Source organism: Hyperolius riggenbachi, chromosome 12 (assembly GCF_040937935.1).
Source record: "Hyperolius riggenbachi isolate aHypRig1 chromosome 12, aHypRig1.pri, whole genome shotgun sequence".
NCBI classification, from domain to species: Eukaryota; Metazoa; Chordata; class Amphibia; order Anura; family Hyperoliidae; genus Hyperolius; species Hyperolius riggenbachi.
Genome location: NC_090657.1, coordinates 153152287 through 153274182, shown reverse-complemented (window position 1 = coordinate 153274182; position 121896 = coordinate 153152287). Strand labels below are relative to the sequence as shown.

At 43.0% G+C, this 121896-nt stretch overlaps 1 protein-coding gene across 4 annotated transcripts; it reads left to right on the top strand.

Moving 5' to 3' along the window:
- The first annotated feature begins 4211 nt into the window (after nt 1-4211).
- Nucleotides 4212-51326, top strand: LOC137542294 (BPI fold-containing family B member 2-like). 4 transcript variants are annotated; one of them, XM_068264100.1, is made up of 16 exons: nt 4212-4351; nt 19726-19858; nt 20974-21100; nt 23056-23160; nt 25519-25668; nt 32496-32556; nt 35792-35852; nt 38623-38714; nt 39871-40056; nt 40917-40970; nt 41120-41290; nt 43852-43919; nt 45381-45432; nt 47729-47819; nt 48854-48930; nt 51116-51326. In XM_068264100.1, the coding sequence occupies exons 2-16, from the start codon at nt 19753-19755 to the stop codon at nt 51155-51157; spliced, it is 1443 nt and encodes a 480-aa protein (XP_068120201.1). In that variant the 5' UTR covers nt 4212-4351; nt 19726-19752; the 3' UTR covers nt 51158-51326. The 4 variants fall into 4 exon arrangements, with proteins under 4 accessions (XP_068120201.1, XP_068120202.1, XP_068120203.1 ...); XM_068264101.1 differs by lacking the exon at nt 4212-4351 and adding an exon at nt 4576-4701; XM_068264102.1 differs by lacking the exon at nt 4212-4351 and adding an exon at nt 16168-16241 and having other exon boundaries at nt 47756-47819.
- Nucleotides 51327-121896: the final 70570 nt, after the last annotated feature.

The following is a 121896-nucleotide window of genomic DNA, read 5'->3' as shown; positions in this document are numbered from 1 at the left end:
CTCCATACTGCTCTGCTGTTACCAAACAGGTTTTTGTCAATTGAAGACAATTGTTTTCTGTAAATTACCTAACTCCTACCTCACCTGTGAACATTTTTATGAATTAACAAACAAAAGTCTAAAAAAATACAAGAAGTTTTGAATCAGGATGATACCATTTATTGGCTAACTTAGAGATGGATAAACAGTGAGCTTTCGACTTATAAAAAGCCTTCGTCGGACTGGTTCCTGACCAAAACTGAAAAACACAGCTTATATACACTGACATACAGAGGAGAAACATTCTTTAGCAAACATAAATGTAATTAGATGCCTTAACTGTTACTGAGGAGGCTTTCCCAGGCATCCTATCTAAATTGATAAGATCAATAGAATCCTCAACATGACATAAAGCAGACTCTAGTGATGAAGAGACATCGTAAATTCCGAATTCAAATGGTAACTGGCCTGGTTACATGCACCATTAATTCTAAGCTTAAGGGAATTGTGGCATTTAAAGCCAGCACCTGAAAGCAAATAAAATGAATAGTGACAGTGAATTCCATCTTACACAGCATATGGCACAAAAATGAATGAAAAGATAGAAAAATTTAAATTAAAAGAATTGTGGCATTCAAAACCCATCGTACCAGCACAAGAAGTCAGAGTCCTTGTTTAAACCATCTTCTACAGTTTTGAACCAATGTATAAACTTAGTTTCTGGTGTTAGTCTCATGTTTCCCGATTTGAAGCCACCCATTAATACAGTGACACGAAAATCGCTTAAACTGTGTCCAGGTAAACAAAAGTGTGTTGGTATTGGGAGATCAGTATATTTTGCAACATCCTTTTTCCTGCTGTTAATAGTGGATCTGTGGTGTGTCATGCGATCACGCAGTGGTTGACTTGTTTCTCCCACATACATTCCTTTGGGGCATTTTGCACACATGATCACGTATACCACATTAGATGAGTCACAGGAAAAGGTGCCTTGTACTTTGTATTCCTGTTGTGTACCTGGTATTAGTATCCTGTCAGTGGAATGCATGTGTTTACAGGTCCCACACTTTTTCCCTCAGCAGGGGAATGTTCCATTCTGTTCTTGCCTATTTAAGGCACTCCTCACTATCATCTGCTTAAGATTGGGTGGCTGTCGGAACGCTAGAAGGGGAGGTTCAGGGAATATCTTTTTCAGTCTCTGATCCCTGTGTAGAACAGGATGACGTTCTTTTGCAATCTTTCTTAAGATTTCCAGGCGTGGGTTGTAGGTTACTACCAGTGGGACACGGCTCTCTTCCTGGCTCTGCTTGTACTCCAGGAGCTGAGTCCTAGGGATGTTGTTAGCTTTCTTGATTTGGGTCTCAGCCATTAGAGGATTGTATCCCTGTTTTATGAAATTCTTCTTCAGGTAATCCAGGTGTTTGTCTTTGTCATCCTTGTCAGAACAGATCCGATTGCATCTTATTGCCTGGCTGTAAATTATGGAATTCTTTATATGTTTGGGGTGGAAACTGTCATACCTGAGGTATGTGGGACGATCCGTCGGTTTGCAGTACATGGACGTTTGTAAGCTGTTCTCTCTGATGTATATGGTGGTGTCAAGAAAGTTAATCTCCCTGTGAGAGTAGCTCAATTTCAGTTTGATTGTGGGATGGAAGGCATTGAAGTTCCTGTGAAATTGGATAAGATCCTCCTCACTTGCAGACCAGATGATCAAGATGTCGTCGATAAAACGGAAGTAGGCCATGGGTTTTATATGACAAGTATTCAGGTATTCTTCTTCAATCTTTGCCATGAAGAGATTTGCGTACTGCGGTGCAAACCGTGAGCCCATTGCCACTCCCATTTGCTGTAAATAGAGGTCCTCCCCAAAAGTGAAATAATTGTGGGTGAGAACGAATCACATTAGTCCAGCAATTGAGTTTATAGGTGTGTCCAAACCTTGAAGATATTTGCGACAGGCCGCAATACCATCATTGTGGGGAATGTTGGTGTACAGAGACTCTACATCCATAGTGGCAAGAATGGTGCCTCCAGGCACTGGGCCAATGGCTGCCAGTTGGTTCAGGAGGTGTGTAGTATCCTGTATGTAGCTGGGTCTTTTACAGACTAGAGGCTTCAAATGTTTTCCAACCACCCTGAGATATTCTCTGTGAGAGTTCCATTCACTGAGATTATGGGCCTGCCTGGGTTCACCTCTTTGTGGACTTTGGGAAGCATGTAAAAGCAGGCGGTTCTCGGCTTTTCCGGGATAAACGTGGTATTTTAACGACCTGATTTTTTTTTGGGAGGGCACAGCCCTTTATGAATCGAGGCCACAGTGTTGAAGCCCAAGAAAGTTATACCCCTTAACCTCCTTGACGGTTATCCTGAACTCAGTTCGGGGTAACCTGCGCAGGAGGATTGCTCAGGCCCCGCTGGGCCGATTTGCATAATTTTTTTTTGTTACAAGCAGCTAGCACTTTGCTAGCTGCTTTTAACTTCCGATCGCCGCCGCTCGCCGCCGATCCGCCGCAATCCGCCGCGCCGAGCCGCTCCCCCCCGCCCCAGACCCCTGCGCTGCCTGGCCAATCAGTGCCAGGCAGCGTTGAGGGGCGGATCGGGATTCCCTATGACGTCCCGACGTCCATGACGTCGGTGACGTCATCCCGCCCCGTCGCCATGGCGACCGGGGAAGCCCTGCAGGAAATCCCGTTCTCAACAGGATTTCCTGCATACTCTGATCGCCGAAGGCGATCGGAGTGGGTGGGGGGATGCCGCCGCTCAGCGGCTATCATGTAGCAAGCCCTCGGCTCGCTACATGATTTAAAAAAAAAACTAAAAAAAACCTCCAGCGCTGCCTCCTTGCCAGAGGAATTGAACCGGCAAGGAGGTTAATAATTGATGCATTGGCTTTGCAGGCACATCTAAGCCGCGAATCAGCTCTAGAGCTCTCGTCCCCGGGACAGTGAAGAGGAGATGGTAGCTGTAGATCTCACTCTTTTAAAGTCACAATCAACAGCAACCCTGTTGAACAGGCACTTGAAATAAAACGCCCTGTTCAGCAATCTGACCCACTCAAGTAACATATTTTTTCACTTTCAAAATGGAGAATGCCATTTATCCTTTTATAAAGCGGAAATCCGATGATCACTACTTTATAAATAAGATGTTACCTAATTATCGGTGTTATCTACTTGATAGATAACTATCAAGTGAATCAGTGATCAAAGGAAACAAGCCAATCATTATAAAAGTGCAAATTATTTCTGCTGATATTCATCTTACAAGTATGACAATCAGTTGATTTCCAGAAAAGGTGTCATCGCGATTTTGTGAATGTAGCAATTTGCAGTTGCGGTACGAAATCATAATGTGAAATTTCAGGAAATGTAATTAATGTTGTTTGTACATGTAATCAGAAACCATATTTTTTCTAATTTTCAAGTTGTGCCCACTTCAGCAATTAATAGCAGAGTTCCCATACATATCGACACCAAAAAGACCATGTAGTTTTTTAGATAATATATTTTAAAAACCCAAAAGGAAAAATGGTTTTTAAACTGTATTAAAAAAAAAAGGTTTAAAACCCATTTTCCTTTGCCTTTTTAAAAATTTCTCAAAAACTACAAAGTGTTTTTGAAAAATGTCTTTTTTTCTTTCTCCCCTTAACATATGCAGCAATGGTGATAATAGAATGTATGGGGGATTTCATATTAAAGCATGCCCGGTCATTGACCTGAAGAAGTGGGATTGATGCCCACGAAACAAGTTGTCTTTTTATACAATAAAGAGGATATACTAATATGTGTTTGAGGCTCTCTTCTGCATATCCTTTCATTGCGTCACCCTGCACCATACCAAAAAATGTAAAAAAATAAAAAAAAACTTGAAAGAAATAGATTACAGTCTTCGCATGCCTCATTTTCTTTATGCTGGATATTTGTCATACATACAAGAGGCAAGCACTTTGTAGACTATTGGCAGGAGTTTTTATTAATCTTTGTGCAGGAGTAATAAACTTTCACAAATGAAATCTAATTTTTCAGGAGCCATTAGTACTTTTATAAACAAATAAAACAGTTCCTGGTAACAAATAAAACAATTCTTGGCAGAATGTTTTTATTACTTCCTTGTATAGGAGTATAAAACTTTCAAAATTAAACCTAACTTTTCAAAAGCCTTGAGAGTTTTTATAAACAAATAAAACAGTTCCTGGCAATGTGCCCCTTATTATTGTGCTTCCTGTGTGGGGAGCCCACTTCTGTCCAGTTGTAGCACAGTGACTCGGGATACACACCTTCACAGAGTACTGTTTGATTTTTGCTCTGAAAATGAGTATCAAGATGGCAATGTGCATACAGACTGGGGGCTAGGGAGCAGCCCCCCGAAGGTAAGTAATGCCTGTCACCCCCCTGCCCCCAATGGCCATCATTATTTATAAACCTCCCTTAGGGAAGGTTTGTTTTCTATATTTTATCAAATCACTGCTCAGTACCCTTAAAAATGATGTATCTGGGTGTGGCTTGAAGTTTGAGGCGACATCCTCTTTCTGATATGCGCATTTTACCTACTGTTTTATGAGTAGTACTACTTTTAATTGGAATAAATCTTTTATGGTTTAACACTATTCAAGCCTTTTCAGTTTGTAAGACATATATAAGAGCCAGCATCTGATGCCTAGCAAGTTTGGAAGTTATATGCTATAGCTACTATTAACAGTCCTGGAAACTACTGTGTCAGGTGAGTATGATTCCTGCCGGTGGTGGGCACCTTTAACTTGAGGTAAACGAAATAGCAGACACGGTGTTATGTCCATGACCACTGATGGTGGTTTCGGGTTTATGACAGTTTGCACTATTATATAACGTTCTGTCTTTGAGGTACAATTTGGATTGGGAGGAACATTGCATTATTGAAAGGTAGATTCACACCAGCAGCAAGCAGCGGAAGCTGGCCTTGGATTTGATTTTGCATTGTGGACATTTTTATTATTTTATCTGGGGCCGGACTGTTTCTTCCAAGGAAGCGCTCTTTATGACTTACATTTTTTTTATGTATGATATTGTTGTCTGACATTTTTTTAAGGGCAGCAAGCCATTTTACAAATACAGGGTGAGTGGGGAGCGCATGATCAATATCCTCTCTAGTCCAACAATTTTATTAAATATGTAAACGTTATCTTCTCAGAGTAAGTAAAAAAACACTTAAATTAAAATGGAAGAAGTCTCCTTTCATCACACTCTGGCCACGTCCGGCCCTTTTGCTCAGGTAGTAGCTGCAGGACACAATGGTGGAAGCTGGTGAACCGTTCAACATACCACATACAGTAAGCAGTAGGGTATTGTACCGTGTTAGCCATCAGTAAAAGCAAGAAGTTTTAAATCAGGATGATACCATTTATTGGCTAACTAAAAATGAATAAAATAAGCAAGCTTTCGGCCTTGCAGCCTTCGTCTGGCTTATATCCTGTTAGTTTGCAAACTGGTGGTACAGACAGCTTATATACATGCAACATCAAAAGGGAAAACAGATATTTTTTTCCAAGCATAAATACATGTCATTAAGATGCCTTAATTCACACAGACCATCGACCTGGGGTTAGATGTTGTAAGCCAAGATAAGAATCCTTGTTTACTCCCTGCTCACATACCTGGGAGTTGGACTGACACAGAGGTATCGTAAATTCTTAGTTCACAACCTCAGCTATAATGGCTGAGAAAAGTTCAAATGTCATCAGTCTCATACCAATATAGAAAGTTGTTGTCCTTATTCAAACCATTCTGCACAGCCTCGAACCAATTTATAAATTTTGTTTCTGCTATTAATCGATCATTTGACGTTTTGAAGCCACCCTTCAGGGCAGTGACACGAAGATCATCCATGCTGTGTCCATTGGACCGAAAGTGTGTAGCAACTGGGAGCCCAGATTTGGTATCTTTAATAGTGTGCCTGTGTCCATTCATACGTTTGTAGAGTTTTGCAGAGTTTGTCCAGTTTCTCCCACGTACATAACATTGGGGCATTTAGCACACATGATCAGATACACCAGATTGGTGGAACCACAGGAAAATGTACCTTGTACTCTGTACTCCTGCTATTTACAGCAGATGGGCGTGGCAATGGGTTCGCAATTCGCACCACAGTATGCAAATCTCTTCATGGCCAAAATCGAAGAGGAATACCTCAATGCATGTGGCATAAAACCCATGGCCTACTTCCGCTTCATTGATGATATTTTAATCATCTGGTCCGCAAGTGAGGATGATCTTCTCCAGTTCCACAGGAACTTCAATGCCTTCCATCCTACAATCAAATTGAAACTTACCTACTCTCACACAGAGATTACCTTTCTGGACACCACCATATACATCAGGGGTAACAACATACAAACCTCTGTGTATCGCAAACCTACAGACCATCCCACATACCTAAGATATGACAGTTTTCATCCTAAGCACATTAAGAACTCTATAATTTACAGCCAAGCAATAAGGTACAACCGGATTTGTTCTGACAGGATGGACAGAGACAAGCACCTGGATCGCCTTAAGAACACTTTCATTAAACAAGGTTACAGTCCTCCTATGGCTGAGGCCCAAATCAGGAAAGCCAGCAACATCCCCAGGACTGAACTCCTGAAATATAAGCAAAACCAGAAAGAGGAACGTGTCCCTTTGGTTGTCACCTACAACCCACACCTGGAAATCTTAAGGAGGATTGCTAAGGAACTTCATCCCATTTTACACAAGAATCACAGACTGAGAAAGATATTCCCTAAACCTCCACTCTTGTCATATCGGCAACCACACAATCTAAAACAGATGATTGTCAGGAGTTCTTTGAATAGGCCTCAACAAAACGGAACATCACCCTGCCGACAAAAAATATGTGGGACCTGCGGACACATTTACTCCACTGACAGGGTAATGATACCAGGTTCACAACAGGAGTACAGAGTACAAGGTACATTTTCCTGTGGTTCCACAAATCTGGTGTATCTGATCATGTGTGCTAAATGCCCCAATGTTATGTACGTGGGAGAAACTGGACATACTCTGCGCAAACATATGAATGGACACAGGCACACTATTAAAGATACCAAATCTGGGCTCCCAGTTGCTACACACTTTCGGTCCAACGGATACAGCATGGATGATCTTCGTGTCACTGCCCTGAAGGGTGGCTTCAAAACGTCAAATGATCGATTAATAGCAGAAACAAAATTTATAAATTGGTTCGAGGCTGTGAAGAACGGTTTGAATAAGGACAACAACTTTCTATATTGGTATGAGACTGATGACATTTGAACTTTTCTCAGCCGTTATAGCTGAACTTGTGAACTAAGAATTTACGATACCTCTGTGTCAGTCTAACTCCCAGGTATGTGAGCAGGGAGTAAACAAGGATTCTTATCTTGGCTTACAACCTCTAACCCCAGGTCGATGGTCTGTGTGAATTAAGGCATCTTAATGACATGTATTTATGCTTGGAAAAAAATATCTGTTTTCCCTTTTGATGTTGCATGTATATAAGCTGTCTGTACCACCAGTTTGCAAACTAACAGGATATAAGCCAGACAAAGGCTGCAAGGCCGAAAGCTTGCTTATTTTATTCATTTTTAGTTAGCCAATAAATGGTATCATCCTGATTTAAAAATTCTTGCACATACAGTAAGGTACCTTTTTTGTCGTGGTGGCAGATCCTGGAAATATTGTACAAACTGACTATGCTATGGTTGTCCTCCTTTTCTGAGGTTTTGTCTGGATGAGGTGAAACGAGAGGGCCTATCTAGATAAGGTGCAATGTGTGGGCCAAAACAGAAGTAAAGGACTGTGAAACCATCATTGGGGACATTTCTATAGGACTGGTTAGAGCTCTTTATAATAACTGGTTGTGCATGTAACACTAATTTGAAGGTGCAGCAGGCCGAGGATAGGGTTGGGTAGGATTTAGAAAGAATAATCATTTTAAGGGGAGCTCGCTTTTCAAAAATTGGGGGTGGGGGGGGGGGGTGCTAGCATTTTACTTGGCTGCCTTTATTATTATTCCTATTAAGTCATTCTTTAGCTTATTGTGCAGAATTGCTTTCTTTTAGCATAGTACCACTGTGTACGGATCTGGGTTAAGAAAAGAACAGCAGTATGCTTGGTTGGTGATAGACATGTCATTTAATACTTCCTTTTTTAAAGATTTACCAAGTACTTGTCATACCTCATGTAGATAGTATGGTAATCAAACCTTCCCATGCATACACATCTTTTATTCAGAGATTTTGGAGAGAGGATTAAAATTCATTTTCCGGAACGCACAGTTTTTTTTTTTTTTTATAAGTAATTATATACTTGTCTTGCAAGAGTTATTAGGAAATACCCAGTTCTTCTGAACTTCTACTTATTAGTCTCATAATTATTATTGATTTATATATAGACATCAAACAAATGACAGCGCTCATAGGCTGCAACTGAATTGTAGACCAACAGAGGCATGCAGAGCCCCACAGGGCTAAATACATGCCTTGAATGCAAATCAGATGCAAATCATGTACTAGTCCTAATCTATAATTTGAATGCAGATTGATGCATGGATGCAGCTAGCAATAAGTATACTTACATGAGTTTTGTACAGCAGGAGACATTAGCAGCGCTTCCAGGGGCTGCACACGAATTGACTACCTGCAATAGACTACGCTGCCAATGTCTCCTATTGATTTATATATGCCTCTCACTTCAGGTGTACTTTAACATGAGCTGTCTGCACCTGGTAAAGCACACCAGAAATGACATGATGAGATAAGCATAGGTACATATACAGTAGTATTATCCTAATTAGAAATTTTCTGGAGTCCCTTTGGAGTTCCCCCTTTTTCAGGACAGCAAGTGTTAAAAAACTAGAGTTGTTATTTATGCAAATAAACTTGTCAAAATCAGTCACTTCCTGAAAAGTAAATAAAAGCCAAAAGGGCTTTATCTGAGTGGGAAAAGGCTTCTGATAAGGTTTAAAGGACAGGTCCGAGCAAAAAAAAATCTACTTACCTGGGGCTTCCTCCAGCCCCTGGCAGCCTATCTGTCCTTCGTTGCAGCACCAGTGTACCCAGATCCCCTCCGTTGCATCTACTTTGCCTGCACAAGTGTGCGTCGGCGCTACTCGAGATCATGCTCGCGTAGCTTGAAGTACTGCGCCTGTGCAGAATCCTCCCAGCTACGGGATCGTAAGTGGCACAGGCGCAGTAGGTGCCAACCTGGGGAGGTCGGCATCTACAACGGAGGGCATCTGGGGACACTGGTGCAGTGGCTAAGGACAGATAGGCTGCAAAGGGCTGGAGGTAGCCCCAGGTAAGTAGATCTTGTTTTTTTTTTTCGCTCAGATGTGTCCTTTAAGTGCTGGAAACTTTAAAGGGCCTTATAATTAAGCCCTTAAACTAACAACAAAAACATGAGACTTTGTTCTATGTTCTATTTAACTTTAATCATTTCATAAGTTTATTTTCATATCGGGGCTTTCTCATCCACTCGAGAAGTCTTATTGAAATACCAATAACAGCGTTAACAATCAAATAAGCCTCAATAAAAGGCTAAGGGTGTTGTCCTTGGTGGTTAGCAGTAACCTCCAAGAATATAGAGAATGAGAAAGAGATCACCGCAAGAAGTCACAGTTGCATAGCAGCAAAAAGGGCAATACATGACGATTCTCAACAACAACATCAGGCATTCTGCAGAGAAACTTTGCCTTGGCATGACAATGACCCAAAACACACAGCAAAAGTGGTGAAGAAATGGTTAGCAGACAACAACATTAACGTTTTGGAGTGGCCCAGCCAGAGTCTTGACTTGAATCCAGATGAGAATCTGTGGAGGGAGCTAAAGATGAGGGTGATGTCAAGTAGACCCTCCAACCTGAAATATTTGGAGGTCATTGCTGAAAATGAATGGGCAAAAATACCTGTAACTATAAATAACTATAAAATAACTGCAATTATAGGAAACCTTTGATTGCTATATTAGCCAATTGAGAAGGCTATGAATAATTTTGGACTAGACACTTTTTTTCTCAAATGTAAATAAAAGCTGAGAAAACTTTTTTTTTCACAATAATGCCTTTTGTTCATCGTCTTATTATCTTTTGGGAGACACCTATGTAATTTCCCGTCAAACAGAGATTTGCTGATTGAATAAACGTAACTTTAGGCCTCTTTCCCACCAAGACGTTGCGTTTTAGGGGACGTTAAGGTCGCATAACGTGCCCCTAACGCAACGCATGGTGGTGTTGAAGTTGGACGTCAGATTAAGCTGCGTTATGCGGCTCTCAAAACAGCTGCTCCAGGATAGTGATGGGAAATCCAGACCTTTTTAAGGATTCGGATCATTCGAATCGGATCATTGGAAAGATCCGGATCTTTGAACCAAATCATTTGAATCATTTTACTAGGGAAGCAGACTGAGGGTGAAATGACTAGTAAGACAGGACTTTCCCTGCACTGTACATTCTGTATGTTCCTGTTTCTTCAGACAGACATCCACTGTGAACCGAATCTTTAATTGTGATGATCCGGATGATTCGACTCACAAAAAAGATCCAGATCAAATGAACGATTCGTTCATGATCCAGACAACACTACGAGTTCCACCATGAGTCACCACAGTGCAGTGAATATTAATTAGCCATGTGGCTAGTCACTGAGCATGTGCAAACAATCTAATGCAGCTCTATAGGGGTATAACGTACAGCATGCTGCACTTTCATTTAACGTGCAGCGTTATACCCTAACGCAATGTGTGCACTGTGAACAGCACATTGATTTTTCATTGCTGTGAGATAGGCTGCGTTACTGGCTGCTGTAACGTGGGACTTTAACGTCCCACTGTGAAACCAATTTGCCAGGGGTGTGAATACTTATCGGCAGCACTGTACATCCTTTGAGCTCATGCCAGTAGTCTTCAGTGGAGGTAAGCCATTACTTACCATGCATTTTTAAACTGTTTTAAACTTTTTCATCTACAGCCATGTTCAAAAGTTAGCTGCTTCAGTGTTTTTAGATCTTCATGTCAGTTGTTTCTGTGGTGTGTTGAATTATAATTACAAGCATTTCATAGGTTTCAAAGGCTTTTATTGACAATTACATCTAGTTTCTGCAAAGAGTTAATGCTTGCAGCAATGGCCCTTCTGTTCAAGACCTCTGCAATTCCCTGTGCATGCTGTCAATTATCTTCTGGGCCAAATCGTGATTGATGGTAACCCATTCTTTTTTTTTAAAATCAGCCTTTATTAAAACATTAAAGGAACACATAACAATTATAGACCTAACATATCACAATCCACTATACAGCAGCCAGATAGTACCCCATTCACGGGGAGAAACAGGGCATCTTATAATTGCACAACCATGCATTTCTATACATCATATATCATGAAATACAGTTTGAGACATTTAAGGTATATCTTTCCCTCTGTTAGAGTAAAAGAGGATCTTATCCAACACACCCTTTCCCTGTATATTACCCCTGCCCCCCTTCATCCTTAACCCACTACTCCTAATAATCTATCCTGTATCATAGAGAATTCCGCTAGACCTGGGGTGTCTAACCAGCCAACCCAAATTTTTTCAAATTTACTTGAAGCCCCTCTATGTGCGTATATTAATCTTTCTAATTTTATATTTGAATTTACTTGTTTTATCCACATGTTGACTGTGGGTGGATTCGAGTCTTTCCACATAACTAAGATACGTTTTTTTGCTTGAAACAATAGCCGTTGAAGCATTATTTGCAGTGGTTCTTGATTTCCCATCCCTACCAACAGTCCCAATACACAGGATTGGGGAGTTCTTATAGTTTTTTGCTTTGAAACAATATCGACTATGTCTAGCACCTCACTCCAGTACCTCTGAAGTTTAGGGCAATTCCACAGCATGTGGAGTAGATCTCCCTGGTCTCTTTTACATCTTGGACATATTGGGTCTTCCCGACACCGCATTGTATACATTCTTTTAGGGGTTAATACATTCCTATGAATAATATTTAATTGGGATAATTTTTGAGAGGCATTCAACGACACCATTGGAGTCGCCTGCAATATCTCCTCCCAGTCTTCCTCTGACAATTCCTCTAGATCTTGAGCCCACTCCGTATAGCATTTGAGAGGGTACTTCTTCAAAAATTGACCAAGTATCATAGCATAACTGGATGAAATAAAACCCCTCCTTTCGCAGTTTTGTGCTATTAAATTATATATGGGGGAGGGATTAAGCTCCAGAGAGTGAGTAAGCTTTTGCTTCTGTAACACATGGGAAAGTTGAAGATATTGATATTTTAGCATAGGCGTGCTTAATTTCCCCCCCATTAATTGTAGTATATCTGGCAAGGGTTTTAAGGCTCCCCCCCCCCCCCCCATCAGAATTTTGTCTATTGAATAAATTCCCCCTCTTGCCCAATTCTGTAAAAATGCTAAGTTTGTTATTTCTGTCAACCTTTCATTTTTACTTAATGGAGTATATATTGTTACCCCTTTAATCTCTTGCATAGTACGCAGGCGGTTCCATATCTTTTGCATCATTATTAGACTTGGAGTTTTATTACCTGAAACGTTATTGATTCCTGCTTCTAATGCTGCATATATTGATGATTCCCCCGTAAAATAATTTAGTAATAGTCTACAACCCATTCTTTCATAAGCAATGCTCGGAATTTGTCAGAATTTATTTGTGTGTGTGTGTGTGTGTGTGTGTGTGTGTGTGTGTATGGGGTGGTCCTCTTGACTCTTGTGGATTGACATGTTCTTATTTGGTTTAAAGTCTAGGGGGTTTCCTGGCCATGGACCCACTTAGTTATGGCTTTGGCCTTATGGCATGGTGCTCCCTTGTTCTTCTCCAAACTGTTGTTGGATAGTTGGAAAAAGTTGCTGTTGGAGGATCTTTCAATACCACTCTTTATACATGTCTGTGTTCTTAGGCAAAATTTTGAGTAAGCCCACACCATTGCAGGCAGCAGCTCCACACATGAATGGTTTCAGGATGCTTAACTGTTGGCATGCAGTGATACTCGGAAACCCCCAACCATGAATTTGAGTGATCACGAATTCGACTCCACCAACTTACGAATTGACTTGTGATCACAATCATGAATAGAAACAGATAACCAACATCGAGTGCGGTTTTGAGTTGAATAACTGCATGTAAATACGAATCACAAGTAGTGATTCGTGATTAAAAACCCATCAACTTTAACGGTTAATAGCAAAGCCCCCTTACATGCTAGAAACACCAAATTAGCCAAATATGTTAAGAACAATGAGAAAAAGAGAAAAAAAAACGCATTTAAATGTATACCTTTTTCCTTTGAAACTTTAAAATCAATTTGCTCAAAAACTATAAGGTCTTTTTGAAAAAAAAATGTCTTCTTGTTCCCATTGTTCTTCTTAAGATATCTGGCAAATTTCGTGTTTGTAGCATGTAAGGGGGCTTTTCTATTAACCATTAAAGTCAGTGGGTTTTTAATCATGACTAGTGATCCCGAGTAACTCGTGATCACGAGTCGGGTAACGAGTGCAATCACGAGTGCATTCGTACAGAAGTAACAGAGGCGCCAAAAGGATAAAATATCATAAATTTAAAACAAAATAAGTGTGTATTTACCTCCCCAGGACAAACACAACTATTCTATATGATCAAAAGTTTTAATTCTTTCTCCAAAAATATGCAATGCGTTTCACGGGTCTCAAGACCGCTTTCTCAGGCAAAAATAGAACAGGAGTAACTTAGAAGTGTGTGTATAAAGTACAGCACCTCTGCCTGTCACAGAGGCACTGTGCTTTATAAACAAACTTCTAAGTTACTCCTGTTGTATTTTTGCCTGAGGAAGTGGGCTTGAGACTCGTGGAACGCGTTGCATATTTTTGGAGTAAAAATTAAAACTTTTGATCATATAGAATCGTTGTGTTTGTCCTGGAGAGGTAAATCCACACTTACCCCCATCTTATTTTGTTTTTAAATTTATGATATTTTATCCTGTTGGCGCCTCTGTTCCTTCTGTACGCTATTGTGATCCACCAGGTGGATGGGTGTACACACCCTTGTTTCCTTCTACGAAGAGCGACTTCTTAACCTGAGTGGGGACAGGTCTAATATCCCCTCATGTGCATATAATGGTTGCCTGAACTTTGGCAACCCACACTTGTAAGTATATTTCAATTTGCTGCTACAATTTATCCACCATCATCAATAATACACTATTGGGGGCTCTCGACTTTGTTTTTCTTGTTTTCCATAACGAGTGCATTCATGATCAGCATTCACAATCGCATGCCGATTACGACCTCGTGATTGCAAAAAAAGCTTTGTGATCACAAAATAAAACTTGTAATCACGAGTTATTCGTGATCACTAGTTAATTGTGATCACGAGGTCGGTGACGAGCAACCCTGTTGGCATGAGACAGAATGATGGAAGTGCTCGCCTTTTGTTCTCTGGACATTCTTTTTGCCACATGCCTCAAACATTCAGAAAGGGACTTCTGAACGAAAATGGAGAGAGAGTGGCTTCTTTGCTGCCCTTCTTGACACCAGTCCATCCTCAAAGTCTTTGTCTCACGGTGGGTGCACATACACTCACACCTGCCTGCTGCCATTCCTGAGCAAGCTCTACACTGGTGGCTCCCCAATCCCGCGGCTGAATTATCTTTTGGAGACTGTATTGGTGCTTGCTGGATTTCCTTTGTCACCCCTTAAGCCTCCTTTACAACAATTAAACCTATCTCCTTGAAGTTCTTGATGATCCAAAAAGTGGTTGAGGTACAAACTTGGTAGTAGGAATATCCTTGCCTTTGAAGCCCTTTTTATGTAATGCAATGATGATTACACAGGTTTCCTTGCAGGTAACCATGGTTAACAGAGAAAGAATAATGATTTCAAGCATCACCCTCCTTTTTAAAGCATTGAGTCTAATCAAACAGCATGACTGAATGATCTCCAGCCTTTTACGCATCAAAACACTTTTACCAGTGTTAAAGGTACCCTGAGCTGTGGGCTAAAATGAAAATCGGGCCTTACCTTATGCTTCCTCCAATCTCCCATAGCCCGCGAGGTCTCCCAACGTCCTCCTGCTGCTTCTCCTGGTCCCGTTTGCGGCTCTGGTAATTCGGCAACTTTGGATGAATTCTCCCATGCGTGCTTCTGTAGCACACCCTGCACATCATCATGCCCTCCGCTGTAAGAGTCCTGTACATGCGTGGTTCTCTAAGACTGAATTACTGCTAAATGACCAGAACCACCAGCGGGACCAGGAGAAGCAGCATAAGGACTCTGGGGGACCTTGCGGGCTACTGGGGGCTGGAGGATGTCCCAGGTAAGTCCCGATTTTCATTTTAGCCCACAGCTCAGGGTCCCTTTAACCAATGATGAGCGAAAATTGCGATATTCGTTTCACATTAATTTGCGTGAAAATAATCTTAAATTTGACAAATTTGCAAGCTGAAAATAAACAATTGTGTGCTTTTCATTAATTTTTTTGCAGTAAAAATACCAGTTTTCACAGTTTCGTGAATTTTTGCCATATTGCGGAAATGCAATGTATTTTTGCAAATATTTTCTCAAAATTGAAAATGGCATTTTCAATGCAAAAATTATTTTGGTGAAAATTCACTGGTTTTAACAAGAAGCTTACTAAAATGATCTCAGCAGGTCCTTTTGTGGCAGGGCTGAAATGCAGTCGAAATAGGTTTTGAGGGATAAAGTTCATTTTCATGGCAAAGAAGGACTTCATCTGCAATTCATCTGATCACTTCTCATGGCATTCTGGAGTATATGCAAATTGCCATCATAAAAACGGATGCAGAAAACATTGTGAAAACAGTATTTGTGCCATTCTCAAAACTTTTGGCCATGACTATACTTTGGCTGCCTCCTAGTTGTTTAATTGTCCTCCAGGAGAACTCTCAGGAACAAAATGAAAAGGGTGCAAAATAGTTTTTATTTTTTGCTAGTAGCCATCTCATCATTTCTGATTTTATACCACATACGAACTAATACAAAAAAAAAGCTTACACACTTTCAAAAGAGAGCTCAGTCCCTCAGCATTGTAAACCCCATGAGAAAATGTAAGTTGGCTTATAATCTATTTGCACATTTTTAAATACATGTCAAATAGATTTGGAAAAGCTACACCCATATGTTTAGGTTCTGTGTAGACAGCTATTTACTTATTAGATCTGTAAACATCCTCAATATCACATATAAAACACGACTCAGTAACACACCAATCACTGGCTGCAAGAGGAAACTAAATTGCAGAGGTGAGTGGTTAATGTTTTTTGAATATTCTTTTATATAAGATACCTGCACATTGCCATAAATGCACAATAATAAAATGTGAAATGAATGCAATTCATTAGTATAACATTTTTAAACATCATAAGAGCCTGTTGTGTGCAAACTAGCTTTTTTATTATACATCGCACCATTTTTTGTTTGCAAAAATTTTCAAAAGTGCCAATAAGGTCCACTCCAGGTATCCACACCTTTTTTTTTGTGTGGCTACCATTTCTCAATTACCTGTTATTTACCGGCAATGTGAAGACACCTGTCCACTAAAGAAAATTGGGTATTTCATTTATGCCACATTGATAGCTTTGTACACCAAAGTAAGCCCTCTTTTCCACAGACTGTTGATAGACAGTGAAATGCCTCTCAAACTCGCACAACTGCTCACTGCTGCCTGGTAACTGCTTGCTGAGCACACAATTCAACAGTCCATGGAAAAGAGGCCTAAAGAGAGGAGTGAACAGCAGGGAGACATTTTCCCAGTCAAATATTCACCACTTTTGGCTTTTCTTTCTGTCCTCTTTTTGTCCCTTCAATACAGATTTCCATTTTGCCACTTCTACACTACTGTACTTGTTTGCCACATTTTTCATCTTCGGGTTAATTTCTGTGTAGACACATTTCTTCATTTAAGAGTACATATGGTCGAAGTAGATTGTTTTGTGCTCAGCCCCATGTGGTGAGAGCCGAAACTGAGTGTATATATATATATATATATATATACACACACAGATATATATGTACATATGTGTAAGTGTGTATATGTATAAGTATATATAAGTATATATATATATATATATATATATATATATATATATATATATATATATATATATATATATATATATATTTATATATACAGGTTCTTCTCAAAAAATTAGCATGTTGTGATAAAGTTCATTATTTTCTGTAATGTACTGATAAACATTAGATTTTCATATATTTTAGATTTAAATACACACAACTGAAGTAGTTCAAGCCTTTTATTGTTTTAATATTGATGATTTTGGCATACAGCTCATGAAAACCCAAAATTCCTATCTCAAAATATTAGCATATTTCATCCGACCAATAAAAGAAAAGTGTTTTTAAAACAAAAAAAGTCAACCTTCAAATAATTATGTTCAGTTATGCACTCAATACTTGGTTGAGAATCCTTTTGCAGAAATGACTGCTTCAATGCGGCGTGGCATGGAGGCAATCAGCCTGTGGCACTGCTCAGGTGTTATGGAGGCCCAGGATGCTTCTATAGCAGCCTTAAGCTCATCCAGAGTGTTGGGTCTTGCATCTCTCAACTTTCTCTTCACAATATCCCACAGATTCTCTACGGGGTTCAGGTCAGGAGAGTTGGCAGGCCAATTGAGCACAGTAATACCATGGTCAGTAAACCATTTACCAGTGGTTTTGGCACTGTGAGCAGGTGCCAGGTCGTGCTGAAAAATGAAATCTTCATCTCCATAAAGCTTTTCAGCAGATGGAAGCATGAACCCACTTTTGAACCAGAAAGAGCTGCAGAAGCGCCTGATCTGGGCTACAGAGAAGCAGCACTGGACTGTTGCTCAGTGGTCCAAAGTACTTTTTTCGGATGAAAGCAACTTTTGCATGTCATTCGGAAATCAAGGTGCCAGAGTCTGGAGGAAGACTGGGGAGAGGGAAATGCCAAAATGCCTGAAGTCCAGTGTCAAGTACCCACAGTCAGTGATGGTCTGGAGTGCCATGTCAGCTGCTGGTGTTGGTCCACTGTGTTTTATCAAGGGCAGGGTCAATGCAGCTAGCTATCAGGAGATTTTGGAGCACTTCATGCTTCCATCTGCTGAAAAGCTTTATGGAGGTGAAGATTTCATTTTTCAGCACGACCTGGTACCTGCTCAAAGTGCCAAAACCACTTGTAAATGGTTTATTGACCATGGTATTACTGTGCTCAATTGGCCTGCCAACTCTCCTGACCTGAACCCCATAGAGAATCTGTGGGATATTATGAAGAGGAAGTTGAGAGACGCAAGACCCAACACTCTGGATGAGCTTAAGGCCGCTATCGAAGCATCCTGGACCTCCATAACACCTGAGAAGTGCCACAGGCTGATTGCCTCCATGCCACGCCGCATTGAAGCAGTAATTTCTGCAAAGGGATTCCCAACCAAGTATTGAGTGCATAACTGAACATAATTATTTGAAGGTTGACTTTTTTTGTTTTAAAAACACTTTTCTTTTATTGGTCGGATGAAATATGCTAATTTTTTGAGATAGGAATTTTGGGTTTTCATGAGCTGTATGCCAAAATCATCAATATTAAAACAATAAAAGGCTTGAACTACTTCAGTTGTGTGTATTTGAATCTAAAATATATGAAAGTCTAATGTTTATCAGTACATTACAGAAAATAATGAACTTTATCACAATATGCTAATTTTTTGAGAAGATCCTGTATATATATATATATATATATACATACACATACAGACAGACACAAACGCACACACACAGATACACACAGACACACACAGATACAGACACAGACACACACATGTATACACACACAGATACACACACAGACACCACACATGTATACACACACACACACACACCACACATGTACACACACACACACACACACACACCACACATGTACACACACACACACCACACATGTACACATGTACACACACACACACCACACATGTACACACACACACACACACACACATATATATATATATACACACACATACACATATATACACACACATACACACACACACACACACACACACACACATATATACACACACATACACACACACACACACACACATATACACGCACAAACACACAAACATATACACACACATATATTAACACACGCACACATATACATACACACGCACACATATATATGTATACACACACACACACACACACACACACACACAAACACATATCTAGGAAAGGAACTTTCCACTCTCAAAAACGAAAAATATCGTTTTTCGTTAAACCGATAAATATCGTTTTTGGTAAAAATGATAAATATCGTTTTAAAAAAATTATCGTGCATTACCAGGCGCCATTATTTGGCTGGCGCCATTTTTAACTGGACGCTCTTTGTCTAGATAGAGAAATAGCACATATGCTTGACTCAGCCATGCTTTCATGCTTGTACTTTCCTCTGTTAAAATATTTGGGGAGAGGAGTAGATTATTTACCTCTCACTGAGGGTTGAATCCATACAGTTGGGTCTGTTAAAGAAAAACTTCACTCAGTTGCATATAACTGAATATGTAACAGAGATTGATAATATGATAATTATACTCACCAAAGTGGTATCTCTCTCTGGATAACCTGTAATCATGCATCCTGGTTGACTGCAGCCAAATTTTGACTATCTTGCACCTAGCATTGCTAAAAAAAATGAATGTACTGAAGTGTTATTTAATTTTTATTGTAATGTCTTCTTCAAAGCCCTGAAAATACATTTGAACCGGCATCATGAAGCTTCTGTTCATCACCGCCCTGCTGGTTGTATGGATCTCTCCGATGAGAGGCACTCCTTGTAAAACTGTACTAAGAGTAAAACAAGAAGCCATGGAGTATGGTATGTATCTCATCTGTTACTTTTCACTGTAGTGTAATGGCTTACCCAGAGTTTATCATTTACAGCTGAAAGCTTAAAGTAAATGTAAAGCGTGTAAAGAAAAAAAAAATCAGTTACTTACCTATGGACAGGGAAGGTTCTGGATTCTATAGAGCCTTCCCTGTCTTCTCTTGTCCCCTTCATCCCAGCGCCGTCACTCCTGTTTACATTTTCCACCTTGGGAGGCTTTGCAAGCACTCATGAACCAGAGTTCCTTCGAAGACGGGTCGCTCCGAACTGTGCAAGTGTGCTCACACATGCGCAGTATGGAGCCGCCCATCTTTTGGACACCCAATCAAACATGGGGAGAACCTAAAAACACCATGTAGATAAAGTTCTGGTCAATATTTAGACCTGTAACTTTCAATGCTACAAGGCCAGTGCTGGACAAACATGAAAAAATGCAGGCTTGCCACCAGAATGAAAAAAGCAGGAAAATTGCAAAATGCAAATTGCGCATGAGCACACAAAAATGAAGGCGCCATTGAAATACATTAGAAGTGCAACTATTACATTTTAGAAACATAGAAAATCGCTTATGTTTTCAAATAGACGAGAACACTGCCTAAGACATAAGCCATGTACACACATCCAAACTTGATTGGCCTATTTTACCTCCTACAAGTAGTATGAGAGCTTTCCTACAAAATCTGTTCATAGTATTCAAAATCGGTTGGCCCTCATATTATGTGGAGGTAGTATAATTGGTATATTAAGTGATTGGCTAATCAATATTTGGATGTGTATATTCACACATCGCTAATAGCCTCGCAAGCTGTCCTAAATGCAGTCTCCTCACCATCCTTCTCACTGCACCAATTCTCTTCTCTGCCTCCATAAAAAAACTAGTAAATCATTCGAATTTTCCTTAATACAGTATTTATTGCTTGGTTTTATAGTTAGTGTGCTGGATTTCCAAAACTCTGCCGAAAGACTAGTGATCAATATTATAGGCAACCTGTTCCATGGAATATGTAATTTCAACAACATCCTTAGTAGCATGAAAGTATCATGTTTTGTGAGCAGTTTGGTTAGATGGGCCAAAACCAGCCTAAACTACTTTATCTCGGTTACAGCTTGCCAAACCCAAAGAAGACCTCTCCAACAGGCGTTTGGAATCATCTCTATTCCATCTGTTATCCAGGGAACTGGAGGAGGTATTTTCGGCTTAGGACTTGTGGACAAAGCCATGAAGCTTGCGGGGTAAGTGATATTCAGAAATATCAATGTAGGATCATTAATAAATTAAGTGGGTTATAAGACAAATACAACACCAGTAGGTTTACTGAAATGTGAATAATAATAATAATAATAATGAGAAGGAGAAGTAGGAGAAGGAGAAGAAGCGAACACTTGGTGCTAAACTTTGACCCCTTACCTCACAGTCAGCAGACACATGACAGCCAATCAGCTAGCACCCCCTCCTGGACCCCCCACCCCCTATCAGAAAGCAGTTGTGGTGGCCATATTGGATTCATTCTCTGCTGGCTGCTAACTGTTAGTAAGAGCAGGGTCAGACTTGCTGCAGATAGGTAGGGAAAGCATTAGCTAGGCCTGTATTCTTGTTCCTCACTTGCTGTGAAAGCATCCCAAACAGCCCTTTTGAGGGCTAGCACATCAGTCTCATTGTTTTTTTGTGTGTGTGACACTCTGAGCCCACTGACACCCAGAGCTGTGTGCACACTACTGCTGTTTCCTCATTAAGTTGCAGGCTTACTGTATTCTGATAATACTATTGCATTTCTCTGTGTGAGACACTCCACAGCCCACTAACGCCTAGAGCTGTGCATAAAAAGATTCCTGCCCTTTATGGATTAAAACCAGACTTTGCATCAACTCCGTAATTTTTTGTGGGACTTTTGCCATGGATCCCCCTCTGGTATGCCACAGCCCAGGTGTTAGACCCCTTGAAACAACTTTTCCATCACTTTTGTGGCTAGAAAAAGTCTTTATAGGTTTTAGAATTCACCTGCCCATTAAAGTCTATGGTGGTTTGCCAGATTCGCCTGTTCGTGAACATTTTTGGAAGTTCGTGTTCGTCGTTTGTGAACAGAAAATTCTATGTTTGCGACATCTCTATTGATAAACCCTCCAACATGCCAGTAGGTAAGCGCTGAGAGTTTCAGAGCTGAGGAAAGTCACAACAGACTAAGGTTAGATATGGGTTGGGAGACTAGTATCAGGGTCTAAATAACCACAAGGTTAGGTTAAAGAGAAATCTTAACCAAGAATTGAACTTCATCACAATCAGTAGCCGATACCCCCTTTCCCATGAGAAATCTATTCCTTTTCTCAAATGGATCATCAGGGGGCTCTGTATGGCTGATTTTGTGGTGAAACCCCTCCCCCAGTGTGATGTCAGGGCCTCACAGCACTGAGGTACTGACATCACACTGTGGGAGCCTTGTTGAGTTGTGGGAAATAACACCTGTTTCCAACTGCCAAAAATGCAAGCAGCATCTCCTTCCAGTGACATCACCTGCCAGCAGTAAAAATGTCACCATCGGACAAATGTCAGAATGTAAATCTGGGAAACATTTTACAATGGGCAAACACTGACTAAATCATTTATACATAATTATTGTAAAAATTAAGCACTTTTTTATTACATTATTTTCACTGGAGTTCCTCTTTAAGCTAAGCTATGATTATCAGTAAAATTTGATGTCAGTTTGATGGAAGGTTAGGGTCAAAAATACAGTGGAAAATAGATTATCGGTGCTCAAACATTTGCTGTGGCTTGTTAATGTAAGGATTAGGCAAATGCTCACAGTTAGGACTAGGCAACTGAAAAGGATTAGGGTTATTGAGGGGTGGAAAAGTAGTATTTAGGAAGGAAAAAAGGTTAGTTTAAGGCAAGCAGAATGTGTGTCGGAGACTGGCACAGGTTGAGGTTACATTTAGGCTACATTCTGGTGTTTGGAGCTAGGAATCAATAAACAATGATATCTAATACCAAAACACGAAAGGTTTTAATTTTTTCTAATCTAAACTTGGTTATTTCAAGTGAAGAGTTAAGTCACTGCCTTTTGTGTATCTACAGAAAGAGACCCTTTAGTGCAATACCTACATTGATCTTACTAAAAGTTCAAGTTTCACAGTACTGTAGTGGGAAATGCTGTAAGTATAATGTTATGTTCTTTATTTCCTATACACAGGATACAAATCCTGGAGGTCAAACTGCCTGAACTCAATGTGAAGTTGGTACCCAATGTAGGTCTTCAAGTGTCTATTGATACCCACTTCCATATAAGCGGAAACTTGTAAGTTATTTGTTAACTGTACTATATATTATGTGTTAAGACCAGTTCAAACGGGCGCTTAATTCTGCGTTAAATATCGCCTGTGGTCCCTAAGAGCAGCGCTTCCGTGTCCCCCTTTGGGAGTCAAAACCCGAGGCATTTGCACAACAACAGGAAGCACAACTGAAGGTTGCCAAATGCTTTTGTGTTCGCTAGCAGAAATGCCGTGTGTGTTCAGCTAGATGCCGTGTGATGCCCATCTAATGCAGTGTGATGCCCTAAGTGATGCCCATCCCAGCCAAGCAAAAAAATGTGGGGGGGGTCCTAAGTATTTACTCAGTGATATAGTTAGTTTTTATCTGCACATAAGCTCCTTAAAGGGGAACTGAAGTAAGAGGTATACAGGGGCTGCCATATTTATTTCCTATTAATCAATACCAGTTGCCTGGCAGCCCTGCTGGTCTATTTCTCTGCAGTAGTATCTGAATAACACCAGAAACAAGCATGCAGCTAGTCTTGTCAGATCTGACTTTAAAGTCTGAAACACCTGATCTGCTGCATGCTTGTTCAGGGGCTATGGCTAATAGTATTAGAGGCAGAGGATCAGCAGGGCTGCCAGGCAACTGGGATTGCTTAATAGGAAATAAACATGGCAGCCTCCATATACCTCTCTCTTCAGTTCCCCTTTAATTAAACTTTAAAGAGGATCTGTAACATGAAAAGATCCCCTGGGGGGTACTCACCTCGGGTGGGGGAAGCCTCCGGATCCTAATGAGGCTTCCCACGCCGTCCTCCATCCGTCAGGGGTCTCGCTGCAGCCCTCCGTGGAGTCCGTGCAGCGGTGATGTCAATATTTACCTTCCTGGCTCCTGCGCAGGCGCTCTGACGGCTGTCGGCTCCGAACTACACGGAAATACCCGATCGCCGTCGGATCTGCTCTACTGCGCAGGCGCAAGTTTCCTGCGCCTGCGCAGTAGAGCGGACCCGAATGAGATCGAGTATTTCCGTGTAGTTCGGAACGGAAAGCCGCCACAGTGCCCCCGCTGGAGCCAGCAAAGGTAAATATTGAACTGACAGTCGGCACAGTCGCCGGCTGTTCGGAGGGCTGCAGCGAGACCCCCGTGGGACAGAGGACGGCGTGGGAAGCCTCATTAGGATCCGGAGGCTTCCCCCACCCGAGGTGAGTACCCCCCAGGGGATCTTTTTAATGTTACAGAGTCTCTTTAACATACCTGTTCAAGAGTATGTTTGGCAGCCACTTCCTGCATCTCAGACTTCCAGAGCTGGAGACTGCATTCCTCTTATCAGGGCCAGGTCGAGGTAGAGGCAAGAGAGGCTTCAGCCTAAGGGCACAGTATAGGAGAGGGCGCACAACTCACTCAGCTATCATTTCCCTATTGTGTTTGAAGCAGAGAGAAATAAGAAAAGGGGATACATGGCAGTGACTGCAAGCCAGATAACTAAAGTGGTAATGGGTAGGATGGAGGCACCCAAAGTGTGTTCTATTTTAGTATTTTTAAATACAAATAAAAAAATGATATAATAAAAAGAAAAGTAATTGCTTACCTCTCCAGAAGATATAGACACCAGTTAAACTGGAAAAAAGTTTTTACTCAAAAAGCAATCTGACAACGCATTTCATGGGTCATGGCCCGCTTTCTCAGGTCAATACAAAATGCCTTGATAGCATAGGGGATAGAGTGTAGGTGCCTCTAATCTCTCTCTACACTCTATCCCCTATGCTATTCATGACAGTTGGAGTAAGGGCAACAGGTCTGTAGTTGTTAAGGTCTGTGACACCTGATTTTTTGGGGGGGACTGAAATGATGGTAGACCTTTTGAGGCAGGAGGGAACTTTGCCCTCTGGCAAATATTTCTGAAATATGGAGGGGAGCACAGGGAACAGCTGGCTGGCAGAGGTTCTCAAGCAGATAGAAGACACGCTGTCCGGGCCAGAAGCTTTCCTGGAGTTCAGCTTTTAGAGGTGCCTTAGTACGTCGACCTTCTAAACTACAGTTGGCGCTGAGAGGCCGTGGTAAGTTTTTGGAGATTTGGGAGGCGGTCTAGGTGTGGCCACCAAGTCTCTTGGATGGTTGGGCTGGTGTTCAAACCTACAGTAGAACTCGTTAAGTTTTTTGGGTAGTTCAAGGCTTGGGGGCACTTGTTGAGGGGTGCATATTATTTCGGCGCAGCAAAACTCAGAGCCGGCGTTAAATACTATTCCCCCTCTGAGTTGTCGCCCTCTGAGTTGTTTACACTTAAGGGTCAGCAAAATATACAGCAAAATGTCATTATAAATAAATCATTGAATTAGTATAAGCCTAAATCATCCTTATCTTCTCTGCAATCGCATATCATAACTCCTTTCTCTTTTGGCAGAGCCATTGCCGGAAATATAGAGATCAAAGCAGGAGCCGGTGTTGTTGCAGATATGAAAGTGTCCAGAGCAGCCAAGGGCTTTCCCCTTCTCAGCGTCTCTGCTTGCAAATCTGTATTGGGAGAAATAAAAGTCACCGCTGGAGGCTTTGGGTACAAACACTGTTATGATAGATCTTATTCCAGTGCTATTAATGGACTAATTAGTGGTGCTCGTAATGGGTCAATTACGATTACACAAAATGTTGCATAATTTTTCGCAATTAGGCATTGTGTAATTGTGATTACGTTACGTACAGCATACTACATTTGTGAATTGTAATTACGCCTGTAATTACGCAATTACTCGTAATTCGCGTTAAATGCTAAAAACGTTCACATCAATACGCCAGTATACTGCACATGCGAGGCTATTATTTAAATATTCAATGCGAAAAATGCATTTGTACGCAAAAAAAAAAAAAAATTTTTTCATTAGCCAGTATACTGCACATGCGTGGCTATTATGTAAATATTCAATGCATTTGCATGTGTAAAAATGGAAACGTCCACAATTACGAGTAAATTACGCTAACATGTGTAATTTCTGTTAGCGGTTACATTTTGCATGGGAATTTTTTTTTGCGTAAATTTGGCATTGCGATTATGATGCGTAATTGCTACTTACAATGCGTAATTACGAATAGGCATAATTTCTGCCCTCTACTAGGACTAATTTACATTCTTCATATTCCTCCTAACTCATGTCTTCAAAAGTGCTTAAAGAGAACTAGAGATCTCCCCTCACAAAGCTTTTTTACTTACCCGGGGCTTCCTTCATCCCCAAAAGCATGGATGCGTCCTTCGCCATCCTCCTGTTGTCCTCCATTCATCCGCAATCAGCCTTGGTAACTGGCTCAGTCGGCTCCAGTCTGGGTCTTCTGCGCATGCGCGGACCTCCTGGCTGAATTCACTGAGCCAGTTACCTGGGCTGATTGCCGCTAAACGGAGGACCACGGGAGGACCGTGAGGGTTGAATCTATGCTTATGGGGCTGGAGGAAGCCCTGGGTAAGTAAAAAAGCTTTGTGAGGGAAGATCTCTAGTTAACTTTAAAGGAATTATGAAGTGATGCTGAAGAAAATGTAGATATTTGCTTATGCAGAGGGAAGGCTCTGGATACCATAGAGCCTTACTGGTCCTCTCTACATGCCCTCTGTCCACTGCTTCTCCTTTGAAATTCTGCACCTTCAGAATTCCTTGGAATGCTTTGGAGGCATTCACGTCCGCAAGTTCTTCTGAAGACTAGCACATCTGCACTGCACATGCGTGAGCCTGAACTCGTATGTGCGCAGTAAGGTTTCGCTCATCTTTGGAGATACTTATAAAGCCTTCACAAGAACTCCAAAAGGTTATTTGACCAGTTGATCGAATAACTTTATCAGGGCACAACGGTGGACCAAGGGCAAAGGGAGAGGACCAGGAAGGTTTTATGGGCACCAGAGCCTTCCCGCTACATAAGTAAGTATCTCAGTTTTTCAGCGTCTCTTCAGTATTGCTTCAAAGTAAACTTGTGTCAATAATGTGCATGCATAGTAAGTTAAATATATGTGCATAATAACGAGTGACCTACTAATTGTTTCTGTATATTTTCCAATTGTTTTCAGTCCCTTTCAGGGATGACCAATGTAATGCAAATAATTCACAGTTGTTGCAGGGTTATGTAAAATAAGTATGCAAATTTACACAGCTTGAAAATAAACCAATCAGATCTAGCCAAGGTGGAATTTGATTGGTCTATCCCATTTTCACACTTTATAAATTTGCATACAGAATTTGCATAACCCTGTATTAACTTGCATTTCATTGACCATCCCTAGTTTCTGGTTAGTACATGTGAACAGGAAGAACAGTTCTCTTTGTATGCCACCCAGACATGGTGTCCTTTTTCCAGCTGTTTTTTTACACTCCTGACATTTAGATTGTGCGTTTATCCTGGCGGACTCAAAATGCTTCAGGGCTGCAGCCGGTTAGGGACGACCGGGACCATTAGGGAGCTTTGCCCTAAAACTCCTTATTGTTTTACATATTGGCTTGAGCCAGCATTAGAACCCTAGTGAAAGGCTCAAACCCTACATCAAAGGCAACAGCCTTAACCCTCCTGGCGGTTTATTAAAATCCGCCAGGGGGCAGCGCAGCAGTCTTTTTTAATTTTTTTTTTTAAATCATGTAGCGAGCCCAGGGCTCACTACATGATAGCCGCTATGCTGCGGCATCCCCCCGCCCGCTTCGATCAGGAAATCCCATTCAAAGAACGTGATTTCCTGGAGGGCTTCCCCCGTCGCCATGGCACTGATTGGCCAGGCAGAGCACGGGGTCTGGGGGGGGGGGCGGCGCGGCGGAGCGGAGCGGATAGCGGCAATCGAGCGCGGGGCGGCGGCGATCGGGGTGCTCACGCAGCTAGCAAAGTGCTAGCTGCGTGCAGCAAAAAAAAAATGATGCAAATCGGCCCAGCAGGGCCTGAGAAAACCTCCTGCGCGGCTTACCCCGCCAGGAAGGTTAAAGGGACCCTGAGCAGTACTTTAAATCAAAACTTTCACTTACCTGGGGCTTCCTCCAGCCCACCGTAGGCCGCATCCTCCTGGTTCTTCTGCGGATCCCACTTTACCAGCGACACCTGGGCCAACACTTCCTGAATTTGAATGCTTGGTGCCCGCTACGTGTTATCACGGCGTGACAGTACTGTGCATGCGCAGATTTCTAACTCTGAACCGCCCATGCGCAGTACTGTCACGCCGGCCGCCTTGATGACGCATAGCGGCTGGCGTGATGATGCGAAGCAGCCGCCAAGCATTCAAATCCAGGAAGTGACGGCCCAACACCTAGCTCGGGTGTCACCAGTAACAGAGCCGCCAGCGGGACCCGCAGAAGAGCCAGGTGGATGCCGGGGGACCTCACGGCCTACGGTGGGCTGGAGGAGCAGTTAGTGAGGCAGGAAGGAGCAGTCACAATTTATTGCTCAGGGTGAAGTCATACTCTTTACAAAAAAGGCAATTTGACAAGAGAAGCATTGGGAATACACAGTACGTTTTCCGCGTTCGATTCTCCGCGCGGTCTATTAGCCATTCGATTCTCTGCTCGGTTCTCTTATCTTCCGCTCATTTTTCTTATCTTTTTTCCATTCATTTCTATGAGAAATCGAGCCGAACAGACTTGAGCGGAGAGTCGGACATGTCGTAATTTTATCATCGAAGGCATCTATCGGAAACGATTCTCCGCAAAAAACGTATTGTGTATTCCAATGATAACTTCTATAATGTTTTCACAAGATTGCTTTAACCCACAGGGTTTGGCCACCAGTTCACTTTAATGCTGAGAATACACGGTAAGATCCGGCGGCTCGATTAGCCGCCGGATCGACTCCCGCCACGTCCCCGATCATCCCCGCAGCCGCCCGGATCGATTCCCGCTCGGCCCTGCGGGCGCTTCCTTATCTTCCGCTCGATTTCCGCTATTGTCCGCCCGCAGGGATCGAACAGGGAATCGATCTGCACGGTGATCGGACATATCTACCCGTGTATGCCCAGCATAAGATTAGAAACAAAAGTGGGTACTTATCCGTTAGCCGGGCGCATTCGGCAGGTGGCGACAAAACTCCACCTGAGTTGCAGCTTTCCCTACTATCCATGGCGGCCTGGAGGGGGAATAGTAATTAGCGTCACCTGCCGGATGCGCCCAGCTAATGGATAAGTACCCAAAAGTGTATGCAAAACTTCAGTGCCTATGAATAGGCCATCAGTCTTAATGGGAAATGTAGCTGGAGCAGGAATCCTAATCAGATCTGCCCCATTGTTATGTCCACAAAGTTACTGTGCTTTCTACAAGACTTGAGGAGCTAAGTTTCAACTTCCAGGGAAGAAAGTACCAGGGATAGTCTGAGATGCAAATAATTGTTGATGCAAGATTATGTTAATTCTGTAAGCAAATTTATGCAGCTTGAAAACAAACCAATCCGATTCCATTTTGCCAGGATTCGATTGGTCCATTTCTAAGCTGTAGAAATGTGCATACAAAGTTTGCATACTCCTGCAAATTATTTGCATCTCATTGGCCATTGTATTTGAACAAGGGCTTCAATGTGTATGTCCAGCCACAGCAAGGATATGATACAGCAGAGGCACCCACACCTTTTCAGCTTGCAAGCTACTTTGAAAATTACAAATTTAAAATGATCTACCAGGTAGACTCTAGCTACAGATGCAAGCCACAACTGCAGCATATGCACAGCAACAGTCCATCAGTGATTACCACAAGCCACAACTGCAGCACATGCACAGCAACAGTCCATCAGTGATTACCACAAGCCACAACTGCAGCGCATGCACAGCGGCAGTCCATCAGTGATTACCACGAGCCACAACTGCAGCGCATGCACAGCAACAGTCCATCAGTGATTACCACAAGCCACAACTGCAGCACATGCACAGCAACAGTCCATCAGTGACTACCACAAGCCACAACTGCAGCGCATGCACAGCAACAGTCCATCAGTGATTACCACAAGCCACAACTGCAGCACATGCACAGCAACAGTCCATCAGTGATTACCATAAGGGAAGCAGTAGATTTGGGCGCATGAGACAAGTGGACAAAAAGGGCGCCCCATTCACTTTCATTATAAATATCGTTTAATGGGCGCTGAACGGGGAAAATAAGGCGCCGGAGATTTTTAAGGATTTATAACGGCGCCCGGAGATTTTTAAGGATTTATAACTATGTTTGTGATGATTTAAGTTTACAAAATGAGCCCGTCACGAATAACGTTTATGAAGATAATAAATCACTATTTCTAAAACATTTCTAACACATTATTATCCACCCAAAAAAATAATTTACATTTTTTTTCTTTACATTCTTTATTTATTCATGTCTGTAAAACATTATTATCCATAGGGGGTTTTAGGTTTAGGCACCAACAGGGGGGTCTTAGGTTTAGGCACCTACAGGGGGGTCTTAGGTTTAGGCACTAACAGGGGGGTCTTAGGTTTAGGCACCAACAGGGGGGTCTTAGGGTTAGGCACCTACAGGGGGGTCTTAGGGTTAGGCACCTACAGGGGGGTCTTAGGTTTAGGCACTAACAGGGGGGTCTTAGGTTTAGGCACTAACAGGGGGGTCTTAGGGTTAGGCACCAACAGGGGGGTCTTAGGGTTAGGCACCAACAGGGGGGTCTTAGGGTTAGGCACCAACAGGGGGGTCTTAGGGTTAGGCACCAACAGGGGGGTCTTAGGTTTAGGCACCAACAGGGGGTCTAGGGGTTAGGGATAGGTACAGGGAGGGTTTTTAATAAACGAAAATATAAGTTTCACTTTACAAACAGGGAAGATTAACGTTTTAAGAATTGCCGATCTCATACACATTATTTAGTGATTTATACATTTTTAAATCACTATTTATAAACGAAATTCTACACAATAATTTCTATAAACGATATTTCCATTTATCGTTTATACCACGCGCCCTTTTTTCCCGACGCCCTTTTCGTACGTACGCACCATAAGCCACAACTGCAGCACATGCACAGCGGCAGTCCATCAATGATTACCATAAGCCACAACTGCAGCACATGCACAGCAACAATCCATCAGTGATTACCACAAGCCACAACTGCAGAACATGTAAAGCAGCTGTCCATCAGTGATTACCTGTAACAGCCAGTCAATTTGATGTGTATCATAGAGTCTTGCTCAGTAAGCCAAATGGAGCAGTGCTTAAGTAAATAGAGTCACGGTATCATGGTCTATGTGAGGCAAAGCTGTAATCAGCAGTAGCACATAATGCTTCTAAATGTATGGCTCCCCTCCTTGTAACATCCTAATCCTCTCTACACTGCTGTGCAAAACTTCCGGACAGCATATCGCACTAAGCTCATCCAAGTCATAGAGACAGAGTACAGCACGTGCATTATTCAGGTGGAGGGTGTGGTATCTTCCCAGATTTCCTTACAGTCTACTAGTCGATCATGATCTACTCAATGGGCACTCCTGCTATACAGCTTTTAGTATGGCCAGGATGAAGGCTAATAGCCTATTTTGTGACATGTATTTTTTATTTACTTTCTGCAATTATTTACTGAAAATGTATGCTGACTCCAAACTACAACTTGCATAGCTTTTACCAGTGCAAGTCTTTCTTCCATCCCCACTCTCTAGATCAGGGCTTCCTAATGCTGGGCATACACAGAGTTTCTTTTCCTTATCAATCGAGCCGCTGATGGCTCGATTGATAATATCCGACAGGTCCGATGGCCGGATAGATTCCTCGCTCGATCCCCACCGGCGGACAATAGTGGGGAATCGAGCGGCTGATAAGGAGCGCTGGCGGGGACAAGCGGGAATCGATCCTCGCGCATAATTGAAACCGTGTATGCCCAGCATAACTCTCACCAACAGAGCATGTTTGGTGGAATTCCATGGAGGTAGCTAATCAGCTCTGCTGAGACACTAATTACCTCACCTGTGGAAATTTGTGGTTTCCTGCAAAACAAGTACTGTTGGTGATAATTGAGGACAAGGTTTGGGAAGCCCTGCTCTAGATTGCCTGAAAGAACAAGTGGTTTTATTTAGGTCAATATAATTGACCTTTGCCTGGCCACCTTTTACAGAGAGATCAGACAATAACTGTCTATCTTTACAAGCTTCCTCCAAGGTGTGGAGCCCTGTGTGGTCTAGGGATTAGTTACTGGTTGAAAATAAGTTTTTCTGCCAGTTGCTACTGTGTTTCCTAGAGTGGGGATCACCACTCATCCCACCTCCTCCCGGCAGGAATGTGCATGTACACATGGTGACTTGTATGCTCATACTATCTGCCATGGTGGTTGTGCGATCATGCTTTCCGATAAGTCCGATAACAGTAATCTTACTAACAGGCTTTAGAGTAGCTTAGATTTTTTTAATTGTTTGTCACCTGGATTATTCTGCTAACTTTTCTTTTTATTGTCCACCAGTGTGCTTAATGTTATAGCCAATGCAGTTAAAGGCCATATTGAAGCAATCCTTAGAGACAGAGTAAGTGCATAATGATGTTTATTCAATTCTAGTCTAAAATAACAACACACAATGTATTTCTAGGTTACCTATGAACGAAAGCAAGCCTGCCATCTACTGGTTGAATGTACTATTAAATTCAGCAGTATGAAACTTGACTCGGCAATGTGAAACGTGCCTATATGCCTCATTTTATCCTAGTTTGCATGGTTTAGGATAAACAGAGAAACATGGATGTAGGGTGGCCTAAATCCCTAAATTTGATATACCCAACTCTGCTCAGGGGAAAAGCTTGCAAAGGTTGGATTTTCTTGGTTAGCGGCCCATGTTTTTCATTCATATAAACCTGCATACAAACACTAGTTTAACCTCCTGGGCAGTAGGGACAAGCCTGACTTGTCCATTAAAAAAAAAATCCTTTGCTGGTACTTCGCGGCTTCCCTGCAATGGTATCACCGGCGTTTTCCCCTCATCTCCCAGCGGTGATCTCCCTTTTTCCATGGTGGTCCCTCCTTGTCCCTCGCCGATCACATGTCCCCTTCGTGTCCATGCGATGATGCTGCATGCACCCCCTGCTGTCAGGCGCATGCAGTGCCATTACTTCTGGCGGCCAAATTATTTTTTTTTTTTGTATTGGATTCAATACAAACATCTGTATTAGATCCAAATTTAAAAATTCTAAGTTACAAGAAAGAAAAAAAATGCTATGGGCAGCACTACTAGTGTCCATAGCAGCAAATATTAAAGTTAACAAAAAAACTAAATTAACAAAATTGAAAAAAAAAAGACAACTTGCAATCGGTCTGCAAAAATGCTTACAATATAAAGTAACGCATTAGATAAATTGTCCTACTCTAAAATATTGTACCACTTTTGGCACAAAAATTCTGCAGAACGTTAACGCCACAGAGGTAAAACTTGGCCGAAAATGACCACCTCTGCCGAGAATCTAGTGTGTGTACAGTAGCCCCCTTGAAGAATAAAGGAACATCCGCACTCTCCAATGGGTAGCATCCAAAAAATTTTATTGAGCAACCACAAGAGTGGCCCTCCTTCCCGCTTGGTGTGTCAGTAAGAATTTTGCCTGGCGGATTGAGGGCCCATTCACACTACAAAGTAGCAAAACAGTAGCGCTTAGCACTACTATTTTGCGCGAGTGATTTTACAGCGATTAGCGCTGTAAGATCACTGTACACTCCCGCGATTCCTGATAATCGCGATTAGCCCTTGCTTAGGTATTGTACCGCAATCGCTCGAGAATCGCTGTGAAATGCTGCAGGCAACACAATGCGATTGCCGTTAATCGTGAAATGCCAGCGGTTGTCGGCAATCGTGGCAGTGAGATCACTGCCATTAGGTTTCTATTGGGCTTCAGTGATTATGTAGTGAGTACAGGCCCTAATTCAATTGAGCGCTGGCTGAGAGCATTTTTCTCCCCACTCACCCTGCTTGCTCTGTGGTGCTCCAGTCCTCATGGACTACTCCATCGGCCTTCCTCGTATACAGCAGAGATCAAGTACTTGTGTACAAGGCTGAAGTGATGCATGAGATCTCCTGCTCTTTCACTACAAAACATGAGCAGCATTGTCCTAGGGAAGGCAGCAATGGGTCCTAAGGGGGAAAAAAAAAACAATCTTGACTAAAGCATTCTTTAAATATTTCAAATATTTGAATCCTCAAATGTTACATTTTAACTAAGAAAACACTGTGTTGATTATGGTGGTCACCATAAGGTGGCCATACATCAGGCGACTTGGTGGCCGATTTACCACACGATTAGATCAATTTAATAGAATGAAAATCAGTGCCGCCAAGTGTACGCCTGATAGATGAACCGACCAATTTCTAGCCAAAAATGGTTGTGTGTATCAAACGGACATGCTACGAGATGTTTTTGATTGAGATAGCTTTAGATTTCAGTAAATATGACCTTCTAATGCTGCAAATTCAACAAATGGACATTTTCAGTTCTTTGAAACCTATAAAATGTTTTGAAACTCTGTTGTGCATAATAATTTGGAACAGTGCATTTTAAGTATTTCATTTTAAAAAAAATAACATATCGTTATCATTAGGAGGCTTGTTCAGTAACATGTGAATTATACTCTAATGGTTGTCTCATTAGGTCATACGTCTACAAAATGGATACCTTTGCACCAAGCCATGTACTGCATTCTGCAATGCTGCAAATGGTCTCCAGCAGGTTATAGCAGCTGCAGACTGAAGTGAAAAGATACTAGTTAATGACATGGACAAAAAGTAGGGATAATAAAAATTACATCCTGCAGAAAGAAAACACAGGGAGAGAGGCGCCTTATTTGTGGCTACAAACACTATTAGGCACTGCTATTTGGCCTATGGAAATAGGTATGCACCCACGAAACACGTTGTCAGTGCAATAAAATTCTATTAATATGTGAATTTGTCTTTATTGAGGTAAGCCACCTCACTTTTTTCATTTCATTTGTTTTTAATGCATTTTATCTTCTCTGGGCACCTCTTTCCCCTTTATCCTAGTTAATGACATACACTTACAAATAGGGATTGTCAATGAGATGCAAATCATTTTGAGTTGATGCAGGATTATACAAAATGTGCATGCATATTTATGCAGCTGTAAAATGGACCAATTGAATTTTATCTCGGCATTATTTGATTGGTTCATTTTTAAGCAGCATAAATTTGCATACAAAATTTGCATAAAGTTGCATCAACTCGAAATTATTCGCATCTCATTGACCAGCCCTAATTACAAAATGACTTGTGTAGTGATAAAATATGTCATGTATTGGCACTAAATTGGAGTAACCCTCTAAGCTAAAAGGGCAGCCTGGGAATGACCGATCTAGCATAGTGTAAGAGAGAAACTACTTCCGGGAGACTTGACCGCAGGATTCAGCAGATATATGGCTTATCCTGCTGTTGCACAAGTCCCAGCGGCGTTAATTACTATTCCTACTCCGGGTCCACGTGGATGATGGAGAATGATGTAACAAGGCTTCTAGCTATTGCTGGCGGCCGAATTACAGTGTTTTAAAAGTAACTTCAGCTCCGTCTTCTGATGGTGTTCGCTGATATAGCCGTAATTTCTATTACGGTCTATGTTGGCGCCGGCTGCGCCCAAACCTCCTGCGCTGGATTCCTAGTGTTCGCTAGCATAAAGGTAATAAAGAGGGCAGCGCTCATATATTACTCACACTCAGGTTTCCTTCAATTCTTGTAGCATCTAATAAGCTCCTGTTTTGTTCTCCTACAGCTTTGTGTTTCTGTATCAAATGTATTCCTGGATTTTAATGCAAACCTGGGCATGCTGGTTGGTAAGTGCTGTCCACTGTGTTAAAAAAAAAGTTTGTTTTAAAATACATCATGTTCACTGCTCCCCACAGCTCACCTATTATTCCTTAAAACAGCCCATCTTCTACTTGTCTGCACCAGTTGGTGTCACTAGCAGTATAGTTTACTTAGCTTGAAGCTCAGCTGCTCCTTCTGCCTGCAAATGAGTCCTAAGGGCTCATTCACACTAAGAGCGTTTTTTACCCTTTTTTCAAACGCAGGCGATTTTCAAAATCGCCCTAAAAACGCTTGTGCAAGGATTCCCTGAGAGAGTTCACATCTGAGCGGTTCGTTTCCGATCCACTCAGCAAAGCGCTGCCTGTACCATTTCTGAGGCGATTCCGCCTCAATGGAAGCTATAGGAAAAACGCAAACACTCACAAAATCGCTTTGTGCATTGATTGCGTTTGCGTTTTTAAAGAGACTCTGAAGCGGGTCTCAACTCTCTTTTTTAACCTGTATAAATGTTAAGCCCCATAAGCACAGCTAATCCACCGCCATCCCGTGGCAAAACGAGGTGTTAATACCCCCCCAAATCCCCTCTTGTGTCGGGGGAGTGCTTCCTGATTGAGGCGGAGCTACAGCCATAAGCTTTGCCTCAAGCACGTCAATCCCCGCTGATCGCCGCCTCTCCCCGCCCCTCTCAATCCGCCTTCACAGAGAGGGGCTGGGGAGAGGCGGAGATCCGCGTGGCGATTGACGCGCATGGAGGCAGAGCTGCAGCTCATAGCTCTGCCTCCATGAGCAGCAAAATCCACGACCAAGAAAGTCGTGAATTTTGCAGGGGGATTTGGGCAGTATTAACCCCTCGTTTTGATAGCGTCAGTTTAGCTGTGCTTATGGGGCTTAACATTAATACAGGTTAGAAAAGAGAATTGAGACTCGCTTCAGAGTCTCTTTAAGAATAAATACATTGTAGTTATTCTTTTCCAGGTCAAAGAGTTCACTTCCTGACTTGAATTAAAAAAATGCTCTGGAAAAGCACTTAGAAAAACGTTTTTAACAAAGATGCACCGCCCACCCAAGCGCTGGGAATTGCAAAAAAATTGCATCAAAAAACACCCAACGCGAATGCTAACGCAATCAGAACGCAATGTGAATAAGGTCTAACAGTGCTAGATCTTCACATGGTGATGGGACTTCACATGGGACTAGAAACTAATTTCTTAAGCCCTTATTTTAAATTAATTATTCATAAAAACTTTTTTAAGGCACTGTAATGTTTGCAAAGTAGAAAAAAAAGTGACCTTGTGTGACCACAGCACCCTGCAGATGTCTGCTCTTTACCATCACTCTGACCACCTTCACCACCTCTCTCTTCAACAAAAAATATCAGACATCAAGAACAAGGTGTCTACACTGGTAGCCAATCATAATTTTTCAAAATCGTAATGCAAAATTTCAGGAAAAATCGTAATTAATTATATTTGTAAACATAATCAGGAACTGTAATTTTGTGTAATTCACGCATAATTTCTTGCCAAATTAAGTCCTTAATAGCAAAGCCTTCACACATGCCATTGTCACCAAAATTGCTAAATACTATATATTAAGTAAAGGAGTGGGAACAAGGCAAAACATTTTTTCAAAAAAAACTTGCAGTTTTTGAGAAAATTAATTTTAAAAATGCAAAGGAAAAATTTCGTTTTTCTGAGTTTAAAAAAACAGTTTAAAAATATTTTTCCTTTGCAATTTTAAAAATCGATTTTCTCATTTATTACAAAGTCCTTTTGAAAATTTTTTTTTTTTACTTATTCCTCCTATTCTCTACATATATAGACATTCTGGTGACAATAGCATGTATTGGGGGCTTTGCTATTAACTGTTAAATTCAGCACAAAATTATGCAAATTAAGCAAAATTATCAATGGATTACACAAGATCAGTTAAATGTCCGAATTGTAATTTTTTTATGGCTAATTGTGAAAACATATTCAAAATTGTAATTATCAGATTACAAACATCACTAATGCCAATCTCTGTAGTGTGGGGGTGGAGCTTCAGGCTGATTGAGGTTGGAATGGGCAGCTGGTTGTTGAGGAGGACATAAGCATCTGTAGACTGCTATAGAAAGGTTTCATTTTGCAATCATTGCAGTGCTTGTTGTCTTGCATTTTCTAATCCATGGTATGCCTACATAAAAAACATGGTACTGAATTTGGAATTTTGAAAATAAGTAATGGGGGGGGGGGGGCATAGCAAAGAATATGTTTTTGTTAATCCCTAAACCATATACAGTCTATAAGTTAAAGAGGAACTGTAACCAAGATTTGAACTTCATCCCAATTAGGAGCTGATACCCCCTTTTCCATGAGAAATCTTTCCCCTTTCCCCTCCTGCAGTGTGATGTCAGGATCTAGGTCCTGACAGTTTCCCATTTGTAAACCTTGTTGCATTGTGGGAAATAACAGCTGTTTCCAACTGCCAAGCAAGCAGTATCTCACTCTGTACATATATGTGTGGGGGTGTGTGTATATATATATCTCTCTTAAGCTTATTACAATATAAGTGGGTGTGGTTATAAATAATGGCAGTTAGTGCTGTCTAGTTTTTTTTAATGTCTGCCAGTAGTAAAGGTGATGACATGCAACCTCATTGTGGATCGAACATGGCAAATATCAACCACTTCTAGATCTATCTTTTATTTTTTAAATTCTCACTTTGCAAATGTATTGATTTATTTTTTTCCACTTATCGCTAAAGTTCCTCTTTAATACAAGCCAGGAATAAAGCTTTCATTGTCCTGCTTTGAAGGTGTTGCTGCAATTGGTGAAGGCCTTGGTCTACAGTACACGATTCCCAGTCCTCCAGTGGTGACCGGTGATTACATGGATTTTGATATGAATGTAAGTTTTTGTTGTGGCTTTCATAGGATTTAACTCTTTGCTATTCTGTTACAAATGTAAGAATTCATTTCAGTTTTGATTGCTCTAGTTTGATAAGTGTTACTGCACCTGTAGCATCAAAGGTTGAGCCCTTATAAGGTAGCTTTAACTGTACTTTATTTTCTATTCTACGTTTCATCCTACAGAGAAAGGTCTTTGTTTCTATTGATGTTAAGGAGATTCTTAAGCATATTATAAGTATCAGTTATCTAGTTATTTCAGCTACCACTTCAGATAATTAACAGTAGTATGCAGATGTTAAGTGTTTAGGAGTTTGGCTAAAGGTATGTGCTGTCTACAAAATATCTAGACAAAAATAAAATAGGATTTTATGCAATGTCAAAAGCCTCTTCCCCTCTTTAAGGATGGTTGTCAGCAGTGGTGTAGCTAAGGGGCTATGGGCCCTGGTGCAAATTTTACATGGGGCCCCCAAGCACTCTATACATAACAATTGATACGGTGCACCAAAACCTGCCAGGGACAACCACAGTGTCAGAGGTGCAAGAAGGGGATTGGGAACAGTGTTTTAATGATTACTACTATTCAAAGCATCTATAGAAGTGATTATTACCAGCACAGGGACCAATAGAGAGCTAATACTGTGATAGAGGGTGGACCCTTCGGGCCCCTCTGGCCCAAGTGCCCCTATGCGGTTGCTACTTCTGCACCCCCTATTGCTACGCCACTGGTTGTCAGTATTTGATGTAGATGGCCACCCCACCATACCCTTGCAACACAATTCACTGTTGTGTCCAAAATGTTGTCATCTTCACCCTCAATGTCCCTTCTACTTGAGCTGTTAGGTAGGTTGCAGAGTATGTTTTCCAGGGTTAGACCATGGACTTACTCTGGGGTTGCATTGTCTCCTCAGTATACAAATCCTTGCAGTGAGTACTCAGAACACTAGACTGCATACACCAACTTGTAAATGTTTTCCAGTGTTAAATTATGACCTATTAGGACAGATAAAAGCCTTCACAAAAAGCCTTCACAAAAAATCCTATAACATTTTTGTTAGTGCAGATTAGAAGAATATCACAAGTGCTGAACCCTTTCTAATGATCTGGTTTAAAAAATATCTCCTTTACCATTTATAATAATCTTGTGACCATTTCAGGTTGAGTACCAAGTGGAGGAAAAGACTGTTGTGATACCCAATGGAGCCAAGGATTTCACCCTTCCTCCTACTGCTGGAAACAAGGACTCCATGGTCAACATGGGCTTCTCAGCGGACTTCTTTATTTCTATGTTTACAGCTTTCCAGAGCTCTGGGGGCTTTAACATGGAAATCCCATCAACATCTGTAAGTAAATACTGTTGACTGTCATGCCTACACTCCGAAGACTTTGAAAGTACATGGGACTCATGTCTCTTCTATATCGTTAGGAAAGACAAACCAAAATTTATATCGCTACATAGTGAACACTTAGGCTTCATTATCTTTTACCAAGTCAGAGGAGTTATAATTTTTATTATTATTATTTTGTTTTTATATTTATCTTCCCCAGCGCTTTATACAGTTTATAGTCTTCTCAGAGGAGCTCACAATCTAATCTCTACCATAGTCTATTGCAGTCTAGGGACAGTTTTTTAGGGGGCAGCTAATTAACTTCTCTGTATGTACTTTAATTGGGCCAAATGCTGCCTGTCACACAGCGCATACTACGTAGGGCCTTTCTGTAAGCCTGCATAAAACCACCTTCAGCGCTAATAGCAGTGTGGTCCTAGCATACTGGTGGTTCTGAATTTGGGCAATGGTCCTGTGTACATATAAATGACAGGATCATTGCCCAGTCCAGAGCTGCTAGTATCCTAGTACCACGCTGCTATTGGCACTGAAGGTGGTTCAGGCGGGCTTACGGAAAGGCCCTAGTTAGTATGCTGATAGGCAGCCTTTTGGGCCAAGTGTATTAAAGCGACTTCATATCTTGTGCTAGAAGGAGCCGACGGTACTTTGAAAGGTGCGCATGGAATTAAGGAATGCCCCCGTGTAGCGTACTCAATTTTTAGCAGTGCAGCTTAATGAATCCACCTCATATACTCTTAGCAAACCTATGCTCAACCATATATCCATCTATATACCTCTATTGATTCCTCTCCATTTATTCCAAACAAACTAATCAACTAACCAACCAAAACACTGCACATTTATTTTTCTTTCAGGCTTCCGTTGGCAGCTATCTGAGAACATCTCTGCTGGGTTCCTATATAACTGAGGTATTTCCATATACTTTTTGAATTATTTTAAATGTTTTCTTGTAGAAAGGCATAAATAGAAAATAAAAGAGACTAATTGATGAGTGAGTGACTGATAAATGTATTGTTTATTGGCTGAACAAAATTTACACTGCCGTCTCTGTCTGCAGATCAACAAAAGATACAAGGAGGCTCTGCCTGTATACATGAAGATTGTACTGAGCCAAACCCCCATCGTCACACTTCAAGCCAATCAGCTGTTGATTCAGATTTCTCCATATGTGGAGCTGTTTGTGGTGACACCTAATATGCGCCTCCAGCACCTAATGACTCTCAATGTGGTGAGTAGAAACACCAAGTGTATGAATTGAAGGAGTAGAGTGGTCTCTGTACATGCAGATGGGCACCCAGTATAACAAGTTAGAACTCTTTACTGAAGATAATGTGCAGAGATAAATCATACACAACCATCAGCTTAGAACTGAGGGGAACACAGAGTGAATACAGGAATGACAATACCATAGAGAGCCTCATGCACATTACAGTGATATCTCGTGGTTGCTTTTCTGTTTGTTCTGTTGTTTAATCTAACCAGGGCCGGATTACCCACCAGGCGCCTCAGGCAGCTGCTTGGGGCCCTGGTGGGACATACATCATTCAGAGGGCCCAGCTGTCAGCATCACATTCGCTGGGAGAGAGAGCAGCAATAGGTAGCTGTCTGTGTGTGCCTGCAAGCTGAATACAGCCAGCCCGTAACTGCTGTGAAAGCTCATTAGCATCTTCACAGGACTTCCGACTGGGCTGCCTTCCTGCAACTTGCTCTGTACAGGGGCCCCGCAGAAGACTGCTACCTATGCTGCACTCACACACAGAGGACACACAGACTGCTGGACTGTATTGCAGTCTCTAAACTTCTGACCCCCTGGGAGCTGCCGCTAATATTATCTCCCCTCTCCCCACCTCCAAGAGGAAGAAACAGGAACACTTGCAGGGGCAGTGACATGTGAAATCATCTCCATTCTCCAGCTGACAGCTCAGGACAGGATCCCAGCAATAACTTGCCCAAAAGTTCCTTGAAAAAGTGAAGGAGCCAGCCTGGAGGTATGGTGAACAGTGTGGCAGGGGAGAGGCTGTATTTTTTTTTTCTGTGGAGTTGCCATGGACAGTTATCATCAGGGTATAACAGTTTCCTGGCATACTCCTTTTTAATGCAAGTCTGAAGCCACTTAAAGGATACCAGATGCAAACGAAGTAGGGGGGAGCAGGCATGTTCTGGCAGCTGTCCTGATGCCCACCGCTCTCCTCTCTGCCCCTCCTTTCCTACCTAAATGCCCCAACCCCGGCAACCTATTCACCGAAGTCAGACATTAGTGCGCAGGCACTGGCCAGGCTTCATGCGTCCTACACGGCGCGCCTGCGGCCTGGAGCGCATGCTCATGACATCACAGCTGTGTCAGGGGCAGGGCACTCCCGGCCGTGTGCCGTAGGATGCATGCAGCCTGGCCAGTGCCTGCGCACTAATGTCTAACTCTGGTGACCCGGAAGAGGTTGCTGGGGGGCATTTAGGTAGGATTGGATGGGGCAGAGAGGGAAACAGGGAGACAGCTGCCAGCACATGCCTGCTCCCCCCCCCTTCCCCCATATTTCCTACTTAGTTCGCACCTGGTATCCTTTCAAAAAGTAACATACTCACCTATGGAGAGGGACAGCTCAGGATCTTATAGAGCCTTCCCTCTCCTTTCTTGGTCTCCTCATTGCAGCGCTGTCCCCCATTCAAAATTTGCCGCCTCCAGGAGCAATCGGAAGGCTTCGGAAGCAGATGCACTCATATCCTCCAGTTCCTTCTTAAAATGAGCAGCTCCATACTGTGCATGCACTCCTGAGCGCTCACACGCAGTATGGAGAAGCCCATCTTCAGAAGCAGTTGGTGACACTATGTGGCAATATAATACCCTGCAGTTTTCTGTCACCTGCTTGACTTAGATTATCCACCTGCCTGATCGCTTTTTCAGTCAGTATAGCAGGGGGCCCAAGGTCATTGCTCTGCTTGGGGCCCAGGCTGGTCTTAATCCAGCTCTGTTAACATTAATATTGGTGAGTAGTGTGGGGCTAATTCCCAGTTATTTGTCACCCTATTAATAAAGTATTTTTTTATCAACCTGATTTATTCCTAAATAAACCAATTATTGAATGAAGTACCGAATTGGACAGTATAATAAAATGTAAGAATATTTACAGAATGTGATCTAGTGTGACGCAGATCACAGAGATATACATGTACTTTGATGCAATGGTACAATAAAATACAATCCAAAAAAAGTCTTTACTTTATCAAAGTTAAAAGCTGCCATCTGCAATGCATGCTTTTACCTATCCAGTAACGCACTCAGAGTCCTCCATCCGTCTCCCCTGTTCCTCTCCTTTGTCCATCTCCACCTGCTGTAATCAGAAGATACCACCGCTGTACACGATCGCCTTCTGTGGCCTCCATACTTCCTGGTTCACAGATGGCACAATTGCGCCGGGGTTACGCATGAGGTGTGCAGCTAGAGGGCGCCGGTGAACCAGGAAGAGCATAGGCCACAGAAGATGTGTACAGCGGTGGCATCGTCTGATTACAGCTGGTGGAGACGGACAGAGGAAACAGATGAGGGACTTGGAGCTTGTGTCTGTATAGGTAAGAGCCTTGGGGGGGGGGGGGGGGGGGGGAGAATATAAGACGCACTGACTTCCCCCATATCCTTATGGGGGTAATATATCCTATATATAAAAAACACGAAAGCAACATAAATTAATTTTAAAAATATTCAAATGAATAAAGTCATAATTTACCAAAATGTCCTAATTTATTATGATTGCATTATATTCCTTTGACGTTTTACCGTTTCTTATGTATTCCCAGGGCGCTACACTAATTGGCAAGCTGGATGTAAAAGGAGGGAAGATAAAGGCATCAGTAGCCCTGGGAGGGTAAGTTATTAGCGTTATAGTGTATATGGAGTTCTGCCGTCCGGTCACTTTGGTGCTTATCCTGTAGCCACTAACACCAGGCACTGTTACTATCCCCCTCTGAGTCATAGCAACTCGGAGGGAGAGTAATTTGGTGTCCGGCTATCACCGACACACAAATTACACTGCTGCACAGCCATAGACAAAATAACATTCCTTCCTGGACTCTTCCTGCTCAGTAACTCAGCACCTATTCAGTAAGGAGTCCTTGGGCTAGGCTCCCTATCACTGCTACTGCCTATAGAGCGCATCCTAGTGACTGCAGCCCAAGTGTTTTGAGTCCACCAGGAGAAAAGTGCAATATGAATATTATTTGTCTTATCTTGTATGGCGGCACCCAGGTCAGGCGCAGCGCGTGGAAGAGTGAGCGCCGAAATGACCTGTCGCGAGTTATTATGGGGTGAAGTTATATTGGGGATGTTTCTTACGGCTGTGGTTACCTACACACAGATTACGGGTTAGCACACCTTTTTGGATGACCGATTCATTATTAACGATGTAAGATGTATTTCAAGTATAAACTAGACTAATAACACTGCCCGTTCTCTATTGCAGCTGCCTGATTGTCAGCTACCACTAGATATAATTTGTCCATCTTCTACAGTGATGAGGTAGTTAGCCCCCTTTATCTGGTAGTTAGCAGACAAAGACTCACCAAGCATATGACCCCATCAGCTCTAGTTACCTTAATAAAACTTTGCCTGTCAGCAGTGACTGCCATGTTAGGGAGTCTTGCCTTGGACTCTTTTCTGAATAAGTACTGACCCTAGCAAGGATTCAAACCCTGGTCTCCCATGTCAAAGGCAGTGCCCTTAATTAGTACTCTATTCAGCCACTACTGGGTAATGAGCCACATAAACCATCCAATGACGTGCAGAAATGTGCGTCGGCACTAGACCATTTCGAGTCACAGCAGACTCTTCCTCAAGCATGAGAAAGTGGCAAATTTAGGGATTGTGGTCGTGTTAATTGCACTAACATGCCAGAGAGCGACTGGTTAGTGGACTAGTGGCAGATATATGCTATATACACAAATTACAAAAAATTAGAGCTGAACAAGTTCATTTTGCATTTCAAAACCATTTGGCTGTGCATTATCAGTGAACATCTGAATCCTATAGGTTATATTATTACTTACATCATGGATGAGAGGAAGTAGAAAAGCTGCAATGAATGTTTTGGTAACACCAAATGAGAATATTAATGCATGATCTTGCACATAGGCATAAATATACATACATAAAATCAATGCAACATTTTTCTCATGGGTGCTAGTAAAGCATAAAATAAAATGTGATTTGCAAAGTGTTTAAGTCTAGTGTAGACACAAGTATTTTAAACTACAATGTCTGCTACTTTTACTAGTACTAATATGCTTATTTAAATATTCATTTTTTATTTTTTTTTTTATTTCTCTTACAGCGATCTTAACATTGCCATAGCATCCAGTTCTTTTGGATCATGTGGTTGCAAAGTAAGTTACATGGACAAACAAAATGCTTTTACTTGCTTTTACTGAAATGGCCCCTCAAAAGTCAGTAAAGATCAACTTAAAGCGGATCTGAGATGAAAAACTAACTATAACAAGTAACTTGTCTATATACGTTACCTAAAGTTTAGATGGTTTACACAGAAAATCTAGCTGCAAACAGTTTTAATAGAATATGATTATTTATTCCTGTGATGCAATGACAGCAGCCATGGTTGTAAACATTACACAGAGGCAGGCTTATCTGCATCTTGAGCCATCAGCCTAATCCCCTCTCCTCCTCCCTCCTCCCCTCTGCCTCTGAAATCTCTGGCTAGTAATACCTCCCCCTCCTCCTGCCCAGACTGAGCTCCCATGAGCCCTTGCTACTGCCTTGGCTCTCTGAAAACCTGTGGGCGTGGCTTTTTTAGTTTATAGGGAATTAGAGTATTAAAACAAAAACAAAAAAGTATTTGGCTTGAGGAATGCCCTATAAAAAATAGGAAAGGAACACAATTATGCAATGTGTAAAAGTTCACCTCGGATCCACTTTAAGTAAGAGGGATATGGAGGCTGCCATGTTTACAGTATTTCCTTTTAAGGAATACCAGTTACCTGGCCATCCTGCTGATCCTTTACCTCTAATACTTTTAGCCATAAACCCTTAACAAACATGCAGCACATCAGGTGTTTCTGACATTATTGAGATTAGCTGCATGCTTGTTTCTGGTGCGATTCCGACACTACTCCAGCCAAATTCGACCAGCAGGACTGCCAGGCAACTGGTATTGTTTAAAGGAAATAAAAATGACAGCCTCCTTATTTCTTTTACTTCAGTTGTCCGGACAACCGAGGTGACATGTGACATGATGAGATAGACATGTGTATGTACAGTGCCAAGCACACAAATAAGTATGCTGCATTCCTTTTTTCTTTATCTGCCTAAAAGAGTTAAAAATCAGGTATGCAAGTGACAATTTAACACTTTCCTGACAGTAAATGGCTTCTGAGAGTAGGAAAGAGATAACAAGGGTCAATCGATCATAGATTTTATCTCTGGCATACTTCAATGAATGTGTCATTGAGAAGAGCCCATGCAGCAGTAAACAATTCAAAAGTAGATTTAAATATAAAGTAAAACTGTGGAATAACTTTAAAAGTAATTTTTAGAAGAAGGAGGATAGAGGATTTATTGTTTATCTCATTAGTTAATTTTTACCTCGGATGTCCTTTAAGGCCTGGGACCCACTGGGGATTGTTGTTGGGCTTTGGAATCGGGTTAACGCTTTGTGCACCAATCCCAGAGCGATTTGCATCTCGTTTCCTGGGAGTTTGGTAGTGCTATCAGGCATGGGCTTTCGAGACCTTCTGGCTTGAAAGAGGAAGCGCGATTGAGAGTCATGGAGCACGACTTTCATTACGCCTATGATACGTAAAGGAACGCAGACGTCCCCGAAGACTTCTGGGTAAGTTAACTCCCTGCTGCCTGTGGTCACAGCTAAAGTCATTAGACTTCATTTGAATTCCAAATTCAAGTCCTTCTGGACTTGAAAGCTCATCTTTGAGTGCTATACAATGCATTTTTCAATGCTTCTGATAAACAGGTAGACAAGGAGAGCGGACCAATCCACTTAGGTAGAGGGAGAGTTGACCAACCTAACTAGTCAATCGCCAATATACTGTTATATACTGGGTACCACATACAGTACAGCAATAGTATCTGTTCATACATAGCACCCGTATATGATTTTTTTTTCTTTATTTGGTGTGCGCGTTGGAAGAGGGGTCTTATACGGCTTCCTCCAGCCCCCTGCATTCGTCCTGTGCCCTCGCTGTAGCTCTGGTGGCTCCCTGTCCTCTCCGATGGAGATGCCAACCTCTCCAGCTTCTGGGTCAGCTTCTACTGTGCTCCAGCCTGCGGCTCACTGGTCCAGCTGATGTCAAGTAGACTATACTGTGCAGGTGCAGAACTACTGCACCTGCGCAGTACAGTACGGATGATGTCAGTGCGACTCTGAGAGCCGCTCGCGCAGGCGCAGTGGACATCCTGCGCTGGAGGGGACCCCAGGCCACCGGCGGTGAGCAGAGCTGTGGCGTGGGCACAGGATGGCTGGCAGGGGCAAGAAGTTGTGGTCACTTGCAGTGGTGGCAGTTCTTTGAGATCTTTGCCAGTCCTGCCTCTAATAGACTCCTTCCACGCACATACACTGTTTATCCTTTTCATTAGAGTTCTTCAAATTTAAGCAAAATTAAATCTAAGTAATTGTAAAATTATTGAAACCCCACATGTATGCTATTTTAGGCAGACTGTTCTGATTCTATTCCACAGCCATCAGTACTGAACGGATATATGCGAGATATCTTCGAGAAGGCTTATCTGCTTGAACTGAATGGTAATCAAAACTATATTCTGTTTAAATGTAAACTGTATTTAACAAAAGCAGACTTGTGATTGTTCTTACTGCATAAATGCATGTTACACAGCCAAATTCAGCAGGTGTCCTCTTGCAACTCCTATAGAATGCCAGGGGGCGTGGCGCACCAGGTGATTGACAGCAAGTGGGTGTCAAAAGACCTCCCACAGAGGCCATGAGCAGAAGGGAGGAAAAGGGGGATCAGCGCAAGAAGGAGGTGCAGCGGGGACAGCAGCAGGGACCTCACCTGGGTCCCCTCCTTCCGCACTCTCCCCCTCCAGATATGCAGCAGGCAGTTGCGGCTTGTGGGGAATTACTCACGTTGCATTCCAGCAGCTGGAGCGCTGCATCACCGTCACATGCCACTTTTCCACCTTCGATGCCGCTCACAGAGATCGGCATTGAAGGGGGAAACCTGTGGCACATGACGGCACATGAAGCACAAAAGGGGCAAAGAATTGCCCAGGTAGAGCCGGTTCTAGCTACAATGGGGCCCTGGGCCAAAAGTAACCCGAGGGGCCCCCTGAACTCGGACAAGGTGGGTGTGTGGCTGCCTCCATAATGCGGGGGCAGGGGTGCTCTCCATAAAGAGGCAGTGCAGGGCATGGAGGCTGAGCTACATAATTTAGTGGGGTAATGGGGACACTTGGGGGGCCCCTATGGATGCTGGGGCCCTGGGGAAATTGCCCCTTTTGCCCTTATTATAGCGCCGACCCTGTGCCCAGGGTATCAAAACACATAAAATAGAAAAAAGTGAGGTAACTTACCTCAACAAAGACAAATTCATGTAATTAATTTCAATATGCAAAGGCTAAGTGCATATTAAAATTCACCTGACTGCCTGCTAAGAAAGCAACCACTATTGCTTGTTGATGATTTCATAGAAAACAGACCATATCTTCATATTTCTGCTCAGAATTGTATAAAATATTAACTTCATCATTATATTACAAAGTAATTTTTTTCCTTTCATTGTTTGAATGAATGAGTTGCCTGATATTTCCTACTTACAGCTGCATTGAGTGTCGGAGTATCTCTGCCATCGCTGCCAAATGTTCAGGTCATCCATGAAGTCATTGAAGTTCAGGAGGTAAGCCATGCACATGGAAAGATGTACATTGTGGGACAAAAAAGCAGGTTCAGCAGACCAAAATCCATACTAGCCCATGTCTTACCAGTACCTTGTGTACCAGTACCGGTTTAATGGAAATGAGTAGACTGACTGGAGTGACAAAGGATTTTTTTTTCTGAAATATGTTGATTCCATTAAAGTGGAGCAAAAAAAAGAGCATATTTACCCTATATACTCATGTATAAGCCTAATTTTTTAGCACAAAAAAATGTGCTTAACCAGTTCAGCCCGCAAGTGTTTGCACCTCAAGGACGGAAACAATTTTCCCCTGTCAGCATTCCTCCCATTCATTTGCCAATAACTTTATCACCATTAATATATATTGGGTTTTTTTCGCCACAAATTAAGTTTTCTGTGGGCGATACTTGTTTTCAGTAATTACCGTACTTTATTTTCTACGCATTTCATATGCAAACACCCCAGTCCCCCCCCCCCCCCAAAAAAAAAGAAAAAATACACTTTTTCTCCAATTCCATCCACTATACTGTTAAAATAAGCAATGCTACTATAAATAAAACCCACCCATTTTATCTGCCTATTAGTCCTATCACAACATTTAAATTATGTTCCTAGCCTGTATGGCGCCAATATATTATTTGGAAATAAAGGTGTTTTTTTTTTCTTGTGTGACCCATCAATTGTAAGCCCTTATGTACTAAAATGACAGTAATATACCCTCATGACACACAAATTAAAAAAAAAAATAAAGTCCCTAAGGAAACTATTTATAGAAAATTTTTTTGTAGTGTTTTTTTTGTTTTTTTTTAACATCTGCTTGGTAACTGGGGTGGGGGCTTTGAAAGGTATTGGTTTTATTTTTTATATATATATTTTTTTTAAATTAAAAATATGTGGTGTGTGTAATATAACTTAATATATAACTCGCCACTAGATGGCAATAGAAACACTCCCTGGATTACCAGGAAGTGTTTGTTTATTTATTTTTTACATTTCCATTCACTCCCACTTCCATTCATTTCATTCACTCTTTATTATGAATGGACATGGCCCCTGAACGGGGGTCATGTCCATTCATTACACGCACTGCAAATTAGTACAGGGAAGCTGTACTTCCCTTCCCTAACCGCCGACACAGAAAACCACCAGGGTGCGCAGGCCCGCAGCCCCGCAGGTATGGCCGCTTAAACACTGTGTCTAGATAGACTTGAGCGGTGCCTATCTGGATGAGTATTCTGCTGAACTGGTTAAAAGTTACCCCCTTGGCTTATATGAGAGTCAGTGCAGCAGAATAGATGGTGGAGCAGGTTTTGGGGATTGGGGATTCTTCTTGTGTGGGAAATCACTGTGTCTCATATCTATGACGCCATCTAGCAGCATCTTGAGACACCGCTGTATCATCCTTGGGGCACATCTGGCTATGGGTAGGGAGGCTGACTTGTACTGGGGACACATCTGGCTACTGTGGAGGGGGCTATACTGGGGAGGGGGCTATACAGGATTTAATCACTTTTTTCTGGTTACTGAGGGAAAAGTCGGTACCTCAGCTTATAAATGAGGCGGCTTATATGTAAATATATACAGTACCTGCTATAAATATTTTTTTATTCTTTTCTTCTTAACCACTCTCTTTACACTATCACTGTGGAAGTGCCTGTACCTTTAAAGTCTCTTGGGCACGCTCAGCCCTTCCCATGTGACTGCGCTAGTGGACCTCCACTTTACTCACCATTACACAACACATACATGTTTTTACAAGTTGACCTTTTATGCACAGTAGCATAGGGTGTCATGCATCATTCTATCAAAGAAAGTGGCATTATTTCTTAAGTAATTGCTATGTGAAAAAAGCTAACAACACATATACACATCTAATTTTGATTGGCTATTTCTACCAGTTCCATGTAGTTTGAGGGCCAACAAATTTTGAATACTATGAAGAGATTGCGTAGGTAAGGTAAATTCTCATACTACATGGAGGTGGTAGAATCGGTCAGTGATTGTTTAATCACAATTGGATGTGTGGATGCACCCTAAAACATCGGTCAGAACACAACAATAAAGTGTCTAATTGAAGCTACTTTTGCGGGGGAGGAGTTTTAACCACTTAGCCACCATGCACTATACAAGTTTGCAGGAATATTCTTTCAATTCCTAAATTCCTAACATTTGTATCTATTTACAGAAATATGTGGTCATGTCAGGAGATGTTATCTATACCAAGTAAAGCCAACCTGTCACGTGCTGCAAGAAGTCACCTACCAAGAATTACAGCAGTGGCATCTTTCATCCAGGATCAGGAGAGCCAATAATGTAGTCTTCAAATAATAAACTCAATCTTCATTCTAAAATTTGTGGCATAAAAAAAATAAAGTGGCCAGAATTGTTCAACATTATTTTAAAGTTTTGAAATGTCTTTTTCTGTGTATATGTGTGTGGCCAAGAATGTTCTTCAGGAGTCCATAGCAGAGCCGGATCATCCACAAGGCACGCCTAGGCAGTTGCCTGGGGCCTGGAGAGAGTCTTGGGGCCTTGGTGGATGCTGGCCCCCACTAAATCTTAATAAAAAAGATTTCACGAACATCAAATTTGTGAACATGCAAACCCGGCAAACCGCCATAGATTTCAATGGGCAGGCGAATGTTAAAACCTATGGGTGTCAGTGGGATGTGGAATGCTGTACACAAAATAAAAAAAACAGGAGACAAATGTACTAGCCTTCAAAAGGGCTATTTTGGGTGTTTTCAGTAAATAGTCAGTGAGGAACAAGAACACAGGCCTAGCTAATGCTTTCCCTACCTAGCAAGTGTGACCCTGCTCTCAGCCAGCAGAGAATGAATCCAATATGGCCACTGCAACTGCTTTTTAATAGGGGAGTGGGAGGTTCAGGAGGGGGTTCTAGCTGATTGGCTGCCATGTGTCTGCTGACTGCGAGGTAAAGTCAAAGTTTGGCTCCATGATGCTGTACTGTATAGGGGGCAGATCGAACACGCCAAATGTTAGCAGTTCGCCGAGAATGAGAACAGCGGAAATTCGCTAGGAACTGTCCGCCGGGGAACAGTTCAGGCCACCTCTATCCATAGACAGCAGCTCTGAAAAATACAGATTCAGCTTGAGTTAGCTTTCTTTGAGCTACATTCTGAGAATGCTAACTGCAGATAACAGAAGCAAAGATATTAGGCCGGGTCGAGGCAGAGGTTTAAGAAGCACCACCCACGTACATGGCAGTTTGGCGCAGAGGTTTTATCAGCGCAGGGTAAGCTGAATGACGGCTCTCCCTGCTGCCGCACAAATTCAGGGAGGTGAATTCCCCTCCGAGTCGTAGCAACTCAGAAGGAGAAGAAATTTGGGCAATCGCTGCATCCCAGAATTACCCGTGCACGGTGCATGGACTATAGCATTACTGCTATACCCGCGCCAAGCTTCGGCGCTACACAATGCGCGGCGGGCACCAAAAAGACCTTCTTTGGCACCAGCCTCTAGGTGCAGAGAGAAAATGACTTCTGTGCATCCCTCCCATCTCTAAATCTTCAGAGGGGTGAGTCACTTTACCATAGCACTGCTGCACTCTGTGCATCATGGGGCCTCTGGCTACCTATACTAGGAAAGGAGGAGGCAGGGGCATAAATCTGGTTATCTATACAGGAGTCTCCTCTGGCTACCTGTATACTGGGATGGGGACTTCCTCTGGCTGCTGTTACTGGGGGCCCCTCTAGTTAGCTATAGTGTGGGGGGGGCTGCATCTGGCTACCGGCCCATTCACACTAGGGCGATTAGCGTGTGATTCCCGCTAAAAGCACTAGCACAATAGTAAGTATGTGGCAGTGATCTCACTGCCACGATTGCCGCCAATTTGCGATTAGCGGCAGTCGCCAAACACGTTACCTACAGCATTTATGGGCGATTTCGGAGCAATTGCGATTAGCGTGTTGTAGGTCCCCCCAAGAACGCGTATTTGTCCAGCGATTTTTCCACATCAATCGCAGAAAAATCACTTGCGCAAAATGGTAGCGCTAAGCACTACCATTTTATGCTTTTAAGTGTGAAAGGGCCCTACCTTGTGCTGGGTACTACTCTGGTTAACTATACTGGATGGCTACATCTGGCTACCTAATACTGACGGCTCCTCTGACTACCTATACTGGGGGTTATATCTGGCTACCCACTACTGTGGGGGGCTACACCTGGCTTACTATACTGGGCGCTATGTTTGGCTACCTAATACCCAGGCTCCTCTGGCTAACTAAATTGGGGGGGCTGCATCTGACTACCTAATACAAGGTGCTCCTCTGGCTACCTACACTCAGAGCCGGGACAAGGTCCTCCAGCACCCAAGGTGCTCGGCTTTAAAGTGGACCCAAATTAAAAACACAAGATTTCAGAAATAAAATCTATTTTCTAAATTATAATAATAAATAGCAGCCTTTTTTCAGCTGCATGATGACAAATATAAAGTATTTTACATTTATTGGAGGAACCCCTCCCTTCCTTTCAAATTGCCGGGATTTTTCCGGCAAACTGGTGGAGTAGATGGTGTCCGGCAATGGAGGAATTGCTAATGGCTGCCCCCAGTATAACACTAGCTATGAAAAGAGAAGGGTGAAAAGCATGCACTGAAATGCTCATAGGTTTGAAGGAGTGTTTATTTATCTTTGTATGTGTCAGAGTGGTGCAACTAAATATTTTTCATTAAAAAAATGTTTTGTTTGGGCAAATGTGGTTTCCCATATTGCATCGCTCCTGCATATGCAAATCATATCTTTATACCCCTGAAAGCAAGTCTCCACATCCAGAACTGGTGGTGTATAGTGAGCCTGTAGCTAATACATTTTACAGAACCACATCAATCCAGCATGCAGAGAGCCTGTTATAAACTTCTGGTCCTCCTCAGTGGATGGCATGGATTGGTTTGGCTCTATGGGAAATGGGCGTGGACCAGCACTAAGGAATATCCAGATAGCCTGTGGTGATACAGAACCACCAGGAAGTTACAGTTTAAAGCCCAACCACAAGAAAAAACATATATAGGGCTTGATTCACAAAGCGGTGCTAACTGTTAGCACGCCTGTGAAAACCCCCTTAGCACGTCTAAACGAGCTTTTCGCGCGCAAAACTTTATGCGCGTAAAACTTTACGCGCGAAGTGCCCATTTAAGCCTATGGGACTTTGCGCACGCATAGGACTTATGCGCGCGTAAAACTTTGCGCGCAAAACTTTGCGTGCGATCTGACTGAGAAATCTGGTGCTAACCTACTTAGCACCCTGGTTAGCACGTCTAAAGACTTTAGACGTGCTAAGTAGGTTAGCACCGCTTTGTGAATCAAGCCCATAGTGTGTTAAAGGATCATAACCTCTTTTATACTTTGTATGTATGAACATCCTAATGACTGTTGGGCTGAATATACTGGAGTAGTACATACGGCAAATACTTCAACTCCTATGGAAAATGGAGGCAATAGGGGTGACAAGAGAAGATGAGTGCACTCATTGGTGTCAATGGGGCTAGGTGGCTGGCCAAGGAGTAACCTTACCTGAATTGGTGGCTGGTAAGCCCGTATTAGGTTCACAGCAGTATAGTTTTGTCCCACTTGCCGGGGACACGGCATGTAGCTATTTAAGGCAACTGTTGTACTCCGCTGAGGGTCCTCGTGAAGCTGGTACCTTGCTCTAACTGGCCACACGCAGCTCCTGCACCCTGTGGGTGCACTGGGTGCCAGTGAGCAGCAGGTGGTGTTAGTGGCTGGACAGCATGCTGAGTACTGCAGGAGTCTTAAAGGACAACTGAAGTGAGAGGGATATGGAAGCTGCCATATTTGTTTCCTTTTTATGAGATACCAGTTGCCTGGCTATCCTGCTGATCCTCAGCCTCTAATACTTTGTTATAGCCCCTGAACAAGCATGCAGCATAGGAGGTGTTTCTGACATTAATGTCAGATCTGACAAGAATAGCTGCATGCTTGTAACTGGTGTTACTCAGCCACTACTGTAGCCAAATAGACCAGCAGGGCTGCCAGGCAACCGGTATTGTTTAAAAGGAAATAAATATGGCAGCCTCCATGCTCTTCTCCCTTCACTTGCCCTTTAAAGAGTCACGTGTCTGGTCCCCGGCGAGAGGGCCAAAGCTATACTTCTGAGAACCCTAAATGGGCTTACCAGCCACCATTTCAGATGAGTCTTCTCCTTGGCCGGCCAGCCACCTAACCCCACTGAGACCACTGAGTGAGCTCATTTTCTCTTGTCACCCCTATTGCCAGATCATCCCACGACCAGAGTGGACCACAGAATGGCACCAACCACCCATAGACAACCGACTTTGCTCACTCCTTTTGCAAACCAGAATAAGTCACACATCCTTCTGCTCTATCTAAAAGGGAGGGTCACATGAAAATGGGCTGTTAGACAAGTCAGACCAGGTTACAGTAGAAGGTTGTAGCAGAAGTCCTAGAGCTAAAAGATGGAGGAGGGATGAAAGTAGTCACAGGCAGCTCATAAGACCTAGTGACAGGTCATGAGGTGGAACTCTCGCCATGAACCCAGCTTGTACTCAACATCTAAGTGTCATCTAATATGTTCTTATGTAATCGGAAATGGATTAGATTAATGCGATTTATCCTGTAAATCTCCAAACCCATTAATCAGAGTATTAAAAAAATGTATATTGAAACTTAGCTAAGGATAATCTTCTTAGCTTGATATGTGATCCAGCCAAAGCCGACATTAGAAATCTCTAAGTCTTGTATTTCATAACAAGTTCATAAAAAATTGGAAGGAAGCCTCAATAGCAATACAATCTACATGTATATTAGAAAGAGTTGGTTTTAGTTATATTCTTCTAAGGTGTAAAACAGACAGCGAGTAGAGGGTAGGCTCTGATCAGGGCTCATATACAGTGAAATTACTACCTGAAGGCCTTCTTGTACAGGAGATACAGGCCCATATGCAATTCACTTTTTCTCCTCAATTTTCTCCTAGGTGATATTTTCAAACTTGTCAATAAAATGCCTTTTAAACGACCTGCAAGCAAAAAATACTCCAAATAATTTTGATAGTACTTTTTCACCTACTGTTGGTACTTTTTCAATTGCACAGTGCTGAAAAGTTATTCTAAATCAAAGATGAAAAATTATCTCCTAGTAGAAAACACAGCAGAAAAAGTGATTTGCGTATGGGTCACAATACATTCCTCCAGTCTCCTAGTGGAGTAAACTAGACAGATGCTTCCTTTTGCTGTACAAAGTCCGGTCTGAGCTCTGCACTTAGAAACTCCAGGATACTTTTTAAACTGAGCATAATGGATGCAGACTAAATTCAAACACATATGCCTTTTCTATAAAACCAATTACATTCCGGTATAGAGAGTAACTAAAATCAATGCATCACTGTATTTTTATACTATAAGAACAGATGATAAGACAGCAGAGCCACAATATTGGTCATAAGAGTAAAGAAAACATTGTTTCTGATGAAAGTCTACTAAAATATAGGCCTTCTTGATCAATGTTTAATCATAGTATTGACCTACAGTAGTATTAACCAGAGATGACCAGGGATGGTTGTTCTTCACTTAACTGAGTCAGCAGAAATACAGATAAAACCAGTGGTAGGAGCAAAAACAGCCTCACCTTTGTAGTGTATCAGGCAGTACAGAGCTAGTGGCAGCAGCATTGCAGTTGATGTTAGATTGGATCCCTGTAAAGATCTGATCTACTCATTGTGTGCATGGCGACAGGTATCAACTACTTTACTCATCAAGTAGTGTACTGTACACCTCCCTTAACTGTACACTAAGATCAGATTTCTAATGCATCACAGTCAGGCCTTGTTCACATTATAAATCGCCAGCGCAATCGCAAGCGTTAGTTGTCCAGTGATTTGAGGTTTTCTTCCTGAAGACAATCAGGAAGTGAACTCTTTGACCTGGAACTGAATAATTACATTGTATTATTTATTTATTTATTTTTAAGCGCTCACCAAATTGCTTTTCAAAGTACTTTGCGATTTCCCTATACCTTGCATTGAAGCACAAACACTCAGGAATTGGTGCAGGACCCACGTTTGTGCTCAGAAAAAAAAACTCATCGCTCATGTGAGAACACTCACATAGAGCTACTGTACATTGCACAAGCTGTTCTGTTCAGATAGCATTTAGAGGCAGCAAGCATAATAGGGGACTTAATATGTAGCAAGTAACCCTTAGGACTTCAAGGTGGCAATAGCTTGCAACCCCTGCATGGGTCATATCAATAAACATACATGGTTGCAGAAAAGTTAACAGAGTAGCAGTTTATATAATTGCAGTCATATACATTCATACACTGTAGAGTAGAACGCTAGAATTAAAATGAATTCAGGCCACACTCATTTTTTTTTTAAATGTTGCTGTTTATAAAACTGCAGACACACAACAACTAATTTACTAATCTTTCAGAATTTCAGACTGATCTTATATGACCCAGGTGATAGTGTAAAATCAACACATTATTAGCTAACACGCTTTTCATTTTTATTAATATTCATAACGCCACTGCAGGTTTTTTTGACATGTGACTGCAGTCACACCACTGCTGATTCACTAAGATTTCACCAGTCCTGGCTATAGTCCAATAAGATACGGCTGAGGATTGCAAACTGTTCCCAATTAAAAGTGGTTTAACAGGCTTGCAATATCAGTAACAGTATATGCTTCATGGATCTCCAAGCCAAAAAGGAGGTTATTATCCTCTGAATTGGTCCTACTTGGCTGCATGCTCTTTTACGATATATATGACATCATAAACATCATGCGGTTCTTACATATGTTCCATCAAAATCCTCAAATCCTTGTCAAAACAGGTGGTGACATATAAATTCCTTCAGAAAAAAAAATATACCTCAATGATAGGGTTGTTATTAAACTTTCAAAGGCAGCTATCCCTCCGGTTACATAGTTATCACTTTGAGCAATGGTCCTCAAACTACAGCCCGCGGGCCGAATGTGGCCCTCCCAGGATTTTTCACTGACCCCCAAACACAAAATGTACAGTATACCTTATAGATGCGGCCCACCGCACCTTTAAATATCAGCGGCCCACATATAGAATATAGAAGCCAGCAGTCATTCGCTGGCTTCCAATTCTGCATCAGGTGACACTGCTGTCCAACTGGATGGCAGGTTGTCACCTGGGTATGCTTCACTGTCTGGTGCACAAAGAAGTTCTTCAGGTGCCGGATGACTGAATGGCTGCTGCTGGGAGTTTTCCTCCGGGCATGATTGGGGAGAATCAATACCTATGTCATGTTTTTCAACATCATTTTATGTATGTTTCCGGCCCCCCAGCACTCTGAAGTATATTGACCCGGACCTTGACCGAAAAAGTTTGGAGACCCCTGACTTAGAGGATACATGAGGTGACATGTGACATGATGAGATATAAATGTGTATGTACAGTGCTAAGCACACAAATAACTATGCTGTCTTCCTTTTTTTCTTGCTCTGTCTGAAAGAGTTAAACATCAGGAATGCAAGTGACAGTTTCTGCCCAGGTCGGACCATAGCATAACCCTCACTGATAAGGAATTACAACCACAAAACACTTTACTAGCAGAAAATGGTGTCTGCGAGCAGAAAAGAGATTTAAAAAAGTGTCACTAGTTCATAGATTTTAGCTCTGGCATACTGTACATCAATGAATGTGTCATTGGGCAGACAATGAAACAGTAAAACTTAAAAAAAAAAATTAAATATAAAATAAAACTGGGATGCCTAAAAAAGTCATTTTTTAGGAGGAGGAGGATAGATATAATTGTTTATCTCATCAGTTTATTTTCGCCTTGTGTTTCAGACCTACAGTAATGTACTATGTTTATTTCTAGCCTTCCCAAAGTCGAGTTGATATGGCTCTGTAAAATGTATAAGCTATAGGCTTGCTGTACACCAGAGGTTCTGGATGTGAGCCTGGTTTCAGGGGCATAAGGAGATCATTTGCATACTCAGGAGTGATGCATCATGGGAAAGCACAGTTGCGCACTTAAAGAGAACCTGAACTGAAAATAAAAAGTCAACATAACCATACACAGGTCATACTTACCTCCTGTGTAGTCTACTACTCAATCTCTTTCTCCTCTCCTGCGCCCCATTTGTCCACCGTGATCAATGGAATTCTCCATCCTCCATTTTAAAAATGGCCATTACCCCATAACAACTTCCAGGTCAGCACACTGTATTGTCCATTTGAGCCATAGGGAAACATGGACATTACCTTGCACATTCAGTTGTAGCTGACAGCTGCTAATATATAACTGACAGCAACTTGTATATTTCAGTTCTGACAAAATCTTGTTAGAACTGGAAGGGATCACTGTAAGAAGAAAATGGTGAGCTTCTGAGAGGAACTGACGGTGAGGTTAGTATGTAATATTCATTTGCAGCTACATCATGTGTTTGTTTTAAATAATTTTACTGGCGTCAGGCTCCCTTTAAAGCTGAATTATCGCAAATACCCTGTGTTTTAAGATAGCAAATTACATCTAAGATACATAAGATATGTAAGATTATTATTATTATTATTTATTGTATTTATAAAGCGCCAACATATTACGCAGCGCTGGACAATAAATATATACAATGATACAAGGATGACAGACATAAGGTTATACAACATAGAACAAAGTTATACATGTAAATTGTACAAAATACATGATCATGCAATATGAGCTGGTTAGGTAGGCCCAGTAATACAAGTACAGGCTGTCATAGGACAGGAGCACACAATCCTGTAGATTACACTAGGGAGTGGAGGACCCTGCCAGAGGCTTACAATCTAAAGGGTGGGGTGGAAACACTAGGTGGGGCTGTTAAATATTCCTTAGAGAGTTACTGTGTGGTAGGAGGTGGGTAGGCCATCATAAAGAGGTGGGTTTTGAGGGCTTGCTTGAATGTGTTGAAAGAGGGAGCAAGTCTGATGGGTGAAAGGGCATTCCAGAGGGTGGGGGCAGCTCTTGAGAAATCCTGCAGGCGGGCATGGGAGTGTGAAATGCGTGGGGTGGTGAGGCGAAGGTCGTTGGAGGAACGGAGGGGGCGACCTGGTGTATACCTGTGAACAAGCTCCGAGATGTAGGTAGGGCAGGTTTTGTGCACAGATTTATACGCCAGGCATAGAATCTTGAAAGTTATCCTGAAACGGATAGGGAGCCAGTGCAGGGATTCACAAATCCCTGTAAGATATCTATATCAGTGTTTCTCAACATTTCCTTGATATGTACACCTTTTGAAGAGCTATGCTTACCAAGTAACCCCTGGAATGGTAAAGATTTCTCCCTAGTCACTGCATGCTCAGCTTCTGCACCAGGCGATTGTGATGTCTAAAGTTTTTGTGAAGTCCAAGAAGACTACGTCTGTTACATTCTAGGTTTCCATAAAGCCCTTCCTAATAGCTGAGCACGTTGGTCAGACAAGACTTGTTGTTAGTAAACCCATGTGTAAAATGGGATTATTCTGTGTTGTATAATTTCATATTATGTCCCTTAGCATACCTCCTTCAAACTGTTTGCTCACAACTCAGGCTTACAGAGTGATAGTTCTGATGTTTTTTCCCTTCCTAATTAAGGGGAAAACACCAGCTGTACACCAGTCATATGGAAGTGAACCAGCTGAGTCAGAAAAAAAAGTAGCCTATTGATGACTACACTCAACTCCTATAATACAAAGGACTGGATGCCATCTGGGTCAATGCCTTTTCTATGTTGATGTTAGACATGCCTGCACCTTCATGTGTTAGGTAATTCCTCTTCAATGTGCTGGAGTGTGTTGTGAGACAAGGCTGTTTCCCCAAAAGAAGCAAAGTGTGCATCTAATATCTCAGTCTTAGTTCAGTTTTCCCCAATTGTATTCCATGTCCCATGTTTTAGAAGTAATATATTATAAGCATTCTTTCTTTTTGAATTAAAAATATTGTTAACTATTTTGGTTTTGACATTTTCAAAAGTTGTAATTTGGGAAGGGGAGGTTAGATTCAGCCCTTTCATACTTTAGGGCAGGTATGTCAAACCGGTCCTATGAGGGCCGAGATCCTCACACATTTTTGATACAGCGCAAATGAATTGATGGGTCTGAATCAGGAAAGGTGTGGTCCATCAGGTAGAACACATTCCTTTCTTTTTCAGTCCATCCTAAACACTGGCATGGATCTGGCCCTCCAGGCCTGGAGTTCGACACGTGCTTTAGGGCCTTTAATGCATTCCTTTTACACCTATCTCATGATTAAGACATTCTTTTTTTATCCATACTGGTCTTTTTATGTCTAGAAATGTTGCTGCTATAAGAGATGTACATACTAAAATACTAAAAATGTTGTTATACATAGATTTAAAAAATGCATAAAAGCACAAATAAAATGTATCATTAATCTACAGGGAGTGCAGAATTATTAGGCAAATGGGTATTTTGACCACATCATCCTCTTTATGCATGCTGTCTTACTCCAAGCTGTATAGGCTCGAAAGCCTACTACCAATTAAGCATATTAGGTGATGTGCATCTCTGTAATGAGAAGGGGTGTGGTCTAATGACATCAACAACCTATATCAGGTGTGCATAATTATTAGGCAACTTCCTTTCCTTTGGCAAAATGGGTCAAAACAAGGACTTGACATGCTCAGAAAAGTCAAAAATAGTGAGATATCTTGCAGAGGGATGCAGCACTCTTAAAATTGCAAAGCTTCTGAAGCGTGATCATCGAACAATCAAACGTTTAATTCAAAATAGTCAACAGGATCGCAAGAAGCATGTGGAAAAACCAAGGCACAAAATAACTGCCCATGAACTGAGAAAAGTCAAGCGTGCAGCTGCCAAGATGCCACTTGCCACCAGTTTGGCCATATTTCAGAGCTGCAACATCACTGGAGTGCCCAAAAGCACAAGGTGTGCAATACTCAGAGACATGGCCAAGGTAAGAAAGGCTGAAAGACGGCCACCACTGAACAAGACACACAAGCTGAAACGTCAAGACTGGGCCAAGAAACATCTCAAGACTGATTTTTCTAAGGTTTTATGGACTGATGAAATGAGAGTGAGTCTTGATGGGCCAGATGGATGGTATTGGTAAAGGGCAGAGAGCTCCAGTCCGACTCAGACGCCAGCAAAGTGGAGGTGGAGTACTGGTTTGGGCTGGTATCATCAAAGATGAGCTTGTGGGGCATTTTCGGGTTGAGGATGGAGTCAAGCTCAACTCCCAGTTCTACTGCCAGTTTCTGTAAGACACCTTCTTCAAGCAGTGGTACAGGAAGAAGTCTGGATCCTTCAAGAAAAACATGATTTTCATGCAGGACAATGCTCCATCACACGCGTCCAAGTACTCCACAGCGTGGCTGGCAAGAAAGGGTATAAAAGAAGAAAAACTAATGACATGGCCAGATGGCCTCCTTGTTCACCTGATCTGAACCCCATTGAGAACCTGTGGTCCATCATAAAATGTGAGATTTAAAAGGAGGGAAAACAGTACACCTCTCTGAACAGTGTCTGGGAGGCTGTGGTTGCTGCTGCACGCAATGTTGATGGTGAACAGATCAAAACACTGACAGAATCCATGGATGGCAGGCTTTTGAGTGTCATTGCAAAGAAAGGTGGCTATATTGGTCACTGATTTGTTTTTGTTTTGTGTTTGAATGTCAGAAATGTATATTTGTGAATGTTGAGATGTTATATTGGTTTCACTTGTAAAAATAAATAATTGAAATGGGTATATATTTGTTTTTTGTTAAGTTGCCTAATAATTATGCACAGTAATAGTCACCTGCACACACAGATATCCCCCTAAATAGCTAAAACTAAAAACAAACTAATATTCAGCTTTGATATTAATGAGTTTTTTGGGTTCATTGAGAACATGGTTGTTGTTCAATAATAAAATTATTCCTCAAAAATACAACTTGCCTAATAATTCTGCACTCCCTGTATTTTTGCAATGTATTAAAGGGGCACTATGGCGAAAAATTGTAAAATTTAAAATAGGTGCAAATATAGACAAATAAGAAGTACGTTTTTTATTTTCCAGAGTAAAATGAGCCAAAAAATTACTTTTCTCCTATGTTGCTGTCACTTACAGTAGGTAGTAGAAATCTGAGAGAAGTGACAGGTTTTGGACTAGTCATCTCTTCATAGGAGATTCTCAGCAAGGCTTTTATTCTTTATAAAAGATATTCCCTAAGAGGAATGTAAACAATGATGCTGGCCAGCATCTCTGTTTGCTACACAGTTTTTGGCAGTTGGACAGGGCAACTGCCATTCACTAATTGCTTTTGAAAATAAATAAATCCCTGAGAATCTCCCATGAAGAGATGGACTAGTCCAAAACCTGTCGCTTCTGTCAGATTTCTACTACCTACTGTAAGTGACAGCAACATAGGAGAAAGGTAATTTATGTCTCATGTTACTCTGGAAAAAACATACTTCTTATTTGTATATGTTTGTACATACCGTCTATACTCGCATATAAGCCGACCCGCATATAAGCCGACCCCCCAACTTTTACCTAAAAAAAACAGGGAAAAATGATTGACCCCCATATGAGCCGGGGGTAGGAAATGCTGGATTGGTGCAGGCCGCGTGATCCCCCCAGTGTGTCCCAGTATAGCTAGTATAGTGCCCAGTATGGGTAGGTAGTGCCTCAGTATAGCTAGTATAGTGCCCAGTATGGGTAGGTAGTGCCCCAGTATAGCTAGTAAAGTGCCCAGTATAGCTAGTATAGTGCCCAGTATAGCCAGTATAGTGCCCAGTATAGCTAGTAAACTGCCCAGTATAGCCAGTAAAGTGTCCAGTATAGCAAGTATAGTGCCCAGTTTAGCCAGTATAGTGCCCAGTTTAGCCAGTATAGTGCCCAGTTTAGCCAGTATAGTGCCCAGTTTAGCCAGTATAATGCCCAGTATAGCCAGTAAAGTGTCCAGTATAGCAAGTATTGTGCCCACTTTAGCCAGTATAGTGCCCAGTTTAGCCAGTATAATGCCCAGTATAGCCAGTAAAGTGTCCAGTATAGCTAGTAAAGTGCCCAGTATAGCTAGTATAGTGCCCAGAATAGCCAGTATAGTGCCCAGTATAGCCAGTAAACTGCCCAGTATAGCCAGTAAAGTGTCCAGTATAGCAAGTATAGTGCCCAGTTTAGCCAGTATAGTGCCCAGTTTAGCCAGTATAATGCCCAGTATAGCTAGTAAACTGCCCAGTATAGCCAGTAAAGTGTCCAGTATAGCAAGCATAGTGCCCAGTTTAGCCAGTATAGTGCCCAGTTTAGCCAGTATAATGCCCAGTATAGCTAGTAAACTGCCCAGTATAGCCAGTAAAGTGTCCAGTTTAGCCAGTATAGTGCCCAGTTTAGCCAGTATAGTGCCCAGTTTAGCCAGTATAATGCCCAGCATAGCTAGTAAACTGCCCAGTATAGCCAGTAAAGTGTCCAGTTTAGCCAGTATAGTGCCCAGTTTAGCCAGTATAGTGCCCAGTTTAGCCAGTATAATGCCCAGTATAGCTAGTAAACTGCCCAGTATAGCCAGTAAAGTGTCCAGTTTAGCCAGTATAGTGCCCAGTTTAGCCAGTATAGTGCCCAGTTTAGCCAGTATAATGCCCAGTATAGCTAATAAACTGCCCAGTATAGCCAGTAAAGTGTCCAGTTTAGCCAGTATAGTGCCCAGTTTAGCCAGGATAATGCCCAGTATAGCCAGTAAAGTGTCCAGTTTAGCAAGTATAGTGCCCAGTTTAGCCAGTATAGTGCCCAGTTTAGCCAGTATAGTGCCCAGTATAGCTAGTAAAGTGTCCAGTATAGCAAGTATAGTGTCCAATATAGCAAGTATAGTGCCCAGTTTAGCCAGTATAGTGCCCAGTTTAGCCAGTATAATGCCCAGTATAGCTAGTAAACTGCCCAGTATAGCCAGTAAAGTGTCCAGTATAGCAAGCATAGTGCCCAGTTTAGCCAGTATAGTGCCCAGTTTAGCCAGTATAATGCCCAGTATAGCTAGTAAACTGCCCAGTATAGCCAGTAAAGTGTCCAGTTTAGCCAGTATAGTGCCCAGTTTAGCCAGTATAGTGCCCAGTTTAGCCAGTATAATGCCCAGCATAGCTAGTAAACTGCCCAGTATAGCCAGTAAAGTGTCCAGTTTAGCCAGTATAGTGCCCAGTTTAGCCAGTATAGTGCCCAGTTTAGCCAGTATAATGCCCAGTATAGCTAGTAAACTGCCCAGTATAGCCAGTAATGTGTCCAGTTTAGCCAGTATAGTGCCCAGTTTAGCCAGTATAGTGCCCAGTTTAGCCAGTATAATGCCCAGTATAGCTAGTAAACTGCCCAGTATAGCCAGTAAAGTGTCCAGTTTAGCCAGTATAGTGCCCAGTTTAGCCAGATCCCCCTGCCGCCCGCCCGCAGCTCCCTTCGCGGCCGCCGCTGCTATTACCTCTTCAGCCGGCGGCCGCTTCCTCTACTGCGGGTGCCCCTCTCGCTCTGCTCGCCGTGTATCACAGCAGCGCGCCCGGCGCTGCTGCTGTGACAAGGCAGGAGAGAGCGGTTCCCCTGGTAACGGCGACGCGGCCTTTTTGACTGTGGCCATCTTGTGGCCAAATAGTAAACTACACCCACATACAGTTTTTATTAAACAATTACATTATTTTACATTTAAAATTAGCTGTTTCCCTCCCACACCAAAAATTACCCAAATACATTTTTTAATTAAAAAAAAAAAATTACAATTAAAAAAAACAAAAACCACATGAATAGTTACCTAAGGGTCTGAACTTTTTAAATATGCATGTCAAGAGAGTATATTATTAGATTATTTTAAATTATAAGCTTGTAAATAGTAATGGACGCAAATTGAAAAAAATGCACCTTTATTTCTAAATAAAATATCGACGCCATAAATTGTGATAGGGACATCATTTAAACGGTGTAATAACTGGAACAAATGGGCAAATAAAATACATGAGTTTTAATTACGGTAGCGTATATTAATTTCAAACTATAATGGCCAAAAACTGAGAAATAATGATTTTTTTTCATTTCTTTCTTAATCTTCCTGTTAAAATGGATTTAGAAAAAAATAATTCTTAGCAAAATGTACCACCCAATGAAAGCCTAATTGGTGGCGGAGATATAGATTAATTCATTGTGATAAGTAGTGATAAAGTTATTGGCGAATGAATGGGAGGTGAACGTTGCTCGGATACATGAGGTTTTCGACACTGTGGGGCTGAACCGGTTAAGCTGAAATTAATGGACCATGTGTTTCTGTGTAAATTTGAATTTACCAATATACACTTCAATTCAGTGCATGCCTAGAAGTCCCATAGTACTGCTTTGTTTGGTTTGCAGATATTGTGTAGAAGCCTTCAACAATATATGACATTTGGAAAATGTATATATTTACATGCTAAGTCTCCTTTAAGCAAAGCATGGCGATATTAAGAAAACGTGCAGTGTAAATTGATATCGCCTTGAGATGAATGAACAGTTTACAGCCATATGAAGTGGTGGCAAATAGCATTTATCTTCTCTGTGATTGAGCAGATCTAGTTACTGTTGAGCGCTCTGTGTATGTGAGGACTGGAATATGGCACTAATTTGCCACCTAATGGTCTTCCTGGCTTTACTGGCATCCGGTGACCTCCTTGATTCTGGGGTCTTCCTTCAACTGGATGGCTGTGCTCTGGCAAATGGTAAGTTAGGCATGTAAAATGCCTGCACCATTAACTTGTTTTATGCTATTTGTGTACATGTTTATGTTTGTTATGGAGCTGGCATGGCTATAGCTCCAGAGCTTGACTCTGGCTGCAGTGATGGAGCTTAGTTTTGAGAGTTTCGGCAGAGATGAAATGAGATTGTTTTTTGTGCAAAAGTTCTGTACTTTCAGCAGCACCACTCTCCCCATTCCTGGTGATAGGACAAAAAGGATTATCCCCCATTCCCCATCTAGTCTACTACTAAACAACCCCAAATTGTTCCATAACCCTAATATTACCATCTCACGTGACTTAAAGCAGTCATGCATGTGTCAATGCCGTGTTTCCCCGAAAATAAGAGTCTCTTATATTGATTTTTGCTCCAAAAGACTTAGGACTTAGGACTTAGTTATTTTAAGGGGATGTCTTTTATTACTATGCTGTTCCTGTGCTATGTGTCATCCTGCCTTCCCTACTGTGTCTCCTCTTCCTCAGCTGGATCTGAAGGTATGCTACTGTACTGATCAGGCTCCTGCCCTGTCATCCCTGCACACAGCTGATAACCTTGCCATGTGCTGGGATGACAAGATCAGTGCCCGATCTGCACTGCACTGGTGTGTCCGCCCTTGCTGGCCTCTTCCTACAGTGATCTGCATTTCACAGTAATGTACTGCACTGATCAAGCCCCTGCCCTGCCATCTTCACACACACAGCTGATAACCTTGCTGTGTGCTGGGATGACAGGACCGTTGCCCGATCGGCACTGCACTGATGTGTCCCAGCTTGCTGGCCTCTTCCTTCTCTGTATGGTAACTGTGCTAGGGCTGATTTTAGGGGGTAGGGGTGATATTTCGTGCATGCTCAAAATTACAGCTGGGGTTTATTTTTGGGGTAGGGCTTATTTTTAGGGAAACGGTATATACTGCAGATTTAACCTCTTTGGCTGAATCTGAGACTAATTTATAGACCCCCCACAAACCTAGTAGATTGATGTCCAGGTTCAGACAGTTCATCAGCCAAATGTGTGATCCCTGATCAGGCACCAGCGTCAAATAATAAAGCTGTTGGAGGCAGCAGCAGTGCAAGTTTCATGGCCACATAACTTTGTACTGCATACAGCAAGTAATACAAAGCTAGCAAGAGCAATACTTGATCAGATCTATCCAAACATCTGATTGGGATTATGGTGGAAAATAATAAACTGATTGGTATTCCCAGTCCACTATCAATTTCCAATTGGGGACTCAGGCTGCTATCAATGTCTGTGTGACTTTGTGACCGCTTTAATACTTAGCTTTTACCCTTGGTAACCACTGCTCCCCAAATCTTAGTTGCCAGTAGCAGTAACCTGAACCATGTGCCTTATCTTGCCATTGCTTTTCAAAATGCTTGATGCTATTGCTAACCTGTATTTTTAACTATTGTAGAGAGAATAGAGGCGCCAAAAGAATAAAAGCATACATCTAAAAGTTTTAAAATTCATATTTATATACTCCAACAAACGCGTTTCGCTGGTATATTCCCGCTTCAGGCAATAACTAACAGGAGTTCACACAGTGCAGTCTTAAGGTCACGATAAGCGCCTCTGCCCCAGAGGCACTTATCGTGACCCTAAGACTGCACTGTGTGTATTCCTGTTCGTTATTGCCTGGAGCGGGAATATACCAGCGAAACGCGTTGCGCTGTTTGTTGGAGTATATAAATAAATGTTCTTGTATCTACAGTATCCTGTCTACTTTGGGGAGGTGCGTCCACCACCACCTCCCTAAGAATTTTATAACTTTTAGATATATGCTTTTATTCTTTTGGCGCCTCTGCTCTCTCTACAATATCGTTGTCCACCTCTGGTGAAGGGGTCGAATCCCCTTCTTCTCCTATCTACAGAGAGCGACATCTTAATCCTGAGTGAGGACAGGACTAATCTCCTCACCTGTCTACACAGTGGTTGCCTGTATGGTGACCCTGACTTGTGAGTATATCCATTATATATACACTTTTCATTCATCAACCTCTCAACTTACTTCACTATATTGGGTTCTCTGTGTCCCTTTTTTTCCCTGTATTTTTAACTAAACTTAACCATAACTTCTAAAACTTTTTTTGTCCTTTTAAACAAAATATCTTTCCTACACGGCTATTCAGTAACATAATTAGTTTGTTTGAAAAAAAAATACATCTGTCTGACAAGTTTAATCTGTTCATCTGCACATATCTCAGTTGATCTTAGTGTTACTTGATTTGATACTTACCCTCACTGCTAAACCTACACTAGCTGTAACCTCACTCATTAACGTCCCTTATGGGCCTATTTCCACTAGTTCTGCATCAGTTTTTCTGCATCCAGATTTTAGTGGAGTCAGTTTTTCTGCATGCAGAATCTGCGTGTAGTGGAAACAGGCCCTAACTTGAACTTTCCCTTAGCCACTTCACCACTGAGGGGTTTTACCCCCTGACCACCAGAGCAATTTTCACCTTTCAGCGCTCCTTCCATTCATTTGTCTATAACTTTATCATTACTTATCACAATGAAATGAACTATATCTTGTTTTTTCCGCCACCAATTAGGCTTTCTTTAGGTGGGACATTATGCCAAGAATTATTATATTCTAAATGTGTTTTAATGGGAAAATAGGAAAAATGTGGGAAAAAAATAATTATTTTTCAGTTTCCGGCCATTATAGTTTTTAAATAATGCATGCTACTGTAATTAAAACCCATGAAATGTATTTGCCCATTTTTCCCAGTTATAAAACCGTTTAAATTATGTCCCTATCACAATGTTTGGCGCCAATATTTTATTTGGAAATAAAGGTGCATTTTTTTCAGTTTTACGTCCATCCCTAATTACAAGCCCATAGTTTATAAAGTAACCAGGCGCGGAGCTCCCCCCTCCTTCCCTCACCTTAGGTGCTCTCCCTCCCTCGCTGTCCCTTCCAATGTCCGGTGGCTGGCAGCGGCGGGCGGAACTCACCTCCGTCTCGCTCCAGCGCCGGCCGGAAGTTCGGGTGCGCAGCCGCTGCTCTGGTCTGGACCAGACCAGAGTAGTGGCAGATCCATCCGGCGCTGTGTAAGTTCCGCCCGCCGCTGCCAGCCACCCGGACATTGGAGGGGAGAGCAAGGGAGGGAGAGCAGCTCTTCCTCTTCTCTGCGCTGCTCCCCTCCTGCTGGGGAGGGGGACACCTGACCTGGCTACCTACTCTGGGCACATATACCCCTGCCTACATATACTGGGCATATACCCCTGGCTACCTACTCTGGGCACATATACCCCTGCCTACATATACTGGGCATATACCCCTGGCTACCTACTCTGGGCACATATACCCCTGGCTACCTACTCTGGGCACATATACCCCTGGCTACCTACTCTGGGCACATATACCCCTAACTACATATACTGGGCACATATACCCCTGCCTACATATACTGGGCATATACCCCTGGCTACCTACTCTGGGCACATATACCCCTGGCTACCTACTCTGGGCACATATACCCCTGGCTACCTACTCTGGGCACATATACCGCTAACTACATATATTGGGCACATATACCCCTAACTACATATACTGGGCATATACCCCTGGCTACCTACTCTGGGCACATATACCCCTGGCTACCTACTCTGGGCACATATACCCCTGGCTACCTACTCTGGGCACATATACCCCTGGCTACCTGCTCTGGGCACATATACCGCTGCCTACATATACTGGGCATATACCCCTGGCTACCTACTCTGGGCACATATACCCCTGGCTACCTACTCTTGGCACATATACCCCTGGCTACCTACTCTGGGCACATATACCCCTGGCTACCTACTCTGGGCACATATACCCCTGCCTACATATATTGGGCACATATACCCCTAACTATATATACTGGGCATATACCCCTGGCTACCTACTCTGAGCACATATACCCCTGGCTACCTACTCTGGGCACATATACCCCTGCCTACATATACTGGGCATATACCCCTGGCTACCTACTCTGGGAACATATACCCCTGGCTACCTACTCTGGGCACATATACCCCTGCCTACATATATTGGGCACATATACCCCTAACTACATATACTGGGCATATACCCCTGGCTACCTACTCTGGGCACATATACCCCTGGCTACCTACTCTGGGCACATATACCCCTGGCTACCTACTCTGGGCACATATTCCCCTGGCTACCTACTCTGGGCACATATACCCCTGCCTACATATATTGGGCACATATACCCCTAACTACATATACTGGGCATATACCCCTGGCTACCTACTCTGGGCACATATACCCCTGGCTACCTACTCTGGGCACATATACCCCTGCCTACATATATTGGGCACATATACCCCTAACTACATATACTGGGCATATACCCCTGGCTACCTACTCTGGGCACATATACCCCTGGCTACCTACTCTGGGCACATATACCCCTGGCTACCTACTCTGGGCACATATACCCCTGCCTACATATACTGGGCATATACCCCTGGCTACCTACTCTGGGCACATATACCCCTGGCTACCTACTCTGGGCACATATACCCCTGGCTACCTACTCTGGGCACATATACCCCTGCCTACATATACTGGGCACATATACTCCTAACTACATATACTGGGCATATACCCCTGGCTACCTACTCTGGGCACATATACCCCTGGTTACCTACTCTGGGCACATATACCCCTGCCTACATATACTGGGCACATATACCCCTAACTACATATACTGGGTACATATACCCCTGGCTACATATACTGGGCACATATACCTCTGGCTACATATACTGGGGACACATACCCCTGCCTACATATACTGGGCACATATACCCCTGGTTACCTGTTCTGTGGACATCTCTACCCCTGGCTACCTGTTCTGGGGACATCTATACTGCTGGCCACCTATTCTGGGGACACCTATAGACCTGGGGCTACCTATTTTTGGGGAAGCACTGCTGTCAGATTGAGTGTATTTTGGGGAACTGCTGCCAGGTGAGAGGTGTCTACCATATTAAGGGGGCATTCTGCCTATTTATGTGAAATGCTGTCTATTATGTGCCTCATGACTGCTGAATTTGTCTTGTTGGGGGCCTCATGGTTACTGAATTTGTCTTGTTGGGGGCCTCATGATTTGTTGGGGGCCTCAAGATCGCTGAATTTGTCTTGTTAGGGGCCTCATGATTGCTGAATTTGTCTTGTTGGGGGCCTCAGGATTGCTAAATTTGTCTTGTTGGGGGCCTCATGATTGCTGAGTTGGTCATGTTGGGGGCCTCATGTTTGCTCATGATTGCGGAATTTGTCTTGATGGGGGGGGGGGGGGGGCTCATGATTGCTGAATTTGTCTTGGAACATGCTGGAAGGTACATACTGAGGGAAGGTGGGTGAGCGTGAGCCTGCTAACCTCCATGTACATTTGAAGGGGAGTGACCAAATGTGGAGCACCCATAACCACGCCCACATTTGGTCACGACCCTTCACCTTAGGGGGCGCATTAATAGTCTTTGTCCCCGGGCGCTGAAAACCCTAGCTACGCCTCTGAAAGTAACAGTGTTATACCCTCTTGACATAAATATTTAAAAAGTTCAGTCCCTAAGGTAACTATTTATGTGTTTTTTTATTGTATTTTTGTTAAATTTTTTTAAATTACAAAAAAAAAAATTGGGGAGTGTGGGAGGTAATGAGTTAATTTATTGTGTAATCCAATATATTTGTATGTGTAAAATGCTTTTAGGGTGTAGTTTACTATTTGGCCACAAGATGACCACAGTGAGTCTGTTTACATACGACCTGTAAGCGTCCGGAAGGACGCTTACAGGAAGCAGTAGGAGGCTGGGAGAATCACAATGATCGCGCTGTTTCGAATAGAAGCAGTGGATCATTGCGGGGGCTTAGATCAACGAACGGGAATGGATTTTCCTGTTCATTGATCTCCGGGCGAGCGGGCGGCGGCGTGCACGAGCGGCAGGTGCGCGCGCACGAGCGGCGGGAGCGCGGACAGCGGCGGTAGCGCGGAAGGTACGGATTTCTCCGTCCCTGGGGGTAAAAGGATGGAAAAAGGGACAGAGAAATTCGTACCGCCGGGGGTAAACTGGTTAAAGCCATGAAACTGTTGATATATGTTGCGTTAGGAAATACCGCCGGTAACAATAATTATTTTAGGAACAGCTTGTGGCCAGGCTTATTGGAAAAACAACTGCCTCCAAGAACGCTGAACAGAACATTGCAAATATTAACCTATTAGATAAACAGTAGAGATGGCCTGAACGGTTTGCATGCAAACGGATTCGCGCGAACTTCGGTGGTTCGCGTTCGCGGTGAACCGCGAACTATATGCGAGTTTGAACTGCCCCCTATACTACATCATTAGGGTCAACTTTCACTATCTACATCACAGTCAGCAGACCCAGGGTAGCCAATTAGGCTACACTCTCTCCTGCAGCCCCCCCCCCCTTATCAAAGGCAGACAGCATCAGCCTTTTCACTCACTCGTGTGGCTGCAGAAATTAGAGAGTTTCCACACAGGCAAATCGTGCGGGGAAACTCTCCCATAGGAAACTATGGCGCCGCCGGCTGAATCGCTTACCCTAGCGAATCGGCCGGCACTGGCCACAGTTTTCGCACTGGAGGCTGCAAATTCCATAGCCGTGCATGGCACGGCTCATGGGATTCGTCTGCTTTCCCGCAGAGCAGGAAGTGCCCCTGCGCGTCTCACAGCCGCGCACGGTGGCTAGTGGAAGCGGGCCCTTAGGCTTGTTAGCTTGCTCCTTGCTGATACTGCTAAAACAGCTCTATTGAGAGCTAATGTTGTTCTTGTGATCTATTTTTTTTTTGTGTGTGTGTGTGTCCCACAGACACATGTGTTGCATATACAGCCCTGTCAGTCAGTCTTAGCTGGCCCTTGGCCCCTTGGTAATTCCTACTGTGCCACTGCCAGGCCAAGCACATTCAGTGACTACCTGTGTGTGTGTGACAGCTGCACATTTGTAATACCAATCACTGCATACCTACCTGTTCAGTGCACCTACCTACGTGAGCGCACGCAGTGTTATATACCACAAAACACTGCACCTGTTCACGGTATCTGTGTGTGTGACAGCTGCACATTTGTAATACCAATCACTGCATACCTACCTGTTCAGTGCACCTACCTACGGGAGTGCATGCAGTGTTATATACCACCAGTCATTGCACCTGTTGTTCACAGTACCTGTGTGTGTGATAGCTGCACATTTGTAATACCAATCACTGCATACTACCTGTTCAGTGCACCTATCTACATGAGCGCACGCAGTATTATATACCACCAGTCACTGCACCTGTTCACGGTACCTGTGTGTGTGTGACAGCTGCACATTTGTAATACCAATCACTGCATACCTACCTGTTCAGTGCACCTATCTACGTGAGCGCACGCAGTGTTATATACCACCAGTCACTGCACCTGTAGTTCACGGTACCCGTGTGTGTGACAGCTGCACATTGTATTGATACCAGTCACTGCGTACCTAGCTGTTCAGTGCACTTATCTACGTGAGCGCACGCAGTGTTATATATCACCAGCCACCAGAGCTGGGACAAGGTCCTCCAGTACCCAAGGCTGAGACCCCAAAGTGCGCCCCTCCATCCCTCCCATCCCAGCCATCACACACTGATTGCTATTAGACTAAGAGACGCCACAGGGCCCACAACCTCCCCAACACCTTAATATCTAGTTATCTGGCTTGCAGTCACTGCCATGTATCCCCTTTTCTTATTTCTTTCTGCTTCAAACACAATTAGGAATGCCAGCTGAATGAATTCTGAGCCCCCTCTTACACTGCGCCCTGAGGCTGGAGCCTCTCCAGCCTATGCCTCGGCCCGGCCCTGCCAGCCACTGCACCAGTTGTTCACGGCACCTGTGTGTGTGTGTGTGACAGCTACGCATTTGTAATACCAATCACTGCATACCTACCTGTTAAGTGCACCTACCTACGTGAGTGCATGCAGTGTTATATAACACCAGCCACTGCACCTGTTGTTCATGGTACTTGTGTGTGTGACAGCTGCACATTGGATTTATACCAGTCACCGCATACCTACCTGTTCAGTGCACCTACCTACGTGAGCGCACGCAGTGTTATATACCACCAGTCACTGCACCTGTTGTTCACGGTACCTGTGTGTGTGACAGCTGCACATTTGTAATATCCATCACTGCATACCTACCTGTTTAGTGCACCTACCTACGTGAGCGCACGCAGTGTTATATACCACCAGTCACTGCACCTGTTGTTCACGGTACCTGTGTGTGTGACAGCTGCACATTGTATTGATACCAGTCACTGCATACTCACCTGTTCAGTGCACCTACCTATGTAAGCGCAAGCAGTGTTATATGCCATTAGTCATTGCACCTGTTGTTCACAGTACCTGTGTGTGTGACAGCTGCACATTTGTAGTATAAATCATTGCATACCTACCTGTTCAGTGCACCTACCTACGTGAGCGCACGCAGTCAGGAACGGATCTAGACCAAGTTACGCCTGGGGCAAGGTCAGGTTTTGGCGCCTAAACTGCCATTCTCCATCCAAATTTTGCCGCCTTTTTAAGAATTCAACAAACTGCGCCTGGGGCAAGATACCCGCTTGCCCCCCCTAGATCCGTCCCTGCACGCAGTGTTATATACCATTAGTCACTGCACCTGTTGTTCATGGTACCTGTGTGTGTGACAGCTGCACATTTGTAATACCAATCACTGCATACCTACCTGTTCAGTGCACCTACCTACGTGAGCGCACGCAGTGTTATATACCACCAGTCACTGCACCTGTTGTTCACGGTACCTGTGTGTGTGACAGCTGCACATTTGTAATGCTAGTCATTGCATAATTGTTCACAGTACCTGTTTGACCTTACGCTGTTTAATATACCATTCACTGCATATCTGTTAACTAACTGCACCTGTGTGACAGCACAGTATTGTTATACCAGTCACTGCATACCTTTCACCGCACCTGTGTGACTGCACATTGTATTAGTCAAGTCAGTGCATACCTTTCACTTCATCCCCCCGATATGGACAAAACAAGCAGAGGCAGCCCCAGAGGCAGGCCACCTGGTAGGTCTGTTTGAGGTCGTACTGACGTGATTTTGTGCGGCCCTGGACCAAAGTATAGTGCTCAGAAGGAAGGCACGTCCCATCAACTCCCAAGATTGTCAGGACGTGGTTGACTATTTAACACAGAACACCTCATCTTCCGCAGCCACCAGCGCTACTACAAGCACCACATCACATTACAACAAGATGAAGGCGCTAAGCAAGTTACACCACCTCATATGTCTGAGTTAGGCGTCACTATGGACGTAAGGTGTGAGGATGATGATAAAGTACCTGCTGTTGGTGCAGTTTTGGAGGTGTCTGATACAAAGCAAAGCTGCAAAGGATGTTCATGATGATGATGATGATGATACTGCCATGGATGCCACGTGGGATCCTAATAGACAAGATGACCAGGGGGACAGTTCAGAGGGGAAGTCAGAGAGGAGTAGGAGGAGACGAGTTGCTGAAAGAAGCAAAGGTAGATCGTCATCAGAAACAGCTCATGGCAGTGCCCGGCGGCATGTATCACCACCTATGGACAGCCAGCCAACATGCCCTTCAATGTCAGCTGCTCACACCACCATAGTGCCATCACCCCTGGGCTCAGTGGTGTGGACATTTTTTCGTATGTCTGCCTCAGATCAGAGCAATGCCATCTGTTCTCTCTGCCGCCAAAAACTGAGCTGTGGAAAGACCAACACCCGCGTAGGGACAACTGCCTTACGAAGGCACATGGAGAAAAGGCACACACTGCAATGGCAAGACCACCTGAGGAAAAGCAGCACACAAAAGTAAAGCCACCCTCCTTTTCCTCTTCCTCCTTCAGGTGGATCATCTTCAGCCTCTTTCTCCTTTCACCTTCTCACCTTCACAATCACAGCCACCCTGGACCTCCACTCCACCTCTCACCTTGAGCGGTTCCTGCTCCTCTGCCCACAGCAGCAGCCAGTAGAGATGTCCCGAACGGTTCGCCGGCGAACGGTTCCAGGCGAACTTCGGTGGTTCGCGTTCGCCTACCAAACACGAACTTTCCCGGAAGTTCGATTCGCCCCATAATGCTCTATGGAGCAAAACTTTGACCATCTCCATCACAGTCAGCAGACACATTATTGCCAATCAGACTGCACTCACTGGTGGAGCCCCACCCCCCCTATACAAGGCAAGGTCCTTAAGCCATTTGACTCACTCATCTGCCTATACTAATTAGTTAAGGGACAGCTGCTACACACTCTGCTAGGGAGATTTTAATTAGGCTCTTGTGGGCTCCTCCCTCCTACCTATTCCCTCCTCCCTCCTACCGGAGGGACTCATCTGCCAGAGAATAATATTATTTCAAAAGCCAGTTTACATACCATAGCTGAGAATTGAACCCAGGTCTCACTGTGTGGTGGGCAAGTACCTTAACCGCTGTACCACAACAGTACTAACTGAATCTGGCCTAGCATTTACCATTTATGCTCAATCCAAGAGAAAAATTATACAAGATAGCAACGTTAGGAAGACTTGCCTAAGGTCTCCTACTGAATAGGTGCTGGCTTACTGAACAGACAGAGAGGAGATTCGAACTCTGGTCTCCTGTGTCAGAGGCAGAGCCCTTAACCATTACACCATGCAGCCACTGCTTACAGATATGTAGCCAGACATGGCCTTGTATTTTGTGTTCAACAGTTGTCAAGAGAAAAATTAGACAAGATAGCAGTGTTAGGAAGACTTGCCTAAGGTCTCCTACTGAATAGGTGCTGGCTTACTAGGTGTTGAGGAAACATCTGGTTCTGAGAATTGATCCCACAACTCTTCCTCCTGTTCCTGTAACTGTTCCTCTTCACGCTCCTCCACAGCTTGATCCACCACTCTACGCATGGCATGCTCCAGGAAGAAAGCATATGGGATCAAGTCGCTGATGGCGCCTTCACTGCTACTCACCAGGTTGGTCACCTCCTCAAATGGCTGCATGAGCCTGCAGGTATTTCGCATGAGTGTCCAGTACTTCAGCCAGAACATCCCTATCTCCCCAGAGTGTGTCCTTCTACTGTAGTTGTAGAGATACTGGTTGACGTATTCCTCCTGTTGTAGCAGGCGGTTAAACATAAGGAGGGTTGAATTCCAGCGAGTCGGGCTATCGCAAATCAAGCGTCTCACCGGCAAGTTCTTTCTCCGCTGAATATCGGCCAAGCGTGCTATGTCCGTGTAAGACCGTCGAAAACTTTCTGGACTGCTTCAGGATGTCCTGTAAGCCTGGGTACTTACACACAAATCTCTGAATAATTAGATTGAGCACATGGGCCATGCAGGGTACATGTGTCAACTTTCCCAAATTCAAAGCCGAAATGAGATTGCTGCCGTTGTCACACACCACGTTACCGATCCCCAGTTGGTGCGGAGTCAGCCACTGATCCACCTGTTTGTTCAGAGCAGCCTGGAGAGCTGCTCCAGTGTGACTCTCCGCTTTGAGGCAAGACATGTCTAAGATGGCGTGACACCATTGTACCTGGCATGCAGCATAGGCCCTGGGGAGCTGGGGGTGTGTAGCTGGAGAGGAGATCACATCACCAGTAGAGTTGTACTGCCACTCAGCCAAGGAGGAGGAGGAGGACGACAGTGAAAAGGATGTAGCAGGAGGAGAAGGAGAGGAGGTGGCAGGAGGCCTGCCTGCAAGCCGTGGAGGTGTTAGAACTAGGTCCACTGCACAGCCACGTACTCCCTGCGGTCTGCGAACGTATGCAGAAATTCGCGTTCAGGTTCACGAACTGAAAATCGGAGGTTTGAGCCATCTCTAATAAACAGCCAAAAGAATATGATACACACTGTTATCCATTCTGGCTTATAATGTAACCCTAGGACTACCGGTCAGTGGCATAGCAATAGGGGGTGCAGAGGTAGCGCTTACATCGGGGCCCTTGGGACAGCGGGGCGCACTAGGAGCTCTCCTTCATCCATCTTATTAGCTTTTCATTGATGCTATGCTGGTAGTGAACATCTCTATATGTGCATTGAATAGTGGTAATCCTTAACAAACTGTTTCTTACTCTAATTGCTCCTCTCTGACACTGCAGCTGTCCTTGGTAGGTTTTGGGGCTCCATATTAATAGAGTGCTTGGGGCCCCATAAACAATTCGCACCAGGGCCCCAAGCTCCTTAGTTATGCCAGTGCTACCGGTAATTGTATCTTTTGATATATATACTTGAAAATAATCTTATTGCTAACGCTGATTCTCCCTAGCACTTTCCCTTCCTGGGGCTGCAATAGGATCAGGTGATGTCAGTGGCATAGCTAAAGAGCTATAGGCCCTGATGCAAGTTTTTGCATGGTGTCCTCCAAGCACTCTATACATAAGAATTGATACGGCACACCAAAACCAGTGTCAGAGGTGCAAGAAGGGGATGGGGAACAGTGTGTTAAGGATTACTACTATTCAAAGCATCTATAGAAGTGATTATTAACAGCACAGGACCAATAGAGAGCTAATACTGTGATAGAGGGTGGACCCTTTTGGGCCCCTCTGACCCAAGGGCCTCCGATGCGGTCACTACCTCTGCACCCCCTATTGCTATGCCACTGGTTGACGTTATCATTGCCTGATCCTTCAAACCTGCTGGAACAGACCCTACCCCAAAAATAAACTCTTGCTTAGCTGAGCTACAGGCATGGATGAATGATAACTGGTTGAAACTGAATGCTGACAAAACTGAGGTCCTGTTTGTCCAAAGCCAGCACTCGCCATCAAAACAGCTCTATCCTAAAGCAACACCAATCAGGATTGGGAATTCAGACATAAACAGCTCCAACCTTGTGTGCAGCCTTGGCGTACTAATCGATGGGGAATTGAGTTTCAGAAACCAAATTTCATCTGTAGTTAAATCTTCCTACTTTCATCTGAAGAACATTGCAAAGATTAAACATCTGATTCCCCCAGAGGCTCTTCCAACCCTAGTTCACGCCTTCATCACATCCCCAAAAAGGACCTGCGTCGCCTGCAATTAGTGCAGAATGCTGCTGCCAGATTGCTAACAAACCAGCCTCACCACAGTCACATTACACCGATCCTTCTCTCACTGCACTGGCTGCCAGTAGTGTTGGGCGAACACCTAGATGTTCGGGTTCGCGAACGTTCGCCGAACATCGCCGCGATGTTCGAGTGTTCGACCCGAACTCCGAACATAATGGAAGTCAATGGGGACCCGAACTTTTGTGCTTTGTAAAGCTTCCTTAGGGGAATGGGGGATTTTACCAATTTTGGAGCCCTGTAACTCTGGTTTGCAGAGATGTAGGGACCCCATCTTTGGAATCCAAGTCTAAAAATATGTCTTCTACCTGCATGAGACATTTCGTGAAATTCAGACGTTGCTAACGGCCATGGCTGAGATTTATGTACGTCACCATCACTACCATTGAAATAGCCCAAATAAACAGGTTTTTGTGACCCTAGGCTATGACCTCTTCGGCCTAGGGGCCCGAAACTCACCAGTCATGTTCCCCCTAAGGGTCCCTACAATGCTAGAAAATTTGGTACTGCTGAGCCATTGCCCTTTGAAAAGATGTGAGATTTTGGAAAGTGAAATAGGGAGGCAATGAAAGTCTATGGGGGATTTTACCAATTTTGGACCCCTGTAACTCTGGTTTGCAGAGATGTAGGGACCCCATCTTTGGAATCCAAGCCTAACAATATGTCTTCTACCTGCATGAGACATTTCGTGAAATTCAGACGTTGCTAACGGCCATGGCTGAGATTTATGTACGTCACCATCACTACCATTGAAATAGCCCAAATAAACAGGTTTTTGTGACCCTAGGCTATGACCTCTTTGGCCTAGGGGCCCGAAACTCACCAGTCATGTTCCCCCTAAGGGTCCCTACAATGCTAGAAAATTTGGTACTGCTGAGCCATTGCCCTTTGAAAAGATGTGAGATTTTGGAAAGTGAAATAGCGAGGCAATAAAAGTCTATGGGGGATTTTACCAATTTTGGACCCCTGTAACTCTGGTTTGCAGAGATGTAGGGACCCCATCTTTGGAATCCAAGTCTAACAATATGTCTTCTACCTGCATGAGACATTTCGTGAAATTCAGACGTTGCTAACGGCCATGGCTGAGATTTATGTACGTCACCATCACTACCATTGAAATAGCCCAAACAAACAGGTTTTTGTGACCCTAGGCTATGACCTCTTTGGCCTAGGGGCCCTAAACTCACCAGTCATGTTCCCCCTAAGGGTCCCTACAATGCTAGAAAATTTGGTACTGCTGAGCCATTGCCCTTTGAAAAGATGTGAGATTTTGGAAAGTGAAATAGGGAGGCAATGAAAGTCTATGGGGGATTTGACCAATTTTGGACCCCTGTAACTCTGGTTTGCAGAGATGTAGGGACCCCATCTTTGGAATCCAAGTCTAACAATATGTCTTCTACCTGCATGAGACATTTCGTGAAATTCAGACGTTGCTAACGGCCATGGCTGAGATTTATGTACATCACCATCACTACCATTGAAATAGCCCAAATAAACAGGTTTTTGTGACCCTAGGCTATGACCTCTTCGGCCTAGGGGCCCGAAACTCACCAGTCATGTTCCCCCTAAGGGTCCCTACAATGCTAGAAAATTTGCCACTGCTGATCAATTGCCCTTTGAAAAGATGTGAGATTTTGGAACTGTAAATAGGAGGCCCAATGAAAGCCTATGGGGGATTTTACCAATTTTGGACCCCTGTAACTCTGGTTTGCAGAGATGTAGGGACCCCATCTTTGGAATCCAAGCCTAACAATATGTCTTCTACCTGCATGAGACATTTCGTGAAATTCAGACGTTGCTAACGGCCATGGCTGAGATTTATGTACGTCACCATCACTACCATTGAAATAGCCCAAATAAACAGGTTTTTGTGACCCTAGGCTATGACCTCTTCGGCCTAGGACTGCATTGAACGCGACCCACGCATTGTGCGCATTCTGGACAACACCAATTACTGGGTTTATACCCTTCTGGATCCACGGTACAAACACAATGTTCCAAAACTGCTTGAAGAAAGAGTCCGACAGGTCAAAATGGAAGAATACCAGCAGGCTCTTGTGGAGACTTTAAAGAGGAGATTGACATCCTCCCCCTCCTCTAGCCAGTTGTACGCCGACAGACTGACTTCCGCAAACCCAGGACGACCAGGAGGGCAGCAAACAACACAAGCCGCAGCTAGTGCCCTGTTAAGCTTGGAGGTGTAATCTCCACAGTCAGCATACAACACATAAGCTGACGTGAAGGAGGTACACACACCAGCACAAGGGATCAGGATATTCCCAGTTTAGTGGAGGAGAGGACTGACTCCAATAGGAGATTGTGGTGCACAGAGCCGGTGCAGATCCGAACAGCCACAAACAACACTTTCGTAATAACGTCTCAGCGCAAAGTAGCGCTGAGCGCATAAACCAGGACTGAGGAGATCAGGACAGGTAGACAGAATGAACGCTTGCTTAACTAGCCACTACTTAGTGACAGCAAGCGTCCACAATAAAACAGACTGGAATGAGGTAGCCAATGCGTTTGCAGCAATGGCGTGCCTCACAAAGACAGGACAGGATAGTCAGGAAATAGCAGGATCAAGATAGATGAACGTAACACAGATAAATATACAATAAGTATGATTTCCTAGCGTATTACAATTACAGCTATCAATGAAACTATTTGTAACAACTGACTAACATATGTATATATCGGCAATGAACCGATATATGACATAAGCAGGAACTCTGACTAAGACTGGAGTAATACAGGGAACAGGACTCAGAAGGATTCGCTATCTCTTCGCAGAGATGAACGCAATCCACAAACAGGACCAGGAACAGGATAACTAGCTCAGCGTGCTGGAACGCTGACTAACGGAACACAGGATATAAACAGTTCGTGTACGTATATATTAGCGACACTGATGTATCAACGTAACACGAATACAAGGAAAATAATAAACGTGCAAGTATGCGTATATATTGGCGATGAGCCAATATATGACACAAGACAAGCAAAGTAACAACTTCTAGAACAAGAGCAGAACTAGGAGGACTCGCTCACCCCTTCGCAGGAGTCAGCGCAGTCCACACGGACCAGGAACGAGGTGGGGCACGAGCAGAGTAACAGACTGAATCTGAGACTATGGTAGCCCATCAAGCATTGCAGGAAGCAGTTCTTTATACTGAGGTCATCCAATGGGAGCAGACCTGCAGATTCCCACACAAGTGAATGGTAATTAATCACAGGCTGACAGCAGGAAAAGGCAGACAATGATATGCAGCCTGCAGGAAAGGGATTGCCCCTCCATTGCAGCAGACAATGTTTGTTTACACAAAAGCATATTAAACTGTCATTAACTTCAGAGCGACTGCAGATGGAATCAGCAACTAGTTTAAGTGCAAACCAAACTATGCAAGCAAATGCATGTAATGACATCAGAACTGCTTGGGTTACAATACCACTGCAGCCAGCAGTAAACGCTGCAGACATGATCATAACAGCCCAAAAGGGAATGGTATCGGCAGTGTCCTTGGAGTGGGAAAATTTTCTGACACCCATGCAGCAGCACACAGAACAGCAAGCGTGCAGATCCACCTCCAACACCGATCGCCAGAGAAGATGGTCAAGGACTACATGTCAGATGGCATAGCTGTGTTGAACAATCCATCTGCACCCTTCAACTATTGGGTATCGAAGCTAGACACCTGGCACAAACTGGCAATGTACGCAATAGAGGTGCTGGCTTGCCCGGCAGCCAGCGTTATGTCGGAACGCTGTTTCAGTGCTGCCGGAGGCATCGTCACAGATCGGCGTATCCGCCTCTCCACAGAAAATGCAGACCGTCTGACTCAAATTAAAATGAATCAATCCTAGATTGGAAACGACTACGCAACACTCCCGGACCCCAACCAAGTAACATGAACAATGAACATCTGTGATGGGTTAGCGTTTCCGGTCCCTGTTTATTGAACCTCTCATCTGTATTACATTTATGACTGCATGGCGACAAAACGCAAATTGCTATCCGCACGCTTCTTGTCCTCATGCAAGGCCTGGGTTGTTATGTCTCAAAGCGTGGCCTTCTCCTCCTGCGCCACCCTCCTCCTGTTCCATCACGTGTGCTGCTGCTGGGTTAGCGTTACCGGTCCCTTTTCCTGGAACCTCTTATATGTATTACATTTATGACTGCATGCCGACAAAAAGCATGTTACCTGTGCAAAGAAAACAGACATTTCCCGCATTTAAAAAACAGCTTTCCCTTTGAAAATTTAAAATCGATTTTCTCAAAAACTATAAGCTCTTTTTGCTAAAAAATTTTTCCTCTTGTACCCACTCCCAAGGTGCACATACCCTGTAAATTTGGGGTATGTAGCATATATGGAGGCTTTACAAAGCACGAAAGTTCGGGTCCCCATTGACTTCCATTATGTTCGGAGTTCGGCTCGAACACCCGATCATCGCGGCCATGTTCGGCCCGAACCCGAACATCTAGATGTTCGCCCAACACTACACGTGACCCGTTCGGCCAATCACAGCGCTAGCCGAACGTTCGGGTAACGTTCGGCCATGCGCTCTTAGTTCGGCCATATGGCCGAACAGTTTGGCCGAACACCATCAGGTGTTCGGCCGAACTCGAACATCACCCGAACAGGGTGATGTTCTGCAGAACCCGAACAGTGGCGAACACTGTTCGCCCAACACTAGCTGCCAGTAGAATGGAGAATACTCTTCAAGATTGGACTGCTGACATTCAAATCCCTGCACAATCTGGGCCCTGGATACATGAAGGACCTGCTGAAGCTGCACCTCACCTCTCACAACCTCAGATCAACAAGTTCTATAAACTTGGTCACTCCCAGAATGCACCTCAAAAAATCTGGAGATAGAGCCTTCTGTCATGCTGCCCCTACTCTTTGGAACTCCCTGCCACACCCAGTAAAGACAGCACCATCCCTGGAGCTATTCAAATCCAGACTGAAAAGCCACCTGTTTAGCCTGGCATTTCCAGACTAAAATTCTTCCTCTGTACCACGATGGGTGAAGCCATGCTTATGCGCTTTGAGTCCCATGGGAGAAAAGCGCTTTACAAATGTTATTTGTTGTTGTTGTTGATTATCGGATTTACCAGAAATTAACACTGGCAAGTCTGACTATTGCGTCAAGCTCTATCTGTCTGAAGCTTATATGTTTTCTATGTGAGAGCATGGGTTTTCTCTGGACATGTTTTTCTTCCACATCCCAAAAATTTGCTGGCTTCTTTAAAATTGATTTTAGACTATGGTAGGTGAGTTAGATTGTGAGCCCTGCTGATAATCAGTGAATGAGGTGACTTCAAGGTACTCTATAAAGCAGCCTTTCTCAACCTTTTTACCTTGGAGGAACCCTGTAAATAACTTTTGGATCTCAAGGAACCCCTGCAAACAATTTTTTGGTTTCGAGGAACCCCTACATTTATTTTTCAGGAGGCATGGTCTTTAAGTAGGTTAGGCTGCTAATTTAAGAAAAGGTGGGGGAAAAGGCTGCGCGTCCCTAAACACATGCTGCAATTGAATGGTTAATCGCACAGGCATACACCGCCTCTGCTAGACTGAAAAATGCATGTGCGATTAACCATTCAATTGCAGCATGTGTTTAGGGACGCGCAGCCTTTCCCCCCACCTTTTCTTAACTTTGTAACTATGTAACTGTCAGGTTAGCTGCTCCCAGCCCCTCCTCCTGAGTTTCCTGTTTGCATAATAAGTAGTAGCAGATTTGCATATGATTTGCATCTGAATTGAATGCAAAGTGTGCAGAAAATCTATTTAGGTGCTGCACACTGAGCTGGTGGTCATTTCGGATGCAGCCTTAGTGGTATGCGCTGGCGCTCTCCTAGGCTGCTAATTTCACTACTCCCTATTGCACTGCCACTCATTATACTGTCTCCTGACCCCCCAATTTAGTGCTTCTTGTTACAGTACCACCTATTATAGTGTGCTCTATTATACTTCCCCCACGATGGGGGAAAATGCCAAGGAACCCCTGCAGAGTACTCATGGAACCCTGGTTGAGAAAGCCTGTTATAAAGCATTGCAAATGCTATGTCAGCATAATATCATAATAATGTAACAACTGCAGTTGATAACCTTTAAAGTGCAAACAGTTTAAAGAGGTATAAAATGCTATTTTTATTGAGTCGATTAAACCTCATTCAGTTTAACTTGAAATTATGAATGAATTCTACCTTTGCAGTCGTCAGTGGAATACTATCAAGCGAAGACTTGGCTAAGAAAATGTCCGATTCGTCTGTAACCAAGAAAGCCCTCGGCAAAAAGGGCAATGCACCCAAAGGGATTACAAAGTAAGTTGCAGTCTTTTTACAAACTTCAAATATCCCCCTTAGGGTCTGAGCACATTATCTTTCAGCAATGAGTATCAGTCTGTAACATGGATGTGCTGCTGAAAAAATAGCACAGAAGTAGTGATGAGCAGAAATTACGCCTATGCGTAATTACGCTTGTAATTTGCATATACTCATCATTATCATAATGTGAAAATCATATTTAACCACTTCACCACTGAGGGGTTTTACCCCCTGAGCACCAGAGCAATTTTCACCTTTCAGCGCTCCTTCCATTCATTCGTCTATAACTTTATCATTACTTATCGCAATGAAATGAACTATATCTTGTTTTTTCCGCCACCAATTAGGCTTTCTTTAGGTGGGACATTATGCCAAGAATTATTTTTTTCTAAATGTGTTTTAATGGGAAAATAGGAAAAATGTGGGGAAAAAAATAATTATTTTTCAGTTTTCGGCCATTATAGTTTTTAAATAATGCATGCTACTGTAATTAAAACCCATGAAATGTATTTGCCCTTTTGTCCCGGTTATAAAACCATTTAAATTATGTCCCTATCATAATGTTTGGCGCCAATATTTTATTTGGAAATAAAGGTGCATTTTTTTCATTTTTGCGTCCATCCCTAATTACAAGCCCATAGTTTATAAAGTAACAGTGTTCTACCCTCTTGACATAAATATTTAAAAAGTTCAGTCCCTAAGGTAACTATTTATGTATTTTTTTTAATTGTAAATTTTTTAATTTTTTTTTAATTACAAAAAAAAAAAAAAATGGGGAGTGTGGGAGGTAATGAGTTAATTTTATGTGTAAAAGTCATTTATTTGTATGTGAAAAATGTGTAGGGTGTAGTTTACTATTTGGCCACAAGATGGCCACAGTAACTTTTTGTTTTAATGCGACCTCCAAGCTTCCTTCCGGAAGCTTGGAGGAAGTATAAGGAGGCTGGACACGTGAGTTTTTTCTCACAATGATCGCGCTGCCCATAGGAAAGCAGCGGATCATTGCGGGGCTTAGATCAACGAACGGGAATGGATTTTCCCGTTCATTGATCTCTGGGCGAGCGGGCGGCGGCGTGTTTACTAGCGGCGGGCGGCGAGTTTACGAGCGGGAGCGCGGACAGCGTCGGGAACGCGGAAAGTACGTATTTCTCCGTCCCTGGTTGTTAAAGGATGGAAAAAGGGGCGGAGAAATACGTACGCGCGGGGGTAAAGTGGTTAATTTTGTATGTAATCATTCATAATTTCGTGTAATTTTGTGCTGACTTTAGCAGTTAATAGCAAAGCCCCCATGCATGCTATTGCTACCGAAATTGCTACATATGTTAAGGAGAAGCAAAATTAAAAAAATGCAAAGAAAAATGGTTTTCAACCTGTCATGTTTCTGAATTTAAAAAACATTTTTCTTTGCATTTTTAAGATCTATTTTCACTTCCGAGCACAACCGTGGCTGTGTTTCAAATGGTGACATATGTGGGGTTATGTGCTGTACGCCGCAATTTAATAGAGCTGAAAGGCGCTTATGGCTGGTGGATGAAGGGCTAAAGTAACAGTCGCACACTTCAGCCTGATTATTAAAGGTACTAGTAGACCCAAGCCCTTTTAAAAAAGGGCTCTAGGTCTTTTTTTCTGCTGCCGCCGCCAGTGCGCATGCGCGTGCCGACAGCGCACCCCCACACCCGCCCCCTCACTCGCCCACCCAACTTGCTCACCCACCTCGCTCCCTGGTCCCATCCAGCTGTCCGTTACTGTGCACATGCACAGTAGCACAAAACAGGGACAGCTGGACGTAGTGACACAGGGATTTTATTAAAGGTATACTTATAATATAATTTGTAAACAATTGTTTGTGTAGCACTGATACATTTATATCCAATTTTCAGAAAAAGTTTAATTTTTACCTTGTAAATGTGTTCAGTTAGTAATGCACCCACATACACAATAACCTGCATTGATTTTGTTTGTTTTAAATTAACAGCATTAAGGTGGAAAAAATAGCCTTCACCAACATCCTGCTGGAGTTTCAGCCAAATAAGGGCTTTCAGATGTCTGTCACAAACAAGATAGAGATTGCTGGGAAAAGGTATGCCATATATGTAAGTGTGAAAGGGTGGAGTGTGTGTAACAGAGCATAACCGGCCCTTCATGCACATTGTTGCCCATAATGTCTGCACTCATACATTCACAGTACACAGTCTGACTGGATTAGCTGCATGCCGGTTTCCGAATTCCGATGCGGAAATGCAATTTCCAATTGGAAATCCGAACAAGCATCCCTACCCGCTAGTGTCTGAAAAAGGTGTCACAGCAGTGTGGCACTACACACTATGCTTATCCTTCTAATCATTCCTGCTTCGCAGGCAGAACTTCCTGTGTTAAACAGGAAGTATCAAGAGTATGGAACACAGCATGGAGTGCCACAGCAAGAGGGGGACATCCAGGTAAGTTAACCCTCTCTGCTGTGGGCCCATTCTCAAACACTAGCAGGTACAGCAAAACTGTGCTTGCTTATTCTCATACATCAATGTCACATACTTATACAATTGCTGAAATCAGGTCCCCCCAATCCATCCATCACATTTTAGTTGCAAAAAGTTATCCATATCCATATAATAATGGATTATAGGTCTATACATTATCCCAGTCATGTTCTGTTTTCAGGCTGTACTGCCTAGCTGCACAAGTATGCTGTATGGGCGAGGAAGGAGGGACCACAAGACACCACGTGTGCTGTATGGATGAGGGAGGGGGATCACTAGATACCAGGTGTGCTGTATGGGTGAGGGAGGGGTGACCACTAGACACCAGGTATGCTGTATGGGTAAGGGAGGGGTGACCACTAGACACCAGGTATGCTGTATGGGTAAGGGAGGGGGGACCATTAGACAATGCATTATCAGTGCAGTGCATTAGTCATCAGATTAGTGGGTTTCATAAGGAATATTTATGTTTTAAGTATGCTTCTCTTATATACCATTAATAGGTATGTTTTGTTTTGTAGTTTTCTTGGAGGAAGAACCGAGCTGAAATTGGAGCTGAACATTATAACAAATTCAACAATTAAGAAACAAAATGTATCATGTCCTTCTCTGAAAGTTTCAGGTTGCAAAGTGGTTGTCCTTAATGTCAAAGCCAATCTACCAAAAGGGTGAGTCGAGGTAATTTCAGAGAGGTATTTGGCATAGTGGCAGGGGCTTTCAGATGAAGATGGAGAGTCATAGTTGTGAGTTGTTGGAGCACCATAGTGCCTTTCTCACTTCTTCTGGATATGGATGGTGTCACAAACCGCAAGGCGGGTCTGCGGATGGGGTAAATCGATCAGCGTCAGAAATCCTCTCACACGGTCATTTTGTTCATCACGAAGGGTAACCCGACTTCGCAATTTGATGAACCGACTCGCGGAGGGAGCGTTCAGACGCCAACGGACTCACCTCACATATACAATTCAAAAATCTGCCACCAAGCGGGTTACACAGCCCGCTACTGTAATTATACTAGGACTTCGAGAACGCTCTGCTAACCCTTTGCGGTATTCAGGAATCTGGGTCAGATCGGACTATCTGAGCCGGATTCACACATACGGGTTATAAATGTATACTTCTATTACACAGGGTAGCGAGTTCAGGGGAATAGGTACGATTGTGTATGTTCAGCAACAGGTCATAACCGCTAAACGATTTTTAAAACGTTTAATAACAAAAATGCATTACATACAGTTATATACACCAATTGACATATCAGAATCAATTTTTTTTTTCGCCAAGTAAGTTTGCACCTACAAGGAATTTGTCTTGGCAGTTGCTTAACAAACACAAACAAAAAACAATACAAGGACAGACAGTGTGAATATTACAAGTTAAGGACATTATAAGTATAGTGGCAGTAAGCAATGTGAGAATTGTTCATGTTTAGTTCTGTGCTGATTACTTTCAGTCCTAGCAGCTCTAACGTGGTTCAGCATTAAGTATGGCTACTGCTTGAGGAAAAAAACTGTTCCTGTGTCTAGAGGTTTTGGTAGCGATTGACCGGAATCTTACTCCTGAAGGCATGCGCTGGAAGATGGAGTAAGCTGGGTGAGAGGGGTCAGAGGCAATTTTGGTCGCTCTCTTTCTGCACCTGCTAGTGTAAAGATCCTGCAGGGAAGGTAAGCTACAGCCAATTATCCTTTCCGCTGATCGGATGATGCGCTGCAGCCTCCCCTTTTCTAATGCTGAGCAGGAGCTGAACCATACAGTCATGGATGATGTTATGGTGGATTCGATAATTGCAGTGTAGAACTGCACCATTAGCTTTTGAGGTAGGCCAAACTTTTTCAGCTGCCGCAGATGGTACTTTCTCTGTTGTGCTTTCTTGACAATAGTGGCAGTGTTGTTGTCCCATTTTAAGTCGTTTGAGATCGTGGACCCAATATATATATATACACAGAGCTTAAAAATAAAAGGGAATAAAATCAGAAAATTCTTACTTAGTTAGCTGAGCAGTCCATTTGAAGAATGAAGAAAAAGAGTCCAGTTTAAAAGTAGGCATTAATGTTAAGGGTCCTTGAACACAGCAGGCATCAGCTCTCCTTAAACGCCTGCCTGGACTTGCCTGGTCGATGGAATTTGGAGAACTGGGCAGGTTTGGTCCCGCCCAACTTTTATAGGACCTGAGTTTTGGGGCTGTCACTACCTGGAAAGTAGGTGTGTTTAAGGTAGGGTTATCTCCTGGCAGCAAGGTTGCCACCCCCAGACTCAGAGCAAGAAATGTACCAATTATTAATAATCTGTGTGACTCCGCCCCAGATTGGCGCATCGCAAATCCGAGACTATATTCATAAGCGGCCTGCGAACCAGTATGAAACGAGGCTACACATGCCTATTCTATTGCATTCGCTCTATGCAGGCCGGATAAAGCCGTTTCTCTACTGATTCCTGATAGCTAGAAAATTGCAATTCAGGTGAATGAGAGAACTGATTTCTAGGTATCAGAAAATGTAATTTTTGTCTTGCTGTGCCAAACCTATTTTGAATTATTAATACATTAAAGTTTCCTTTGTTTGAGTCTATGAGCTTGGAGGAAACTCTTATCTCAGCAGTTTGAGCTGGCTTCTGGGACATGAGCTGTGCAGCCAAATGGCTCTGCCCAGGGGGGTTGGCCATGTGTTAAATTCTTTCCTGACCTGACACAGGATGTGAGGGTGAGGGGCTGTGGTTTTAAGAGAAGAGAGGGAAAAAAACATCTATTGTACATTTAGGGCTCGTTTCCACTGTTGCGTTGCGGAATCACCTGGATTCCACCGCGGACGAAATCGCATGCGGATGCGTTTCCGCATGCTGTTTTCCCTGCGATTTCGCATGCGATTTTGCATGGCTAGGAAGCAGGCGAATTTAACCATGTCACTGCTTGTGTAAAGTTCTATAGCCTTACATGCGAAATCGTACGCGAAATCGCGGGGAAAACCGCATGACAAAGCCGCATGCGATTTCCCTATTAAAAGCATTGCGGGCGATTCGCCCGCATTCCTGCCACATGCGAAATCTAATGGCTCTGCCGTGCAGATTTTCCCCGCACACCAAAACGCACCCGCACGACGCACAAGTGGAAACAATCCCATCCACTTGTATTGCCTATGCGAATCCGCATGCAGTGCCTGCATGCGGATTCGCTATAGTGGAAACGAGCCCTTACACAGGACTGACAGTAATTGTGCAGGACCATACGAAAATCGTTGGCGATTGCGCACGACTTTCCGTAATGTTCGCCACAGATGGACTTGGTATAGTCACAGAGATTTATATACTTACATGCTTAATTCTCTGCAGACAGCTGAATGCTGACCCATATGTTACTACAGTAGTTTCAGGTAGAAGGTAAGTGTCAAAGTAATATTCACATAGGCCTCAATTCACTAGGGGCATCTCGGTAAAATTATTTAGGTCACTAAAATACCACATTCTGTGTTTTACACTTTTTTTTCCAAATTCACTAAGATTTCCTGCGTGCGGTAAAAGTTCTGTAATTTACAGAAAAAATATGCTTCAATTCACTAAGCCCTGCTCGACAAATCTCACCAGCTGTGGAGCAGGTTAGGCAGGAAGCTGCTAGTCTTCCCACAAGTGGTGTGCATGAGTCGGGGTATCTCCATCCAGTGCGTCCCCGGCATTCCTTTAGAAGTGCTGCAGCCACCAGAGCCAGCTCTTCTTCTCAGTGCGGTAACAGATTTAGTGAATTGGCATTTGGCAAGGTGATTGGTAAAATCAGCTGTTTTCTGCATTAGAGATGGCTTGAACCTCCGATTTTAGGTTTGCGAACCTCGAACGCGAACTTCCACAAAAGTTCGCTAACCTGCGAACTTTGCGAACTGCAATAGACTTCAATGGGCAGGCGACGTTTCAAAACTTCAAACACTAATTCTGGCCACAAAAGTGATGGAAAAGATGTTTTAAGGGGTCTAACACCTGGAGGGGGCATGGCGGAGTGGGATACACGCCAGCCAACGCTGTGTGCCAGAGATGACACCACTTGCCTTTCAACATCACAGTACAGTTTGGGTATCGCCTTTTTAGAAAAATAATTGCGGCCTGGCTGACTGCCGGTATAATACTATGTGCAGTCACACCGGTGCAGTGAAAGGTATGCACTGACTGCTGGTATAATACAATGTGCAGTCACAGATGCAGTGAAAGGTATGCACTGACTGGTATATAAAACAGTTTGCAGTCACACAGATGCAGTGAAAGGTATGCAGTAACTGGTATGCAGATGGTGCAGTGAAAAGGTAGGCACTGAATGTTCTGGGCCTGGCACAGTATAGCAATTAGCAAGGGCCAGCTGCGACAGATAGGGCTGTATATGCAAGTGTCAGTGGGCCACACAAAAAAAAAAAACAAATCACAAGAACATTAGCTCTCAAAAGAGCTGTTTTGGTGTGCTTTTTAGCAATAAATATCAGCAAGGAGCAAGCTAACAAGCCTAACAAGAGCCTAACTAAGCTTACCCTATCTCTGCCGCAACCTCTCTCCCTTCTCTCACTAACACAGCAACACACAGAGTGAGAAAATGGCCGACGCTGCTGCCTTTTATAAGGGGAGGGGGGGCTCCAGGAGGGAGTGCAGCCTGATTGGCTTTCATGTGTCTGCTGACTGTGATGAAGAGGGTCAAAGTTTAGCCCTATGTTGTAGTAAAGGGGGCGGATCGACCTAGCATAAAGTTTGCGTTCAATCGCGAATGCGAACCAGCGATGTTCGCTCGAATAAGTTTGCATTCGAACACTTCGGGCCATCTCTATTCTACATTACCAAATACGATAATGCTTAGTAAAACTTTGAGACTAAAATCTGAAGAAATATGTGACTCATCAGAACAGGCCAACTTCTTCCATTGCATCAGGGACTGACTGCTGGTATAATACAATGTGCAGTCACAGATGCACTGAAAGGTTTGCACTGACTGGTATATAAAACAGTTTGCAGCCACACAGATGCAGTGAAAGGTGTGCAATGACTGGTATTACAATACAAAGTGCAGCTGTCACACACACAGGTGCAGTGAACAGGTATGCATGAACTGTGTGACAGCAACTGCGTGCTGTCACACAGGTGCAGTGAAAGGTATGCACGGGCTGGTATTACAATACAATGTGCAGCTGTCACACAGGTGCAGTGAACAGGTATGCAACTAACTGGGAGCAACTAACCTGACAGTTACATAGTTACAAAGTTAAGAAAAGGTGGCAGGAAAGGCTGCGCGTCCCTAAACATATGTTGCAATTGAATGGTTAATCGCACAGGCATACACCGCCTCTGCTAGACTGAAAAATGCATGCCCTGCATCCAAGACAAGTGCTAACATTTATTAAACTAGGAGGAACTTTAGTTTCCAACATAGTTTGCATGCAAAGTATATTATACTAGACACTTGCGCCACGGTGGCATAGGCGCGCGCATCTCCACATGCATGACGGAGCTCAGCTCTGTTATCAGTCTCCCAGACACTAGGAAACTCAGGGAGTGGGGGGTGAGGGGGGCCACTAGACCATCAGGGAAGAAATAAGGGGATGGGGTCTTAAAGAAAACCTGAACTGAAAATTAAAAGTCAAAATAAACATACACAAGTCATACTTACCTCCCGTGTAGTCTACTCCTCAATCTATTTTTCCTCTCTTGCGTCCTGTTTGTCCACTGTGATCAATGGAATTCTCCGTCCTCCATTTTGAAAATGGCTATTACCCCATAACAGCTTCCTGGTCGGCACACTGTTAAACTGTAACATCGCCCACTTGAGCCATGGGGAAACATGGACACATCAGTTCTCCTCTCAGCTGTAACTGACAGCAACTGATATATAACTGACAGCAACTGATATATTTCAGTTCTGACAAAATGTTGTCAGAATTGGAAGGGATCATTGTCAGAAGAAAATGGTGAGCTTCTGAGAGGAACTGACGGTGAGGTAACTATGTAATGTTCTTTTGAAGTTACCTTATGTGTTTATTTTAAATAATTTTACTCAGTACAGGCTCTCTTTAAAGGGAGCCTGAGGTGAGAGAGATATGGAAGCTCCCATATTTATTGCCTTTTAAACAATACCAGTTGCCTGGCAGTCCTCCTCATCCTATTGTGTCTCTAAAACGTTTAGCCATAGACCGTGAACAAGCATGCAGCAGATCGGGTACTCTGACTCATCTGATTTAGGGATTACTGGATTAGCCATATTCTTGTTCCATGGTTTTGACTCAGACACTATTTATGCCAGAAGATCAGCAGGGCTGCCAGGCAACTGACATTGTTAACAAGGAAATAAATATGGCAGCCTCCATATCCCTCTCACCTCGGGTTCCCTTTAAAAGTAGGGGCCTGGATTTCTACCCTAGGTTTTTATTTAAGTCAAACAATTTGTTCTGGTGTCTGAAAGAAAAAACACCTCGGTTTATACTCGGATCAGTTTATATTTGAGCACATATGTGATGAAATAATCAAGGTACAGTGCCCCTTATCCAATTAACTTTTTCTCCTGAGTTTTCTTCTCAGGAGATAACTTTTCAACACTTAGCAATTGAAAAAGCACTAAAAATTAGGTAACAAGGTAATTCCAAACTTATTGTGAGTATTTAATTTCTTGCATGGTGGGAGCTTAGAAAGTCTTTCTTTTCTGGTAAAATTTGAAGACACCTCCTTGGAGAAAACTCAGAAGAAAAAGTCAATTTTCCTTAACTGATTCATGGAAAGGGCTGTTACTTTCTGACTTACCCTGGTAGATAAAATAAAGGTGGCCACACATCAGGCAACTTGACGGCCAATTGACCATCCGATTTGATTATTATAATCGAATTGGATGAAAATCGGTGCCGCCAAGTGCATGCCCAACCAACAAAGTGATCAATTTCGGGACGAGAGCCCTGCCATTGTGAGCTTGCAATCTAAGGAAGGACTTAATTCACGAAACCGTGATAAGTCATATCATGGGCGTTTTCGCATGATCTCGAATTATCATGCGCAACTGTGAATTTTTGCGCAAAAACGTGATTGCGCACACTAATTCGCGGTTGTGCACGCTAATTCGCGATCATGCACAAATGCACACGAAAACAGACGTGATATGACTTATCGCGGTTTAGTGAATCAAGCCCTAAGTGTGCTATTCTCTATTTTTTCAGCATCATTACCACAGCCTGATATGGCCCAGAAGAGGGTTGGAAATATATGCTGCCTACCAAAAGATTATTTTAAAAAATTCAGACTAGATTTCCAAGATTACATACATTTTGCAGTGAACTTCAGCCCAAGGAAACCTTATTAAAGTGAACCCGATGTGAAAATAAGCTGATGAGATAAACAATTGTATTTATCCTCCTTCTCCTAAAAAAACCTTTTTTTTTAGATATCCCATGGTTTTATTTTATATTCAAACATTTACAAAATAGAGTGAATGTTTTGTTGTCTCTGCTCAGTGGCAGCCTATTAAGTGTCCCTATATGAAAATACATGAACTATTGACCTCTATTTGCCCATGCTCTCGGAAGTTGTATTCTGCCAGGAAAACTTTTATGGCCGTAATTTGCTTATCAGTAATGTTTACTATATTCTCAACAAGGTACCGACAATACAGAAGCTGCCACTTCCCAGGCAGCAAAATAAAACAAGTAAAACACTGGTTATTAATATGTTTTGCACTGTACATATACATGTTGATCTCACCGTGTCACATGTCGCCTCAGATACAGTTTTAAATTAGTGTCAATGAGTACTGTGCAAGGTATACGTTTATTTCCTGTGCCTAAACCTATATTGGAGTGGCTTATAAGTATTAGGAGCTGGAGTCTAGTTTGTTTAATCAGTCAGATACACAGATTTTTATTTAGATTTGGTATATACAGTCTACTTGGGAACAATAAATGTCTTTCAAATTTAAACCTAAGATTCAACCAGGGTTTCTTCTAAAACGTATTTCTGTCTTTCAGAATTTTGCCGAGTGTGATGGATAAGTTCTTAGATAAAAACCTTAAAACTCTTCTGCCTGCTACGGTAAGTTTTCTGTATGAAAGTGTGCAATCTAGCCACAGACATGGACGTTGCTAGCCCCAAAGATCAGTGGCACATGCCCCGGATCTATTCTGGGGTGCCCCTAATGTCCCCCAGGCAGAGTCAGATGTGGTGCTTCAATGGTGCGCATGCTGGGAGCAGTGGTGCATCAATCGGTGGTATGCTGGGTGCTGTGGTGCAATGCTCGGCACTGTGATGCCTTTATGGGGGCATGCAGGGAGCTGTGGTTCTTCTATGGGGCATGCTGGGAGTTGGGGTGCCTCAATGGGAGCATGGTAGGGGGTCCACTAGAAGATCAGGGAATGCTATGGGGGGAACTGCCAGATAACCTTGTGGCAGGCCAACCCGCCCACCAGAAAGTCAGACCAGCCAGCACAGAAGCCAGGTAACTCTGCCTAGTTATGTTTAAGTGACACTGCCTATTTATGTGATATGCTGCATTTTGGGATTTTTCTTTTATTAGTGGAAAGGGGGCTTCATCCAACATTTTGCTGGGCAGGCCTACTTAGACCACTGTTAAGTTCATGTAAATTGGGCTCTATCCATGACCACACCCACATTATGGTGCGTGGCCACACCCATTTTCTTTCTAGAGTGCCCAAAGTGTCTCTCTAATAGGATCCTAGCAACGCTTCTGGCCACAGATCTCTGTGAAAGGCAACATTTATTCAGGTTGTGGTATATAAAAATAAATACTAATAAATAGTTTCAGTAGGACATCTTTTTATGTTCTAGATGATGCCTTAAGATTATCATTACAAATGTATTCAGTTCTAATGAGATAAAAATAGAACTGCTATGGCAATTTTGTGAACCATTAATTCATTTAATTCGAGGCAAAAAAAAAAAGTCTAGCGAGCCAGTTGCCAGTATGAACATTGAATAATTTACCTGGCTGAAGACGTGTATCCTCTTTAGGGCCGGTTCACAGCATCCAGGACTCGTTGTTAAATGCTACCATTCAAGTGAATGGGAGCGTTCGTATAGGGTGGCAATTATCGTTTACCGGCGTTTGCGCGGACGCGGCGTTCCGATCCCGATTTTCCCCATCGTTCCCGGTGACCCTGGAACTGCCTGGCTAAACATAATAAAACAGCATTGTATGTTGATGATAAATGTTGTCTAAATCCCCCTACTTTGTTTAGAGATGACACCTATCCATATCAGTCTGAGCAAGCAATGATGAAGATCTGATAGGGGAGGGCTGGCACACTTCAGCATCCCTGCCCTGGGTGTTGTGTTGGGGGTTTAGTTTGACCCAGCCTTGCTTACATCCAGGGTCGGACTGGGCCACAGTAGTACAGTTTTTTCCCTCGGTGGGCCTCCAGGTCTCTGGTGGCCCCCCCCCCCTCCATGTCTGACAGAGCTCCAATTGCTGCCTGCAGCACAAAAATTATCTTCTCAGTGCTGTAATCACTCATGCTGAGAGCAGTGGCATAGCTAAGGAGCTGTAGGCCTCAATGCAAATTTTACAATGGGGCCCCCCAAGCACTCTATACATAACAATTGATACGACGCACCAAAACCTGCCAATGGCAACTACAGTGTCAGAGGTGCAAGAAAGGGATGGGAAATAGCTTGTTAATGATTACCACTATTCAAAGTATCTACAGAAGTGATTATAATGAGCACAGGACCAATAGAGAGGTAATACTGTAATTGAGGGAGGGCCCTTCGGACCCTTTTGGCCCAAGGGCCCCGATGTGGTCGCAACCTCTGCAACCTCTGCGGTCACAACCTCTGCAGTAAAGTAGGACATTACTTTATATTGAAGGAGGGGACTCTATGCAAAGTTTTTCTGGGCAGCAGTGTCTCTAAATTACAATGCTGCTAAGATCATGTACATTTGGCCCTGTCCATAATACATCATGACCACACCCACCTTCTGGTGCATGGTCACGCCCTTTTTCCACCACAATCATGGGATGTGTAGGCCCCAGGTTGAAATTTCTTTGGTGGGCCCCTAGTGTCCCAGTCCGACCCTGCTTACATCTCTATCCACTCTCCTGCTATCCCTAATATCTTATTAACAGTGGATTGTTCTTGTGTTTCAGGCATGCCCAACAGTGGATTACATACTCACTGAAGTTAATAAAAAGTTGTGTCTTCAAGACAGTAAGTAACAATAAAAAGACAAGTAATATAACTAGTGCAGTATGTCTATAAACGTTTATAAAAAGAACTGAACTGTATGCACTGTGAGCTTTTTTTGTTGGTTAAATATTTGTAGAAAGCAGGGTATATGGAACTGCTCACAATAGCAGAGAGCCAGGTCATTCTTAACAATGGTGTACAGATGTTTAGTCATTCAAGGGAAACAGCTGGACTCTAGAATACAGAGAGAGGCCCAGTGCACACCAAAAACCTCTAGCAGATCCTCAAAATGCTAGAGGTTTTTGAAGCAGATTTCAGAGCCATTCTAGGCATGTTTAGAGAGGTCTTCTAAACATGCCTAGCGTTTTTTAAAGTGTTTTTGTGTAGCAGATGTCATATTTTGCTACAGTAAAGCTGTTACTGAACAGCTTATGTAACAAAAACGCCTGGAAAACCGCTCTGATCTAGCGTTTTTCAGAGCAGTTTTCCACTTTCCTATACTTTAACATTGAGGCAGAAACGCCTCAAAAGTTTAAAAAATGCTGCAGCCCCCAAGTTTGCGTTTGTGGAAAAAACGAAGAGCTCTGATGTGCACCATCCCATTCACTTTCATTAGCCAAGCGGTTTTCCCCCTGCAAGCGTTTTAAAAAACGCTCCAGAACCGCTCTGGTGTGCACCAGCCCAAACAGCTGGACTCTAGTTCCCACAATAGACTCTACATTTTTTTAGGTTGGGGATGGATTTCTCTGAATACATTCAGTCCAATTCCTAAACTTCACTTTCACTGGAAATACAACCACTGGATCAGTTTACCACGACTGCAATGTCGCTATTTACTGAAAGTGTTTATTGCTAGCTGAAGGATGCAGTCTAGTGCAATTCAGTGACACACAGTGGCTTATTGGATACAGGGCATAGGAAAAATTTCCCTTGTACCTGGATTCCTCTGTGTATGTTCGCATTACCGTTGGCTCCCCTGAAATATTTGTACAGCGCCAATGTAGCCAATAAAATAATACACTTGACTGATTGCTATCTCCACAAATGCAATAACTTTACACAGTATTAGTGCTCTCACATTAGTATTATTGAATGTTTGAGCCATCATGTTATGTTACATTCCCTTGCTGCCAATTAGAACTGCTGTAATCTGTATTTATGGCCACTTGTCACTAGAGGACAGTGTGAGACAACAATAGAGGACTCTGGCTTCCAGGTTCTATTTTTTCTGCTAGTAGAGAGCGATCAAAGCATCCAAGAATTTACAGCACAATTAGTTCTGCTGGCCAAGGTCAAAAGCAGTGCACTTATCTCAATCGAGATAATTCCTTTAAAGCTGCTAATGGGTTAAGGAATATGACTTGAAATAGCAACAACAGCAGGTCAATGGATATCGCACAAGTGAGACAATTACGCACTGATTATTCTTCCATCAGAAAAGCAATTTATTATGACCATTATCTGTATTATTCCACCAGTCAGGAAGCACAGTGGGCGGTGTTGAAGGCGGAGACCTGTGGCGAGGAGACGCTGCGCTCCAGCGCTTGGAACGCGGAAGTTAGGTGAGTAATCCTCCGCCTCACCTCTTTGCCGCCGCTATTCTGGAGGGGAAGATAGCAGAAGGAGGGGTCCCAGGTGAGGGAGTGGGGGGTTCTGGCCCCCCTCCCCGCCGCTGCCCCCACTCCCCTCCTTCTAGTGCTTCTTTTCCTCCTTCTCGTTCTGCTGCTGTAGGGGCCAGGGGGCTTGGCGACACCCACTTTCCTGTCAATCACCCGGTGCACCACGCCCCCCTGCGCCCAACGATAGGAACGCCACTGATTTGTTTGATAACCCTACCAGAATCGAGGCCATTGTATCTTTTTCATTACTATTTAGATTTTTGGGAAGTCAGTCAAAGTTTTTTTTACTTTTGCAGAATCCAACTCCAGATACTCAATAATTGCTTCTGAATGCACAACTCCAATTTTTTTTCCATCACAGCATCATTTTGCCATTATTACCATGTTAAAGGACCACTATCACGTAAAATTTAAATTGCATGTAAACACATATCAATAAGAAGTTTTTTTCTTCCAGAGTAAAATGAGTCATAAATTGCTTTTCTTCTATGTTGCTTTCACTTACAGTAGGTAGTAGAAATCTGACAGAACCGACAGGTTTTGGGCTAGCCCATATCCTCGCCCAGTCTCTTCCATTTCCAGCCACTCCTTTTGGAAGCAACTGTCTTAGCTAATTAATTTGTAGGATCCACACTCGTCAGTTTTTCTGTGCATTTTCTGAACTAATTTTAAAGAGACTCCGTAATGAAACAAAACCCCTCTGGGAGATACTTACCTCGGGAGGGGAAGCCTCAGGGTCGCAATGAGGCTTTCCCATACTCTGTAGCTTGGGGAAATCCAGCACTGGCTCCCCCGAAACCACCTCGGCAAGCAGAGCAATATTTACCTACCACGATCCAGCGCAGGCGCAGTAACGGCTCTCCATTCAGGCTAAGGCAGAAATAGCCGAGCCTGATTGTATCCACAGAGCTGATATGAATGGGCTCAGCTATTTCTGCCTTAACCCGAACGAAGAGCCGATACTGCGACTGCTTTGGATCGCGGTAGGTAAATATTTACTGCGCTGCTGTTCTGGGGGTCGCAGCCTTGGATTGCTGGGACGGAGGAGGACGGGGAAGCCTCATTAGGATCCAAACTCTAACTTTAACCCCTAAACCTAAAGCCTAAACCGAATCACGTTAACCTGGTGCCCAAACGGCGGCTGGTTGTAGCCAATCATCTACAATTAGTTATTTCCTATGTAGTAGCAGATCAGCTACTGCTTGGATCAGGTGTCAAGCTCACCGACTTGGCGCCTGATTCATGGTAATTAACAGAGGCATCTATTAGACACCTGCCAATCCTCGCGCCCAAATGACCTGATCCTCTGTCTAGTGTACACTGTCACATTCCGAGTGTTAGCAGATGTATTTGGGTAAGAAGCAGGTAATATAAATATGCATAGATGGAAATATTTGTACTGGACTAATATTGTGTTCTCTGTCTCCAGCCGGTTTGCTTGTTGGAAAGTCTGGTGGTCTTCACTATCTGCTGTCACCAATACCAACAGTGACTGCAGAGCATTTGGAGATGGAATTTAATGTGAGCCTTTTACCATAAAGATTTATTAAACCTGTTTATTTGGCATTAGAGTATTTACTCAAGAGGCCAAGTCAATTCAGCCATTTTTGTTACAATTCAAGCTGTAGAGTAGGATTTAGCCTAGGTCCTTGCTGTAAAAATCATTACTGAGTGTGTTGCCGATAAAAAAAAATTTACAAAATAAAAAAAAAAACACTAGTGGGAAGAACAAATCTTTTCTTAGCAGTCTGCACCTGAATGGAATAATCACAGTAATAGGGGCACAAGCCCCTCACTTAGCAAAGTAAGGCCTCCAATAAGCACCGCATACCCATGTGCTTCCCTTTTTAGGTCTGTGATGTAATCAGGTTAACCCTTGAAGTATGCAGCATCTCCATTTGGAGGTACTCAGCCACCTCTGCGCTGCACAGTTAGGTCCCCTGGTAGGACAGCACAGTGAGTCTTACCACTTTCACCTGCCACTGCTAGAGTCACAGGTGTGGTTTAATCTCAATGTGGACACTGTCTGCTTGGCATTTATAAGTTCTCCCTGTGTTTGTGTAGGTGTGCTCCAGGCATCCTGGATTCCCCCTCGTGCCAAACATACACATACAGTAAAAAAGGTGAAGTTCCGCTCAATGGTCCAAAGATGTGAAAAATCTTTATTGAACAGGTTACATAGCTTGAAAATTCGCTAACATGTTTCGGACACACACTGGTCCTTAATCATAGCAATCATAATCATAGCATAGCAGCTATGATTAAGGACCAGAGTGTGTCCGAAACATGTTAGCGAATTTTCAAGCTATGTAACCTGTTCAATAAAGATTTTTCACATCTTTGGACCATTGAGCGGAACTTCACCTTTTTTACTGTCGATGTTTGGGGATGAGTTACCTGGTTCCAGCTCTGTTCCTAGACATCAAGGTTGAGCGGACATCACACTGACTTTTCTGGTTTAAACATACACATACCAGTAGGTTCCTTGGAATACTTCTAAGAAATTGACCTTAGATTATGGCAAGGGTAGTAGATTATGACTGTGGCACAAAGGACCAAGTTAACTGTTGCTCTTATTGGTTTCCCAAGCACTGTATCTCCTGCAGGAGACTAGTCATTTCCAAATTAGCTCATTACATTTCATCATAAATAACAATGTTTTTTTTTTCAATGCACAAAGTTAGGTAACCTTATTAACCTTAATTGCAGCTTACATTGTCATTGTATCAGGGGGACTGCCATCAGGGTTGTTTTTATTCAAAGGCATTCCGGGGTAGCACCTTTGGATTGAAAGAAATCTTCATTTCTGAGCTTCGGAATTCGGAAAATGGAAACCGGAATTCTGCAGAAATCGAATTTACCACGACTCTGTAGTTTTAGCCCAATCTCAGAACTCGGAAGCATCGGACCAATCAGAGAATGCAGAATTTTTCTGCAAAAATCTGATTAATTTTAGACCAATTACAAAATTCTGTTTTTCAGATGAAAAAACACAAAATCCAGGTTCCTTACCTCGAGCTAGAACATTTAATCCCGAGCTGAAGCTCGGGGTATGTCGCGCAGGAGGAGTTCTCAGGCCCTGGTGGGCCAATTTGCATAATTTTTTTTGTTACACGCAGCTAGCACTTTGCTAGCTGCGTGTAACTTCCGATCGCCGCCGCTCACCGCCAATCCGCCACTACCCGCCGTGCCGCGCAGCCCCCCCCTCCCCGAACCCTTGCGCAGCCTGGCCAATCAGTGCCAGGCAGCGCTGAGGGGTGGATCAGGACTCCCTCTGATGTCACGACGTCCATGACGTCGGTGACGTCATCCCGCCCCGTCGTCATGCGACCGGGGAAGCCCAGCAGGAAATCCCGTTCTGATCGGAATTTCCTGCTTACTCTGAGCGCCGAGGGCTCGCTACATGATTTAAAAAAATAAAAAAAATTTAAAAAAAGTGCTGCGCCCCCTCCTGGGCGATATAATTGTATCGCCCAGAGGGTTAAACACTTGCAAATTTAATGGGGAGGTGCTGGAAGGGGTGTGGCAAGCAAAACAGTAAATTCAAAATAAACTTCCACACACTCAGACAGCATTGATTGCTGCATGATTTTTATGAATGGGTTCGCATGAGGATTTGCATGAGTGTGCGAAAGTCTGTTTTTTCAGATTTCTGATTTGCCGATTTTTTGGGTAATTTTTTTTGTATTCTCTGATGCAAACAAATGACATATAATGACTCCTGGGAAAGTGGAAAATCAGAATGCATAAAAACAGAAAATCGGAAATAAGGAAATCAAGAAATGGAAAATCGGAAAAAAAAACACAGAAATTGGCATTGGGGGATATCGCCAACCATCCCTAGTGCTGTTAATATAAATGTTGGAAAGGTTTTTATAAAAGGTTTCTGGTGAAAATGGAATGCTCTGGCTACACATTTTTGTTTTATTCCCTATAAAGGTTACCCTATTCAAGGGAACAGAGGCCGTGGATCCTGCTGAGAACATCACAGATTCTTACACCTTGCCATCCAACCCAGAAGTCACATCACTGGTCCTGACTGCTGGTTTCCTTGGATATTCTTTTACTCTTCTTCAACAAGAAGAGGTGTTTAACTTCAATACAACTGAGGAAGAAGTAAGAAATACATAAAGAACTGCTTTATAAAATGTTCTTTGTTTATAAACACAATATTTCATTTAGGCTAATTTCACACATCTAGCGGTGCGACCGTCCTGTGCGAGGGAAGCACGGGGTAGGACTATCACACCACACCACTTCCTGGCCCATGTTACCCTGCGGCTGAGTGCATCAACAGGGTATTTTGCCTAGCACTGCCCCTGCTAAGTGACCTAATCCCTGCTAAACAGGAAGAACGTCACTGGATTACCCGTAGCTCTGTGCATGTGAAGCACGTCGCTACTGCAATTGGCCGCTTACACTTACCACATTACCTTTGACTCCATGCGGCAGGTACGGATCATGCAGCAATGCATTACAGAATTTGTGGAGGGCTTGCGGCAATATTTGTATGTCTCCATAGACTTACATTGACCTTTCTAAGGGCTTGCGTGGGGGAGAGTACCACAATGCAATGGAACTCGTGTAGTTTGAAGGTAGCCTTTCAGTGCCTTGCAAAAGTATTCACCTTACTTGGCATTTTTCATGTTTTGCTGCCTCACAATCTGGAATCAAAATGGATTGTTTGAGAGTTTTCACAATTTCATTGACAAAACATGCCTACAGCTTTAAAGAACGCCTATCATGAAATGTGAAGTAGTGTGGGTGTCTTGACAACATAAGGAAAGAGACACAGGAAGCAGAAAGATGGGAGCCCAATGGTGCAGTATGTTAGGCTATGGAAATTACCAGAACGAGATAATGATGTACTACTCACAAAGGCAAGTTGCAGAGGGGCAACCGGAAGCAGGAGATTTGGGCGCATGAGACAAGTGGACAAAAAGGGCGCCCCATTCACTCCCATTATAAATATCGTTTAATGGGCGCCGAACAGGGAAAAAAAGGCGCCGGAGATTATTAACGTTTTAACAAACGGCGCCCGGAGATTTTTAAGGATTTATAACTATTTTTGTGATGATTTAACTTTACAAAATGAGCCCGTGACGAATAGCGTTTATAAAGATACTAAATCACTATTTCTAAAACATTTCTAAAACATTATTATCCACCCAAAAAAAATTAATTACATTTTTTTATTTACATTTTTTATTTATTAATGTCTGTAAAACATTATTATCCATAGGGGATCTTAGGTTTAGGCACCAACAGGGGGGTCTTAGGTTTAGGCACCACCAGGGGGGTCTTAGGTTCAGGCACCAACAGGGGGTCTTAGGTTTAGGCACCAACAGGGGGGTCTTAGGTTTAGGCACCAACAGGGGGGTCTTAGGTTTAGGCACCAACTGGGGAGTCTGAGGTTTAGGCACCAACAGGGGGGTCTTAGGTTTAGGCACCAACAGGGGGGTCTTAGGGTTAGGCACCAACAGGGGGGTCTTAGGTTTAGGCACCAACAGGGGGGTCTTAGGTTTAGGCACCAACAGGGGGTCTAGGGGTTAGGGATAGGTACAGGGAGGATTTTTAACAAACGTAAATATAAGTTTCAGTTTACAAATAGGGAAGATTAACGTTTTAAGAATTGCCGATCTCATACACATTATTTAGTGATTTATAAATTCTTAAAACACTATTTGTAAACGAAATTCTACACAATATTTCAATAAACGATAATACTGTTTATCGTTTACACCACGCGCCCTTTTTTCCCGACGCCCTTTTTTGATGTACGCGGGCAACCAACTGTAGGAAGCAGGTGGAGACAAAGAACCTGACTCCACTCAGGGTGGCCCAACCGGACCTAGGTGTGGCCTCTCTCCTTGAAAAAATGTCAGGTTCCCACTGTGGTTGAAACCACGTGTGGTCTGTCTCCGACCCTCCAACACAATGTATTGTGGTTTAATTTAAGCACAATTTTGGGAAAGAAGTCCCTAATTCAATAAAAAAAAACAATTACAAATAGAAAAGTGAGGTGACCTCAATGATGTGATCTTTGAGTGACAAAGAGTTTTTATCATGCAAACATCTTATCATTGAGGTAAGCCACCTCATTGTTTATTTTTATTTATTTTATTTTTTTTTATTCGAATCAGGGCACCTCTTTCCCAAAATTGTACTATCGTGAAATGTATAATAAATAAGACTTAAAATTACTTATACATAAGAGAAAGAAAATAGTAGGAAGAGTAAGGGTAAATAGTTAAAAAATTAATCACTCCTGCTGTTTAGCGTAACATGGCATTCTTCACTCCTGCTGTTTAGAGTAACATGGCATTCTGCATGAGACACTGCTACTGACGGACTTCTGTGCTGCTTTATTGCTTGCCTTGGAGGTGCAATTAATCATCCTTTTTATGCAAGAAAAGATTGTATAGCCGTTGGCAGGGCCGGGCCGAGGCATAGGCTGGAGAGGCTCCAGCCTCAGGGCTCAGTGTAGGAGGGGGCGCAGAATTCATTCAGCGGTCATTCCTAATTGTGTTTGAAGCAGAAAGAAATAAGAAAAGAGGATAAAAGAGGATACATGGCAGTGACTGCAAGCCAGATAACTAAATATTAAGGTGTTGGGGAGGTTGTGGGCCCTGTGGTGCCTCTTAGTCTAATAGCAATCAGTGTGTGATGGCTGGGGTGGCAGGGATGGAGGGGCGCACTTTGGTGTCTCAGCCTTGGGTGCTGGAGGACCTTGTCCCGGCTCTGGCCGTTGGACCATCCTAATGACATATACAGCTCCTACGAGCACAGTAGTAACCGTCATCTGCTTTCCTGAGAAGATGCAGAAACATCACAGCAGCTGAATGACCCCTCTCCAGTTTCAGACAGGCACGGCAGAAGACAGCTTGATGTTTAAGTCTTTTAGGCAGAGAGAGAAAAAAAGGAACCCAGTATAATCATGTAGGTGCTTGGCACCGTACATTTACATGTCTATCTCATCATGTCACATGTCATCTTGTGTATCCTTTAACCATTTATGATGCCTGGACGTGATTGTCATGTCCAGGCGGCTGCTCTAGAGCTGGTGCGCGTTTCTGCATGATTCCCCGCATGCCTGTGCCGCCCCCAGTAGCCAGGCGATCAATGAATGGGAACATTGTTCCCTTTCATTGATCTAAGTCCACGGCAGAAAAACCGACGGCTTCTCATCAGAGGCTGTGGTTTTTCTGACCCAAAAAAAAAAAGTTTCCTGTCCTCTATATGCTTTCTGGAAGCGAGCACTTCGCTTCCAGGGCTTGAAAGAAAATCTCACTGTGGCCATCATTTTTTTAATATAAAATATACCCACAATATTACATTTAAAATCAACTGTTTACCTCCCACACCAAAAATTACCTAAATAAAAATTTTAATGAAAAAAAATTACAATAAAAAAAAAAAAACATAAATAGTTTAACTAAGGGTCTGAACTTTTTTAATATGCATGTGAAGAAGGTATATTGTGAACATTTTTTAAATTATAAGCTTGTAAATAGTGATGGAAGCAAAACTGAAAAAATGCACCTTTATTTCAAAATAAAATATTGTCGCCGTACATTGTGATAGAGACATTATTTAAATGGTATAATAACCAGGACAAATGGGCAAATAAAATACATAGGTTTTAATTATGATAGCATGTATAATTTTAAAGCTATAGTGGCCAAAAACTGAGAGATAATTCATTTTTTTAATTTTTTTCTTAATATTCCTGTTAAAATGCATTTAGAAAAAAATGTACCACCCAAAGAAAGCCTAATTGGTGGCAGAAAAAACAACATATAGACCAATTCATTGTGATAATTAGTGATAAAGTTATTAGCGAATGAATGGGAGGTGAAAATTGCTCTGATGCATAAAGTGAAAAATACCCGCGGGCTGAAATGGTTAAGTGTGCATGAGGTTTAAGATTATATGAGTGAGAGATGCACTTCCTTCGTGACATAGAAAGTATGGGAAGGGAAGGAAGAAAACTATTGCACAAATGTATCTACTATGCACTGTGAATTATAATGAAATGGTAAATTATTTTCAAAAAATTATAATGATCCTTATGATAACATTTTAAATCACAAACTGATGTATAGATTGGCAGCATCAGCATTAAAAGAGACTGATGACCAACATGGTATGGTGCATATGAGAAATATGAAAGTACTACCACCTTCCATGGTGCTGTGCAAGCCAATCAAGGTTCTGCTCAGTTCAGCTTACTGTAAAGATGAAGCTTATATAGGATACAGTAAGTACAGGAAATGGAAATGTGGTTAATTAGTAATTAAGGGTTGCAACAGAGGAGAACATGGGTAATTGAGTTCTAAGACATATGTTTCGAGAGTATGTTGGTATCTGTACACGTTTAGGAAAACCCTAACAGGATGAGGAAGAGAGTTTTAATTTATTTAAAGGGGCAATATGGTGAAAGTTAGCCTACTGAGATAACCCTGGTAGCATGCACCTAATATTAGGAGCATCAGATACTATGCATTTTTTTTATAAATGTGTGCTTGAAAGGTTTTAGTCAGCAGATGCAGAGATCCTGCCTGTCCTCCCCCTCTGATGACCCTGGCTGTGCTGTAACAGCTATTTCTCCTCTCCTCTGTCCTTGCTGAAGGTGTACATTGAAATGCAGGCTGCTCAGGGAGTGGTTTGGAAGATCGTAAATAAACAAAAAAGCAAAATAAATTACTTTTTTACACTGTGTTTTACACTGAGCTCAGCTCAGCACCTTCTGGGGGGGAGGGGGGGCTAGTACACGTCACATAGTTTGGAAAGCGATGGGCAGGATCTCTGCATATGTTCTCTAACATTTTAGGTCCACACTGAAGTAAAAACAAAACAAGTTTACTAACTTATGCTAAATAATATTTGGTACATGCTACTAGGGTTATCCTAGCATCCTAATTTTTGCTATAGTGTCCCTTTAAGCATGCCGGCATGTCACACAAAATTTGTATAATATAAGTTGTTATTTTGACAGGAAACTAGCTTTTGTGTGGGCTGAGGCCTGCTATTCTTACTGTTTAGAAAGCATTCCGTCTCCCCTTCTTGATTGTAAACTGTCTCTCTGCACCTCATATCATACCTAAAATGTTATTAGCAATTCAGCAAACACTAAGACTAGGGGTGTAGACTCCTGACGACTCCTTTGTGTAATGTAAAGGAGGACTAGCATACTTCAGTTCAATAAAAATAAAATATTAATATTATAAAAAACTAAAATCAGTCATTCAAGGGCATTGCATTATTGTTCAGAATCACATCTTAAGTTATTTGATTTCTTTTACAGTAATAATAAGAGCCCCTCTTATTTGTTCTTTAGATTAAAGATGCAGGGGGAGTATCTACATCTGTTTTTAGTGACTTCATTCCAGAGGTAAGTGTAATCAGAAGAATACTTCTGAATGAATTACAGCTTTATCTTTCAGAACCCAATAACTTATTTTTTTAAGTTCGCATTCCTCAGAAAAAGAGTGAATGAATCCGGATATACATATTCTGTTTTTGGAGCATCACCACCTCATTTCATTTCTGTTGCAGGAAACTCAGATCAGTCATCTGTGTTTTAAGCACACAAAAAAAGGAACACACACACTCTTACTGTGTGCTGTTTTTTAGCAGGGATGGTTTTAGGTAAAATGGAGCCCTGCTCATTCTCATACTGTACTGATTGTGAACTTATGACCACCACTGTCCCTGACTCATGGGGGCCCCTAAGGAGCTTAGGGCCCTGAACAATTGCCCAGTTTGCCCCAATGGAAGTCCTGGCCCTGTTTTTTGAGCGTTGTTGTATAGTACTGTGAAAAATGCTATAAATTGACAATGCTAACGCATTGATTATTTAGGTTATAAATTAAAACTAACTTAAATTAGTGTATTGTGTGACCATCCTTTGACTTTAAAATCGTGCAAACCAAATGGAAGATAGCGTTGTAGCACAAGAAGGTGCACTGTTTGACTGCTCCTTCCACTTAGATATATACCATCTCCTTCACCTTGGATGTACAGAGGATCAGCTCACTGGCTCCCTATCCATTTCAGGATAACTTTCAAGATTCTATGCCTGGCGTATAAATCTGTGCACAAAACCTGCCCTACCTACATCTCGGAGCTTGTTCACAGGTATACACCAGGTCGCCCCCTCCGTTCCTCCAACGACCTTCGCCTCACCACCCCACGCATTTCACACTACCATGCCCGCCTGCAGGATTTCTCAAGAGCTGCCCCCACCCTTTGGAATGCCCTTCCACCACCCATCAGACTTGCTCCCTCTTTCAACACATTCAAGCAAGCCCTCAAAACCCACCTCTTTATGATGGCCTACCCACCTCCTACCGCACAGTAACTCTCTAAGGAATATTTAACAGCCCCACCTAGTGTTTCCACCCCACCCTTTAGATTGTAAGCCTCTGGCAGGGTCCTCCCTTCCCTAGTGTAATCTACAGGATCATGTGCTCCTGTCCTATGACAGCCTGTACTTGTATTACTGGGCCTACCTAACCAGCCCATATCACACGATCATGTATTTTGAACAATTTGCATGCTTAACTTTGTTCTATGTTGTATAACCTTATGTCTGTCATCCTTGTTATTTATTATCCAGCACTGCGTAATATGTTGGCGCTTTATAAATACAATAAATAATAATAATAATAATAGACTTGCACCACAATCGTGGCAAGGACAAATATATACATTTCAAAGGAAGTATATTATTGCTGTGTTTGTATATTGTATGTAAATAATGGAGTCATTTGGGCTATTACAAATATAGAGATGAAATGCCACCAATTGTTTGATCAAGTATGTTACATTTATTGCTTGGCTAGTTTGAAGTGTATTTCAGGGCTGGTTCAAGCTCCAATGGGGTCCCGGGACAAACTTGCTCCCCCCCGACAGAAAATCGACTCTATTCCCTCTTTATCCTCGCTGGTAATCTGGCAGGTTGCGCTCTTCTATGCATTTGCGGCTCAGCTCAGCCTGAAACATTTTGCGCATGCGCAGTAGTATGTGGGAGATCGACTAGCCATTACTGGGCCGATGACAGGCAGGATTAAAGGAGAGAATGGAGTGGCCGGAGTAAGTATAAATACATCCATATTAAACATCTTAGGTACACTTTAAAAAAATACCTAGTTACCTTAGAGACTTTGCTTTTTTAATATGCATGTCAAGAGTATATTACTGTTATTTTTGCAAATAAGGGCTTGTAATTGTTGATATAGTATAAAGAAACACAAAACAGAAAAAAAGTCACCTTTATTTCCAAATAAAATATTGTAGCCATACATTGTACTAGGGACATAATTTAAATGTTGTTATAACTGGGACAAATATGCAAATAAAATGTGCGGGTTTTATTTACAGTAAAAAAAATATTTTTTTGATATCTGAATATAGCTGTGGTTTTTAAGGGGAAATAACATGTGGTAGTAGTGGTTAAAAAATAAGATGCATATTATTGCTTTATCATGTTAATTGGCCCGATATCCTTGTTTATTGCTGTTATTGTCCACCCCATAAACAGTAAGGAACTTTTTGTTTTTAGCATTGTTCACTTTAAAGCGGACCCAAATCAAACATTTTTTTAATTCAAAATATTTAGTTGCACCACTCTGACACATACAAAGATAAATAAACACTCCTTTAAGCCTATGAGCATTTCAGTGCATGCTTTTCACCCTTCTCTTTTCATTACTAGGGTTATACAGGTGGCAGCCATTAGCAATTCCTCCTTGCTGGACACCTTCTACTCCACCAGTCTGCCGGATTCTGCCCCGGCAATATGAAAGGAAGGGAGGGGTTCCTCCAATAAATGTAAAATAATTTATATTTGTCATCATGCATCTGAAAAAAGGCTGCTATGTATTATTATAATTTAGAAAATACATTTTATTTCTGAAATCTTGTATTTTTAATTTGGGTCCACTTTAATTAGATGATTTTATCTATGTCATGATTTGATTGCCCTTAGTCTACACTTTAAATACATGTGGATTTAATTGCTTATTTACGGTAGGTGTCTTGCGTGTTTTTCTGAGATGTGAACTAGAACAATGTATATGTACCCAGGAAGGAGCTGATATCTGAGTACCTGTGCACCGTGGTACTTTGTCTTCCCAGTCTGGTACTAAAGATAGCCATACATCAGGCAATGATGGGCAGATTCGACCAAAAGACAAATCTTTTTCTGATCACATCTGATTAGAGATAGATCTGTCGGCTGCCCATACACTTCAGGCCGATTCCCATAAAATCTCTCGGCATGTATAGGGCTACTGGAAGAGCGGCATATTTGAAAGAGGGAGGGGCAACGCTACTCAGAACAGGTAATGTATAAATGCACACATCCACATGTACATTTGTACACTGGGGGAAACCCACTGGGGGTTTTTCGTCGTGTTCATCACTTGTTCCAATTTTGCTCCCCATTACTGCCACACACCCGACCAACCATGATGGCCCGACATCTAGTAACCTGTCCAAACGACGTGCTTGGCCCGAAATTGGCTGTATCCTTGATCGGGCATGCACGATTTGTATCCGATTCGATAATAATTATCGAATCAGATGGTCGATCGGCCGCCAAGTCACTAGATATATAGATACCTTAACTGTATTAATACTTTATAAAGACATACCTATATTACAATTGTTTTGGATGCTTTTATATCACCTTCAGCTTCCAGAAGAACTAGAAGATTACAAGATATTTATATCTGTGAATAAGCCACCTTTAGTTACACTGAGCAGTACTAAAGCATTACTCCACTTGTACTCAACTATGGAAGTAACTGCATCGTCCCCAGACTCCGAGCCATCAGCCTTGTTTGTGATAGACCTGGTAAGTAGTCCAGCCAGACTGAACCAGCTAAAATTGTGTCTTTTTTTTTAGAACCTAAAGTAAGGCGTACATCAAAAAAGGGTGCTTGGAAATGAGGGCGCCCGGTATTCCTGATAGTATAATATTGGTAAATTTACCAATATTTTATTATTAAAGTGTAAAAATGATAATAAAATATTTGTATTACATTCTGATATTTTACTATAGCTAAACCTAAGCCTATTCTCACTTTGAACTTAACCCATCCCTGAACCCTTTCTGCCAGCGATGGGGAGCTGATTGGCAGTAAGTTCGGGACAGAAAGGCAGAAGGGGTGCATGGTAGAGCAGAACATGTTGCGGTCACTGTTCTCTGTATAGGGGGAAATTCTACACCCGCCTCCTGTCCAGCCATCTGCAGCCCCACATCCTGGGAATGGAACCCCTGACTAGGCGGGGAGGAGAAGGTAGATAACAAAACAGGGGACCACTGCTGGTCTGTGGAAACTTGCTGGACAGCTGGCTAAGCAGGCCCCACATGAAAAGGTCAGTTGAGCAGTTTACATAACAGGAAGATCTTATCTGCTGCAGATTCTAATAAAAGTTAGGAGAGGAAGAGAGGAGATTGCACAGCTCCAGCTAGTGGCCACTTTGGGCTGCACATCCCCCCTGCTCTGATCAGCCAGTGTGAGTGGAATAAGGACGTTACGTAGCCTGGGAGTAGATGGAGATGCTACAAACTACCCAGCAAGCTCATGGTGAACCAGAACTCCTAGGAGTGTGTAAAGGGCTACAAAGGACCAAAAAGCCTTCTTAATAAAATGTTAAGCAAAACAAAAGTTTTCCTTCTTAAAACAGAAGGAATTTGTGATAATTCAGGTTGGAGTGAGCATATGATGTCTCCTACAATGCATCACAGTGAGAATATGATGTCTCCCATGATGCAATACTGCTGAATATACAAATTATCCCTTGTTGTCCCTGTTGTCCCTGTAAGCTAGCCACACCTCCAGAACTGCTGGAATGCAATGATGTGTCAGCTTGTTAATTGTACTTGTTAATTGGCCCTGTACAGTTAACAAGCTGACACATCATTGCATTCCAGCGGTTCTGGAGGTGTGGTTAGCTTACAGGGACAACAAGGGATAATTTGCATACTCAGCAATGCTGCATTGTGGGAGACATCATATGCTCACCCCAACCTGAATTATCACAAATGCCTTCTGTTTTAAGAAGGCAAACTTTTGTTTTATATGGAGATGCTGTCCTTGCTGTGGCGATACGGAAAGGATCAGCGCACACTTTTATCACAGTGACACAAGAGGCCCTGTGGTAAAATATCGTTGTAGTAGAATATCGGTAGGTTTACCGATATTCTACTAACCCGCAAACATGATAATTTTAGGGCGCGGCAATAGGGGCCAATTGAATTTACAGAAAGCATGGGAACCTCCCAATATTTAGCGGGCGTCCAAATTTTTCCTGCTCACCCATAATTCAATGGTCCCCTATGGCAGTGCCCAAACTTCCTGATTCCAAAAGTAAGAGGCATATGGTGGCTGACACATCTACAGTATTTCCTTTTAAACAATCCCATTGATTGTGTATGGGCACATTTAGTGGTGACTGGTATCTGCTAGAATAGACTGTTCTCTCTCATAGGTCACTGGTGTTAAATTGGACCTGAACTCTTGCACAAGACAGAAGGAAAACATAAAGAAATGCACCCTGTATGTGTATAGACAGTTTAGCCTGTCTATTCTCCCCTCATCTGTGAATAATCACAACTGTAATTTGAGCTCTCAGCTGTGTCAGCTCAGGAATCTTGGTAGTCCTCGGCAGAGCAGCTAATTTGTAAACACAGGATGTTAACCCTTTGCCTGCTTCCATGAAAGCAGGAAGTAGATGCACTGCAGATTTATTGCAGGATCTGTATCAGCTGTATCAGCAGTAACAAAGAAATGTTTTTCTTTAAAGGTTATTATGCTATTGCTGATCTTTTAGAGCAGAGAGGAAGTTCTGAGTTCAGGTTCACTTTAACACAAACCCCTATTATTGTCCCAGATCCCTGCCATTGCCCTGGTCCCTTCTCCTCTCTGCTGTGTTCGGGCTATAATTAAAGTTCTGCTAACCACCCAATGACATCAGAACCTGTAATCTCACACTAATTTTTTATCATCGCCATTCCAGAACAGGAAGTGTAGCTTTATTTGTTTTATTGACAACTTCTGCAAGTCAATACAAGAAATTAAAGATGTTGAAGGACTCTTTTATACTAGAGTAAATTTGCTGTGTTTTGCGACTTATTTCCAATTGCATGCAAATCGCCAAACACAGCTACATCTAGGGCCTTGACACACTGTTTTGCGGGTTGTTTTAGTTTTTTAACCACTTGAGGACCGCAGTGTTAAACCTCCCTAAAGACCAGGCCATTTTTTCATTAAATTGGCCACTGCAGCTTTAAAGAGACTCCGTAACAAAAATTGCATCCTGTTTTTTATCATCCTACAAGTTGCAAAAGCTATTCTAATGTGTTCTGGCTTACTGCAGTAAGTTCTACTATCACAGTCTGTGTAATAAATCAATGTATCTTTCCCCTGTCAGACTTGTCGGCCTGTGCCTGGAAGGCTGCCAAGTTCTTCAGTGTTGTGGTTCTGCTATGAACTCCCTCTTCCTGGCCCCTCTCTGCACACTGCCTGTGTATTATTTAGATTAGAGCAGCTTCTCTCTTCTCTCTTATCTTTTACAAGGTGGATAAATCGTCCTCTGAGCTGGCTGGGCTTTCACATACTGAAGAATTACAGACAAGGGCAAAGCTGTTTGCAGGAGAAAAACAAGCAGCCTGAAACTTCAGTGCATGAGAGATGCAGGGGGAAAGAAACACACAAATGATCTCTTGAGATTCAAAAGGAAGGGTGTATACAGCCTGCTTGTGTATGGATGTATTTTCTATGTGTGGACATACTGTACATCAACCTACTTCCTGTTTTGGTGGCCATTTTGTTTGTTTATAAACAAACTTTTTAAAACTGTTTTTAACCACTTTTAATGCGGCGAGGAGCGGCGAAATTGTGACAGAGGGTAATAGGAGATGTCCCCTAACGCACTGGTATGTTTACTTTTGTGCGATTTTAACAATACAGATTCTCTTTAAGGCCAAGCTGCAGGGCCACTCGACACAGCACACAAGTGATCCCCCCCCCCTTTCTCCCCACCAACAGAGTTCTCTGTTGGTGGGGTCTGATCGTCCCCCGCCCCCATGTTTGTTTGTGTGTTGTTGTTTTTTAATAAAAATAAGTGGTTTTTTTTAAGTACTGTAACCGCCCCTCCTTCCCTCCCCCCACCAGCCAATCCCTGTGATCAGCTGTCATAGGCTTCAGCCTATGACAGCCGATCACCTCTGTGTCTCAGGAGGGGACAGCCGTGTCACACGGCTGTCCCCAGTACAGCGCTGCTGCAGATTGCAGCGCCGTATGTGTAATTAGACGGCGGTTACGCTGTCTAGCAGTCTCCCGAGCAGCAAACCCCGCTCGGAGACTGAAGGCGGATCTCCGCTCCACCCACCAAGCAGGAGATGCGTGCGCACCCTGCGCGCGATCTCCTGCAAAACAGAGCCTCAGGACTTTATGCCAATCAGCATTAGGCGGTCCTGGGGCTGCCACCGTGGCTACGCCCATCGGCGTGACGCGGTCGGCTAGTAGTTAAAGAAAGCTTCCATTGACTAACATTATCACAGTAAAATTGAGGCAAAATCACCACAATCACAATTTTTCTAAAAATCGCAGCTATTTTGCCGTGATTTTACCGCAATTTCAATGTAAGTCAATGGAGGTGTTTTAAAAAAAAAATGAAAACGAACTGCAAAATGCTCTCCGGTGTGTCAGGGCCCTTAAAAGTAAAAAAAAAAAAAAAAACACACACACACACAGGAACACTTTCATATACTTACCAACTTTTTGAGATACAAAAAAAAGGGACACTCAAGCCACCCCTAATCACACCCCTGTCACACCCTTAGTCATGCATACCATAAAAATTTCATAAAGAAAAATGTTATTTTATAATTCAAACCACACTGGTCCTTTCTATCCTGTTTCATTTTCCTTCATATTAACATTTACAAATAAGAAATCTATAGGCCTGGATTTACATCACATGAGCCTATAGGCACAGATATCCTGGCACCCTAGACTCCGCCCTCCATGAACCTACAAACCCCCGCCGAACCGCACCGCAAGTGTGCTGGCTGTCCCAGCTGTCACTTCTCCCTTACCTGTCATAGGTAGCTGCAGGTGACCTTTAGCATTAGGTAGCCAGATGTACCCTCAGTATTAAGTAGCTAGTGGTGCCCCTGATTGAAGGGAGATCTTATCAGTGGAATGCAGAGAGACGTGTGAGTAAGCTCTCATTTACGCTCCACTCAGGACTCAGCATAGGGAAGGAGGAAAGCGCTAGGAGAGGGGAGTGAGCCACCTCTCCATAATCAGGCGCCTGTAGGCACGTGCCTACAGTGCCTTATGGTAGATCCGGCCCTGGAAATATATCAATTTAAAGTATGTGAATGAAGTTTAGAGTGAATTAAACACATCATTTAGTAGAAAGATACATCTGTTTACATACAGTACATCTGTACATCAGTCCTGAAAGAGGGACAAATGAGGAAGAAAAAGGGACAAGGCTCCCAAAGAGGGACTGTCCCTCCAAAAGAGGGACAGCTGGGAGCTATGAAGGCCTTCATACTAGTGCAATCTAATTGCAGCCTGATTTTTCCTAATTGCACACACCCTACATGCTACATTTCTTCCATGTTTCTCCTTGTGTTCCTAGCAGCCAGAGAAAATTACAAAACGCAATCACAGAAAAATGCATTGCATTTTCGATGGCCTTTTGCGATTTGCAGTATACTAGGTACAGAATATCTTTTTTTTTTTGCATATGTATTTATGATTAAGGGCCAACATGGTCACAGTGAGCAGATTCTAATATTCTCTATGTTTTTGTTCACAGCATATGAATTTTAAGATTGAATTCTCCATTAAGGAAAACAACCTCCATTCGGTATTCTCTCTTGACAAGTAAGGTTTATTAAAGTCTAGTTTAGGAGATAAAATTGTGTAGTAATGTATAGTGTGATAATGAGTTGTTTTAGAATCTTTTAGATTCATTAATTTTGTTCCATGTCCTTATCAGTGAATATTTCCATGACTTCCTGTTTAGACAGGAATTGATTAAATTCTTCCAAAAGTGACAGAGCCAGCAACAAATAAAATAAAATATGTGTAGAATGGGGAAAAGTTGGAATCTTAAAGTGGTCTGAAAGTCAGCATTTCTGCTTTGCTCTAAAAGATTCCTTACAGCTTTAAACAAAGCACTTTATCCCACTATTCAGCTTCAAATCCACATCCAGAGATAACAGTATCTTTGTTTACATTCCAATATTGTTACATTTGTGTGTAAACAACTGAAAACACTCCCTGAGCAGCTCTCCTTGCTCCAGCACACACACAGTTCAGAACCGCTCATTAGAAGATTGTAATATATAATAAAAAGCAGTTAGAAAGAATGCAATGGCAGCTTTCAGGGCAAGATAAACTGCACTTTGAAAACTTGTAATTTGTAGACAGACAATATTACTTATGCACAAAAGCAAATATGATAACTGTATGATCAATAAAAAGTAGGAAAACACATTTTTATTGAATGTTATGTCAGAGTTTCAGACCACTTTAACTACTTAAGGACCACGGCAATTTCTAATGATCGGTGCTGCGTGGGCTCTACAGCCCGCAGCACCGATCAGGATTGTGGCTGGGCGATCAGACTCCCCCCCCTTTTTTCCCCACTAAGGGGATGTCCTGCTGGCGGGGTCTGACCGCCGCCGGCCATTAGTGAGTAGCGGGGGGGCTCCTCAAAGCCCCCCTCCGCAGCATTTTCCGCCCTCTCCGCAGTTCCCTCCCTCTCCCTCTTACCCATAGCTGCGCAGGAAGGATATCCGTCCTGTGCATTGTAGGATAGGCTTCAGCCTATCTTTTGCCGGCAATCGCCGGCCAATCAGAGGCTGCGCAGCAGCGCCGTATGATGCAAACAGCAGGGATTTCTTCCCCGCGTGTTTACATTACGTGTGCGAGCCGCGATCGGCGGCTCGCACACTGTTCACGGAGGCACCCTCCGTGAACTGTCATGGAAATGCTATACCACTAACGACCAGGCGCCGCCTATCGGCGTTAGCTGGTCGTTAAGTGGTTAAACAGTTCTTTATTCCTATCCCTGATTTCCTGTTCCACAATACTACTGGTTTTCTCATTAAGGTCCCAAATGCCCTGGGTGGTCCCAGATACAGGAAGTGTATACTGATTGAACTAATTTTGACAAAGGGGCCTGCATGTCGCTGAAACATTAGCTCACATCAGATAAATAAACCTCAGACTGTGGAGAGCGCAGACTACCTTCATATTGTTTTAGAAGTTTGGGGTGGCACCACCACTTATAGTAGTGCCACCACTTCCAGCTATTTGTCACTACCAGGTGCAGTCCTGACTATTTGTGTATTGAGTAAGAGGAAAGAAGCGATGGGGGAATGAATCTCTTCCATGAAAAGTGGCAACTGGGCACTTTTTTGTAAATAAATTATTTTCACACAAAATAACATTATTATTTGTACTTTTACTTACTTTTTAGGACATTTCTGTCTTTGGAGTCATCATCTGTTGGAGATTTTGAGGTAAAGAACAGTGGATTAAAGCAAACCTTAAAGGATACCACAACTGAACGTGTGTGGTTAAAATGAGTGCAGCACTGTATAGGGTGTAATACGCCCATACATACTGTTCCTCCCACCCCCCTCCATCTGCCGCCATTCACACTCTATACACTCCGGTGTGCGGCGACTTGCTTGACCGCTGCCCCAGACATACTGCGCCCTGTGTGCGCAGTATATCCTTCCCCCTTCACTTCTTGCCTTCGCACAGCGCGAGGCTCAGAAGCTGCTGTCCCCTCTGCGCTGCGTGTGCGCTCCATTACACCGAGCGTCAAATAATTAGCATGTGACGCTCGGTGTAATGGAGCGCACACGCAGCGCAGAGGGGACAGCAGCTTCTGAGCCTCGCACTGTGCGACGGCCAGAAGTGAAGGGGGAAGGACATACTACGCACACAGGGCGCAGTATGTCCGGGGCAGAGGTCAAGCAAGTCGCCGCACACCGGAGTGTATAGAGTGTGAACGGCGGCAGACGGAGGGGGGCGGGAGGAACAGTAGGTATGGGCGTATTACACCCTATACAGTGCTGCACTCATTTTAACCACACACGTTCAGTTGTGGTATCCTTTAACTGAAAATAAGCATAATTGATTGTGTATAGTAGTAATAAATAGGAATTTCCTGGAGTTTTATATTATTATTTTAAATTTAAGGGGTAACATTTAAAGTCTGAAGAGTAAACAGCTCAAAGCTGACAGGAAATAAATTAATTACTAAACATTTCAACACTATTTAATTGTCAGGAGTATTTGTTTAGCCAGCTACAAATGTTTTGGCTTTTAATTACTTTTCAGGAGAAATGATATCCAGTCGACTTCTGTAACTGCACAGATAAAGCACTGGTTTATTTATCTTTCAATAAAAAATACACGTGTTATGTAAATATAGAATCATGTCATACACACAAAGTATATGCTATTTGTGTAAAGTGAAGTGCTGGCTAATGTTGACCGAGTCAACCAGTAATGTATGTTTTACAAGAAATGTATATGAAGTTTGTATAGTGCCAGTTACGTTATTTATGTAATATGTGTTAAGTAGTTTATATAAACCCCAGTAAGCTACTGTGCACAGTATATTAGTGAGCACAGCCCCATGTCGCATGATGGCTGAAGTGGCTGAAGTGGAGGACAGACAGCAGACATGGCATTGGAGCAGGAAGTCTCCAGCTCTAATACCACTACTGTGCAGTGTTGCCAACTCATCCCTTTAATTACTGACACATCTAAGTTATACAGGTTCTGGGGCTATTTGCACATACTCAGTGCCTTAACTGCATCTACCTGGCCATAAACCCTGTATAATTCATATGTGTCAGTAATTAAAGGGATGAATTGGCAACACTGCTACTGTGCTTCTCTTTAATGTGGGGAAGAAGATAAATGGAGACCACGGAGCACTGGAGGGGGTTGTAGGTGAAAGAGGGAGGAAAGAAGTCAGGCCCCCTCCAAATGCCCCTGACTGCTGAAACATTGTCTAATATCTAATGCTGCAAAGTGGTAGACCAAGTAAGAAGTCAATATCAGCAGGCTACTGATCATTTACCTGATCTACGCCGAACTTTTGCCACTTAGAGCAATCTCCTACTCACCAGAATGATACTGGTTTAGCATTCTGGACTAGAAATGGTAACCGTCAAAAAAAAAAAAAAATCAGATTTCCAGGACAGGGACACCCCAAGGCAGCAAAGTGGCACCATTAATCTGGCCTGTGGTATTCCTGAGTGTGGCTCAGGCTTGATTAAAAGTACCAAAAGCTGTAACTTCAAACTACACTTGGAGAACCCACAATGGGTGGGGCAATGTGCAGAGTGTGCAGCAGAAGCGTTAATAACTCCCTTCTCCAGGATACGGCCACACATGACCCATCTTCATCCTTTCCTCCTATGCCACTTCTATGGTGCGAGCAGCATCTGTCACACAATGACAGATGGCGTTTGCACCATAGAGATGGAGCACCTAGGAGGAGAGGCTACCTATACTTTTGTTTGGAAACAATGTAACGCTTAATGATGATCATAATCAGCTAATTACTGGCTATTCAGGGC

Excerpts from the sequence above, each read along its gene's own strand:
- LOC137542294 (XM_068264100.1), top strand. The coding sequence starts at position 19,753 with ATGAAGCTTCTGTTCATCACCGCCCTGCTGGTTGTATGGATCTCTCCG. Across the intron at positions 19,859-20,973 it reads ACAAGAAGCCATGGAGTATG|CTTGCCAAACCCAAAGAAGA; the intron begins GTATGTATCTCA and ends TCTCGGTTACAG. Across the intron at positions 43,920-45,380 it reads GCATCAGTAGCCCTGGGAGG|CGATCTTAACATTGCCATAG; the intron begins GTAAGTTATTAG and ends TTTCTCTTACAG.